The sequence below is a fragment of the Chelonia mydas genome, chromosome 1 (assembly GCF_015237465.2).
Source record: "Chelonia mydas isolate rCheMyd1 chromosome 1, rCheMyd1.pri.v2, whole genome shotgun sequence".
NCBI lineage: Eukaryota > Metazoa > Chordata > Testudines > Cheloniidae > Chelonia > Chelonia mydas.
The window spans coordinates 331,796,751-331,940,929 of NC_057849.1; the positions used below are offsets into that span (position 1 = coordinate 331,796,751).

Consider the following 144,179-nt stretch of genomic DNA (forward strand, 5'->3'; position numbering starts at 1 on the left):
TGGTTATGTGATATGTATGTACCTTGTGAACCTTGTAACTGATACGTGCAATCCCCCATAACCCAAGACAAACCCCAGATGTACAGTACCTTCCCTCTTAACTTGTGTAAATTTGATTTTAAACATTAACTTTAATAAAAATTTTAAATCTGCCCCTCTTAGGGTGGGAGGTAGGTCGGTGGAAGAATTCTTCCACCAGGCTAGCTAGCTGCGTCTGCAGGGGGGATAGGTAGGTCGACCTAACCATGTTGCACAAGGGTGTGACATTTTTCTAGGCCGATCTAATGTTGAGGCGTAGCCCAGGCCTAAGTGATTTCCCCAAGGTCACCAGAGGGTCTGTGGCAGAGCCATGCCATGATCCCATATCGCCTGAGTCCCAGTCCAAAACTTTAACCATGCACAACAAGCCCTCTCCTGGCCTATCACCAACACAACACCTCTCCTCCTCTCTGAGCCAGAGGGGCACTGTGGTGTGGGACAGAGGGGCACATAGGGTTTTTCTCTCTTAGGGGGCGTTGTGTGTGGGGCTCGGGCTCCTAGTCACAACTCCCTCTCATTCGCCCTTCCTCCCAGACACAACCCTCTCTCACTAGCCCCCTTCTTTGGAAACTCACAGCAGCGAGTGAGCCGCCCCCCAACCCACCCCTCTCTGCAGACCCCTTCCCCCCTCCTCCCGGGGACCGCGACAACAAAGGAGGCGCTGGCTGGCTAGGTGCGGAGCCACGGCACAGCCAGCGGGGCGGGGAGCCGAGGAGGAGGAGGAGGAGGAGCTGTGACTCAGCAGCCAGCCCCGTGCAGCTCCCTCCGCCCCCGTGCAGGCAGCAGCCAGGGCTTGCCTGTGTGTGCGGGCAGCGCAGCAGCGGCGGCGGCGCGAGCCGGAGGGGCTGCGCGAGCGCGTGGGGCAGGAGCCGCGGCCGGCGCCGCGCGTGGAAGCCCCTCTCCCCGGAGCGGCAGGGCGCAGCGCGGCAGCGGCGCGGGAGGAAGGTGCCTTTTGTGGCAGCTCAGGGGCAGAGCCGCCCAGAGGGGCGAGGTGGGTGTCTGGGTCTGGGGCTCGCGCTCTCCTTTGCATTGCACACAAAGACGCGCTGCTGGGGGCTGGTTGGGGGTGTGTGTGTGTGTGCATTGGCTGGGGGGGATTGGGGGGAAATAAAACCCAGGGTTTTTGTTTTCTAAAGGGAGGCTCAGGGCCGAGGGGGAGGGAAGCACCCTCCCTTCTCCCAAATTGTTCTAACTTAATGAATAGCAAAGACAGATATTTAAACCGCCCACCCCCCACCGCCGCCTTGTGCTGGAAATCTGCTCGCGTGAGTCAGGGAAGCGGCAGCTCCAGGGCTTTCATTGAGGAAAAGTTCCCTCTGGCAGCCCCATGTGGGGTGCAAATGCCGTAGGGTGCGATCAAGGGAGCTGAGCTGGGGGTTGGGGGGGCAGAGAGAGTGCCCCTTCTCTGCTCCCATAGAGAAAACGAAGGGGGTCTCTGTGCCTCGGTTGTAGGGTTTTTTCTTAAGGGCGATAAAAAGGGAATTAAAAAACAAAAACCTCACGGAGAGTTAATTGTTCCTTTAAAAGGAAGGATGCATCGTGCTCAGTGAATCATGTGGTTGCCTGGACAGATACTGAGCTAAGTCTGGGTCTGAAATCAGGGTTCTTGGCCATGAGGCATTTTTAATCTGGAGCAGAACAGTTATGTGTGTTTCCAGATAATGGTAGGTTTCCCCTGCATTTGGCTACCACGCTTTTTTTGAGCTTGTGGGGTATCTTTGTTCGCCAGCATGTGTCTCCGAAGTAACTTCTTCTCGTGACTATTTCCTGAGTCTCTTTCCAGCGTTTCTTTTCTCTGTTAACAGTTCATTGCTGTGCCATGCAGCTTCTGCCTGCTAAAGGAAGGTGTGTGCTGCTTGCATCCTCTTTCCATTATTCACAGACGTCTAACATGTCTAGGAATGTATGTATGTGTCCTTGGATAGACAATCGGAGATACTGTAGGGTGGCAAGACCTATTAGATCATCCAAGCATTGCAGAATTATTCCCTATATTGTCTACCTTTTAAAATGTGAAAATAGTGTTCAGGCTTGAAATTCTGATGGGTAGGAGGATGGGCTGCAAATGTCCTGGGCCAGTCATACCAAACCTATGGTAAAAAAATGTGTAGAACAAATCTCTGTGGTTTGCTTTCTTTTTCTCTCTCCTTGGTTCCAACTCTTACAGTTTATGATTTTGTCAAAATTTCCCCTAGTTGCCTTGAGGCTGTAATTTACTAGATTTTCATAGTGCTTTGGGTTAAAACCCTGTACAAAAAGTTAACAGCCCAGATATATTTTTGCTAATAAAATCTGTGTGTTCATTTGATTGAGATGGTAGGGGGAAGGATATATATATATATATATATATATAACTTTACATATAAAGTTTTTACTTCTGTTACATCATTTGATATTGGGTCATCAGATATATGTAGTCTGACTAGTATACAGTACGTGTGAGCTTGACTGGATTGTTAGGGTTTGTGGGACAAGGCACAGGATCTCAGTTCTGTGTAATGAATCTCATGCCTGAAGTTTAGTATACGTGCATGTATGTTTGTAGCAAACTCTCAGGAATGGGACAGGAACACATGAACATTTGGTTTCACTGAGACTTTGTATAGTAAAATTAAAACACAGTAAAGAGAGAGGTATTTCTGAATGACATAGCTAGGGCCCTACCAAATTTGTGGCCATGAAAAACACGTCACGGACCATGAAACCTAGTCTTTTGTGTGCTTTTACCCTATACTATACAGATTTCACGGGGGAGACCAGCGTTTCTCAAATTGGGAGTCCTGACCAAAAGGGAGTTGCAGGAGGGTTGCAAGGTTATTTTGGGGAAGGGGGGGGATGGGTGTTTCATGGTATTGCCACCCTTACTTCTGCACTGCCTTCAGAGCTGAGCGGTCGGAGAGTGGCAGATACTGGGTGGGCACCCAGCTCTGAAGGCAGTGTCCTGCCAGCAGCAGTGCAGAAGTAAGGGTGGCAATACCATACCATGCCACCCTTACTGCTGCCTTCAGAACTGGGCGGCCGGAGAGTGGCGGCTGCTGACTGAAGGCCCAGCTCTGCAGGCAGCAGTGCAGAAGTAAGGATGAGAATACCATATTATCCTTACTTCTGTGCTGCTGCTGGCAGTGGCTCTGCCTTCAGATCTGGGCTCCTGGCCAGCAGCCGCCGCTCTCCAGCTGCCCGGCTCTAAAGGCAGCACTGCCGCCATCAGCAGTGCAGGAGTAAGGGTACCAGTACCGCAACCCCCCCACAATAACCTTGTGTTCTGCCCCCCCCCACCTCAGGTCATTTGGGGGGGGGGGTCATTTTTGGGTCATGACTCCTACAATTACAACACCATGAAATTTCAGATTTAAATAGCTGAAATCACAAAATTTGCTATTTTAAAAACCCTGTGACTGTGAAATTGAACAAAATGGACTGTGATTTTGGTAGGGCACTAGATATAGCTGCTGTATATAGTCAAGGATTGTTCTTTGAGTCACTTTTGGCAGTAGTGCTATTATACTTTTGGGGGGGCGGGTATTTTTACAAGCTGATACGTGTGATAGCAAAGTCTGTGTACATTTGCTAAGGTGGCAGATTTTTAAAATAAAATTGCCTAATGTAACAGCCAGGCTTAGAACAGTTTGGGTGAGTAAGTCAAAGGTGCAATTCAATGTATTTTTGTATAGCATGATGCTATAAGGTATCGATGCTTCTCAGCGAGGTCAAGGAGCAGTATTGGTTTACAGAGTTGGGTACAGTGTTCTTCAGAAGAACAGAGGCAGAAAAGCGATATACAAAGATGGAGCAGAGGAAGAAACAGTCAACAGATATTTTTGTATGTAGCTACAAGAAGGGGAAGATGGAAGGATGTAACAGTGTGGCTGAGAATCAGTCCTAAGCTAAATGAAAAAGGGCGGTTTAAAACTGAGTTCAAGCAAGCGTCTCTTCTTTAAGGAAGGCCATTCTAGATAGATGGGACGATTTAAGGGAAAGGGGGACTCTATCTTAGGTACTTTTTTGGCCTCCCCTTAGTGAAGTATGTGAGCAGCTCACAATCTTTTAATTTATTGATCCTCACAACATCCCTGTGGAATAGGAAAGTGCTATTTTTTCCCATGGGGAACTGAAAGGCAAAGAAACTAAATGACTTACCCAATGTCACAGAGGAAATTGGTGGCGGAGCATGTCTCCCAATTCTTAGGCTGATGTCCTAACCACTGGGCCATCCTTTTCTCTCTCTGCAAACCATGAGGAGTGAAGCAAAGAGACATGGACAAGACTGACTGAGCAGAGGGGCATGAAAACCACTTTTTCATTGGGATTTGGTGCCAGTTAATTGTGGTGTATGTAGTTGTTATCTAAGGTACAAATTTATGTGGGCCTTTGGTAGAGAGGCCATAAAACCAGGAGAGACCTGTAGAGTATGAAATGGGTGTATAGATGGGACTCTTACCCTAATCTCAACACAGAAACCCAATTCTGTTCAAAATCTTAGGAAAAGAGCCGCTCCACTGTCTGGCACTGTGTGTAGTCACTACATGGGTATAAAACATGACCATTCTCATTGGGTTTTGCACCTGCTTTGCGTCAGTGTTAACGAGCACGCATAGTGCGTGGTAGTGGAGAACTGAGTCAGTGACTTCCTACATGAGGGAAATACCATGAAGATTAACTCAGCTTGACAGCAGAAAGTCCTGACATCTGTGAGAGGGGAAGGACGTGGGTTAACCAAACCAAAACTTCCTCTCTAACTGTAATCTTAAAACCCCTCAGAATCTCCCATGTGGGCTCTTTGCTTGCTTAATGACTAGAAATTTTATTAAAACTAATGTTAAAAAATTATATAATACACAGGTTAAGAAAAGAGTATCTGTACATCTGGGTATAGTGCTTAGATTATCCACAAATCACTAACGTCCAAAACAACATTTTCTTACGACATCGAGATTGGTAGTTGGCAGTTCTGTGGGCAAAATTCATGTAATCCTGGATGTATTGTTTTGCACAACCCTACAATAACAAATCTGTGTAAATGCAACGCAGAAAAGACTTTTTGATGAGGGAACAGATTTTTAGTTTCAGGCTTCCAGCTGGTGATTATAAATGAATAATCCAAAAGGGTGTGGGCTGCTGTGTGTGTAGAACCCCCATTGAGCCATATATATATATATGAACATCTCAAATAGGCTATCAAAAATCCAGAGTAGGGTAAAGAAAGTAGTAAGCATGCCAGTGTTTCTAATGGCCTAGTGGAGTTTACATTCTAATACAGAGCCGAATCTGGCTTGCTTTACATTCAGAATGAGGCCTGTAGTCCATCATAAGCCTAGGCAGATGTGTCCAGAATTGTAGTTTCACGACCAGAGCAAGGACTATAAACAGTTTCCTGTATGTCTCGTTTCTTGGTTTTTCATATATTATTTTCTAACATTTCTGGTTTCATGTTGCTAGAGAATGCATAGGTGTATGCTCTCAATGAAAGGGAGAAACAAGGCAGTCAGTAATTGAGGGTGAAATTCATTTTACCCACATAGTCCAAGAAACCAGGATTCGTGCCGTCGAGGAAGAGAAATCCCCCCTCCCCCCCCCAATGTCTTTATTCCAACCTATAGGAAGCACCTTTGCTTCCATGATGTATTGCAGATTCTGTATTTCCCTTCGCTGGGATATCCTAGCTAGCTACCATTGTTGGCCTTTGGTACAATCCACGTGGGAAACCTCTCTGTGGCATGAAAGGGTGTGGAAGAGGTGCTAACTGTTGGGAGGGTTCAATGGTTTCACCAGTGACTTCTCCCCTATTCCACACTCAGCCTCAAAGTGGGGAGATGGGAATTGTTTTTGTCCTCTGTGCCTGAGTGAATTTCACCTGCAGACAATACAACAAGTTAAGAATCTGAAATCTACAGGACAACTCTGCGGGAGTATCCTCAATGGGTGAGTGTGAAGTGATTGGTCCCTCAGCTTCACTGTCAAAGTATATTTGTTTCAGTGATATATATTTGATCCTTGAAACAGCTTAATATAATCGTGGGTTTCCCTTTGTGCCCATAACTTTGTTTGTTTGAATATTAAGGGGTTTCGCCCTCTGGTGAAGGACACTGACTTCACCACCCCTGTGCCAGCTGGGGCTAGCTAATACATGGAGTCCAGTTTCATCTGCTCCAGAAGGAGGCTGTGCCAGTCAGAGGTAGCTTATAGTGATAACATCCACCAAATTCTTTTTTGATCAGAGGGAGGGTTCTGGGGAGAGTGTGCTTCTGAGGGGGAGATAATGGAATGATTCTTTCAGTGCCTTGTGTGTACAGTGAATAGGCATTCATGTGACCTCATGTTTATACACTATCCTTTGTTCTACTGAAAATAATAAAATAGAATTAACATCCCTGGGTATTTAAGAGGACGTGAAAAGAAGTGGGTCAAGAATGTTCTGCTGTACATAAATACAACCTAGATCTAGGCTGGCATGAATGTATGATATTTCTATACAAACTTAAATGATTTCTAAGGCATTAATTTACACTTTTTGATGTGCTGTTGGACCCCTGCTGAGCAAAGCACTTACGTATGGGGATCAAAATTGTTTAGTTACCTTTTGAATTCAGATTCAAATTAAAGTGGAAATCTTATTGTCAGGTAGCTCAGGAAGGCAAGGAACCTGTTTTGGACCAAGTGAAATTTTATTACTTACTGGCAGGTCAAGGGGCATGGATCAGCGTTCATGTCGCTCTCCCCATCAGTACCCGGCCCGGGTTGGGAAAGTTAATGATCCAACCAGCAGACCAAATTCGGTGATGAATCCTGGTCACGTGCCACCTTAGGCACGTTGCGCATATGCTAAGAAGATGACTGGTAGGTTAGGTTATGAGCAGCACTTAAAAATAAATCCTGTATATGTTGACTTGCTATTTAATTTGAAAATGGGCGACAGGGGATGGATGACTTGATGATGATCTGTTCTGTTCATTCCCTCTGGGGCACCTGGCATTGGCCACTGTCGGAAGACAGGATACTGGGCTACATGGACCTGTGGTCTGACCCAGTATGGCCGTTCTTATATAAAAATGTCTTTGCTATCTCAGTTTCCTTGTTAGTGTAAGCGCCAGGGAAATGGACGGTTTACTGAACAGTCCTGTTAACTTGCTAAAGTCCTCTTCTAGGTTTTCTCCCTTAGTTGTGCCCCATAAGGTACTTCAAGAAAGAGTGTATGTGGTTAATCATGTCTGTGCTTTTCCTGAGATGCAGGATGGGATACAGTTGTCTCTTGGAGGTCAGTTCATGAGGTAACTGAGGCAGGAGGCCAATGTTCACTTGCAGCCAATCTTCACTTGCAGCATCAGGATTTTTTTATTTTGGGTCAGTTTGGATTATGATAATTTTGCATTATATTTTGCAATATAAATTTTGCAATATGTTGCCTTTCATTCAGAAGGTTTCCAAGGCAACTTGTCCTTGAAGGAGAGCTGTACTGAATAAAGTACTGAAAACAACTTATATTTTAAAAAAACCCTGCTTGCTACCCTCCCACCCCAACACACACAATTGCCCAGAAAGAACGGCTAGAAATTTGGAATTCAGGTTTTCTTCTGACAGTTCCAAATACAGGAATACAGAAGATGGAGAAAATTGGTTTTGTTTGCACCTTTTGATTTGCTTCTTTATAATGTATAACAGGGATTGGCAACCATTGGCACACAGCCCGCCAGGGTAACTTGTTTACCTGCCGCGTCCGCAGGTTCAGCCAATCGCGGCTCCCACTGGCCACGGTTTGCCGCTCCAGGCCAATGGGGGCTGTGGGAAGCTGGGGCCAGCACATCCCTTGGCTCGCGCCACTTCCCGCAGCCCCCATTGGCCTGGGACAGCGAACCGTGGCCAGTGGGAGCCTCGATCAGCCGAACCGGTGGACGCGGCAGGTAAACAAACCGGCCCGGCCTGCCAGGGGGCTTAACTGGCGGGCTGTGTGCCAAAGCTTGCTGATCCCTGATATATAAGAAGGCCTGAAAGGTATTTTCAAGGGTGTTTTAAAAATGTTCACTTTTAGAAATATCAGTAACATCAAATCTGGTCATCTCCCATCATGCTGGAAGTGTCTGGAGAATCCAGAGATACCCCTTGCAAGCAATTCTTAGGGTCCGATCCTGCATGGTCGTGCATGAGGATCTTTACTAAGATGAGTACTAAATCCAGTGGGACTACATGCATATGAAAAGTTACTTGTTTTTGTGTTTACAAGATTGGGCCCTATGGCCTTAAGTGAAGAGGTGAGAGTGACTGTCCTTTAACAAAAGTGCTTTTCTTCTAACGGTTTCTCGGGCTGTTGAGTCAAATGGACGTTAACAGGAATGCAAAATCACAATAAAAATTACTTCCCTTCGCAGTTAACCAGGTTTCAGCTTCCTTTGGTGCCTGTGATGTCATAGCCTTACTAGTTCTCCAGTTGTCCCTATATTCTTTCAAGAAAAACAGAAATCTAGCTCTTGTCTAGCCTAGTGTAAAAGATGACCAATTCTCTCCCCTTGCCCCCCACCCAACCCCCAAAATTTCAGGCTGCCTTAATAGCAGCAAAAAAACTACAAATCCATTGTTCCCATTTGTATGTCACTTTTGTAAAGGTTGATTGTTTTAAAAAAAAACAAAAAACAAACCAATAGCTTACCTAAAATTGTAAAGTGGTAGTAGTCACTTCACAGATAAAGCTGCAAGTGAAGTTGTCCAGCTGAACACACATACTTCTTTAAGACCGTTCAGAGAATACTACTCTGTTGCAACTGAGTTGGGGTTGTGGTTTACTTGGGTGTGACTGGCTTTTTGTGGAAGTGCAAGCTTAACTCTGAATTTCCTAGGATTCTGTTTTTCTGAAACTAATATCCTTTAAAAAGTAACATACACCCCAAAAAGGGAGGTGCCTGGAGCTGTAGCACCAGGTTTTGTGCAGTAAATTATAGTCATTTAATCATTTCTCTGTTGCATGTTACTTATTATTCACTTATTTATGGCTGTAAACGTATATGGTGCTTTACAAACACAAAGCAAGACATCGTGCCTGATCTACCAAGGAGCCTGCAATCTACTGTTAGAGAAGACTAGTAATAATAAGATGATTGTGGCCCTACAAAAGCACTTATTTTCTTACAGTTTAGTTGTGTGTTATTCATGTATAATTTGCCTTTGTTTTCTTCAGTTGAAAATACAGTTAACTCATCTCTAGTAGCTTTGAATTCCTTGATATATGTAGAGCTCAGGGGTCAGATAATCTCAGATTGATATTTGCTCATTTGTAGCTCTGAATGAATGGTGTCCAAGGATAACAAGAATAGGAACATACGAACTACCATAACAGATCCGACTATGTAGTTCAGTATCCTGTATAATGTTGGTGCAGTACAGTGTCATAAAATGTGTGCTGGCTGCATAGAATTCCCTAATTCCTATTTAACTGACAGAATAATTTTAATTCTCAGTATTTTTTTCCAGTCTGTTCTTGAGCAATTATACAAGTTGAAACTATACGGTGGGACATACAGTTAGCTTCCCACTATTGTTATAGAGATGAAAATGAAGAAGCCTAGCATACATTTATTTTGGTTCACCCATTCCATACATGCTTTCCTCTCATTTCCTTGTGGGGATCATTGCCGGTGCACCCTTTCTTTCATTGTAATTATATTTTTCAGCAAATACCTTTTTTTAAAATAAGTGATTGCTGGAACTAAAGAATCCCCACTCTCTGAAAAACAGCAACTTGGTGCCCTATAGATAGGGGAATGTTTCCTTACGCATAGTTGAATTGGAAGGATGTGCAAAGATACTTCTGTAAATTCCCAGCAACTAAAAGCAACACTGTCATTGCTTGTAAAATGAAAGAACTAGCTAGATACCACTAAGCTTAGATTCTGGAGGGAATGTCACTTAAGATTTCATACCAACTTTGTGTGTGTGAGGTTTTTTGAAAAACAGCATAGTTTCCTATCATTCATAATACTCCTGCAGATCTTCATAACAAGGTTTTAGGGATGCCACTAGCTGCATTGTGTCATGAGGAACATCCAGCTGAGAAGTGTTCTGGTAAGGTGTGTGTTTCCTCTCTCTGCAATGCACTTGGTGTGTGTGATCAGTCCCTCCTTGTGAGTGGTTGAATGAATGAATGAATGAATGCATGTACAGAATGCCAGTAATCCCCCAATTAAATGGGGGGATTGGTGAGCTGCTGGAACCCTGTAATGATTCTGAAAATGTAATGTTGTAGCTTAGTAACATGCCAAGTATGGAGTACACTTGTATTACACATAATACTTTGGTAAGCTATTCTAATATATTGTCTCGTCTATCTTAAATCTTGAAGTCTATTTTGAAAAACTTTGGTAAATGTCCATGTAAATCATTTTGTGTGGAAGGTTTTGTGAAAGGGCTATTATGCAACAAATCACACATTTGAGATGAGCCTGATCCAAACCCCCCTTCAATTTTGGGAAAGTTAGACCCAAGTCTGCACTCTTCAGCTTGAGTGCATTTCTACTATCTTACTACATGTGTGGAATTGTGGTTTATCAACAAAAGAGACTTTTGCTGAAAGAAAAGGCAGCCTGTAAGTTCAGGGTGGATGTGTTTTATACTTTCTGTGATACCTTTTTCACTGTGGCTGCATAATCCAAAGATTCATACCTCCATAAATCCAGGAATTTACTGAGCATTCACTAGACTGTGCTTACATACTAGAATTGTCAGTATGTCAGAATACGTAATAAAACAGATCTCTCTTGCTTTGAGGAAGGTAAAATCAACCAATGCCTTTGACTAAAAAATTTACACGCTAACTGTTAATAATTATTTGCCTTACAGTAGCGCCTAGGGACTTTACCAGCCATCAGGGCCCCATTGTGTTAGACGCTGTTCAAACACAGATAAGAGACAGTCCCTGTCCCAAAGACTTTACAGTGTAACTACACAGAGGGACAACGTGTGGAGGGGAATCAGAGGCCCTGAGAGGTGAAGTGACATGCCCATGGTAAAAAAGCAGATAAGTGGCAGAGTCAGACATTGAACCCATGTCTCTTGTATCCTAGGCCAGGTCTATACAGTCTTTGTACTGATTTAACTGTTTTGGCAAGGGTTGTGATCTCCCCCCTCCCTCCCCCCCCCACCAAAATAGTTAAAGTAGTGCAGCCTCTAGTGGGGATGTAGTTACATTGGAATAAAGGTGCCTGGTATCGGTTTAGCTCATTCACTATTCCTGTAAGGAATAAGCTATACTTATAGTAAAGCACCTTTATACCAGTGTTACTATGTTCACGCTAGGGAGTTGCATTGCTTGAACTATGCTGGTACCATTTTTTGTGTGCAGACAAGCCCATATTCTAGCACCCGCTCCTCTGAACCATGCTTATCACCTCCTCCCCCTCACATGCAACAGTCTCGTTATCAACTTTGAAAATCTGGTAAGAGATTTTTAATAGAGCTCAGCACCCAGCAACTGCTGTTCCTTTCTTTGGGCACTTCTGGGAGCTGAACTTCTTTGAAAATCTAGCCCCTGTTGTGGATTCTATCCACTTGTGCCAAAGCTTAATGAGTAACGCTGTACAGTCCTCATCAGAACTTTGAGAGTAGTTCAGAGATGCTGGGTCTTCTAGATGAAGTATAATGAAGGTGCCATTCACTGGTTGCCTTTAAAGAGACAATTGCACTGTATGCAATACTACAGGTATTGGAATCCATATCCTGTGATAGAAGAAGGGTTATGTTCAGTGGTTAGGGCATTGTCCTGGGACTCAGGAGACCTGGGTTCAATTTTACTGCTTCACCACAGACTCCTTGCATGACCTGGGACATGGCACTTAATCTCTCGGTGTCACAGTTCTTCATCTGTGAAATGGAAATAGCAATATTTCCCTACCTCCCAAGGGAAGTTGTGAGGATAACATAGGCCTGGTCTACACTGGGGGGAGGGGGCGGATTGATCTAAGGTACGCAACTTCAGCTACGAGAATAGCGTAGCTGAAGTCGACGTATCTTAGATCGACTTAGAATCACTTACTGCACGTCCTCGCGGTGCGGGATCGACAGCGGCCCCTCCCCCGTCGACTCCGCTTCCGCCTCTCGCCATGGTGGAGTTCTGGAGTCGACAGCAGAGTGATTGGGGATCGATTTATCGCGTCTACACTAGACGTGATAAATCGATCCCCGATAGATAGATCACTACCCACCGATCTGGCGGGTAGTGTAGACGTTGGCCATACATTAAAGGATGGTGAGACACCCAGATACTATGGTGAGGGGCCATATAAGTATGTCACAGAGAGAGACAGAGGGATCCTGGCCAAATTGTAACTCAGGTATTTACATTGTGCCTCTCCAAAATCTGCTGCTTATGGTTTCCTATTGCTAAGTTGTTATTCCCTTCCTGAAAGCTGTCCTGGGTGTTGCTGGCATGGAATTGCTTCTGCATTCTACTGCAGAGGTCTTTCATTTTCTGTGGTGTACACATAAAGACCACTTCAGACATTATGCTTCTGGATGGAAAGTGCTAAATAAGTAAGAAAATGCCAAGCTAATGAAGTGCTTCATGTCAGCAATCTGAGAATCCCAATCAGATACGTATTTTACTATTCAGTTGTGGTGGGTGAGGTTTTCTAAGCCGTTTCTCTTATTGTGCGGAAAACTCTACAATTAAAACTCTTTTGCTGCTGAAGAACAGTTTAACTTATCATGTGTGAATGTCATTTTTCAGTTCATCCTCCAGTAATGGAAAGCTTTGTTATGACTTTCCAACAAATTAAGTGTCAAAACTGAATAACACCCACTTGAATGAAGTAGATGCAGATTTAAAGTACTATTCTGTGCATTGAAACAGATTATTGTTAAATCCTTTAAAGAAATATATACTTAAAAATAAGTTTATTTTTCCAAATACTTAGAGAAATTGAACTGATAAAAGAGCGCTATCAAACAGAACACGTGATCTGTGTAACAAACCATGTTTTATGAAATGATAGTTTTTAAAGGGATGATCCAACTCTCACTGAAATGTAAGTACAGGTCCATCTGTATGCTGGTGCCCCTTTAGATGTACTATTCATATTTGAAAACACTATAGATTTCAGAGTTCTTCTTGTTTTATTTACAGAATCAGTCATTGATATAGGATTTTTTCTTTTTTAAAGAAAACTGGCTAGCTTTCTGTCAAAATGACAACAAATATGCAACATTTACTTTCTAAACCCAGACACCGAAAAACAATGTTGTTATATCAGGCAAAGATTGCACTTGGGAAGTACCACACTACCAATACTCGTCAAATTCTGTCATGTATGGATAATTAGGCATCACTATAAGAGGAATGAAATAAAGAATTCCCATTCCTATTGCCACAAAAGGGGGACAAAAGTTACATGCTGTCAGGTACAGTGGTTCAGAATATTTTTAAGATTAAACTTCTCTGTAATCAATGCACAGATTTTCTAATGCACCCTCTTTAAGATGTGCAAACCCAATTTAGAACAACATGGTTAGTTCAAATGAGAGACTGAGAAATGTAGTGTTGGAAACCACATATACAGAAAGAAAACAAAAAGATATTCAAGGTTTACAAACACCAAATAAATTAATTAACAGAAAAGAATGTAGACCAGAGTATTCATTACTTCGTACTTACATAGAGCTTTCCATATGTTGAAAGCTGCACAAATACAAATTAATCCTCTCAACATCCCTCTGAAGTAGAGAAGTATTTGTTTTTATTTTGCAGATGGGGAAAAGAAGGCAGAGAGCTTGTCCAAGGCCATATATAATTGGAGGCAGAGCTAGCTAGAATTTGAACCCTGGACTTCGTGAATTCAGTAGGATTTTTAAAAGGATTAGACATTTATATGGGAACAGAATGAGATAATATACAAGTAAGATACAGTCTTATGTTTCAGGGCATAAACTAACTGCTAACTGGCAAAAGTGAGGTAGAAACTTACCTAATGGGTAGTTTAGGCAGTTATGTGTTTAGAGATCTATCAGTTAGTGAGTTTTTATTGCATTTAATGTATGCTATTTTGATTTTATGTAGTACTAATTTTTAAAATCAGAATGTCAGGTTAGTAGAACATAACCGTACTGGGTCAGACCAGTGATCTATCTTGCACCTTATTTTGAAACATCTGATACCGACCACAGGGTGCTGGACTAGATGGATAACTGGTCTGACACAATTTTGTGATTTCTCTGTCAACTCTCTGCATGTTACTCTAGATCATGTCACCTCTACACTGCTTATTGCTGAGTTGAGTGCCCAGAAGGGGAAGTTAGTTTGTGCCGTTCCTAAATTGCCTCATTTGCTCCAATCTCAAGATTATGCAGACACAGAAAAGCAACCTGCGGGTAATTCCACTTTGTCTCGAAAAGTTGTAACAATTGCCTGGTGGCAGCAGCATAAATAAAGTAAAGGAAACCATCCCGAGTTTCTCCTAGACAGATCCAGTATTTGCGAAAGTTGTCCACGGTGGCTTTACTGAACACTGAAATGCAGCCAACTCAGGGGTGTGATGTGGCATTTTTTCATTAGATGTCACACAAGAGTTTTAGGACAGAAAGTGAAGTGAATTCATTAAATTAAAATTTTCCCTGTTCATTCAAGTACACAGAATGTAACTACCTATATTAGAATTTGGACTGGGTGTAGAGGATAAACATGCCTTACTCTTGTGAAAAGTGCCTTGGGGTCAGTAAAGAACACAAGTACTCAGGATGTTGGTTTGTATGACTCATCCCCATAAGTAACACACTTAACACATAAGTAACACATAATGTTCCTCCACTATGCTGGGGGCTCAGAGAAAATTCTAATTGGAGTCTGCCACCTGCAGAATTATCAACACCACTTTTTATTTGACCTTGTTTAAGCTTGAGAGATCAGATGTGATCACAGCACCAGAGGCCAGTCCTGAGATGTTACTAAGATTGAGGATTGGTGGTTTTAATCACAGAATGTTTTAGTTACATTTTTAACTCTTCTTTGTTCTTGAGCTCCAAAACCTTTTGTACGAGCAGTTCTCAAACTTCAGCAACCCTGAGGACCCACATTTTGATTTAAAAATTTTCATGGACCTCCAAACCCCCTGCTCAGCCCCAGGACCCACCCCTGTCCCTCCTCTTCCAGCGCCTGCTCCACCCTGCCCCTCCTCTTCCCCACCTCTTTCTGCCCCCTCCCTCCAGCACGCCCCGTCCCTGCTTCGCCTCCTGATTGCCAGGGAACAGCTGTTCACCGGTGTGCAGGAGGCGCGAGGGAGGGGGAGGAGTTGATCAGTGGGGCCCACGGACCCCCTGGAGGAGGTCCATGGACTCCAGTTTGAGAAATACTGCCTTATACAAACGAAGGGTACTTTCTCTTGCTCTAAATCTGAGTGCAAGTTGAGATCTGGCTCTTAGAAATATACAAACTTCAGAGTGTAACTTACTTGTTACATGTCAAATAATATAAATAGGAGGGTGAAATCCCAGCCCCTTTGAAGTCAATGGGAACTGCTTGCATTGATTTAAATAGGGTCTGGATTTCACAGTAAGTCACCAGTGCAACTATTCCATTCAAATAATTTGGAGTTCCAAAGTGGTGTGATTGTAACAATCCATTCTGTATTAATTTTGATTAAATCATGAGTCTTGTGGCTTTTGGTACTTAAGAATTTAGCTATAATGTTGTAGTCTTATAATAGGGTTTAGGTTTTTTTCTTTTTTTGAAGAAGTTGAAAGGCTTATTCCAGTGGTCTTTTCAGACAGCTTGCTTGAGTAAGATACTAAAATGAATGGAAAGGGAGTTCCATTTCAACATAATTTTTAGAAATTTCAGCACTGCATAATAAAAGCTACAGATAACGGTAGGGTTCATTGATACTTTTGCATGAATGGTATGGGAGAGTGTTGGGTGACCCTTGAAAGAAAATGACTGTTGGTGCTTATACCTAGATTTATTGATCTGGTGGAAATTCCTCCTCTTATTTTTCTCAATTAATATATTTCTTTTACACTATACACTGCTTAAATAATATTCATAACTAAATAATTTAGATTCCTTTGGCCTGACTCTGCTGGACTCTCTCTGTTGCTTGGGCTTCAGCTTAGTAGATGCTAGTCAACGCTTCACTAATGGAAAATCTAAGGTAAAAAGTGGATATATCTTGCATCATGAACTGTAGAGCAGTGGTTTTCAAACCGGCACCGCTGACCAGGCCATTAAAAATCCTGTTGGTGGTGCTGCAGAGCCAAGGTAGGCTGGTCCCTACCTGTTCCGACCGCGCTGCACCCCGGAAGTGGCCAACAGGTCTGGCTCCTAAATGGGGCGGGGGGGGGGGCAGCATGTGCTGCCCCCGCCCTGAGCACTGGCTCCGAACTCCCATTGGCCAGTTTGTGGCCAATGGGAGCTGTGGGGGGCGGCGCCTGAGGGTGAGAGCTGCGCAGAGCTGCTTGCATGTCTCCGCCTAGGAGCCAGACCTGCTGCTGGTCGCTTCCGGGGCGCAGCGCAGTCCATGGTACCAGGACAGGCGGGAAGCCTGCCTCTGCACCCCGGCTGTGCCACTGGCTGGGAGCCGCTGGAGATAACCCCACGTCACCATCCCCTGCCCCAGCCATGAGCCCATTCCTGCACCCCAAACCCCTCATCCCTGGCCCCAGCCCAGAGCCCTGAACCCCTCCTGCACCCCTGCCCCAGCCCTGAGCCTCTCCACATCCCCTGAACCGCTCATTCCTGGCCACACCCCTCACCCTAACCCTCTGCCCCAGCCTTGAGCCCCTGCCACACTCCAGACCCCTCATCCGCAGCTCTGTTGGTTTGAGAGCATCAATAATTTTCTTCAACTGGGTTGCCAGAAAAAAAGTTTGAAAATCACTGCTGTAGAGGACTAAAAGATCCTTCAGTGAAAGTGCGAGACTTTTAAAACATTGCATTAAATGCTTTGAAGAAATTGTTTTTGTTAGTAGAAAATTGGATAATTGGAATTTCTTGGCAATAGCACCCAAAAGTTGGAATCATTAAAACTTTGGACATTTATAACTCAACTAGTTTTGCATGTAAGGACTTTGAAGCTTATAATGGAGGGGGCAGAGAGTGGAAGGAAAGTATTTTTGTAAAGTGTATTATTGATCTCAATTTAGTTTTTTATGATGGATTAGTCGATCATGCTTATGAAGGGTTAGAGGATGATCTTGGCATCTAGAGCATTAATACATAGGCCAAGTGTAGTGCAGACAGCTTAACTGATAGGATTTTTGTGCTGTCTACCTTTTGTGCTGGGGTTCGGGGTTTTTTTGTGTGTGTGTGTGTGTGAGACACCCATGTGTTTTCAAGTTCTGCTGTATGGAGGTTTTCGCTTAACTGGGTACTGCCCCCCAGCCCCTCTGGAGTAATTTTTTGAAAGCATATCTTTCTTTTTATACTGGGGCAACACTTTTGAAGCTTAAACACAAGTTTAGAAAGTTAAAGGCTCAGGGCCAAAATCTTGGTAGACGTATATATGTTGACACCCACCATAAAAACAAACAAAAATTTGTCTTGCAGCTGTTGCCCCACCCCATTCTGGACTCCATATGTTGACTTTGATAGGCAAAGCATAAAGCAAAGTAGCCAAGGGCTGCATGTTATGATGCAAACATGTATGCATATTCCAGGACCAAGCAATAGTTCATACAAACAGACTCTTCTGCATTCTGATCCTGCTGTCGGCATCAATAGACTAAACAAGGGGGCTAGGAGTAGTGGAAATTGTAAGGTCTTTTGCAATATAGATATGCAGGCTTTTGGGGATTGGGCTTGATTTAAATAGTTCTCTTTTCAGCAATCAGAATTTGATCTCGTACGGTCCAGTGGAAAGTGATTTTTTTAGATTTATTCACGCACAAATAAAATGTAGAATATATTTCACATTAATGGTATTGTGTAGCTATGGGTCAAGGTTCAGAAATGTAGAATGATCAAAACCATTCTGGCAAAATCTGAATTAAGTTAATTGATGTAGCATTTAATCAAGGCAGGTAAATATTAACAGATTTTAAACCAAAGTCTTCATAATGGCAATATCTCTCTTCTTGTAAACCGGACTTGTAAACCGGACTTTTATATTTGAAGCTGGGACACTGAAAATGCTCCAAGAAGCCATAAAATCACATATAGGAAAAATGTTTTAGGTAGATACAGGAAAGGATATATTACTACTACTTAGTAAAGAAATGTCAGTTGCTTAAGACTCCCTCTTGTGAGTTCGGAAGGAGAGGGGCATGGTTATAACAGTATGGCTGAAATGTGCAAACTTAAAAAAAAAAAAAGCTATCTTTGTGGTGTGTCTGTATATAGTGCATTTCCTTTTCCAGCTGATACTTGTACAGGCACAATCTGATAGCCCTGTGAGATGGGTGTGCATGCACACCCTTCCCACATCAGTTTAATCCCTTTTAAAAGTACACAACTAAAAACATAGATCCTGTTTACACACTCGCCCATGTGCCACTGGGTGAAGTGATTCTCCAGTCCTGCTCCCCCAAAATAGCAATGAGCTCCTAGGAGTTTTGGCTAACATTTAGCCTCCAAATTGACCATAGCGCAGGGGATGATTTACCTACTTCTGAAGAATCTTGCCCCTGCTTTTTTGTTACACTAGATCATTCCCTGTCAGAGATCGTTTATTGCTGGGTGAAGCTCATAAAAATCTCTAGATAGAGCAAACCTTTTGCATTTGGAATGCACCAAATCACCAAGTGTCAAATTTCTCAGGCGAGTTTATATTTGGAATCCCCTATGAAGTCTGCACAGGCCCTCCAGCCCATACTCAACCCTAGCCACTCAAGCTGAATATGGAGCTATCCTATTAATGTGGTCAGTATATTTCACCAGAAGGAAGTAAAAACAGTTCCAAGGAAGCACACTTAATATATGGTAAATTTGTCTGCCAAGTGGTGTTGCCTTCTCCCATTGGTGCCTACTCCTGCAAGGTGATGAATGCCCTCAGCTCCCATTGGTGTCAGGAGGGCTTCAGAATGCTCAGCACCTTGTAGAGCGGGCAGAATAGGAGAATGTGTCTTGTTTAACTAGAAAAATGAATTCATACATTCTCAGTACCTCATCTTTCTCTTCTGCAAGCAAATACACTCCCCATATGTGGGGTTTATCCCAGACTAAGGGGAGCAATGTAGGAATCCTTGATTAAAATATTAGCAGCCCATTGTTTAGAAAATGTCCCTTTGTTTGAATGCATGATTATATCAAACCTTGCTTCTTGGTTATGAAATCCTTCTTGTTTGCTCCTTCTCAGTGTTTGCATGATGCTATATGTTTTATATAGCCTATATTCAGCCACCCAAAGGACTGTCTAATGTGGTTCCACAATGAACCCTTTAAAGCCCAGTCTGTACTACAACTAGGCAGGTTTAACTAAAATGTGTGCAACTGAACAGTACTCCAGATTCCTTCTCCTCAGTCCCTAAACGCTTTTCAACATGGTTGCTAACTTTAAAAAAAAAAAACAAAAAAAACTGATTGTGAAAGAAAACCACAATAATTTCCTTAACACAGTTTAACTGCCACATAGTGGGTATCTGATATGGGGAAATAACAGCTACACTTTCATTTTAGTTAAACTTTCTAACCTGTAAACCACACATAGAGTTCATGAGGCTCAGAGGAAAAAAATGTGTGTGTACCTCCACTCCCCTCTCACTCATTACTTACCAAGGTACATTGCTCGTTTATCATTGTCCTTTATAAACTTTGTGTTTATCTGCATGTCTTATTCCTGTACTTCATTGACCTCATATCAAAGTCCTGAAACTTAGATGTTAAAAAACTTAGTAGGAAATGCACATTGTTACACTCTCACACACAGCAGTTTGAAAGTGCACCTCATTTTGGTTCTTTGGCTTTTAAAAACTAACTACTAAACTAACTAGATAGCCAGATGTTAGCATGATGAAAGTACAGCAGTTTTAGCATAGGGTCTGTCATGGTGTGTGGAATTGGAGTCCTTTTTTAAACTGGAGATATTGATTAAAGAAAACTGCTGCAACTACAGACACAAACAAAACGGTTTTCCCCATAGCTTGAGTTCCAGCTTGGGCATCTCTGCTTACCAGGAACAATACCAGAAAGATACCTGGTAGCTGAATAATATATTGCAAGTAAAGATATCATCACAGGATCTGGGTACACTTGGCCGAGATGGAGACAATTGGCATATTCCTATAAAATAGAGGAATCTAACTTTCCCACCCTCCTCATCCCTTTGAGTCTTATATTTTAAGTTGACCCATTTCTTCCCCGCCCCACCCCCCAGTCACCAACTTTAGTCTTTCAGTGACCAGCTCTGAGGTTCTAAGCACCCTCGACTTGTGTCGGTTTCAGTATAAGCATAAGATGCTTCCCAATTTTCAGGCATAGTCTACACAGGTTTTCTCCTGGTATAACTGTCGGTTAGCTGTATGACATTTTTATCAGTACAGTACAACTCCTAGTGTGGATGAGGTTATACTTGTAAAAAGATGCGTTATACTGGCATAAGGGAATAAGCTGTAAAAATATTACCACAGTTATACCAGTGTAACGGTGCCCACACTAGGGGTTGTATTGCTTTAACTCTATCAGTCTAGTTAAAATGGCATAATTCTTGTGGGTAGATGAGCTCTCAGAAGGTCCTCATATGCCTGGGCCTTAATCTGACTGATGCTCATGTGTATCTTGCAGGGGTGAAAGTTACATGGGTTTGTTTGTTTGTTTATTTATTTATTTATTTATTAATAGTACATCTATAGAGGTCTTAGGGCAATGTTCTCCCAGGAAGAATGGAGCAGTCACGCCACTTAAGACTGTTTCTGATATTGCTTTCAATAAAACTTGATTTAACTAAATGCACTGTCTGGCTCCCTGCCCATGTGGTAAATAAAAATAGATGTATTTTATTAAGCTGTTATGGCCCATTTTTTTTAAAATAGTGGAATGATAGCTGCTTTCTGAGAGTTAAACACTGGGGTGGGGGACATTATACAACAAGGCAAAGATCGTTAGCGAATATTCTCCATTCAGACAAATCGTGGCAATTCATGTCACATTGGTCCTTATTTTGTTGCTTTTTAAAAAGGGTTCCTCTCTTTCCAAACCCGATGAACATTAAACTTCCCTGTGCCTACAAATGAGAAAACATGCTAGGGTACTTGCATGGAATTCGTTTCAGAGAACTTCGGCACTGTGTATTGTATGTGATGCCATCGTCAGAGCCTGAAAGTAACTTTTTTCTCTCCTGGTTTTGGCCTTTTTTACATTTGGCAAACCTTCCTCCTCCTAGTCCTGTGCAATTAACGTGGCTATTGTTGATGCGAAGTCCTCCTCAACGTTACTGGGGCCCTACTGGATTTAAAATATCTGAGCTGGTATTGGACAGCTGGAATCCCTCTAGCCAGAACAGGCAGACCTCTGTTTACTCCAGGAAGAAACATCTCCTTATTCAACGTTTCCTGAAGCTCTTCTGTGGGTGTGAGCCGCCTGTTATACACTGAAGTGGTCCGAGGAAACTGCTTCCGCAGGGCAGGCTCAGCCTTCTGTTGCTTGGAGAATCAACCCTAATGCCGTCTGTCAGGTTATTTTTTCTAGAGCACAAAGTGAAGATGATGAATTAACGAAAGGGGAAAGTAATAACTCTCACTTCCTTCCCTGATCCCCTTCCACTGCATCTTGGTTCTATCTTATCTTCAGGATAATGGTGTAGCCACAGATCCAAATACTGAACATCTTCCTCGTGGCTGTTGCAGAGAGCTTGGAGAGATGAAATGGACAGAAGTCCTCAAAGGAAGCGGGTGAGGCTTGTGCCTGGTCTCCGCTTGAAATGGAGCGGCATTTGTTTCGCCCCTGAGTGGTTTCTTTTTTTAGGGAGATTTAAAAATTTTATTAAGATGATAAAATAAAAAGAAAATGGTACAGAATTTAAGCATAGAAGTTTCTGGTTATCAGGGAATAATGTACAGATTATCAAGGGGTGCAAAGTTTGGTTTAGGATTGGATGGCGTAAGGAGTACCTAATCTGCAATATCCCCAATTGGGGGTAAAAGATTAACGGGTCAAAGTATAGATATTGAGATATGAGGGTTTGTTGTTCATATAATGGCTATGTTCAGGTGTGGAATATAATGAGTGGATACGATGATGAGGATGGATTTACCTCACTTGGTGAGATTTAATGTTCAGTGAGTTTATTTAATACACTACAATGATGTTGCTGCCTCAGGCCTGCCGACAGCAATTATGGGCCCCAGGGCCATGGCCATCCCTGGGGGGGTGGGGCTCAGATCAGAAGTGATGAATCCATCGCTTCTGGGACCAATTGCAACGCCCCGCGGGGACCCCCAAAGCGCGGGGCCCAGAGCGGTCACATGTGCCTAGGAGCCCTGTGGCTCGCCTGTGCGATTTAAAAGGGCCTGGGGCTGCCGCTGCCATGCCCTTTTAAATCGTCTGGGCCCTAGGGCAATTGCCCTCTTTGCCCCCCCCCCCCCCCCCCAATCAGTGGGCCTGTGCTGCCTTGATTCAGAATGAACGGTACCAAACCACTCCAGGAGATACTTCAGAATGGCAAAGATGAAGAAAAGATGGCCAAGAATTAGAAGCATGTGAGGTATTTCCCATGTATGTATAAGGGGCCCCATTGCCACACAGGTGCACAAGGCTATGGCACAGTTTCCCCCTCTTTTGCCCTAATCTAGATTCTCCCACACAACTCCCTCCATCGCCCCACCCCATCCTTCTGATATTGGATTGGGGCAGGCAGAGCTCCACTCCTGGCTGGGTGCCTGCAGTCACCTATGCATGGGAACCCGGGTTGTATTCTTTTCCTACCATCTTTCCCACCTGTAATCCACGAAGGATGGCAGAGTGAACCTGAATGGCTATGGGAGTGCAGGTTGAAGGCGCCCCTCAGCTCACCCAGTGTTACCATCGCCTGGACTCTGCAGAAGTGGGTGCTAGTGCACACAGAGTGTCTGTCTTGCAACTCCATCCCCATCCCTGGAACACACCTGCAGCAGCCGCTGATGATTGCTGGCTTGAAATTGGAGCCACAGGTTCCTGCTGTGCAAAGTCCAGAGTTCTAGGAACTGCTCAGATAGTACATGAAGAATGCTACGCTCCCACTAGCATCTAGCTCCCTTCTCTCTATAGTAACTCACTCCCATCAGTGTGCAGTCATCCTCAACCTTCGAAGATGAGCATAATACGATACAGAATCCCTGCTGGCTTGTCTTTAAAGGAAAAGTCGTGCCTCTAATTCACTAGAATTCTTTGAGCATGTCAGCAAAGCCATGCATAAAAGAGAACTAGATTATAATTTAATTGGACTTTCAGAGAACCTTTGTCAGAGACCACGTGGCATTTGTGACCTGCAAAATGGCTGTTGTACAGTGAAATCTATGATGGTTAGACTTAAGAGGCAGGGACAGAAGAAAGGAAACATCACACGGAAGTCCCACTGTACAGTATAGCAATCCTCCACCCAGACCCTGGCAACTGAAATTTAATTGGGACTCTACTTTTAACTTTATCACACTATAGAAAGTGGGAACTTCAGCTGAGCGGTCAGCCCAGGGACAGAGGAAATATCCCTTTTTTTGCTCAAGCTCACTTTTTAATTTCCTGGCTTGCCTCTGAGTTAATTTTTATTTAAATATTGTTCTCATTTGTAGCCTTTAAAATGAGGAAATGTTTCTTTCAAGAGAGGCTGTTTTGAAAAAACAAAAGTCTGAGATTATTTAAGGAGTGGCCACTATGTCTCCTTTTGTTTTCTCATCCCCTTGACCCACCCTGGTGTGAGTAAATTATTGTCTAGTTGCAAATTTCCATTCCTTTGCTGCAGTCATTTGCTAATTGTGGCATGGCGAGCAGTGAGCTCATACAGAGTTACTGTGCTCAAATTACTGTTGAACCAGTTTAGACCTCTTTAATGAAAACCTTCCTCCTTCAGTCCCTTTTGCAGTTGTCCTACGCAAGCAATAAAACTTCTTGCATTTGAGACTTTTCAAAATAAAATCTTCAATGTTAATTTCATTGCAAAATGCTTTTGATCCCTTACCTATTTTATTTAATATTGTTACCTTAGTTCCGGAGGGATAGTTTCTGAGGAGGAAAAAACTTCTACTTTATGAAAAATTAAAATGGTTTAGCTAAGGGAGACTTTATTTATAACTTAACTCATTTTACAATGAGTTAAATGTCCATTTCAGCTCAAGATTTAATGTGGAAGCGTGGATCATTCCAAAAGCCAGCAAAGTTTTCTGGACGTAATAGCATATGGATGGGATAATATTTTATAGTGGCTGTGCAATAAAGGGACACATCAGACTGGTTATGGCAAAACTTGCATAATTTATCTAGGGGTGCATAGGCCTGATCTCATGACACAGAGCAAACTCCCACAACCACATATAGCAATGAGTGGTGTGTGAGAACTTTGAGATAAAATGTCAACCAGTTCTCACAAAATCACATGATCAGTGTCACTTCACCACCATCTTTTCAAATGTGACTTTTCTCCTGAGATTGAGATGTCAGAATCTACTGTAGACTTTGCTAAAATAAATTGAATCTTTGTTTGGCTTTGCACGATATTGAAAGGTCTATAAACTGTATTTTATTTAGGGAGTGCCTTTATTGCGTAAGTACTCATATGGACATTTTTCTGTGCCTCTGTTCATATTGGTTGCCCATTTCTTGGTGACCTTACATTTCTGCTATCTTTTGAGTTGGGGTGATGTCATTCTAGGGCATTGCTGTCAAAAAGAGAGATTTCCCCCCTCCTCCCCCCCACCTTAGGATGACAATACCCAAAACAGTACATTTTGGTGTCATCTGATGTCTCTTCTCTTCAGAACTTCAGTGCAAATCCCAGTGTCATGATACTGTAATTTGAGAAGTAAACATTCTTTCTGGCCGTTTTGTTTGACTTTTCTCATAAGCAACCTTACTGCCTTTATAATAATTTCAGTTCTAAAAAAATCCATTACTCTCTGCACTGCTTAGTAAATTACACTTTAAAAAAAAAAAATCAAATACCTGCTTGTTGTCTTGTTGCTTTTTCCACTCTCCCTTTTCAGGTGACTTTATATTCTTGCATTTCCTTGCATTCCTTAGGACAGGTCTGGGAGATGTAGCTATTTAATAAGGGACAGGGCCCAAAGAAACCAGTTTAAGTTTCTCTTAATGTAATAAAGCTGGCAGACTTGTTTAGGCTTTTGTTTGTTGTGCTTATGTAAACTGCTCACTTATGAATTTGTACCTCAAGACGCAGCCAGTCTCCTGTACCTGGCTTTTTTGTTTGTTTGTTATATAAGTGCTCTCTTTGATTAGCTCTACCTTTAATTTATTCTAATACACACACATCATCTGTGTATGTGGAGACTCTTTATAGAGAGCCTAGGAAATTGGAATCTTTGAAAAATCCATCCCATAGTTTTGACGACATTGCCGTAGTGACAATTTTGGGGTGAATCTTCCCTGGGAGGCAGCCACAAGAGGGTGTACTTCATATCCCTGTGTCTGTGACAACTTTGATTTTGTCCTTCTAGGTGTGAAATACCCATCCTTAGGCTGGATTGCTCACTAAGTCAGTCAGTCTCTTCACACTGCCCTACCTACCTCCTGCTTCTAAAGCCCTTCGTAAGGCATTTTATTGAATGTACTCAATGGGTTCGTCTCTAGAATGTAAATTTAATGCCAGCTACAACTCCTGCGGTGTATCAACTTGCTTCCTTTTTAATTGAGATTGACTAATGAGGGTGGGAGGGAATTAAATACTGCCAAATCATTTGCTTGTGATGTAAAACATTGAAACTCACAGAGCTTGGGGAACCTCGATTTACAGAAGTTCCTTCTAGGTCTGTATCTGGATATATGTACACCCAAACGCTAAACTGCTTCTCCCTTCTCCCAAGGAAGAATCACTCAGCCTAAAGTGCAATATGAAAGCTCATTGTGACTCCTTCAGAGGAGCTGAGTGCTTTTGGTCTAATAGATGCTTAGATAAAGGACATCAATTAAGGTTTAAGGTTTAAAACTGTGCTCTGGGTCAAATTTCAGAGGTGACTAAAGAATATTTTAATGCTTTAAAACCTTAGCTCTACTGATGGAGACAAATCCAGCAAGTTATACTGTAATTTATGATTCTGATAGATTTCCTTTCGTTCATGACTTGATTTACAAGTTACAGCGTCTGTATTGTTGAAGTGTATTAGGTGCATATGTGGAAGCTTTTTAATAGGTGTACCAATGGCAGGTGAAGGAATAACAGAAGTCAGAGATAGAAATGACCTGTCAGGTCATTTCTATCTAGTCTGTCCCTAGTACCAATGCAGGATTGTTTTTGTACCACGCTATATCCTTCAGTTCATTTCTAAGTGACTGTCCAAGATCTATATATGCAATGGTTCTAATGCCTCCTGATCTTGGCCTGTTAGCCTTCTTTCTCCAGTCCCTCTGCGACACAGCTTGGTTACTGTCAGATTGCCATTAACTGAACTCCAGGCCCTCTCGCCTATATCTTTAGTTTGAAAGAGTCCCTCTGAGCTCTCCTACCACTTTATAAGTCTGTCAGCCATGGATCCCCTGGCTGCTTCTGGGCATTGCAGACCTTTAATCCTCTTTGTCATTTGTTAGCTCAAGACAGCAGTGCAAAAATTATCATAAACTATGGCTGCCCTGAGAGGAGAGCATGCGGTGTAGAACAGCTGTTTCCTTGACTCCACTGTAGTCCTTGCCACTGCAGCCATGGATGGACGAGAGGTGGATAAACAGGGGAGGAAGCTCTTCCGCTCACATTAGTACAGTGGAGATGAATTTACGCCCTTTGGTGTTTGTTTATTCTCCGGTATAGAACTGTTGGAAATATGTTTCTAGTAGATTTTCCCCCCCCCTTTGAAATAGTTGAAGGATTTCTCTCCCGCCCCCCCTCCCCCTTTATATCTATCTAAATATCAGTTTTGAAGTAAAAGTGCGGGGGTTGGGGAGGGGTTGACAGTGGTTGTATTTAGTGCATTGTACTATTCTTCGTAAATTTGTTCTCTAGTCACTGCTGGGCAGGATTCTGAATCCGAGGTGCTTCTACTTCAATAGAAAATCTAACCAGTGAGAGAGAGTGAATGTTGATTAGATAATGGAAAATATTAACAAATGGAAAGTCTGGCATTGAACGGGGAGGAAGAGGCAGATACGCAAAAACAACAAAAGTAAGGCCTTAGTTTGCATGTTAATTATGGATTAAAAATTTACAATTTAAATTATGAGATTTAATCTGGTAGCTAAATAAGTTTTATAACCAAAGTGTAGGAAATAGACTTTGGGTGATAATCTATTAAAAACGGAGCCAAGATGATGCAAGAGGGCCTGATTCTAAAAAGCCTCAAGCCTCCAACTCCCATTGCAGAATCAGGCCCATGTTGTTGGATTTCTAGGATAATTCTCCCCCCCGCCCCCCCCCCCCAAAAAGTATGTAGTCAGAAAGATGATCTGAGAAGGCTGTAATGCAGGTATTGAAAAGTGCTTGATTCAAAAATTGAGGCCTAGATTCCACTGAAATGCCAGTGGAGTGTAAAAATCAGAGGAGGTTTAGGAGAAATGTCCTGTTTGTCCATAAGACCTGTTGAATCTGTGTACAGGTAATGAATATGGATTATTGCTTAAAGTTATTAGTAAGAATGTACATTTACTGTCCATTCAAAAAAAAAAAATGCACAGCACCAGAAAGAAATAGAGGGACAGAACCTCAGCTGTTTAGAATTGACATAAACCTATGGAAATTAATGGGAATTAAACATGTACTTAAAGAAAAGTGATATCTTTTGATTATCTTCCTGTTTTTCATGCCTTCTTTATACTGAAAAGCTAAGGGAAATATGAATTAAAACAAGAGGGGGAGTTATGACACAAAGTACTATATATATTGAATTAATTGTCCAGGACAAACCAAGAGGAAAACTGTAAATACTGTATTATGAATCTGCATTTACACTTCAGAAGCACTCGGCTTGTGATAAATGCAGTGAAGGCCTGTGGTCTTGTCTACATGTTATCTGATGAAACTAAGGTGTATGTACTATATTAAATCTACAAGCCAAAATAAATATTGCTATTAGGAAGTCTAAAAGTAATGTACATGGAAATGTACTTTCTTTATTATTCAAATAATAATAAATACATATATTTTTGGATACAGAAATAAAAAATGAATATACAAAAGATAAACCTCACATTTTCAGATGCATGTTCTAGAGATAGCAAGTCTCTGGAAATACGTGAGCAGATCAAATATGCTGGTGGCTCTTTTGTAACAAGAGTGGTAAAGTCAGAATGAGAACCTTGGGTTCATATGGACATCTAAAACAAAAACAAGCTTGGACCAAAGGTGGTAGTGGGGAATGTATCAGCCATAGACCTACATTTAATGGAGCCCACTCAGGCCACGGCACTGAGCATGCTCTCTGGAAACATCGCTTGCGTGATTTGAGAGTCGGCTAATCTAAACTAGTGGTTTTTCAACCTGAGGTCCGCAGACTATGTCTAAGGGTCTGCAAAAGGCAGCTATTAAAATAAAGTTTCAGATCCCAGCAAAGGCATTACGTTTTTCTGATCAATCATAAGTATGTGAATACCCCCACTTCCATGTCAAAGCCTGAAAGTGTAGTCATTACTATAAGAGCCCAGTTTAGCGCTCTTTCTCATGATACGTCAGATGTCGTGCTGAACATGTGCAACGTTAATAGTGGAATTCTGTTCAGTCGGTTTGCAGTCTGACTTATATGGTAGGGGTCGACGGACCACAGGTTGAATTTTCAAAGGGGTCCGCAGATGAAAAACCATTGGCCTAAACTAAGCCACATATAATGCACTCTAATTGAATAGTGATGTGCTCTATATGGACACAATATAATAAACAAACAAACCTTGACAACAGCAGACATAACTCATAAGGGAACGGTGCAAACTTGTTACTACTAGTTTTTATTAGATAGACCACCTAATGTAGTTCCTAAGCACCAGAAGTGTGAGGAGGGGATCTGCCAATGTTGAATGTGAAATGGCTTAACCAGTAAGTCTTCTAGATGGGTATTGAATCAACAGACATGCAAGATGCATGGCTTTCTAATCTCCATAGTCTAGAACCTCCATCAATATCTAGATTTGCACTAGCTTTTCTGCACCTAGTATCCAGAGACCTTCCCTTTAGACTGGCTGTCTCCCCAAGGATCTGTATGACAGCCAGGAGGGTCATTAGAGCAGCCCTACAGAACAAGTGTTCATGGTTATGCTGGATGTTGGAGTTTCTGTTAGTTTCTTCAGTCAGTATAAAGGATTAAATTTGGTTGCCAAGTCTGATTTTTAGACCTGGAATCTTGCAAAAATACATGATCTTTTTAACTTTGAAATATGAATTTATTTCTAGCATGGGATTGCTTCAATACAGCCAGCATTTGGTGCTTGTCTTTACAGTGAGTTAATACAGAAGATAAAGGGTCTGATCCAAAGCCCAAAGAAGTCGGTGGAAAGATGCCTGTTGATTTCAGTGGACTGTAGTTTGGGCCCATAGGTACACTTGTATGTTTGCATAATGTAGCCCTGACTTGTTGAAGCCTTCTGCTACTACAGTATAAACATTAAATATCTATGTAATAGATTAAGCTTTACATGCAGTCTTTAAAGTACAGTTTTAATAATAAATTCCATCTTGCATGAACGAAGTAATTTGGAACCTGGAGACGTATCTCTGTAATAGCATACCTGGTAACAGGACAAATCTTGCTCGTGCAAGTAGCCTCATTAACTGTAAGCCTATGTCTACACTACAGACCTTACAGCGGCACAGCTGTACCGATGCAGCTGTGCTGCTCTAAGGTCTCCTGTGTAGCGCTCTGTGCCAATGGGAGAGAGCTCTCCCGTCGGCATAACTAAACTACCCCCAACGAGCAGCAGTAGCTATGTCCGCGGGAGAGCAACTCTGTTCCAGCGGTTCTGTCGGTGAAACTTATGTTAGTCAGGGGGGTGTTTTTTTCACACCCCTGACTGACAAAAGTTTTACCGACCAAAGTACTAGTGCAGACATAGCCTAAGGTTTACTAAGGTGAACAAGATTTCGTTTGTCTACAATAATTCCTTGATTTTTGCATGGAATATATAAATGATATTTTTACACTGCTTTTAAACCTGTTCTGTGTGTACAGATATGGTTGTAGTTGGATTTTTTAAGCTGAAAAGCAACTCTTGCAAACTTACTGTACTCTATGTTCATTCAAAAACAACTACATCGTTTGCAAAAAGCTGCTGCTGGTGTTCATTAAATGCTGTGGGGCCTGCTTCGGAGCCCACTGAAGTCAAGGCAAAGCCTTTCATTGACTGCAATCTCTAAATCTAGAACAGGATCCATACATTGTCTGTAAAATGTTTACTATGGCCCAGTCCAAACCAACAGAAACCTACGGTGCTCAGCAGCTTGCATGCTGAACCGTTAGTTACTACAATATGATGGAGTACTTGTGGCACCTTAGAGACTAACCAATTTATTTGAGCATAAGCTTTTGTGAGCTACAGCCGATGAAGTGAGCTGTAGCTCACAAAAGCTTATGCTCAAATAAATTGGTTAGTCTCTAAGGTGCCACAAGTACTCCTTTTCTTTTTGCAAATACAGACTAACACAGCTGTTACTCTGAAACCTACAATATGACGGTCTTTCCACAACATGTGTGGCTAGAATTTTCAGGAAATGGCCATGAAGAAAGAATCACTGATAGCATGACAAAGACAAAAGGGGGTGGGGGATGAGAAAGCGCTGGTTGTCAGAGGAAGGGTAGGTTGCAAAAGTAAGCAATGGGTAACTGTGTGTGAAATAGACGGAGGCAGGAAACACTCAACTCCGTCTGAACTGGTAGCACAAGTAACATTAAAGAATGTTTCTATTGCTATGGATTCTGCTGTCCTAATATGTTCAATGGGAAAAATCAAGGCTAATTTAGAGCAGATTCTTTTATTTTCCCACCATGCCAGCTCACATCTCACTTTGTTATTATCTTGGTGACGGACACAGCTGCGGATGATAATGGGACCACATACTGTACTGGTGTCTTTTGAGACTGTAGTTCACTGACACCATAAAAAGTCACACTTAAGGAAGATCTTCCTAAGAGTACATACGTGGTGCATGTTTTTATTATTATTATTTTGTAAAGACTAATCAGTCTGAAACCCATTTCTCTTCCATTAGAATGACAGCAAAGTGTTTTCACGAAGCTGTATGCTGTAGTTAAGGTTACATCAACATTTCCATTATAAACCCCTCATTTCCTATAACTCTGCTATATAATACTGATACATTACAAAGTTCTTAGTGTAAAATGGTTTTATCGAGACTAAAGATGTCTGCTTTTTTTTTTTCTTTTTTCCAAACCACCCCCTGTCCCTCTGCATCTGATTAACATGGGGCTTAAATGTAGCTTAAGGCCCCTTTATGCTGCCAGAGCAGTGTAAAGGGGACATGATGTAAATGAGAAGCAGGTGCCTTGTGTTACAGTTGGAATGTAGGGATGGCTGAATGTAAACAGAACAATGTTTTCCAGTAATTGGGAGCTGTTGAAGGTTAAGAGTATTAACCTACAGTAGTAGATATTAACATTCACAAGGTTTGCACACTGAGGAGGGAAGCTTCTGGGAGTGACTGCAGAAGAAACACAGGGCTGTTTTCTTGGCGGGTGTAAATTGGCACAGTGCCATGTCTTCGCTGGCACTGCGCCAGTTTATACTAGTGGAGAATTCTGACCCACATCATGGAAGAATCAACGGATAGGATTTGCATGATGAAAATAATAGAACCCAAGTGATATATGACTTGAAATAGACTAGCTGTTCTGCTTTCCAAACCCACAGTGGTAGGTATTGTACGTTTAGGGGAGCTGGGAGGATGGATGGAAAACCATTTACTTCCTTTAGGGCAGAGAAGCAAATAGCTGCTGTTTATTATCCTTAAGTTTGATGGTTTGGAATGTAGACCGTGAGGAAATGTGCAAGCTGCCATTTTTAAAACTGGTGCTGACACAGATGCATGTTGTTCTGGGTTTTGTTTTATTAACTGCTCCATGGGTCAGTCATCTCTAGCATCCTCTTGTTCGGCAGTTGAACTCTGAGTTTGTACCACCTGTACGTGATCTGTGATAGATTTTCTGTGACCTTGGACCACCTAATTCAGACAGCATCAGAGGAAATTAACAGAATCGATGAACTTGTTCTTTAAAGGTCAAACTTGTATTTTTAAACATAAAGTTTTCAGGACCTCCGAGTATTAATCCCAGTGGCCGTGGCTCTTCGATGAAAGTGAAATGTTAACTTTCTTTTTCCAATTTTAAAATATTTGCTTTCCCTGACACACATGTAATTCGTTGATGCTGTGGAGTACAGTCTTTGGTTTCTCATTTATTCAGATTTGCATTTATAAAAGTTGTGAACAGCTTTCTATGTGGAGTTTATTGGTTGAGGAAGCCTCTAGGAATCGGGTATGTTATCTTTACTAAACAGAAACTTAACAGTGTTACATAAAATCTTCTAGGGCTGGGCATATGGACTATGTCATTGAGAACTGCTGAACCACTAAAAGACCACGCATAGCTGAAAGTGTAGTTAAAAGTTAATTGCTGTCTTCGCGTAAGTTCAGTTCTATGTGTTTTATTACTTTCCAGCTTCATACTTTTTTAACACGAGTGAAATGAATAATTGGGTGAGGACTTATACAAAAATGGAATATTAGACTTCACAGCACATGAGGGAGGAAAAGGTGATCTCATGATGTAAATGTTGAGTTAAGAGTCTCATGGTATTGTAGCAGGTCAACTAATTTTATTCTTAAGTTCTGATCTGAAAAGAATAAATTCACATCTGATATTATTAGGAGGGGTATAATTTTTTTTACAGTAGAGTACTGAAAATCCTAATGGAAGGCAATCATTGCAAACTGAAGAGAAATGAACTCTTTCAGTTAATAGTCTTAAAAAGTAGTCTTCTGTTCTTCAGGATTTAAGTAGATGCACAATTTACTCACACTGGTTGTCCCAATGACTAGTTGTCATGAGTACAACTGTACTGAATGTGGAAGGAGAGGAAAAATATAGTGATCTAAAATAGTTTTATTGCACATGAAACTGAAAGAACATAATTAGGGCCTACCAAATTCACGGCCATGAAAAACGTGTCATGGACCGTGAAATCTGATGTCCCCCCTGAAATCTGGCCTCACCCGTGAAATCTGGCTAGTGTAGGGGAGGGACAGGGCTGGGGCCTCTTACTGCGCGTCAGTCTCCAGATGCTAGTCCCGGCTGGACTAGGGAGGGACGGGATTTCCTCTTCCCCTACAGGGGCTGCTCCCAGGGCCAAGTCAGACCCATCTCTGGGAACCTCCCCCAGCTGCAGGTAGCTCCATGGCTGCTGGCTCAGAGCCCAGCTCTGAAGGCAGCACCGCCGCCAGCAGTGGCACAGAAATAAGGGGGACAATACTGCAATCCCCCTACAATAGCCTTGTGATCCCCCTACTGCTCCCTTTTGGGTCAGGATCCCCATGGTTACAACACTGTGAAATTTCAGATTTAAATATCTGAAATCGTGAAATCTATGATTTAAAAAATCCTATGACTGTGAAATTGACCAAAATGGACCGTGAATTTGGTAGGACCCTAAACATAGTTGTCCAAAATATCTAGGTGCTTCAGGACTACAAGCAAATATTGTACATACCAATTCAAAGCTAGTAATTTTCCTTTTTTCCCCAATAGCCTAAAATACTTGAGAAAAAATGCAAGATATTGGACTTTAAACCTGTGACAGGTCCAGGATTGGATATTGCCCACCCTGGGCCTTAGGCCAGTATAAATTCCACGTTTGGTGGAAAAGAAGGAAATATTTCCCTGGCAGGTTGATTAAAAATTTAACCAAAAGATGGCATGTGTAGCTTTCTCTGAGGCTTGGAATGTTATAAGTCAACTCTGTGGAGATGTGTTGGTGGTCAGAGTGTAGGTGATGTGGTTAAATGCAAGAAGGACGACATTATGATAGTGGACTCGGGCTTGGGAGATCTGGCTGCAGTTCCTGGCTATGCCACAAATTCTTATGTATCTTTGGGCAAGTAGCTTAATTTCTCTGGCTCTCTCAGTTCCCAGTCTGTGAAATGGGGATCATACGTCTCAACTTCACAGGAGTGCTATCAAGATAAACTGAGTGTTAATTAAGCACTCAGATACTATGGCAATGGTAGTCACACAAGTAACTAGACAGGCGCTGCATTTTTCCTGTGTGATGGTAATATCTATGTCATCTGTCTAATGCAGAATATTTCTACTAAAGTTTTCTGTATTGATAGCAGGTATCATACACATTTTTATTTGAGGAATTTTCCTTTCTAATGTCTTGGCATTTAGATACTCTACTTTAACATTTAAAATTAAATTTGTCATTGTTTCAGTCTTTTGGAAGTGACACATGTCTAAGTCTAGGCAGAACCTTCTAAAGAAGTAAGGGCAATCAAGTTTTATCTGTACTGCAACCTACATATCCTGTAATATGCGGAAGAATGTTGAGCAGCAACTTGGTACTACCAGGAACAGGTCAAATGCTGACCAGTTGGACAGGTTTTTTTCCTCTCTTTATGGCTACGTGATGGAGTGTGTGTACCATACGCAGGCCGTGAATCGATTAATGTGGGCCTGAGAGTCCAGGTATGTTATCTGGCTGCACCTGGAGGGAGTGCAAAGCTTAACTGATCTTGTAGGCCAGCGGGGCAGGAGCAGGCTCAGCTATTTCAGTTGAAATGGGGCATTGTATTGGGACTTTTTCTTTTACATTTCATGGACCAAATGAAATGGTTTAACATAATGTTGAAATATGAGGGGAAATGTCACTATTTGGGGATTAGAGATCTGCTGTTCAATAGTATCCAGCAAGACAACTGGCAGATGTGTGTGCAGCAAACCTGGTATCAGTATAATGCAGGTCATTTGAATTATTAGATATTGTAGTCTGACAGCATGGGCAAGCTTTGCAGAGCGTATCTCCACTATAACATTAACTTGCTGCTATTCTGAAGGCACAGCCTTCTTCATTTGATTGACAGCTCTATTTTGTGCTTCTTTCTAACAAAAATGAAACGTTAGTGGTTAGTCATAAAACATCCTTAAAGTAATATTGCTTTGCTAAATGTAACCTTCATTAAGTCTTGTGCCATTTTGTGCACTCATTTTATATTCCTACAAACGATAGTTTAAAAATGCGCCTCCACTGAAAATTAGAACAGTAGCTCTTCCTAGTTAAACTACCGACACTGTGGTGCTAGTAATAATACCAAGCAATTACTTTAGAGCCAGCTTTCCTGCTAATTCCCAGTACATTGTGTATGGCAGCTGTTATTGCATTAGAATTTCCTCCTACCTTGCTTTGGATAGCATAATTGTTTTAAATAGTGTCCGGTCACTAGTAGACTCTGATGCCTTACTGCTCTATTTTTAAGCCAATGGCACACTATGACCATGTGTTTTTAAGTGTATTCTGTCATTTTTCATTATGCACCTTAGCCTCATTTCTGGAGAAGAACTTAATTATCAAACAGATATTTCATAAACATATGCTGACTTTTTCCTGATGATTTTCATCAGCTATTTGGCGACATAAATGCATAGCACCAGTGAAAGCAGCTACGCTGGCTTATGCCAGCTGAAGATCTGGCCCACAATTTTCATCTCTCTCTGGATTTTGATTTACTCACAACGTGGACAATAAGTGTCTAAACCAATATGGACTATTATTTTCACCATGTTAAAAATTTGTATTCACTTCCCTTCATTTTTAACCTTAAGGGGTATATCTAGTAAAATTATTTTTTAACTTTTTCTTTGCAGGGAGGCAATCTGTGCATGATCATGCATTTATTGGGTGGAGGAATTAGAGAAGTGTGGAAAAATAATCACAGCCAAGGTGAAACTGGGGGAATTTAAGTAACTTTTGTGGTTGAATACTTTGCTTTCTGGCCTGGAATACCTTGAGGGCCTCAGTCCTGAAGCAAATAACCCAAAGAAAGGCAAGCCCTTTCTTGTTATTTTGCTCACTAGGAAATCTAGGAACTAATAAGATGTCCACAGGCACTTTTTTCAGCCTGTGGTTCCAACACCAATAGCTGACGAGACTTGGATTTTACAACTCTGTCGGTAAAAGCTTCTGGCTGGAAGGACATGATGTCCGGGTCTGTGATGCTGAGCAATGTGAATAAAGGATGCGTACAATAATTGTACCTGGGTGTACACAGTACAATGTCCCAAATCCCTAGTTTTTCCCCCCAATTACCGTTAGATGTTTTTGTAAATAACTGGCAAAGAAATATAGTTAAAACTAGAAAAGTTGTATACGTGGAACATATCTCAGTCTCTGTTCAGTGATGTACATCCATGGCTGTCCAGGCTACTCCCACTTGAAGAACTTGGCCATATCCATCAGGAATGTGTGTCTGTGGAAATCCATTCTGAAATAAATACTAACATATGATCTGCTGGCTGAGAGGTGAACTCCAGCAACTGAATTTTCTTACGACTCTGGCCCTATTAGGTTGAATTTATGCTGCCCGTCTTCTCTTGTGATTATAACGCTGAAGCTCTGGGTGGGCTGTTGGCACCAGGGATTGAATCTGGGATCTCCTATCTCTAAAAGTGTGGCCTTCTGCCTACGTTAAAGGGCCCACCCCGCTGAGCTAGGGCTGTGGCAGGCTTATCCTCTGCCCAGCCACCACTTGAGGGGGACGTGTATCACACTGCGTGAGTGTGGGTTACATGCAAGGGTGCCACAACGGGTGGGGTGGAGAGGGTCGAAGCCCCCTACCCCCACCCCCAATTTATTTGGTAAAATTTTGTCCCCTGGCTGGTAGTTCTGCTGCTGTGGCCTCAGAAGCAACGCGATCCTGAGCTGGCGGATCTCCTTCCCCTGCCCATGGGGACCGGCCGTGAGGGAGGAACTCGGGCTGCTGCTGGCTGGCAGGGTCGGCACTGCCTATGGGAAGGGAGGATGCCGAGGAGCTGGAGGTGCTGATTCTGGGGAGGGGGCTCTGGTTGCCTGGTGAATGGTGGTGCTGCTGTGAGGTCTCTTTTATTGTGCAGCCTGTTGCGGCTCCACCCAGCAGCTTGAATTTCCCTGCTGTCTCCTAGTAATGCCTGAGTCAGGGCTGGACTGGCTCAGTCCCAGGAATCGGCCAGAGTGAAGGGCCCAGCCCAACTTCTGGGGGGGACACTAGCACAGAAAAGCACCGACCCCACTCAGCAATTCAGCTCCATGGTGAAGGATCACATCTGCTAAGGTCCATCCTCCCTCACCCACCCAATTCTACCCCAATATCCTCCCTCTGCCGCTGTTACTATGGGGTAAATTTTTGTGAAATGTTCAGTAAATTGGTTTTTTTTAGGTTTCACCCTCCTCCTGCTTGAGACCTCAGCAAACTAGTAGTTACTCCAGCTCGAAGCCTCAGCTTTCCCATCAGGTCTTACAAAGACAGAGGAACGTGGCGGACACACCTACCTCGCTAACCAGTCACGCATGCAAGAGCTCACCAGTGAAATAACAGCCATGACCCCTTTTTAAGACTTCTCTGACTAACATAAGGACATGCCACCATCACACTCTTTCATCAGTTGGGGAAGAACTGGTTGTCATAGCAGCACTCTTGGGCGCTCTCATTCTGAAAGTGGAAAACTCCCAATTCACCTCGATTTCATGATCTCAGCTGCCCTGTTAGGCTGGTTGGAGTCAGTGATTCCTTTCTAAAGAGGGGAGGTGATGGCCCAGAATGCTCAGCATGCTGCACTAAGGTCAGTGATAAGTGGCAGTGCGACTCTATCTTGCACAGAATGCCAATGGAGACCAAAAAGCTCATTGACTCATGGGCTAGCAGATGTGGGAACAAATTCTCAGTGAACTTTAACCCTTAACTATCAAGCTGGAAAACTGCTAGTCTATAAACTCTCTCATCGTAATCATTTCTGCATCTCTAATATGGTTCACAGAAAGGAACCCCCGTTTATCATGGGAAATATTTTACATGTCCGTGGTTCATAAAGGAATAGAGTAATTAGGCTACACCACACTTTAAGGAGTATTTTTCTCTTACTGAGGGACATGGTTACTGAGGATTTTTAATACAGAGAACGAAGAGGTTCCCAGAAAACTTGACTTTTTTTTTTTTTTTTTTTTTTTCAAAACAAATATTTTGCATCTCAGAGGTAAACTATTTTAACTTCCTTAATTAAAAGTAATGATCAGCGCATGCAGACTAATAATAGAATTTAATTCTATTACACTTAATGTGAGAGTTACAATAATGGATTTATATCTTATTAAAATGGTTATTTCTTAGTGTGGTCATTTGCTGTAGCTCTAAATTTTCTTAACAAATGAAATTAATTTTCATACAATGTTTGGAAAAAGGGAGAGAAACCAGATATGTATTTATAATTGCTACCAGTCAGGAATAAGGCATCTCTGTAATCCAGGATAGATTTATTATGAGATGAAATGGAAATGTCAAAGCACAAAAATAAGCATAAAATTGTTGGGGGGAAGAAGAAGTTTTTCCATAACTTGAAAAAGGGAAAATCCCCCAAAATAACTTTGCCTCAAAAACAGTAAAATCCGATGAAAGGTTCAGTTATCAGAATAAACTGGGACCCATACATGTTGAGTTGTATGATTTGTTTGCATAATTGCATGCAAAGACATATATGGAAAAGTACAAGAAATATGTTATATACCATTTAGAATCTAGAGGATAAGTGTGAGTATGTGTTTCACATACTTAATGTGGCCCAGATTGTCCATTCCACTTATGCAGAGGTGACGAAAACCTATAGGACTGTGAGCTGGTTGATCCACTGGCCTGGGGCTGTGGGAGAATGCTGCCTTTGCAGCATCATGCCGTGCATCACTCGATCCCATGAGTGCTCCCCCCTCTGGATCTGTGCTTCCTGGAATTTTGGAGGTAGAGCTGGAGGCAGGAAATGATGGAGCAGGGGAACTAGCCACTGTCTATGGTGTCTTCGTCTTCCGTACCCATGGATTTCTGGTGTGAAATCTGAGTGGGAGTTACTGCGTCTTGAAGTCACATTAATTCCTGCCTGTCTCATCAGTGACTGTGGCCGTGCAGTTGCAAGAGGACTCTGGTAAGATCATTTAAAGGCCAGGAAAGAGCCCTACTCTCTGCTTGGGAGTCGATTTGACTGGAGCAACAGTGTGGAGGGAATGACCCTGCATGGGAACTGGGTGTCCCCCATCTCTGCATTCGGGGATGTGGTGGATTTGGAAGAATGCAAATCCTGCTTCCTCTATCAGCTCCCCAACACCTTCCCATAAAGAGGACGATTTGAGAGGAACTCTGTGAAGAGAAACTTGTAAAGTTTCCTGTGGCCTCTGTATTCTCATCTGGGTATACCATAAAAATTTTAAACTTTAAACAGTGTCCACTGAGCGTATATATATCAGGGTTTTTTTGTATCCAGTTTAATTCTAGTTCTCTAAAGAAGAAAGTCCCTTCCCCTCGTCTCCTGTAAATTTAGCAATGGCACATTTCTGGGTTAAGCACTGTTCATGTGCAAGTGTAACGCACACACACTTCTTGGGTGTGGTGCTCTGTCTCATCTAGTGGCACTGAGACCACTCAGAGATTAATGAGTCTGCTCTTTAGCTCATGCAGTAGAGGCTCATGCACTAAGCTCCAGGGGTCTTAGGTTCGATCCTGCCCACTGATGACCATGGTCTGTTGGTGTTACACAAGGATTCAACATTCAGCAGCCTTTAGTTGTCGTCATTAAAAGCACAATACCTGGCAGTTAGGACAAGGTGGGGTTTTCCCACACAGTCTCCTAACCCTGAAAAGGCTGAATAACAATTTTGGGGTGTTCATGTTCATTTTTTTTTTCCTTTTGGATTGAGACCAAGCATAAAACATTTCTACCCAAAACCTTCTGGGGATTGCAGTAGACATTAGTGGTGCATATTTATCTGTAGCAGTCACCATAGGCAATTGCTACGACAAATGTTTTTATGACTTTTAAAAAATTCAGTAGATGGGTTCATACGGGCAAAGGGGTGGGGGGCTGTGGGTGCATTTTTTTTTTTTTAAATAAAGATACACCTGTGCGACATTGTGCTACTCCAGCACATGCTAACTAGAGTCCCCAGTCCTCCAAGCACTTATGGATGTGCTTATCTTTACATATGTGAGTCCATGGGGAATTACAGTATTAAAAAGTAGAGATCAGATCTTCAGCTGGTGTAAATTGAGGAAGAGCCATTAATTTTAATGGTCCTGTGCCAATTTACACTAGCTGAGGATCCCATCCTGTAGTATTTTAAAGTGTGTGCCAGAAATCTTGATCATGTAATCAGTCTGAATTTCACGCTTCTTGAACTTAAGAATATATGTCCAAAAGACCAATGCAACTAGAGATTTTTTATTTTTGAGTGCCTTGCCCAATTGAGCCACATTAAAGGGGCCTGTTTTTAAGAAGGCAGTTGCTTGGCACATTCTAAAAGTCAGACTTTTAAAGGGTTTCAAGCTAGGCAACCAGAAATTGAGGTGTCCAAAATCATTAGTTTCTCTTGAAAATCTTTACTATAATGTGATTAAGTGGAATGTTCAAATTTCGTGTCAACAGCTACAATTGGACCTCTGGAAGTATCAGTGAAGACACTGCTATCATTTTTCAGACAGCCACATCTGTGTCAAATTTAGCGTGGTAGAAACTAAACATATAGAGAACATTTTTGAGCCAGATTTATCCCTAATGTAACTCCACTGAAGTCAATGGAATTACATCAGTGATGAATTTGGCTCATTGTATTTTATTTATTATCCAGGATGTGTATGTAGCTACAGCACATCCTCGCCCCGGGTCTGGTACACGAGAGGAAAACATGCATGATTCCGTCAGTACTTTGTTAATTTAATTATAAAACAGATGCAGCATTTAATCTATTTGACTTCTGTTATTGGGTTACTAAATCTTGCTCCGAGAACACTTTCATTTAATTATCCCCATCTATCGCACTGAGTAATAATAAGCCTTACAGCTTTTCAAAATGTTAAGCAGCTTTGTATCTTCCTCTATACTCTACTACATCAATAAGCTAATATTTTTGCTGATAGTACTTTGTTTTGAAATAGGAGATGTAAATCTTTCTTCCGCTTAGCAATACCTATTTCCTGCTACAGTGGTTTAAAAAATAGATGTATTTTTCTCTGTGCCATTTTTCCCCCCAGGGCCAATGAGCTCGAAGTTTTTAATGAAAAAGTAAGCCCCCTTCAGGACAGCACTTAAGCACTTGCTTAAAGTTAATGTGCTATTTGACGCAGTGGCCTGAAAATAACAGCAGGGTTTCCACTTGTATTTCCAGTGGTGCAATTTTTATAGCCTTTTTTAAAAGAAATGTGTGCATTCCACTGATCATGATGTGATTACGTGGGAGGTTTCCTACTGAATGGTTAAGCCCAACTGTTAATGGGGACAGTAATTCCACTCTAGGAATGTCTGCAGTTGATTTAGCGGTTCTTAGGTCTCTGTGTGTCTCAGTTCCATGTGGGTTTTGTCTCCTTTTGCTTCTTAGAGCTGTGATATGTGCAATGAGCGTCTTGCCTTCTTGTGATTGCTGACTTGCTCTTTCCATTCCAATGATACACTTTTGGCCACTGTGCCAGATACCTCACAGCTGCACTGGTTACTGGTGCCTCCTAAGTCCGTGGACCTGACTGGTAACTGTGTGGGCAGTCAGCTGCAAAGCAGTGTTACTACAGAAAGAGGAATTCTGCATTATTGGAATGAAAAGCACCCCAATTAAGTGGATTTCACTGTATAACATTTACAGCGTACTAATTTAACATAAATAATGCTTTGTCTCTTCATTTGGTTTCAGGTGAACAGTCTTTGCTTTTAAACTTCATGTCCTTTTGCTCTGTTCCTGTTAATTTTGAATACTTCTTCCCTCCAAATATGTAGGCATATTTCTCCCTTCTCCCCGTTCTACACATTGGAACTTCTTCTAATTGTATGAGTGCTTATTTCACCTATTTACATAATGTTTCTGCAATATGTTTCTGCAATATCAGGAAAGGGGCTTTGCAACATATGCCATATTTGGTAGGAAATTCTGATGCAAGAAAATTGAACTGAGGCAGAACCCCATCTATTTTGACAGTGTTCATAACAGATAACAGGAACATGTAGCTTCTGATTCTTTAGCTGATTACTACAGACCGATGATAATAATGCTACTTACATTCATTTTATTATCATGTGATTAGTGTAAAACAGGAGCTCTCAATCTTTTCAGACTGCTGTACCCCTTTCGGGAGTCTAATATGTCTTGCGTAGTCCCAAGTTTCATCTCACTTAAAAACTACTTGCTTACAAAATCAGACCTAAAAATACAAAAGTGTCACAGTACACAGTTATTGAACAATTTCTGACTCTAATTATATGCTAAAAATGATAAAATAAATCAATTGGAATATAAATGTTGTACTTACATTTCAGTGTATCGTTTATAAAGCAGGATAAACAAGTCATTGTCTGTATGAAATTTTAGTTCGTACTGACTTCGCTAGTGCTTTTTATGTAACCTGTTGTAAAACTAGGCAATATCTAGATGAGTTGATGTACTCCCTGGAAGACCTCTGCATACCCCCAGAGGTATGTGTACCTTTGATTAAGCGTCACTGGTGTAAAAAGTATGGTAGACAATGTGACGAGTAATACAGGAAATCATTCAAAGGATACTTTCCATGATTTCCTGTTCCCTGGTATATGACGCTGGAAGCAACTGGCACACTGGAAATATTGTTGAAAACATGGGCAGGTTAGACTTATCAGGTGCAAGTAATTTAAGAAACTTGGGGTGAAATCCTGACACTACTGAAGTGTAGACCCTATTGAAATCCCACAAGGTGCCTATTTCCATCTTTAGGCACCTAAATACCTTTAAATATTTGGCCCCTTAAGTGCCTCCCTGACTTTTGAACTGTCAAATGGCAGGTAAATGTATCAAAAAATATACACCCTTATCTAAATTCTGATGATTCTTGAAGGTTTTAACAAGATAATGTAAAGTTATGTGGTGCCTGATACGATTCTTAGCCCTACCTTCTGTAAGTTCATTTTACCTTTTCTCTGCCATCGTGAGAACATGTTCCACATTAAAAGGGCACCCACTGTGTTGCTACAGATGCTCGCAGTCACGTAGAGTTCTGAATGGCTGTCCGACAGTGGCTGATTGGCTACAGCACCGGTCTCCATTGAGCCAGTGACCTAGCAGTGCAAAGCTCGTATCCCAGGAGTTCTTTTTTTCTTTTTTTTTTAAGCAATAATTTAATGTTTAAGACCTAATAATCAAGAGATGGGATATATCATGAAGAATAACTAAGTGTTCGGAGGAGCTGATTGTCATTAGCTTGGCTTCAGGCTGTAGGTCCCAGCTGCTCTTCGGTGCCCAAAGAATCCCTGCCATGCTGTCGTCATTGCTAATATCATGGAAACTTTTTTTTAAAGGTTCTGTGAGAGCTGTTGCATTGTGCACAGTCTAGGATATTACTATTCAGCCCCCCAACCAGTCAGGTCTTTGGGATAATTTTCAATCTTTCAGTGGAAATTATACTGACTAGATAGTGGATTTTTTTTTTTTTTTTTTTATCAATCAAGAAATCTGGCAAGTGGGGGGAAGATATTGAGCATTTCTATTATCTCAACAATTCTCTTTGGCAGAGAGGAGACGGTGGTCAGGAATCTTTCTCTCACACACACATACGCACATGTATGGGTGTTATACATTTGTATTTTTCAGTATCCTCAGAAAAATGCTAGTTTTAGTAGTAGAAGTTGTTTCTCCATTAAAACTAATAGGCATGATCCCTCTATTTTCCTATATGCAAAACACTTGTTGGAGTCGCTGGAAATACTGTGTCCACCTTTACTTCCTTATATAGCACCCAAAATGCACTAAGCAGGATTGCACAAATAGTAGGTTGTGGTGGTCTACAGCAATAACTTAGTTCCTTGAAAGGAAACTTCAGATTCAGCAAGTCCAGGTTCACTTCCTAGCTTTGCTACAGACTTGTGTAATGTAGGGCATCACTTAATCTCTGTGTGTTTTGTGTATTTAGATTTAGTTTTTGGGGCAGGGACACTATGCTGACTGTGTGTGTATGCATAGCACCTAACACAATAGAATCACTATCTCAGCTGGGACACTAGGGACTTTTGTAATACAAAATAATATATCTTACATGGCTTTCATTTGAATTTTTTGTCTTGTGTATTTCAATCAGCCTGCAATAATTCTTTACTCGCAAGTTGTGATAAAAGACAAGCAAAGCAGCAGTTTCCTTCCTAAAGTTTCTTTAGAAGAAATCTTTTCGATTTTTCCTTCTAGCACACTCCAATTTTATCCTGAAGTGTTGCCATACATAATTTACTTCAATCTTGTCTGCACTAAAAAGTTGTACCACCTTACACCAGTATGGTTAAAGCGGTACGATCCACACAGTGTGGACACAGTTATACTGGTATAAAGGTACTCTATGCTAGTAAAGCTATTCCCATACAGGAAGGGGAATAAGCTATAATAGTATATGGCACCTTTATACTGGCATAACAATGTCCACATGAGGATTTTTACTGGTCTATCTGTAAAAAATCACAACTCTAACTGACATAGTTTTACTGGTACAAGTTTCAAGTGTAGAACAGGACTTAGTCCGATACCACTAATGCCACCAATGGCACTACCATTGGTGGGGCTGTAATCCTGTAGGTGAAGAGAAGACACAAGGAGTAATAAACACTGAAGGGCTGTCAATGCTGGGAAAATTTTCTGTGTTGCTTCTGGTGGCCTGATCCCTTTTTACTGAATGGTTTTCAAAACCTCAGGTCAGGCTGCCTTAAACCACGTAACACCACATCTTTGCTGTGGTTATATCCAGTTTTTAAATTGCTTTAGCTGGACTAGTTTTTAAGAGGGTTAGTAAATGTCCCTTGTGTAGATAGGGTCTTAGATGTAAGAATGGTGCCTGGTGGAATGGCAGGGAGGGCTTAGTCAAGTTGGTATTTGAAATGGTCTCCAGAAAATATACAGTACAAAAAAAACCACAAAGGAGAAACTTGTTAATATTTCATATCAAAATTATAGGATTACTGCACATTTTCTTGATGGAATGGTGAATTAGCTGTTCCTAGTAATGGATGCAGTCTGAAAAATCTAACGTGTAAAAAGTCACACTGAAACACTGTCTGAAACTGGCGTATTTTCTCCCTTTTGTGCTTAGAGACATTTGAAGAGCCCATGCTGTTTTAGGGGAGGACCGTTTTTGATAAAGGATTGTTATTGCTAAGACACTCTTGAGGACAGTGCTATATGCACTAGGAAGGGCTTAAACCCTCAGGCTTTTGGCCTTTTATTGATGGTTTTTTCAATGTGGACCTTAAGCTCTAAGAAGCTGAGTTTTCTTTAAATTTATATATTTATTAGTGCAGCTCGATGGATATCTTTTTTTTTGTTATGTGTTTCTGCATGAAAAATTGTGGACAAAAAATAAAAATCAGAAAAGAATAAGAGTGCTATAATGACTGAAATAAAGAAAATGCATAAAAGTACATGAAAAGCAAAATATCGACATCCCCAGGCTTTCAAGCCGTAAAACTAAGGTATTTTATTCCTCCAACACTGAAAAGAGGTTTCACAGCCATTATGATGATTCCAATCCATTTTCTTAAATTTCCACTGTTATTTTATTAACCCCTATTTTTTAGCTTGCTTTTCAGTACTACCAATACGATTTCTCTCCAACGTAATATACAAGTGAAAATTATTTACTGGTTTAGTAGAATTTGGGTTTTGCCTTTTGAACAGAACATTTGTTTTTAGAAGCAATAATATTCCTTGTTTAAAAAAACAGATATTCATAATGAAATTGTTCCGTATCTCTTCCAGAAGTTTAGTCAAGGTGCTGCTTATCCTAAAATAAAGTGTAAGATCGTTCTAATGAATTCGTATGCCTTCTGTAGAGGCTTTCATCCTAAGATCTCAAAGCACTTTAATAAAGTAGGCTTCACTGCTCCTATAAGGAAGGGAGTGGTGTTCCCATTTTATAAATAGGGCAATTGAGCTCAAAGAGTTTGAGGCCTGTATTTTCAAAAGTGACCACTATTTTTTGCTATCTCAATTTTAAGGTGCCCAACTTAGTGTCTCATGTTGGGCACCCAAAAATTGAAGCACGCAAAATTAATGGACGCTTTTTGAAAACACAGAGCTCAGTGACTTGCCCAGAGTCACAAAGCAAGTCTGTGGTATCGTAGAGTAGAATCTCTCTCTCTCGACTCTTGGCCCTACACTCTAATTACTAGGCCACACGCTAGCCACATGATAGAATTTGTGTGGTTGTAGCTACTAGAATGTACAGATCGAATTTTATAAAAGTTACTTAATTCATGGAAAGTGTGCCCTTTCCTCGGCGCTGCAGGCCGTTTACTCTGCAAGTAAATTTTAAAACCTGGTCAAATGAAGTGTCTGAGTCTGACCTAAAAGGGAAGTGTTAAGTTTCTGTTTGGCAATTCATTGTTGCTTGGTGCTGTTACAATACCTTTAAGCAAATGGGTTGGGAAACTGTTGATGCTGCAAGTAGAAAGATGATTGGAACTTGAGCAATTTTAGTGGAAATGTTTGCAGGGGCTGGGGAGAACTAGTTCCTCTTATTTGGATTAATGGGATTGGTACTAGGCCAGGAATTTGACAAAGAGTAAAGAACTACCCCCGCATCCACTCTTTAAAATTACTCTGCTTGCATTTCAGGATCATGGAGCAACTTCAATAGCTGAAGAATGTTTTAGGCCAGGGATTTCACAGAGTGAGCTACATCTGCAGAGAGAAAGGTGTGACTCAGTACCCTCTTCCATTCACAATTTCATAGACCACATCCACTCTTTCTTGATTGCAAGGACCAGTTCCCTCTCTTTCAAAATTGTGCAATATCCGTGTGGCATCTACAGCAATTGCTTATGTGAAAAATTAGTAGCCAGGAAGTATTTAGAGTGGGATTTCTAAATCTCTGAGCAATGGCCAATCTCTGATCCCAGTGAAGTCAATGAAAGTTTTACCACTGATTTCAAGGGAAGCAGAGTTGGGCCATCTCTGAAAATCCCTGCCTTAATGTATATGGTTAGTTCTTTTAATGCAGTTTAGCATCTGGAAGGGAGGGGCCAGTATCATGTGACCATCCACCTAAACAGGGGCTGTCAGCTTAGGCTCCGCAGACCACCAGTGGTCCATGAACAATAGTATGAATACAGTTGTTTTAGGCCCTGAGAGGAAGTCCATAGTGCCTCTGTTTAGTAAAGAAAGAGAGGACTCCATAGGAAGAGCTTCAGAGGATGAGGAATTTAGATGAGGATTCATTTCAGATGAGATTCATTTCAGGGGGTGAAATGAATTTGTTACAGGATCTTAATTAAATGCGTCAACCCATTCTTTCTGCATTATCATCCCCTTGCTTTTTTAAAAAACAAATGGGCTGTTTTTACCATTAAAAGAGTGCAGGCATCAGGTCACAGGCTCTTCCTCTCCCTTTCTTCCTACCTCCTACAAGTAACTGGAAGGTAACACTGCGGTCTCATTCCAGGTGGCCTTAATATGGTGACTCTCCCCATACCTCCTTAGCAGCTGCTTGCTGCCAGGCTGGGGAGCAGCGATATCTGTTGGCTTGCAGGTTTCTCCTTGAGGGTATCAGAAGCCTAACAGACAGCCCACTGAGTTGCCTATTCATCTGGTGAATAAAGATCAGAGATGACTTCAGAAATGAAGTGGTACAGCTGGCAACTGGCCAGTACTGTTACAAATGAATAGCTATTTATCCTATTAGTTAGGCAGCTATTGTCAAAATCTGAGACATCAGCCTGTCTGCCTTAAAGATAATCTGGGGCACAGAGACAGTGTTTGCAAGGGGACTCTAATGTAAGGCGAATGGAAGTGGAGAAGGGTTTCTTCAGATTCCCCTTCTCTTTTCCTCTGTCCTGAGTGTAGGCTGTAGAAGAGCTGGCTGTAACCTGTTTCAGAGCCACTTGTTGTGTTGGCTGGCCATATTTGAGTGCTTTAAGGCAGTGGTTCTCAACCAGGAGTACACAGAAGTTTTCCAGGGGGTACATCAACTCATCTAGATATTTGCCTAGTTTTACAACAGGTTACATAAAAAAATCACTAGTGAAGTCAGTCCAAACTGAAATTTCCTCCAGACAATGACTTGTTTATACTGCTTTATCTATGGTACACTGAAATGTAAGTACAATATTTATATTCCGATTGATTTATTTTATAGTGTTCAGTAATAGTGGGCTGTGACCCTTTTTTTGTGTTATTTTTATGTCTGATTTTGTAAGCAAGTAGTTTTTAAGTGAGGTGAAACTTGCGGTACGCAAGACAAATCAGACTCCTGAAAGGGGTATGGTAGTCTGGAAAGGTTGAGAACCACTGCTTTAGGGTACCTCTGCACAGCAGCTGGGAGGTGTCATTCCCAGTTTGAGTAGACGTACACACGCTAGCTGCGTTCGAGCTAGCTCCTAAAACAGCAAAGTGTGGCTAGCCACCCCTGTATGTGCCCAGGGGGTCAGGCAGAATGCTCTTGGGCAGCTAGCCTGAGCTGCTGCCTGTGCCCCTGCGGTCACACTGCTATTTTTAGGTGCTAGCTCAAGCAGAGCTAGCAGGTGTATGTCTACCCCCACTGGGAATTACACCTCCCAGCTGCTGTGTGACAAATGGCACACCCTTCTTTGGTAGCTGCGTGTGCTGCTTCCTCCCAGTCTGACGAGCAAAGAACCAGACGCTGACCTGGGCGCTGATTTCCTTGCTGCTGCTGCAGTCTGGCTAGTCAGCAGGAGGCTAGGAGCCCAAGACCTCCCACATCCCATTCCTGTCTTTTTGCCCAGGGCTCGGTGTGTGGCCTTGAAGTCACCTAACCTCTCCGTGCCTCAGTATCTTTTTCTATAAGATTGAGAGGACTGTGATGCTTTTTTCCTTGGAGGAAGAGCGTGAAGATTGATTAGGTCATGTGTGTAATGTGCTGAAAGCCCCCCAAGTGCACTGGGGGGGAACTTAAAATCCCAGAATTGGCTGGCCCAGTTGGAGCAGAGGTAGACAGAGTAGCTTTTAAGTTCACCTCTTCAGAGCAGAGCGCAAGTGAGCCATCGCTTGAAGGCTCCAGGAAAGGAGGATGGGGGGGGGGGGGGGGTTCCCTACCACTTCCAAGGGAGCTGCTGGACACCCCCTGAATGTATGAGGGTGGACAGTCTCTGGATTACTGCCCTGATCCCTTGGTCTCCAAGGGCTTGACAGCAGATAAACTGTGTAGGGGAATGATAACTCTAATATTCCCTTACATGCCTTCTCACCCCCAAGCTATCTCAGCCGTCCTCTGGTACACAGATTGTAACTAGTCTATAACAGTGGCCCCTTCATTTTCCCTCCAACTATCTCTAATGAAAAGCAGCTTCCAGTTTTGCACACTACATCCTGAAAGGAGACCAACATTCATGTAGCTTCTGATCTGTGCTCCTGGAGGATACATTTTATCTGCGTGTGTGCAAAGCTTTCTGCATATGTTTGGTTTTTATTTTAAAATCATGCCATTCTGACTCCTCTGTGAAAGGGAGATGAAAGGTCCAAAGGATGCTCAACTTTGTGAGGAAAAGATCTACAGGTGTTTGGTCAGAGATGCATTTCTTTAGAAAACGATGCCCCTCCGTCTGGGGGGAGGTGCAGGCTCCGTTGCCTGTATCTCCTGTAGGCTGGCTGCTGCTTAGTCCTGCTCTGGTGTCTTTGCTTCCTGATTTGTGAGGCTGTGGTGGGATCTGCTCATTGTAACTATCCGTAGAGCAGAAAAAGGGCCATATCTGTCAAGGCTGGTAGCTTGGAAACTGATCTATCTTCAGGATACTGTTCTCTGTTAATTTCTGGTTTTGGAGCTATTCCTGCTGCTAGACAAAGTTTTAAAAATGCATCTTTTGACGCTCAGGGCTGGTCTACACTACGGGGGGGATCAATCTAAGTTACGCAACTTCAGCTACATGAATAACGTAGCTGAAGTCGATGTACTTAAATCTACTTACCATGGTGTCTTCACTGCAGTGTGTCGACGGGACATGCTCTCCTCTTCTCGTTGAGGTGGAGAACCAGAGTCTACGCTAGAGTGATGGGCAGTTGATTTATCGTGTATATACTAGACATGTTAAATCGACCCCCGCTGGATTGATCGCTGCCCGTCGATCTGGCCGGTAGTGTAGACAAGCCCTCAGTAAATGCACTAGTGCACGTAGGCATCTCTACTGTATCTTGCCACCTCATATAACTACTGTTTACAAGCTTTGCAGACTTATTCATCTTGACTGTCCTTATTCCCCTAATGGCATAGGCCCTAGCTTTATTAAGATATTTCCCTGAGCCTTGCTGTGACTAGTATCTGTGCTCACCCCACCTGTCAGGGATCCCACTGTTGCAGTTTAAAGCTACAGGGCACTGTGCCTTTGCTGTGGTGAGCCCTAGGATCTGCTTGACCCCCTTCTTTCTGTCTCTCGCTCCACTTATAAGACCATGCTGTCACATGATGTCTTATTAGTATAACTATTATTGGTCCCTTATATACTGCCATCTCCCGCATTGCCGCCGCCTCCTCTTTGTATTCGATCCTCTTTTGCTTTATGTACTTAATTTTTTAAAAAGAAAAGGAGTATTTGTGGCACCTTAGAGACTAACCAATTTATTTGAGCATAAGCTTTCGTGAGCTACAGCTCACTTCATCGGATGCATTGAATTCCACTGAATGCATCCGATGAAGTGAGCTGTAGCTCACGAAAGCTTATGCTCAAATAAATTGGTTAGTCTCTAAGGTGCCACAAGTACTCCTGTTCTTTTTGCGAATACAGACTAACACGGCTGCTACTCTGAAACCTTAATTTTTCAAGAGTGCCACGCCTAACAATATCTCAGAAAACAAAGACTTAATAAAACAGGTTGGGGCAGGCGAGCGAGTCTCTCTGTCTTTGAACACAGCATGGGGATGGATCTTTGATAATGAGGCCAGAACCAAGACTTGCAGTTTGGGAATGTAAAATTTTAGTTTCTTTTCTGTCTCTAAGGACGAGTGTGTGTCTGGCTGATGGCAGGACTAAACCTTGGTATGTTAAGCCACCATTTCTTTTATTCCATCCCCCCCCCCCCCCCTCCAGTTTTGAATAAATCTAGTTTTATGGAATTCTTCTAGTGCAGTGGTGGACAAACTTTTTGGCCCGAGAGCTACATCTGGGTATGGAAATTGTATGATGGGCCATGAATGCTCACAAAATTGGGGTTGGGGTGCGTGAGGGGGTGAGGGCTCCAGCTGGAGGTGTGGGCTCTGGGGTGGGGTCATGGATGAGGGGTTTGGGGTGCAGGAGGGTGCTCTGGGCTGGGACTGAGGGGTTCGGAAGGCAGGAGGGGGATCAGGGCTGGGGCAGGGGGTTGGGGCGCCGGAGGGGAGGACTCTGGGGTGGTGCTGAGGATGAGGGGTTTGGGGTGCAGGAGGAGGATCAGGGCTGGGGTCGAGGGGTTTGGAAGGTGGGAGCGGGATCAGGGCAGGGGCAGGGGGTCAGGGCCCGGGAGGGGGTCAGGGGTGCAGGCTCCAGGCGGTGCTTACCTCAAGCAGCTCCTGGAAGCAGCGGCATGTCCCCGCTCCGGCTCCTATGCGGAGGTGCAGCCAGGCAGCTCTGCGTGCTCCCCTGTCCGCAGGTGCTGCTGCTGCAGCTCCCATTACCTGCAGTTCCCGGCCAATGGGAGCTGCAGAAGCGGTGCTTATGGTGGGGCAGCGTGCAGAGCTCCCTGGCTGCCCCTACGCCTAGGAGCTGGAGAGGGGACATGCCGCTGCTTCCAGGAGCCGGGCGGAGCCACAGCACACGCGGAGCAGGGCAAGCCCCCAACCCCGCTTCTGATTAGGCACCTAAATGAAGTGGTCACGTTTTTAAAAGCTCTCAGTACTTCCCAACTCCATTTGTTCTTAATAAGAACTGCCGAGCGCTAAGCACTCTTACAAAATCTGGTCCTAGTTGTGCATGCTTTTAGCAATGTTGAAAATCTTGCCCTGTATTAAAAAATAAAATAAAATAATGTGGGCCCTATGTAAATAAAGTAGACATTATGAAGTATGTTAAACTGAAGAACCGCTGGGGCATGGGGTTTTTTTAGTAAAAAAAAAAAAAACAACAAACCAAACCCCAAACAAACCGGATTTGGGATCATGAGTAAGATTTCCAATGCCATAATTTTTTTAATTGTAACCATTTTGCATAAAATCCTCTTTGTCAAGGTTTTTTTTCTTCTGCTCCTTTCCATGGTAATTTCTGCTACTGTCTGTAGGAAGTCCTTTACCACTGGGTGACACTGTTTGACAGTATTCTTGATGTTCACTACAGTAAAGCCTGAAGAAGCTGTCCTTGAACTTCTGATTTTCATACTGATACGCATAGAATTTATATTAGGTATGCTGTCTTCATATGTAGTCCCAAAATGTGATTTATCCGGCTCTGCCATAATCTGTCCAGTGTTCAAATTCATTCCTGGTGAAACACCGTTGATGTCAATGGAGTTACATGAGGGACAAATCAGGTCTGATTCTGACCTTTCTTCCCCCCCTGGCCTGCCCCGTAATCATATTTTAAAGTAATCTAAGGATTGAAGAAAATTTACAGTTGCTCTGGGTTGTGTATGGATTAATGATGAACTGCATATTAATGAATTGCTAATTCCTTTTTGGGGGAACAATATTAATGCAAATTATGCTGTCACGTTTATTTCCCAGGAGGCAATAATTTGAATGATCTGATTCTACTAAAAGTCAAATTTGATGCAGTAGGCACAGATTAACATTATAACTCTTCAGTGAGAACTAGATTTCATATACTTGGTTACATATTTTTAGTAAATCTTGCTTAATCCCTGTAAAATGAATTGTGTGTGTATACCCCTACACAATATTTCTTTTATTACTGCAGAAGCAAATGTGGTTCATCCGTATGCATGCGTTCTTTGGAACAAGCCCAGGGTAGGATCAGATTGTTCCCTTGTCCCCAGCATGTTCTCTCTCCCTCCCCCCCCACAAGGCTGTCCCATATATAGGTTTGAACACCGACAAGACCATGGTGTTACCCTTAATAGAAAGGACATAGAGAAATTGATAAACGTATTTCTAAAGAGGCAGAAAATCGAAGCTAAAAGGCGTACCTGAGCCTTTATAGCCTGACTTGATTCTCGTCAGTCTCTATTGAGGGTCAGCATTGGTTAGTGGATTGGGCACTGGACTGGGAATTAGGAGAGCTGGGTTCTGTTCCCAGCTGTGCCATTGTTGTATGCAGGGAGACCTTGGGTAAGTCACATACCTTCCCTGTGCCTTAGTTTCCCCATATGTAAAATGGAGCTAATGATACTTATCTTTTCTCAAGTGTTTTGAGGGCTACTGATGAAAAGCTGTATATAATAGCTAGGTGGTATTATCATTGACCGGCTGGGAGGTCGTGGGCAAGTCTCTTCACCTTTCTGTGCCTTCCTGCCATGGCCCCCCACCCCCACCCCCACCCCCACACCTTTTTATCTATTTTGTCAATTTGGACTATTTGCTCTGTGGAGCAGGGCCTGTCTCTTACTATGTGTATGTACCGTGCCTGGCATGCACAATATGACCCCCAGGAGTCTCCAAGTGCTGCTGTAATATGTATTAATTAATGGTGCAAGTGTCTCTTCTGCACCTTTGATTCCACCTCAGTCTACCCTACAGTTTGAACAACTCCTCTAGTATGGAAATCTGGCTCATTACATCCTGGAAGGGATATTCTTCCTTCTTCCCTTCCCTGCCCCCAATTCAACAATGGTATTTGTGACTGCAGCTTTTCACCATTTTAATCTAGCAGCTTCCTTTAACTATAATTCTAAGCAGGAATGTAACTATGTATATCTTATAATTCACCTCTTCACCCTCTGAAGCAGCAATTCTGAGTTTTCCATAGGATCTTGCAGCCACAGTGTGAAACCTTTAGGAGAACTAAATACAGTGTCTGTCCACCAACCCTTCCCAGTGTCTTTGGAAAGTGTAAAAATTCTCAGAGCCATGTGTCTGTTGCTGCCCATTGTTATTCCATGCAGATTACAGAACTGTGGTTCACTCCTCAGTGTAATTGCTCTGTTGGGAATTGTTCAGACCCAAGGAGGTTCATTTATCCAGCATATCCCCCAATATATGTGATTGTTTTTCTCTTGGAAGCACTGGGATGTAGAATGAGTCTGGTGGTGTCTGAAAAAGAGATGCTAGCTTATAAATATGAAGCGAGAAGCACTAATGTGGTGGCAATTGAAGAAGCGAACACTGCCACGTTTAGTCTGTTCTTCTTCCTTTGGGTGTCCGTAAACCTTCTGATGCAAACATCTTTAAGCAGATATTGCCTATTTTGGCTGCTCCATCTGTGTTCGGTTGATGTTACAGTCACTGTAGTATTTTGAGCGGGTTGGGGAAACAAACTTTAAATATTTAATTGGATTTCCTGGAGGTTTTGAGTGGTTTAACTAGTTTAATACCCACTCAAGTCACAACAGAAGTAGTTGTAGCTAGCAATGCCTGCTGCTTTCTGGATTCCAAATCCCCAACATTATTGCAGTATCTTAGGCTATGTCTACACTACAGCAGGGATTGACACTCTGAGATCGATCCACCGGTGGTCAATTTAGTGGGTCTAGTGAATCTAGTAGATCTAGCAGATTGCTCTCTAGTTAACCCCTGTACTCTACCCCCAACGAGAAGAGTAAGGTAAGTCGATGGGACCCCCCGTGGTGTAGACCCCGCAGTAACTTGACCTAAGGTACATCCACTCCAGCTACGTTATTCACATAGCTGGAGTTGCGTAGTGTAGCTCGACTTACCGCGGTAGTGTAGACATAGCCTTAGGACTGGATCCTGCACCACTTAAATCACTGGTAGCCTTGCTGTTGTCACCAATGGGAATAGGATCAGGTTTGTAGTCTCTTGGCAGATAGGTGATAAATGAATCCATTAAATGCTGGTAGTAGTACCTTATTTCTTAGGTTTAACACTGGTCTCCAGCTAACCCCATTCAATACCATTCTAATCAACAAAACATTCCAAGATAATGTTACGGAGTTTGTCTCAGGCGTGGCTGGCCTAATTTCACATCACTTACCAGGCTCATAACTTTCAAGTTCATACTTCCTATCTCCCATTATCACATAGCTTGCAATTCCAGGGGGAAAGACTGCAGCTGTCTTAGAGACGAGATTAACAATAATTAACCATAACTATTTGCATTTAAACACAATGTTAAAACAATGGGCTCTTTATTACTGCCTTCTCTCAACACAGTAACCAGGGCTTTCAAATCTGTATGCCATGGACGAGGAGTTAGGTGGTTACAAATGTAAGCCTCCTTGTCTAAGGGAAGTTTTATGTCGGGCTGTTCTGGGTATGGTAGAGATCCAGATATTCCAGATTTGCTACCTTTGCTGTCCCCTGGCATTGAAAACCACTTACTTTCTGATACTAAATAGTCTTTGGTCTTAATATAGGGGAATCTGGGTGAAAATTAATGGCTTGGGATATACAGGAAGTCAGACTAGATGATGTAACGGTCTCCTCCTGGCTTTAAACTCTATATGCCACCCTGCTGGGCTCACCTTGTACCAGTTCCCTCCTTTCCCTGATGTTAGATTCACCATAAACTATCTCTTATTCTAGATCAGAGATTCTCAAACTGTGGCCCGTGAGCTCCATTCAGGTGCTTCACACATAGTTCCCTCTAAGGTGCGTGCCTGGGTGGCCACACACGAGAGAATGAAGGACCACCCACCTAATTAGTGAAGCCGTGCACTAATTAGGTGCCTGGACCCTGGAGAAGACGTTCATGTAAGGTGAGGTGGTGACCTTGGGGAAATAAGGGGTACGTGGGAGGGGGCAGTGGGGGGATTTTGGGATGTGCAGGGCTGCGGCGGCCAGAGAAAGAGGCAACTTGCGCCAGCTCCAGGGCTGCGGCTGCCAGGGGGAGACTCCCCTTCCCCCCCAGCCCCAGCTCGGGGGCTGCTGTGGCGGGAGAGACCCCCCCTTCCCCCCCAAGCCCCAGCTCGGGGGCTGCCATGGAGGGGGAGAGAGGGCACATCCATTGCATTAGAAAGGAAAGACTATTGATATTAAAATATGAGTTGTGTGCTTTTATTTGTAGAACAAAAAAAGTTTTTTATTATGTTTTTCTTTATATAGTGCTTTTATCCAAAGCGCTTTACAATAGTTAGCTAATGGTGCAAACAACATTTGGAAAGGTCATTAAGTGGTCTGCCGAGACCCTCAGCAATTTTCAAGTGGTCTGTGGAAAAAAAAGTTTGAGAACCACTGCCCTAGATTATAAACTGGCCACAGATAGAATCATGAATACGCTGAAAGCTGATTATCTTGCCAACTTACGCTTGGTGTGTAAACGCAAATCTTGGGTGGAATGACTGGGAAGGTAGAACTCCTCCTATCAAGGGCTGTCCACTGCTTGCCAGCTGTTAAATAACCTATGAAGGAGGAGTGTCTAAGTCCAACCAAGACTGGGTAAAAAGTTTTCCACAAATTGCTCTGGAGTACAAGCATATAGGGTGATATTGCATTCTGGAAGGAGGACGTTAACAGTCTTAATGACTTAGTGGACTATATAGGTACTGCTTATTCTTTCCCACTCGCTACAAGCAGATTTAGCTTTCCAGAAAAAAAATATCCATCCATATGAAAACTGTTTTTCATTCCTGTGTTATATAATCTTTGACCAGTCTAGTGCTTTACACTGAAACACTCACACACAACCTTGTATAATACATTATACTTGGATTGCTCCTTCCATCAGAGGGTTTTGAAATGCTTTGCAAACAATAATGAAGTTAGCTAAATTATCCCCATTTTGCAGATGGAAAAATGGAGACACGCAGAGGTTCTGTGATTTGCTCAAGGTCACCTAGGAAGTCTGTGCTGGAGCCAGGAACAGAAGCCAGGTCTCCAGATTCCTAGACCTGTGCCAAAAGTGTGCCCTTCACCTCGTGTAAATAGCATATGTGGTAGTGTATTACTATGAGAATGTTAAAACAATCACTACAATATGTTTATCATTTATGTACTGCCATAGGTGTATCCCTATGTATGCCTTATGTATCTCTTGTGTATGCCATAGGGACAGGTAATGGCCACAAGGTCCCTGACCCTTGCCTTTTATAATCTAGAGCCAAAATTCTTGCCATCTTTAAATGGCACCTGCCTAGAACAAGAGCACGATCGGGCAATGACACATCATTTACCTCTTTCTACCACAGCTCCCAGCCAGCAGCACCAGAACCCACCTCTTGCCAGCACCACCCACCCTCCCCCAAAACAAATGTCTGACTCTTGCCTTGACCTAAATCCCATAATCCCATGGGACCCCCAAGGATTCTTGGATTAAGAGTCAGGCTAATAAATCACGGCTGGTTTTGGGATCCCAGGTGGGTAAAGTATGAGAACTCTTCCCCTAGATTAGAAAGAGAACGAACAGTAACTGGAGAGTTAGTTCTTAAAGGGGAGTTAATATGAACGTTCCTTATCTGGGATCTCTTGCATTCCTCATGAACAGATATTTTAAAAAAAAATTATAGTGGTGCTTAGTTGATACACGCAAACAATGTGCACAGTTTGGAAGGGAAGTGGGAAAACTTGTGCAGCATGGATTTAAGCGGCCTTTTCCACCCAAGCACGGCTGTGCAAGGCTGCGCTAGTTATGTAACTTCTGATCAGAGGCATGCTGAAGTATTTTCATTCTAATGCCCTTGGAAAGCAGAAAGTGAGAGTGGAATCATATTGCTCCTAAAAGACTGCTTTAGGGTTACTTGTTACAAACCACAAGTCTATGCAATAGTTTTAAAGATCTAAAAATGTAAGCCTTTCAAAAATAGTGTTTGATGGGTTATAGTATGCTCAGAACAGATGTTCAAGCTCTTTAAAGAATAAAATTTCACGTCTGGAGACATTAAGCGATTGAGTGAACGCTTCTGGGCAAGATGAATTTCAAAGTTTGTCTAGGCAAAAACTAAAAATTAAGTGAATAGTCCTAGTTGCTTGCTTCAGTGTAACCCTCTGAGGCCTGGATAAGTTTATTATTTATTGATATATATGTATAGGCCTTGATTTTTTTATATTTTTTTTTTAAAGGGGCCTCAACTCTGCCTCTGCTTTCACAGCTGGAGATAATTGTGTGCACGACTTGAAATGTGTAAATGCTCCATATGCATACATTTATGGTGTTTTTGTTCTCTCAAGAAAATTTTGAAATTCAAATTCTATATTAGTTCTGTTGGGAAAACACCACATTTAAGGTGTTTTCCACTGTAAAGCAATTAAAGCAAAATATTGAGACTTCCCAAGGGGCTTGTGACCACTAGGGTGTTTTGGCATACATTTCCCATTGTTGCAAGAACCAGTAGGAACGCTAGTATAGTGAAGACTCCTGCAGCTGCCATGTTATAAAGACCTGCCTTGGAGAAGGGTCAGATAACGCTGTTAAAAATGCTAGTGGCGACCTGTAGCCCTTTTTATGCTAATGCTCGCACTGTTGCTAACACCGGTAGACCTAGCCAAAAAAATCCTAGTGTAAACACAATAAACTGTGTAATATGAAGAACATTTAAAACCAGAAATGTACACTGGAGTATATTTATGGATAGACTCTCCACAATTCAATTTGTAAGTTCTCAGACCATAGTGTTCTATCTGCATGTATAAAATAATAAAGATTAATGGATCGCTTCTGATTCTGCTGAATTTATTGGCAAAACTCCCATTGAGTTCAATGGAAACAGGCAGGATCTGGTCCTGACTTCTGATTTACTGAAATGCTGATAGGATAGCTTTGAATGACTCTGAAAATAGCTTTCATACCTCTGAAAATATAAAATTTGTAGCTGATTGGATCATTTTAACATATGGCTTTAGTATGAAGTAGACATTTTCCTTGGCTATTTGGATACCCAAATATCCACGCTGCTATGTTTGAAAAGTCAAAACTTTTTTGTTTCTGTTTAGTATGGCATATTAAATTTATCTAGAGTACACCCCTGGTAAATAAGGGGTGCATACAAAATTCATGTGAATCTACTTGTATACATAGACTTGGAAGAATTAGATTTTTATCAGTAAATATCAATAAACATCCATTTCACACACACACCAATGAAAAAATATTTCCATTGAAGATGATAGAAATTTAGAGATAGGAAAAGTAAGAAAAATGCTGTTTGAGAATTTATTAGAGTTTGATTTAAGGATATTTGTCAATGACATGTCAAAATATACAAAATAATTTGTGCTTTAATGGTTATAAAAGTTCAACTTTTTGAATCTCAACATCTGCTGTTATTAAATAACCATTGTCTAATTCCACCATTGTCTGATGCCCCCATAATTTCCCACTATTGTGAAAACATCAATAAACATCTAAAAAAAACCTTAAAAATAAACATTGATATATTATCTGTCGGAATTATAGAAAAAAATAAAATTGAAATCTGCCAAACCCCCGTCTACAGTACTAGACGCAGCAAATAAGTGCTTTTATGTTGCTGCTGGGGCAACTTGTTACAAAATACACTGAGAAAACTAATATGCTACTGCTTTGGCCCAGAGTTTCAAACTCAGCCAAACATATCCAACATCTGTATAACAGGTTTCTTAGCCTTGAATTAAGGTACCAATAGTATAGTGAAGTGAACTATGCACCATCAGTAGATTTAAATACTGCTAATAGAAATTTAGTGGAGCCTCTCAAATGCTTGCAAAACAAAATATTTGTGTTTAATTCTTTGTACCAAAACCACACAGTATTGCTACAGAACTGAAGCCATGACACCTATCTGGGATATCCAAATACTAGCTTTGTACAAGGACTCTCTTTGCTTCAGAGACTTTTGTATAAAAGACAAAAGGTCTTTAGGACCTAAGCTGCTTTTCTATATCCCTCAAGAACAGGGCTTGGGAAATTTTTAATGTTAGGCCCTAGCTTCTCTATATCCAAACCATCCCTCAAGAAAATACCAACCTAAAATGTTTAACATGATTCTTCGTAAGTTTCACTGCTGCCCATTAGGGTTCTGAATAGCAGCAGTGAAAACTGACAGGACGCTGTTCGGTTTTCATTTTGCTGCAGCTTGACAAAGCTATTTGCAGCAGCAGAGGCACCTGTGTGTAGACTCAGGAAGATAATGCTGCATCCTTTTACATTCACTTCACTTATGGAAGGTTTTTTCGCAATCCTGAGGACTAGAAACTGCAATTTATTTTCTTCTTAAATAGGGAATTTTATATATTTTAAAGAAACTGTTGGCACTCACCTGGGAAATAATTGCAACAATATGAAAACCGATCGGTGTCTTGGCAGTTTTCATTGCTGCTGTTCAGAATTCCATGGACAGCTGGGAAACTAACAAGAACAGAGCACTTTCCTCCCTTCACCACATACTGGTGGTAGGCTATGCTTTGTTACCAGGGTATTAATTTTTGGCTAATAAGTTTAGACCTCTGGCTGTTGTCTGGTAAAATACTCAAGCCCTCTATGTGTCTAGGAATTTGCCTTTAGTAATCTGCATATTAGCAAGATTCCGTATTCAGTTCTGCTTTTCCACTACTGGTAAATGGCATGTGCAGTCAGTGAGAATTGTATGGCCCCAGACAATGGCTCAGTCTTTTACAAGCTAATGCAGACAAAGACAGTTATGTGTACTTAAACTTTTTAAGGACAAAATGGGGAAGAAACCTAGTGAGAGGAAAAAAATGAAACAAAAAAACCCCTTTCGTTGCTTCCAGTGAGATCTAAAGTGTTATATATCGGTGTCATCAAGAAGACCCGCCTGCCCTACAACTAAGAATATTCACGTAAAACGAACAATATGGGAAAAGTAATTGAAATCTGTTTTTGCTACTTGTTCAGGGGAGAGAGAGTGTATTAGGTTGAAAAGCAGTAGGAAAAGGAAATGATTACTGTATGTAGTACTGGTACGTTTCTAAACTGAGAAAGTGTATTTACTGACTAGTTTACATGCTGTAGATAAGCGTTTGGTGAACATTTAATCTAATGTTGTGCAATGGAGGCATTTTTGTTGGGACATTAATTGTTTGCATGTTGTGACTTGAGAAAGGATTTTATCAATGTGGGAGTAGTCTGAATTCATCTGAGCCAGAGTTTGGTTCTACTCCCAGTTCTGCCACTGTGTCGCTGTGTGACATTGGGCAAATTGCTTCTGTGCCTCAGTTTTTCCATCTGTGAAATGGGGATAATACATTGTGAATGTATGAATGGAAATCATGTTAGTTCTGCTCAATATTGTCACTGATTATTTATTTACTTAGATTGTAACCTCTTTGGCGTAGGGACTGACTTTTTGTTCCATGTTCATACAGCACCTCGCACAACGGGTTCCTAGTCCATGGCTGTGGCTCCTAGGCGCTATGATAGTACAAATAATTAATAATAATAATCATTGTGTAGGGAAATGCAGGATTGGGCCCACAGTTTGTGATTAAGGCTGGGATTTTGCAAAGGCACCAAAGGGAATGACTTGAATGGGAGTTGGGTGTCTCGCTTCCTTATGTCCAGTTGGAAATCCCAGCTGGAGTAATTGACAGCTAAGGTCCTTTGTTTTTGGTATTTACTAGTTCTTCTCCAAAAAATATGTGTATTTTAAAAAAGTCAGTATTTGGGCTTTACTAGTGTCAGGGTTCCTTCCCCACTCTGAACTCTAGGGTACAGATGTGGGGACGAGGCTTTCTTCCGGCAACTAACGGAAGTTACTAGATCGCAGGCCCTGGTTCTCATGGGAGACTTCAATCACCCTGATATCTGCTGGGAGAGTAATACAGCGGTGCACAGACAATCCAGGAAGTCTTTGGAAAGGGTAGGGGACAATTTCCTGGTGCAAGTGCTGGAGGAACCAACTAGGGGCAGAGTTCTTCTTGATCTGCTGCTCACAAACCGGGAAGAATTAGTAGGGGAAGCTAAAGTGGATGGGAACCTGGGAGGCAGTGACCATGAGATGGTCGAGTTCAGGATCCTGACACAGGGAAGAAAGGAGAGCAGCAGAATACGGACCCTGGACTTCAGAAAAGCAGACTTTGACTCCCTCTGGGAACTGATGGGCAGGATCCCCTGGGAGAATAACATGAGGGGGAAAGGAGTCCAGGAGAGCTGGCTGTATTTTAAAGAATCCTCATTGAGGTTACAGGGACAAACCATCCCGATGTGTAGAAAGAACAGTAAATATGGCAGGCGACTAGCTTGGCTTAAGAGTGAAATCCTTGCTGATCTTGAACACAAAAAAGCTTACAAGAAGTGGAAGATTGGACAAATGACCAGGGAAGAGTACAAAAATATTGCTCGGGCATGCAGGAGTGAAATCAGGAAGGCCAAATCACACCTGGAGTTGCAGCTAGCAAGAGATGTTAAGAGTAACAAGAAAGGTTTCTTCAGGTATGTTAGCAACAAGAAGAAAGTCAAGGAAAGTGTGGGCCCCTTACTGAATGTGGGAGGCAACCTAGTGACAGAGGATGTGGAAAAAGCTAATGTACTCAATGCTTTTTTTTGCCTCTGTCTTCACGAACAAGGTCAGCTCCCAGACTACTGCACTGGGCAGCACAGCATGGGGAGGAGGTGACCAGCCCTCTGTGGAGAAAGAAGTGGTTCGGGACTATTTAGAAAAGCTGGACAAGCACAAGTCCATGGGGCTGGATGCGCTGCATCCGAGAGTGCTAAAGGAGTTGGTGGATGTGATTGCAGAGCCATTGGCCATTATCTTTGAAAACTCATGGCGATCGGGGGAGGTCCCGGATGACTGGAAAAAGGCTAATGTAGTGCCCATCTTTAAAAAAGGGAAGAAGGAGGATCCTGAGAACTACCTTCCAGTCAGCCTCACCTCAGTCCCTGGAAAAATCATGGAGCAGGTCCTCAAGGAATCAATTCTGAAGCACTTAGAGGAGAGGAAAGTGATCAGGAACAGTCAGCATGCATTCACCAAGGGCAAGTCATGCCTGACTAATCTAATTGCCTTCTTTGACGAGATAACTGGCTCTGTGGATGAGGGGAAAGCGGTGGACGTGTTGTTCCATGACTTTAGCAAAGCTTTTGACACGGTCTCCCACAGTATTCTTGCCAGCAAGTTAAAGAAGTATGGGCTGGATGAATGGACTATAAGGTGGATAGAAAGCTGGCTAGCTTGTCGGGCTCAACGGGTAGTGATCAATGGCTCCATGTCTAGTTGGCAGCTGGTATCAAGTGGAGTGCCCCAAGGGTCGGTCCTGGGGCCGGTTTTGTTCAATATCTTCATAAATGATCCGGAGGATGGTGTGGATTGCACCCTCAGCAAGTTTGCAGGTGACACTAAACTGGGAAGAGAGGTAGATACGCTGGAGGGTAGGGATAGGATATAGAGGGACCTAGACAAATTGGAGGATTGGGCCAAAAGAAATCTGATGAGGTTCAACAAGGACAAGTGCAGAGTCCTGCACTTAGGAAGGAAGAACCCAATGCACAGCTACAGACTAGGGACCGAATGGCTCGGCAGCAGTTCTGCAGAAAAGGACCTAGGGGTTACAGTGGACGAGAAGCTGGATATGGGTCAACAGTGTGCCCTTGTTGCCAAGAAGGCCAATGGCATTTTGGGATGTATAAGTAGGGGCATTGCCAGCAGATCGAGGGACGTGATTGTTCCCGTCTATTCGACACTGGTGAGGCCTCATCTGGAGTACTGTGTCCAGTTTTGGGCCCCACACTACAAGAAGGATGTGGAAAAATTGGAAAGAGTCCAGCGGAGGGCAACAAAAATGATTAGGGGACTGGAACACATGACTTACGAGGAGAGGCTGAAGGAACTGGGATTGTTTAGTCTGCGGAAGAGAAGAATGAGGGGGGATTTGATAGCTGCTTTCAACTACCTGAAAGGGGGTTCCAAAGAGGATGGCTCTAGACTGTTCTCAGTGGTAGCAGATGACAGAACAAGGAATAATGGTCTCAAGTTGCAGTGGGGGAGGTTTAGGTTGGATATTAGGAAAAACTTTTTCACTAGGAGGGTGGTGAAACAGTGGAATGTGTTACCTAGGGAGGTGGTGGAATCTCCTTCCTTAGATATTTTTAAGGTCAGGCTTGACAAAGCCCTGGCTGGGATAATTTAGTTGGGGATTGATCCTGCTTTGAGCAGGGGGTTGGACTAGATGACCTCCTGAGGTCCCTTCCAGCCCTGATATTCTATGATTCTATGAAAGATCCCCCTAAGCTTATTTTTATTAGCTTAAGTTAAAAACTTTCCCAAGGCACAAACTTCGCCTTGTCTTTGAACAGTATGCTGCCACCACCTAGTGATTTAGACAAAGAACAGGGAAAGGACCACTTGGAGTTCCAGTTTCCCCAAAATATCCCCCCAAGCCCTTACACCCCCTTTCCTGGGGAGGCTTGAGAATAAACAAGATGAGCACAGACCAGCCTTGGATTTTTAACACTCAAAACCCCCAATCAGATTCTTAAAAAACAGAACTTTATTAGAAGAACAAGAAAAGATAAGAGAACAACTCTGTAAGATCAGAATGGAAGATAATCTTACAGGCGGTCAGATTCAAAACATAGAGAATCCCTCTAGGCAAAACCTTAAGTTACAAAAAGACACAAAAACAGGAATACACATTTCCTCCAGCACAGCAAATTTCACAAGCCAAAACAAAGAAAACCTAACGCATTTTCTAGCTAGATTACTTACTAACTTTACAGGAGTTGGAGGCCTTGCATCCTTGATCTGTTCCCGGCAAAGGTATCACACAGACAGACAAAAGCCTCCCCCCCCCGCCCCCACTCCAGATTTGAAAGTATCTTGTCCCCTCACTGGTCATTTTGGGTCAGGTGCCAGCCAGGTTATCTGAGGTTCTTCACCCTCTACAGGTGAAAGGACTTTGCCTCTGGCCAGGAGGGATTTTATAGCACTGTATACAGAAAAGTGGTTACCCTTCCCTTTATATTTATGACAACTGGTTTTGTTATTTTTCTTCTACCTGAATATTGGTGAGCTAGGACCTCTATTCCTTCCCCACCCGCAACAGCAGGGAGCGAAACAGGCAGGGAGCCAGGTCTGGCAGCTGAGACCACCCGACCACCGACAGGGAGCAGGTGGTTTCCTAAGGGCTATGTTGTGTGTACTGGGCACCTTCCCCCCTCCTGCTGCCCTTTGTTTGTGATTTTTGTTACGTTTTCACTCTTTTTACAAATTTTGGAATAAACACTGGTAAGTTCCTGGCAAATTTTAGACAAAACTAAAAACCAAAAGGGCCTTGTGGCCAGATTTTCAGCTCCTGAGCAAGCTGTTATCAACTCAAGTCTGTCACCAGTCGTTCTTTTTACAAAGGGAGACCTCAATTCCTGACACAAACGATCAAGATTACAGTGGTGGATAAATCTTTTTTATATGTTTTTAAAAAAGAAATGGAGAACAGTATTCGAGCAATATTTAAAATAAACCCTATGAAATTTCAGACGGATCCTTTCTGATGCCTTCCAAAGTAGACTTACGTTCTGCAAAATGCTTTATCGAACATTCCCAGACAAAGAGACTGATTCATATTCTATTTCCAGGGGCTCTTGTGTTAGAAAAATGATCCCACAGTTGTGGTGTACCTGCTGTAGGTAATTCTGCATTGGCTATCTCTGTGTGAAAGCGGCAATAGGTGTGTTGCTGGTTTATTTTTGTGATCATAAATGCTTTTAAAAATACAATATGTTTACCATCCACCTATAATAAGCCTGCATTGTACATATTTGATTCTGTTTGAGTTGACAGACCTTGTGTTAACGCTGAGAGAATCTGAATTGTCCTGTCCCTTAAAAACAAACAGGTATAAAGCTGTGTAGCAGAGCCTCTTCAAAGGCTGCAATAAAGAGAATGGACTCTGGCATAAACCAATGGTGGGGTGCACAGTATGGTCCTTCCAGTCAGAAATGTACCTTTTTATTTTGTATGTGGCAACTTGATAATATACTGAGAGACATGCGATAAATTGTTAGTCGCAGCATATGAGAAAATGTTGATAACCCTGTGATGATAAAGATGCATTAAAAAATGGGGAGAAGTGGTGGGTTTTGTTTTGTTTTTTTTAAACATCTCTGTATTTTTGATGTCGATAAAGGATTTTCATGACATGTCTTGAACCCTGTAATAGCCAAGTCTTGAGTTACTGCAATCACTGTTGTTACCTGATATTTACATTAGCACCCAAAGGTCCTAACCAGGATTGGGGGGCTATTGAGTTTGTCACAGGGCACGTGCCTACAAAAACAAAGTCCCTGCCTTGAAGGGTTAACAGGCTAAGGCCTAGAGTGAACCTCTTACTCACTGTGGAGAACAGGTACTCCCAGGAGTAGTTCCAGTGAAGTCCACAGCTGATGTGTGATGGGTAAGGGAAGAAATTGTATGATTCAGATAAATTATTAAAATGGAGAAGCCAAAGGGCCTGATTTATTTCAGAGGTAGAAATGCAGAGTAATTCCATTGACTCCATTGAAAAAAATATGGCAATACTCTGGATCTGTGGTCTCCCTCTATACCACACTCACCTCTATGCTTTGGGAATGTTACTGGCATAACAAAAAGACCTGACCTAAAGCTCATTAAAGCCAATGGATTTGGGATTCTTTCCATTGACTCCAGAGGGCTTTGGATTGGGCCCATAGAACAGATGTGGGACCCAAGCTCTGAGCTCTTTTATATGGGAGTAAGTAAACAGTCCCTGTCTAATGATTAACTGAAGTGAAACTACTGGTTTTGTACTCCACTGAGTAACAAAGTAAGGGATATCACAGTTCAGATTTGGTTAAAGCGTGGATTCAGTTTTCGCTCTGGAAAAAAATGAAGAGGTCTTTGAGTTTCTCTCAGTAGCTCTATATTAAAAGGTCTGCAATGTTCAGCTGTTCCATCAACCATGAGGATCGAGGTCTGTATTTTTTTTATGCAACGTCAAATCAGTTTATCGCTGAAACACTGCATGCTGTGAGGCATTTTTTGTCTTTGAAAGGAGTTGTTGGTTGTCTCCTGTGAGTGTTTAGTTGCAGTGTGCCACCTTCTACTGGTGGGACTCCGTGATAGTAAATGAAGGCAGAATTTGGCTCAGAATGTTTAATTTCAGGTGCAGGAGTTCTGTGTGCTGTGACTGATGCTGTTAAATGTAACTAGGTATTAAATGCTGCAAACAGATAATTTCAAAACTTATTTGTGGATTAGCTGCTAATAGAAATCTTTTATTGTGATTTATGTATGATAAGAATACGCTTTTTACAGCTTGACGTAAATGTGAATCCAGTGTAGTTTCATTGACTTCAAATCACTGGAGCTGTGCCGATTTACACAAGCTAAAAATGTGGCCCTTAATTGTTGAAGTTCCCAGGTCAAAGTTTGGATGTTTTATTCAAAATCTAACTGTAATCAAGATGTGAATTCTCATTGTGCATTTTGGGAAATATTTTCCAATTAAATTATTCTTTTTTCTAAGGAACAACAAACAAAAAAAGAGGGTAAAACGATTTGTTAAAACACATGATTCCGTTGCTTAGTAGTGCTGTATTACAATACTGGATGTACTTAAGAGAGATCATATTTTCCACTGTAGTTATCAAATGGGGTTACTGGTAGTGGGAAATGAAATCCTAATGGACTCAATGTATTAATTTTCTTTTTTTTCAGACCTCAGTATCTTGTAGTTTATGCTCTTAGGTCCCAATGAAGCAAAACAGACTTAAGCATATGAGAAGTCTCGTTAAAGTCAATGGGACAATTCACATGCTTGAGTTTAGGCATGTGCTTAGTTATTTTGCTGAACTTAGTTCTCAGTGTTAAGATTTGATAACTAAGAAGGTCTAGTTTATTGAAGTCCATAGCCTGAAGAATTTTGAGGAGGAAATTGTTCCTAAGTCTCCCATCCACCCAAGAATACTGTGATTTTAGTAAAATTTAAGAAGCTAAAGTAAACTGCTCTAGAGCCTTATCTCTACTTACTGTCAAATGTATCTATATCTATCTATACATAAAAAGGTAAATGTTACCAACATAACATATTTTAGCTCTGTGGACGCAGCCACCAATTCTGTATTCCTTTTTGAAAAAAGGTCTTTAAATGTTGTTTTAACGGGATTGTTCCTTGTGTTTTACAGAGAACTTGAGTGAGGACACTGAACTCAAAGATCCATATCTTATTCCAAGAAATATCATGGCTGAACCAGACTACATAGATGAAGAGAACCCTGAACTAATTAGACCCCAGAAACTAATCAATCCTGTGAAATCATCCCGGAATCATCAGGACCTTCACAGAGAGCTCCTTATGAACCAGAAAAGGTGAATTCGACTGAACTTTTACTCCGTAATCAAAGGGCTCGTCTTCATGTATAGCGATTCAGCAGCACGGCTGCACCGATGTCACTGTGCTGCTGTCCTGCTTTGGAGAAGACGCTATTACGCAGATGGGAGAGCTTACCGAGAGGTGGTAGCTTCTCCCATCAACAGCGCTGTCTACAGCAGGGGTGAGCTTGGTATAACTACGTCGTTTGGGGGGGTGGATTTTTCACACCCTATACCAATGTAGTTGTACAGATTTCGGTCTGTAGTGTAGACCTGGCCAAAGTGTCACGCTACCCAAAACCTGACTAATATTTTATGTAGGTTTAAAGATTCAGTGTTGGGAAGACTTAGGGCTTGTCTTCACAAACATTAAATTTGCAGAAAGCCGGGGTGTGAATCGACTCCACACTCGCTTGCTTCCTTGTGTGGACCCTGCTGCTGCACGTTAACAGGTCGTTAGTTCAGTTTGATGTAGTCACCTTTGAAATGAGACTAGATCAAAGTGAACTAATGACCTGTTAATGCACAGCAGCAGGGTCCACAGGGAACAATGAGTCTGCAGCAGGCTAGTGCAGGGTTGATTCACACCCCAGTTTGCTTCAAACTAAAAGTTTGTGTGGACAAACCCTAAATTACAATTGCTATCCATAGCATTTAATTCTGTTTCAGGAGTGTGCTGGATTGAGTTGACTAGTCCTTTTTCCTTGGTAGCTGTATCTTGTGTTCCAGAACCTAATCTTGTGTTTCTTTTTTAAAATATTTATTATTATTATTTATTTAATTAATAAATAAATATTTATATTGCAGTAGCACCTAAAAACCTCAACCAGGTTGCGTCTTGTTGTGCTAGGTTGTGTGCAAATGTGTAGGACAGACTCTGTCCAAAAATATTTCTTAGTGTATGTCTATGCTAGGTACCTTTTTAGTTTGTGCTTACTGCGTTCACACTGGGGAGTTACAATGCAGCACACTGGTGTGCGTTGCAGTTCACACCCCTGTAGTCTGAACTGTGGGGCCATGTATACAAGCCCTTAGATAATCTTCAGAATCTGAACCGTATATACATAGGGCGGGTCTAGTATAGACCCGCCAAATCGACTGCAGATCGCTCTCCAGTTGACCCCTTTGCTCTACCCCCAACAGGAAGAGAAAGGTAAGTTGACAGGAGATTTTCTCCCATTGACCCCCTGCAGTAACTCGAACTAAGGTACCTCGACTCCAGCTACATTATTCACGTAGCTGGAGTTGCGTAGCGTAGGTCGACTTACCACGGTAGACATAGCCATAAACTGATTCAGTCTACAAACAGCCTAGAACAATATATTTCTGAGAAAAGTGCAAGCTTGCCCCATTTATCTCAATGGGATGATGACTTGGAACCTAGTGATGGTAATTCATTAGCTGTCTCACGGCTGATCAGAGATCACAGTAAAGAAGAAGCTTGATCATATCATGTAGTGCTGCAAAATCTGCTGTAAATGGCATTTCATTTGGCCTCACAAGTAGGCAGAGTTTGAGTTGTGGGCACGGTTGGGAAAACGCTACTGCTGGTTTTTGCCACTTCCAGCCTGACTCTTTATTTATAAAGACACCTTTAGGTCACATTTATTATTGAAAATAAAATTTCTCATCAGTTCTATAGTCTTCTTTACAACTAAGTTAGGTGTATATTTGGCATCTGCTTTCCTGATACATAGGTATTACTATACATTATGCAAGTGCTACTTCCTTCATGCTGGTAGATGATACAAAGCGTGCTGCTTTATGTACTGCTTAAGAGCTAAGGGCTCAGATCCTGATTCTATTGACATCTGTAGGCCCAGGACTCAGCTCAAAGTTAGCTGGGATTCTCTTTTAAATTAGTCAGCAATGGAGAGGAATAATTTTGAAAAATTTAAAAATAATGCACACAACCAGACTGTAAAATGAGCCAGATTACTTGAAAGAATTGTCAGTTTAAATGGTATTAAAGATTTGGCCGATTGGAGATGATATCCCTTTGCCAATACTTTGCTGAGAATCTTGATATCCTCTTGTGCTGTTCAGTCCATGCTGTGTCAGATTAACTAATGTTTCCAACTTGACTCCCTTCTTTTTCATTAATGTATTAGTAAAATCCCTGGTCTGAGCTTTAACACAGAGACCTGGCAACTGGTATGTTCTTAACGAGGACACTTATTAGCTCTGCAGCCTTGGGCAAACCATTTAACCTCAGTTTTCACATCTGTTAATTGGAAATTATACGTACCGACCTTGCAGGAGTGTTTGTGAAAGTTTCAGTATATTACTCCTGGGGAATTCTTCACCAAAAAATTAAAAATTCTGTGCACAATATTTAAAATTCTACATATTTTATTTGTCAATAAATAAATGTGGAGGTTCCAGCATGGCAGTGGGGAGCACAGGCCACTGGCTGCACGGAGGTGGGAGATCACCCTGCAATCTTGCCCCCTTTCCCCCAACCTCCTCCACCCCGCAACATGGACTTGGCAGTGAGGCTGCATCCGACCCTGATTCAGGGCAAGGGCTGGGCCTGCCCCAGAAATACTCTGGGGCCCTGTCCCTCCATGCCAGACACACTAAAATAGCAAGCAAGAGGGACAGAGTCTTGGACGTATACCCGGCCCTGGCCCCTGATCCAGGTGTGGGGCAGTCAGGCTCAGCCCAGCAGGATCCAAGTGTCGGGTGAGAGGGTTCTGTGTGAGGCAATCTGGGTGCGGGCAGCTCAGTGAGGGATCTGGGTATGGAGAGGATCTGTATGCACAGGGGCTCATTGGGGAGTTCCCGGTGCAGGGGGAATGGGACTTTGCAGGGGGGTTCAGTTGAAGGTGTTTGGGGCTTGAGAGGGGGTTTGGCGGAGAGGCCTGGGTGTGGGAGGCTCATCAGGGGGGTCCAGTTGCTGGGGAAGTGGGGCTTGGTGGGGTCGGGGTCTGAGTGCAGCTGGTTGGGGCTCAGTAGTGTGGGGATCTGGGTGTGGGCGGCTTGTTGGAGTGGTCCAGGTGCAGCGGGGATGGGGGTAGCGAGCTCAACAGGGATGGGTGTCTGGGTGTAGGGGTGTGGGCCCAGATGCAAGGGAGGGGTTCAGGTGCGGGGAGGATGTGGCTCGGCGGGAGTGTCTGGGTGCAGGGGGGCTTTGGTGTGGGGGTTCTCAGTGCAGGGTGAATGAGGCTTGGTTGGGAAGATCTGGGTATGGTGGGATCCGGATGCACAGGAGTTGGACAGACTGGGACGCAGCTCCCCGTACAGTGACCCCTCTCCCCTGCAGCTGAGGAGCAACGGGGGCAGAAAGCGGTGGAGGGGGTGCGGAGCTTCCTGCAGCCAGAGGAAGTTTCTGGGGATAGGTCTGACCCACCACCAGACCCCACCCCAGTCCCAACCACTCCTTGCAGAGAAAAGAAAGTTCTGTCACCCCCTGCTCCCAGTCCAGGCAGGGTATCCCCTGCTCTGCTCTCCCCCCCCCCCCCCCCCCCCCCCCCCCCCCCCCGCGCCCCAGTGGTGAATTACCTCTCCGGCAACTTCTCCAGGTACCTGAAATGACGTGCCTGCATTGCTGGGGAGAAGTGCATGACCGCTTTTGCGGCTTCCCTATGCTTCCACGTCAGAAGTCATTTTTCTGTGGGGAAGCAAAGAAATCTGCAGGGGCCATGAATTCTGTGCATGCGCAGTTGTGTAGAATTCCCCCAGGAGTAAGTATGTACAAGCAGGTGAAAGATCATTGCTACTTGGGTCAATAAGAACTACTCGCATGAGTAAAGGTTTGTAGACTTGGACCCCAACTCCCTGAGAGATGAAAAAAGGATTGTTTTTAGTTGTTGTCAGAATATACCCCTGCTGTTTCCACAAGCTGTTGTAATAATCTTTGTACATGGTATGCCTTGTGTGGTATCATTTATCATAATTTGCTGATCAATAATGTCATGGCAAAATGCAGGTAGCAGCGTTAGATGTGAAGTTATAAATGTAAGCTGAAATCGTGACTAAAAGAATGTTTTCCAGATCAGTCTGGGGAGTGGCCAAACCAGTTCCTTAGAGACCAAGGGTGAGCTGATGCCTCAGCCAGGTGTCAGCAAGGCTGGTGCATCATTACCTGCTAAGTGGCAGTTCACTGGCAGGAAAGGGGACTGGCAAAAAAAAAAAAAAAATCTACATCTTAGCAAGAAACAGCATGGAGTTTTTTCTCCACATCTTGCTCCCAGCTGGAAATGTTTTTTCAAGAGGGGAACTGAAACTATAAAAACAGGGGCAAATGCACCAAGACACACACCCCCCGCGGCTCATTCTCTGCACCTGAAAAGACACAGGAAGCAGCTGTTGGATTCTAGGGGGAGAGGTCCTGAATGCTGAAAGCATGTGGTGAGAAAACTTTGCTTTGAACCTAATATAGTTTGTTAAATTAGGCATCAGTAAGCATTTTATCTTTATTTTTCTTGCAACCATTTTTTACTTTGATGCCTCATTACTTGTACTCACTCAAAAGCTATCTCTTTGTAGTTAATAAACTTGGTTTACTGTTTTATATAATCCAGTGTGTTTAAATTGGAGTGTCTGGGTACTCTATTTAAAATAATAAACAGGTACATTCTTCCCTTTTGGAATAACAGACTTACTATATTTGTACTGTCCAGGAAAGGGCTGGGAGTACAGGATCTAAATTACGGGGAGAAGATCTGGGATGGGGATGGGGTTGGGGTGCGGGGAATCACCCTGCAGCATAACCAAGGCTGGTAAGAGCCACTATGTGGCTGGTTGGGTGCAGTACACATAGACACAGCTGCGAGTGACTTGCATGCAGGAGGCTTTTTGTGAGCAGTCCAGGTTGGAGGCTCCAGGAAACCCCGGTTACAGGGCAGGGCTGACACAGCTACTCATTAGTCAGGATTGTGCCCCAGTATGTCACAGTTATAGATAATCCATGGTCAGGTAAATTGATATGGTTACAGACAGCTAGGATTTTTGTCTGATAATTTGTTCTTCATTCTTGTCTTTGTCAATGACGTTCATGGATATGTCCACTCCAGAGGATCTGGAATGGGTTCAGGTAGATTGTTTTAGATTATAGGACTGCTGCGGGTACCGTTCCTTGGGGTCTTTGGCCAGTGTTGGTGTGATTCTCTGATTATAAAGCTCTTCTACGTTAGAGTATTGTCCAAGTCCCAGCCAAGTTTTGGATTCCAATCCTTAGTTTGAGAGTTTTTGAATTCTTTTCTGGGACTGGGAGGAAAGGGGGTAAGCACCAAAATCCTTTGGCAGGTTTTAAGCATTCCAATCCCTATATATTTTCCTTTTTGTTTGTAATAAGTAAATATCTCAGTTGGCTTTGCCTGGGAGCATGGATTTTTCTAAAATCAGAAATGTATTCTCACAATTGCAGAAGACTACATGCTTTAGAGTATGGTTTTAAAGTGTGTGTGTGTAATATGTATATATACACACACATATGCGTGTGTGTGTGTATATGAACACATATACACACACACTTTAAATAATTTTAATGTTAATTACAAAATGTTACATATATACCCACTATATCAATATAAAATTAGTATGATGAAATGACAGTTTTTTTTTAATGATCGGTTTTTAGAAGTAGTGGGAAAAACCTGAACATGAATGGGTATCCTCAGTCATTTTAGAACACACAGTATATAAGTGTTTTTCAGTGGATCGTCCCTATTCATTTAAATATTATCTTAATATTTTGCATTTGTCCAGTACATTCCATTTGATCAGCATCCTGAGGTTTAATGAGTGTGATATTTGGAATCCTGCTCCTTCCACAGCAAGATCACATTGATAGAGGGGAGGCCCTTCGCTCCGCATCCATTGCTCAGGAACATTTAACTTTGTCCATTGCTTTAAGGGGGCAGCATGACAAAGTTTCAGAGCCCACTCTCTTTTATTGCCCTTGCTCCTTTCTGTCTATATCTGTTTATCAAACTTTCTATGTACAATGTTTATGGCACCCATGTCATATTGACTGAGCACATAATAGTATCTCCCTCACCCTGCAGTGTGTCCGCAAATACAAGGCACAGCTGTTGGATGAATGTCTCAGATGTGGCTATTCCTGAGGTAAGAGATGGGCGGGTGACACAGGAAAGTGAAGGGGAACAGGGTAGCTCAGAATTAACTTGTGGTTTCAAATACCATGAACAGCCAATCAGTCTTTATTAGACTGACTGAGACATTTCCCCATGTAGGAGAGACAGGAGTGTCATCGCTTTATGACATCCAAACTGCCTAGATTTCCACGTATTAATCTTCCTGCCTAGTTCTGAATGTTCCTCCTTTTGTATTTAGTGTGATAGGATATTGAGGGGGGACATGAAGAGGGAAGGGTCCTTTTGCATATCTAATGCTGAAATTCTCCCAAATGTCAGGGGTCAGCTATCTAAAGCTAAATGAATCCTGTACACAGTATAATAGCTCTCCAATGAAATGGATACATTACACAGAGGCCAAGCGGATTAGAGAAAGTTGGCAGTTTGGTGTGTGTGCGTCCTATTTTGTGTTAATGGGATTAAACATCAAAGACTAACTTCTAGCACCAAAACATTTAAAGGCATTGAGAGACACTTGGAGTTTCCTTTCTTACGCTTTTAATCTAAAGCATGTTTAGGCTGCCCTGAAGTAAATCTGCTTTTTCCCTTTAAGGTTTATAAAAGCATAAAGCACCTTAATGTAGTCTGGAATTTTTCTTTTCTTGTGTAGAGGAATATCCTGTTACACGAAGAGCTGTGTTGCCCGCAGTATCCACACTGCTATGATTGTCATTTTGATTAGCAGCAGTATTTAATTTTAGAACCTCATTTGTTTCTAGTGAAGTGAAGTATTCCTGTGGTGCAGAGTTTTACTAAGAGAGAGAGATAGGGGCTGCTACATTTTTAATTCTTTTCTGGGATTGGGAGGAAGGGAGTAAACACCAAAATCCTTTGGCAGGTTTTAAGCAGTCAAATCCCTATATCTTTTCCAGGAAGTACTGAAGCTTCTTGTTGGGAATTGGCTACTCTGGTCTCTGGCGTGATCGCAATGTTGTTGCGGAGGTCTGCTCTCTTTTAGCTTCCCATGGAGCTCTGGGTTTCACGTGGGAGCTCTCAATGTTTTCAGTGAAAATGGTTCAACTGTTGACCATCACAGCCACCCACATGTAAAACTCCCAAATGTTGAGAAAATGGCAGAAACCGCAATTCCCAAGAGTAATGTGACAAAAAGTCCAGATGGGAAAAAAAGTTCAGCTCCACTGTCACAGATGCCTCTGGACAGACCGTTCTATGCAGAGCTGACTGAATAAAATCTGTGTGGTCTGTTGGTTAAAACAGGGAGGCAGGAGTCCCAAGTTCCGTTCCTAGCTCTGCCCCTGACTTGACGTGTGACCATTGTTACATGATTTCCTCTGGAATGGAGAGAGCTCCGTGAAGATTACCGCTGAGAGTGTGAATTAGTCAAGAGGAAAACTGATATGTATATTAAAAGGAGATGTTTTTGGTGGTAATGCGGCGCTCCTCTCTAACTTTTGTTCATTTGTTAGGTTAATACTATTGCATATTAATACAGAGATATTTATCTTAACCTGAGGGAGACGTGCATACGTTTCTGTGCGAATATACAATTTATTAAAAGCTCTATCTGTATTTTTTTTCCCCAAAGGGGTCTTGCACCTCAGAATAAACCAGAGTTGCAAAAGGTGATGGAGAAAAGGAAACGAGATCAAGTTATTAAACAACAAAAGGAAGAGGAAGCGCAAAAGAAGAAATCAGACCTGGAAATAGAGTTAATGAAACGACAGCAGAAGCTGGAGCAGGTGAGAAAGGCAATGACGTTAAGAATAGGCGGAGATGATCACTGGGCTAGAGATTAGAATGGACTGGGATTGATGGGGGAATTACAGGAGCCTTCTGTCTATGTAAGTATTTGTGTGTTCTCTGTGTGCAACTAAACAATCCTTAATGGATTTTATCCTCGCAACATTCCTGTGAGGTAGGGAAGTATTATCCCCATTGTACAGATAGAGAACTGAGACTCAGGATAGGTTAAGGCCTGCCTACCGTAGGAGGATTCATAGCTGTAGTACAGTATATAGACGCAGAACAGAAGTGATTTTGCTGGTATAGTATATACCAGTAAAACAAGTAAAGTAGGCTATACCAGCATATACACTTTTATGCCAGTTTAATTTCATCTATGCTGGGGGTTTTGGTGGCATAGCTATGCTGCAAAAAAAAAAAAAAAAAATCCCATCCCTAGCCAATATAGCTATGCCAGCAAAATTTTTAAGTGTACACCAAGCCTAAGCAGCTTGCTTAGGGAAGTGCATGACTGAGCCTGGAACTGAACCCAGAGTCCTGATTCTCAGCCCAGTGCTCTATCCACTAGACCATCCTTCCTACCCCTCCCTTAACAAACGTTTGTTTTAAAGGCATGCAGTGTTATCGTGTATTCGCTTTTAACACAGCCAAATGCAAGGTCACACATCTAGGAACAAAGAATGTAGGTCACATTTATAAGATGGAGGAATGTCTCCTGGAAAGCCGTGACTCTGAAAAGGACTTAGGGGTCATGGTAGAAAACTAGTTGAACATGAGCTCCCAATGCAGTGATGTAACTAATGGGATTCTTGGATGTATAAACAAGAGTATCTCAAGTAGGAGTAGGAGAGTGGCATTGCTTGTATATACATTGTAATATGACCATTACTGGAATCCTGTGTCCAGTTCTCGTGCCCACACTTCAAAATGGAATGTTGAAAAATTGGAAAGGTTTAGAAAATAGCTACAAGCGTGATTTGATATCTGGAAAATACGCCTTAAAGTGAGCTGCTCTCATTCTATTTACAGGTTTCAGAGTAGCAGCCGTTTTAGTCTATATCCACAAAAAGAAAAGGAGGACTTGTGGCACTTTAGGGACTAACAAATTTATTTGAGCATAAGCTTTCGTGAGCTACAGCTCACTTCATCGGATGTAGCTCACGAAAGCTTATGCTCAAATAAATTTGTTAGTCTCTAAGGTGCCACAAGTCATTCTATTTAGTTGATCCAAGAAAAGGTTAAGAGGTGATTTAATCATGGTTTACAAGTACCTATATGAGGAAGAGATTTCCGATAGTAGACGGCTCTTTAACCCAGCAAAAAAAGTCATAATGGATGCCGAAGCTAGACAAATTCAGACTAGCAATAAGGTGCCAGTTTTTAACAATGAGTGTGATTAACCTTTGGAACAACATATCTAGGGATGTAGTGGATTCATCATCCATTGCAGTTTTTAAATGAGGTTTGACTCTCTTTTGGGGTGAAATTTCACTCTGATGCAAAGGGCCAGCCAAAGGTCTGTGTGTTCCTTAACGAGGTTTGTTGTTTGCATTAAGACAATCCAACACACACCAACGTGCCTTCAAACAACGAAATAACTTATTCAAAAGCATTATTTTTTTAATTTAAAAAATCCATTTAAATAAAAAAATCAGTTAAAAATTATCATAATTAAAATACAATTAATCCTGCTAGTTGTCTAGCTAAATATTAATTACATTCCAAGCCCCACACAAAAAATTTAGAAATTAGAAATTTTGAGGGGTGAGAGATTCTGTTTTTTAAAATCCTTGCCCCCATGAAGAGCCCAGTCTCAAAACAGTCACCACTTGGAAGCTCCCTAAAATGTCCTTGATTGGCTCAAGTTCAAATCTGGAAAAATAAATCCTGTTGCAACAGGGAAAACACCCATAGCAAATAGTGTTGCGACTCTGCATGTGTGGCAGGAGTGAAGTGACATCAACTGACAAAATAGTTCATTGTGGAATGGAGCCATTCTTTATTATAATCAGATGAGTCCCTTGTCACAGAACCAGAAAAAGGAGAGCTTGTTTGAGTGGTATGTGGTCCCCGTTAATCATCAGGAAGACCCTAATATATTCAAATGAACAGTTCCTCTCAGGACTATATTTACTGTTCGCTTTCCAGAGAGTTGCTTCTTCCTGCCTACTGGCTCATAGGTTTGCACTCAGGACGTCCGGAGTAATTGTTGTTCAAAGGAATTCATAAAACAGAGTTTCTTTACTAGCACTATATGACCACACCTCATGGTGCACAGTAAGCAACTACATGCCCTAATGTTTTTGACGGCTGCCATATATGGGCAGGAACGCCACGTGCTTTAAAAATGTTCCTGATTGGACACTCAAAATGTCTGCAACAGATGGGGTTGGGGGAACTGTTGTTTTACTCTTCTTCCGCTCAAGATAAGCAAAGCAATTGGAGATGTCTCCATTAGATACATAAATCCATATTGAGATCCTACAACCATGCATGTTAATAATTCTGATTTCCTGTATTCTTTCTTTGGGCATGATTGTTCTCCTCCTGCACTGAAAGCCAGAGGAGAGGACTTTATTTATTTTTAAATTGCAAGGAAATTCTCATGGATATCTCCAAAGACTTAATCCCATTGTCCCATCATGTGAGTATGATTTGCCCCACGTGGCAAGCTATTTCCAAGCTGGGTGGATCTTCCAGGAGAGACTGATTAGAGGAGATTGTGTCTCGTCTAAATGCCACTTCACCTCTTTCTGTTAAAGTACGTTCTGATACTTCTAAGTCTTTGAGGCTAAATTTCCTTTTGTATGAAATCATAGCTTTAATTTTGGCCTGTGACTTTTCAATCGCTAATGCAGGTATTTTATCTTTTTATAAACGTGACTCTCATTTCAGTTGGAACTTGAGAAACAGAAGGTCCAGGAGGAGCAGGAAAATGCACCTGAATTTGTTAAAGTCAAAGGCAACTTGAGGAGGACAGCCCAAGAATCGGCAGAAGCTCCAGACTCATAGAGGAAATACCTTCTAAGACTTTCAACATTCCAGCAGTGGCTGCAGAGAAAGGCTTCTGCAAGTTGTCTGACCCCTTTGCCCTGGAGAGGGAAGATATACGGCATCCAAGTGGTGTTTACCGAAGATGGGTTTTGAATTCCTGGAACCTGTGTGGATTAAAACTCTGCAACATAAACAGATCAAAATCGCCAAACACAGTACTGAGACCTGTTTTCAGGTCAGGATTATTGACATGTCTGAAGGGCTTAATGAGAGACTTAAATCAGGGACACTAGAGAAACCCTTTGAGTGTTGCACTGCTTGGTTTCTTCTGATCCCAGTTTAGTGGAGACATCAAGCTTATATTCTGCTTTTAAAAAAAAAAAAAAATCTGTGGTCATATTTTATGGAACTTTGCTGTGTAGGGAAGTTCTCACTTTCTGTCCCTTCAGTCTGTGTAAACTCCATTTTGAAAATGTGGATTCCTGCATTTAATTTTCCTGGGGGTTAAATGAGTGGTGTGTCCTGGTCATTGCTGGGCATCTGCACTGGCTGTTACCACTGGGCAAATTGGTGCACAGATATAGGAATGTTTAAAATTCCAGGACACTGAAAAAGCTAAAAAAGTTTTTAGGACCAAATTCTGTCTTTGGCAGTGCATGTAGAATTTGGCTCTTGAGAGCGCAAAAATTGGAATATTTCCTCCGCTGAGCAAAAATCAAAGGCTGGTTTCCCCTCTCTCCTCAAACGTTTCCCTTGCTCCTGCCCCGCCCCCCCCAATAGAGCAATTACACCGTACAGGCCCACGTAGCTCCACTGATGTACCTTTGTCCTGTCAACTGTTAGTGGGAAATGATGCATCCTCTAGTTTTTATGTTCTGCTTGGTTTGCTGGCGCGGTCTTTCTCCTCTGAGACCTACAGATCTAAACTCGGTGTTAACAGATCAGTAGCATTAAACTCACAGGACTGACTGTGAGCATTTGAACTAGGGGCCCTGCTCAGAGCACCGTGAAGACAATGGGACTGCTGTGCATGGATCAGCTACAGAATCAGGTTTGAATGAGACCAGACTAGCCCTCCAAGGCTACTGAAATGAGAAACTTTCCCTAATGTTAGGTAAGCTCTGACTTCTCCCATCTTTTCTCGTCTCATAAGTTGATTCCCTTATTTCATCACTGAGTCTTAGGGCGATATTCTGTCCCCTACACGTAGCCCTGTTGACTTGTCACCGAGTAAGATGGAACTTGGTCTGAGTAAGGGTGACAGAATCTGACCCTTAGTGCTTGTGACTACTACTTTCCCCCTGTCAGGAAAGCCTGGAGTTGGGGAGGAGACTGCTCATGAAGGGTGAGAGCCCCACTCGGTTAGGTGTGCACACTACCAATGCCTTCATGGGAGGGATGTTTATCCACACCCGCTCATCGTTTTTCCCCTAGAGCGCTAAACAGAAATAAATGCTCCTTTGTAATTACATCTGAGCTAACTGCTTGAGAATATTTTCTCTTAACATCAGGGGTGGGTGGGGGTGTGTGTGTAAGATGCTGTTTTTCTCTCTTGCTTTTCCCAGGGTACTAGAAGTTTCAATACAATTTCAGTATTGGACTTGGGACATAGCGTTCACAATTAACAGGGTTTCTTAGGCATATCCTTCAAGTTGTCAAGATCAAGCTTTTTTTTTTTTTTTTTTTTTTTAAGTGAGGACACAATTAGATTAGAAGTAAATTAAATTTTGGGAAACTTATTACCATTAACTTAGATTGACAGTGCAGTTCACATTTAGAAGATTAAATGTTACGAGTGGTTTACAGAGCCGTTCAGTCTGTGGTCATACAAAACGCAAAGGCAAAATGTAAGACACCACATTTTGTAAACTCTACCATGTTGTATTTTTGGGAAACAGGACCGTAACTGCTGCAGTTTTTTTCCCCTGTGCCTTTCTTGCTTTGGAAGAAGGTCTTCCTTTCTAGCAGCCAGTCATTCAAACACACACTCTGACTGGATTTGCCTCCTGTCTTCTGTTCAGACAGCCCTATGCTCCAATTTTCTGTGCTGCATCCCCCAGAACAAGGGCAGTTGAAAATACTCCTTTAGAAATCGTACCTTGATGCTTAGCCACTGCTGTTTATCTTTCTCACCCACTCCCTGCCTTGTGAACTCCTTCAGGTCTGCTGGATTCCACTTCCACAGGCAGCCTGAAGTCTTCAGAAATTGAAGAGACAGCCTCATTTTGCTTGACCAGTACATTGCTTCAGACGAAGCTCAGCCTCTGCCATTTCACCTCAACGTATGTGGCAACCCTACTACTCAAACTCAAATATAAAAGAAATAGGGCCTAATCCAAAGCGTGCTGAAGTCAGTGGAGAAGGCTTCCCATTGATTTCAGTGGACTTTGGCTCAGGCCTGACTGGGAATACAGGATGGACATTTTCCACTTCCCATTCGTGTTGGTGTAACCAGTTGACTTGTGGTTAAAGGTAGAGTTTCTCTTTCTAAAAGACGGAAGGCCTGAATACTTCTTGCATGTACAGTGTGAAGTAGTTTAAAAAAAAAATCCAATTCTGCATTACTAGACTAAATATCAGTAGAATGACGATGTTTTTTGTTTTTTTTTAAATATCTTAGAATTCTGCTGTACTTTGTCTAGGAACCCAAAAGTCAATTTCATGTGGATTTGGCAGGCAAAACTCTGTTTTTTTAAATCAGGTCCAACATTGATTTAGATGATGCAGCCCTTAGGTGACCAGTTCGTCACACCAGAAATCCCATTAAGTCCAGAGGCTACTTGTGTGAATATCTGCTCATCAATGTGAGGAAAGGGATTTATGATCTGGCCCTTAGTTATGTGAAATTTTAAGCAATCCTCTGTGTTTTCATTGAGCTATCTTCTTGAATTAAAAGTGGCTTGCTTTTACCACTTTCTGTCTGTAATAGGGCAAGACTGTTTGTTTGTTTGTTTGTTTGTTTTAAAAAAAAAAAACTTGCTTTTTGTTAGTAAATTTAGGATTTCTTTCTAGCTCTGAAAGCTGACCTTAACCTTCTGTTAATATCTGTACTTGTTTGAGTGTACATATATAAATATATATAAATATAAAATGGGAGCCTTAATAGGTGTGTTTTCATAATTTAATATTTTTTGTATTTGCTCTTGTATAATTGTTTTTAACTAAAGGTATTACAAAAATGATGGTGGAATACTTAGAACCAAAGTTATGCTTAATAAAATCTACTACATGCTTGGAATATGCAACTGTCTCTGTCCTGACCTACTGAAAACGGAGCTTTGGAGCTCTGCTGAAAGTTATCCAGGTCATTTTAAAATTATATTCTGTCTTTCTTTTTGCAAGCAACAATTTCAAGGCCACACTGACTTGATTCCTGTAACTTGCCTCCATATTTATATGCATGTAACATAATGGGCTAATTAGTTTGGCAGAGGCAGCTAAATCTTGCTGTTTTTTGCATCTTATTTTCACTGAGAATTTTTTAAAGACACTTAAAATCCAGGCAGCATGGAGAAGTGATTTAAGAAAGGAAAGGACTGCTGAGCTATTCAGCTAGTACAAGTGAACAAGGGGGTGGAAAGTATTAGGAAAGTTTTTGATGGGATTAAATAATTCCTGGAAGCTATTGTGTATATAATTTTGCTGACCTTATTAAAGCACATGGGACAAAATTCATTGCAGAAATCAACTGATTAACAACCAGGCTACATTTGGCCCATTTAAAAAAAAGTATCGAGGAAAAAGCACTGAGCCTGGCCCTGGGCTCAGTCCTGCAATGTGCTCCCGGTCCAGCAAAGCATTTAAGCATATTGATTCCCATGGGGACTACTTGGGTTTACAGTAAAGCACATGCTTAAATAATCTGCTGGGTTGGGGGTCAGTGTGCTCAGCACCTTCAAGGATTGAGGCCTTTAAGAGCAAGATAACGAACTGTAAAGGCAGACTGGAAAAATACAGAGGGAAGAAGATAGGCCAGGGGAAAATGTGGGTGTACAATTCACTCCTCCCCGCCTAAGTCCTTAAAGAGAATGAAAATGTCAACCTGGGTGCTAATGGCAGCATAGTACAGATGGTGATAGGAGATTCAAAGGCCAATAATGGGTGGAGGTAGGGGAGGAGAAGAGCCGTGAATTCAGACCAGATGTCAGGAAATGCTTTTTTCCTTCAGAAAATACTCAGCATGTGGAATGGATCCTGGCAATGCTGCTGAAGCAGAAACTGGAGCCGCTCCAGGAGCCGTCAGATGTGGGGGAGGTAGGAGGGAATGGAGTTCTTTAAAAAGGGCTAAGTTTCTATGGCCCGTTGGAAGCATTGCCGCTTCCCATCCCCCCAACCCCAAACATATAGAAATGTGTTTCAAATTATCCTCTAGATATTTCTTTCCATTTTCAGAAAGAAATAAAACAAAGAGCGTGGGATGTTTGATCTGCTTTTGTAGCAAGTCCAGCAAAAACAAAAACAAAATTGTCCTCCTTTGTATGTATGTAGATTGCACTGTGTTAAATGTCTTTACACTTACATATCTGTTGTAAGCTCACTACAGGGTGAAAGCCTCTTCAGCTTTGCTCCTGCTGTCGTGTGCAAACTGGTGATGGCATGACATACTGTGTGGGGAGACAGCATGGTCACTGCAAAGGTTGAGCAAACCATAGATTTTCATCCCTGATTAAAAATTACTTCATTAGACTTGATGCCATAAATCCAATTGATGTAATGATTGCTGACCTGGAGTGGGGAGGAAGCAGACTAGGCAGTGCAACTGTTGATGGGTCAAAACCAGTATAATCAAGGTTGGTAATGGGAGGGCGTCAGATTAGGTGCGATTCCCAAGCAGTCTTACTACTGAGGATCCCCAAAGGCAAGGTATGTCCTATTAGTAGCAAGTCAATATGCCCAGATAATGGACAAGATCTGGAAACCTGAAGATTGTTTGCTTTAAGTTCTTTTCACTTTAACAGCCTTTCATCTGAGGAGATCAAGACTTGCCACCCCCCCGTGATGCAGGTAGGGGGAATGTGGGGGAACCGTGGCACAGGGAAGGGGAGAGAATTGTCCGAGGTCACGCAAAAGTATGTAGGAGCGATGCTAACAAAACAGGGAACTCATGATCTCCATTACCATGGTCCAGCCACTGGACCATGCTCCCTTCCCCAAATTTTTGCCATTGCTTTAGGCCAAGTTAAAAGCCAGGGGTGTCTTACAGGGATGGGAATGCAAAGAGTAGACAATAAACCACTGGTGGGGTTTGTGATGGGTTCCCCCAGGGGTGCCACTGAGCCCTCTGACCCATTAGCCTGAGCTAACACGGTGCTGCTGTGACAAGCTGCAAAGCCCTCCAGCGTGCACTTTCACCAGCGTTAACACAGGGACACACCCAGCTAAAGTTACACACAGGCTCTTTAACTAGCAGCTTCCCAGCCTAGGACCCCAGAGCAGTACCGTCCTGCCCTGGTCAAATCTGGCCAGTATATGGGTTTAATACCCAGTCTGCCTTTCCTTCAAAGTGAAGAGAACAATGCACACTTGTAACCAAGCAGAGATTTTCCCCAAGCACTCCAGTCAAAGCTCACTGGTTTAGATTAAAACAAAACAAGTTTATTAACCACAAAAAATAGATTAAGTGATAGCAAACAGATCAAAGCAGATTACCTAGCAAATAAACAACAAATGCAAACTAAGCTTAATAAACTAAATAGATTAGATCTGAATAGGCAGATTCTCACCCTGAGAAATGATACAAGCAGATTCTTAAGGGGAAAGCTACACTTGCCTTACAGCTTGGAATCTCCAGGTCTTCCATACACAGGCTAGAAATCCCTTTAGCCTGGGCCCAGCACTTCCCCCCATTCAGTCTTTGTTCCTCAGGTGTTTCCAGGAGTCTCCTTGTGTGGGGAGTGAAGAATCCCGTATGATGGCACTCTGTGCCCTATAGAGCTTTAGCATATGGTGGGAACCCTTTGTTTCAAAGCTTGGTTCCCAGACCAGTGTGTGGAGAAATACTGGCATCTCAAGATGGAGTCCAGCGTCATGTGGCCTGGTCACATGTCCTTGTAGTGTCATAGCAGCCATTATTTACAGGCTGTCTGTAGCATTCTCAGGAAGGCTCACTTCTCCTATGGCCTACTATTTTTCCTAATGGCCCATTACCCTGAATAGGCCCTTCCACACCCACTATCTAGACGGAAAGCATCTTGTCTAGTGATTTAAAGTACAGATACAAAGTCAGTATTTATAACTTTAGATACAAAAATAATACACACATACCAATAGGATAATCCTATTCAGCAAATCATAACCTTTCCAATGACCCCTTACACAACCCATCTTGCATAAAATGCAACATAATTATTCCATAATCATATCATCATCATATCACTGCGAAGAATATGGTGTGCAGTGTCACAGGGCTGGCCAAGCTTTAGAAACCGTCAGGGATTGAACTCGCATACATTAGCGATAGGTCATTCTAAGAACCTGGACGTAGGTAGATAGGAAACTACGCTGCCTGTGACAGCTGTATGTGAGTGACAGGGAGGAGGACTCCCCAAGCCTATAGATGGGCTTCATCTGCTCCATTAAAATCAATAGCAGCAAGATCAAGCCCTTAAAAGCCTTTCAGTATGACATTGCCTCACAGACTGCCTAGTTTACAAGCAGCTTTTGGAGCCAGCCTGAGAGGCAGACTATATAGGCCATCTTGGGAGCTGATGTGCTAGGAGAAGCTCCAGCCAGACTAACCCACCGCCAGGTGGGACAGCATTAGAGTGGGGAGCCTCTCCACTGCACCTCCTGGTAGCAGCAGCCTGGCACCTCAAACTGTCCAGCACCAGCCTTGCTTTGGCCTTATTAGAGTTGGTTCTGGGAGCGCCAGTCGGGAGCAATTCTAACCAGAAGCCATGTCAAGTAGATGTGTCACCTTGACATGTGAGTTCAGGGACAGTGGCTTTGTCATAGGGCAGGCATGCCTGGAGCACCCTTCTGTGGCTGGTAGGGGCACAGCAAGTGGGCCTATCTCTGGTTCCCTCCTTCAGAGTCCTCAGGAATAGTCCGAACAGTCTGAGTACAAATATAGCCCTTGTGGGGTTCATTATAAACATCCCCTGCACATAAACCATAAGAAAACAAGTCCCAGTACCAAGCCCCACAGCCATAACCTATACAGTACAACAAATAAAGCCCTTACAGGCCTGCCCTGTCTCTCCCAGCTCCCAAGAACCAGCAGGCAGCTCCCCCTGCTCCTCTCTCAGCCTTCAGCCCCCTCTAGCCTTCTCTGGCCATGGCTTTCTGTCTTAGGAAGGATAGCTAGCTGTCTCCTCCTTCCTAGCCGTAAGCCCTTCTTAGCCTCCTGGTGTTGGCTTTGGCTCTTTCCTAGATTCCTAGGCCAGAAGGGACCATTGTGATCAGCTGGTCTGACCTCCTGTATAGCACGGGCCATAGGACTGCCACAGAATAACTCCTAGGGCAGATCTTTCAGAAAAACATCCGCTTTTGATTTAAAAATCGTCAGTGATAAAGAACCCACCATGACCCCTTGGTAAATTATTCCAATGGTTAACTGCTCTCACTGTTAAAAATGTACACCCTCTGGAAGCTCAGCAGGCTAGCACCTCTGCTGGCTTCCTGCAAAGTCCCCCTCTTTCCGGGAAGGACCTGCAGATTGTTTTCTGCAGCTTGTCCAAGAGACCTCCCTGTGACTGTCAGCCCTAACTCACTGGGCCTCTCTTCCTCTCAAATTCTCCCTGGACTTTTATAACCCTCCACACCAGGCTGCCCCATCCCCTTAATTAACCAAACTGGGACCTCCTGTTCTGGCACCAGGGGCTGAACCTGCTTCATTGACAGAGGCCAACCACCCAGTGAGAAGCTTCCTTTCAGCCATGAGTCTGCACTGGAGAGAGGTGCTCTGACTACAACCGTAGGAAAAGCGGGGACCCGAACAGAGGTGGCTTAGGATGCAGAAGCTTTGAGCAGGAGTACGTATAGTCCTTTGTCGACATGTTCATTAGTGCTGCTGTTTGAGGGCTGGTTCCTTAGTGTAGGTGAGTGATTGTGAATGTGTTGCCCAGTGTCTCCATGTCGCCTCACAGTTTGTTTGGTCAGAGGGGGTAACTATCTAGGGAGGTTGTGGAATCCCTGTCATTGAAGGTTTTTAAAAACAGGTTGGACAAACACCTGTCAGGGATGGTCTAGGTTTATTTTCTGTGACTCTAATAAAGTAAGTATTGGCAGAACTGGTAGGATTTTTAAATCCCCACTTTATCTTTCATTTAATACAGTGTTCTGAGTGATCAACTTCTTTATTAATATTAATTTCCTTGCCTTTGAATGGTAAGCTCAAGCACTTTGATAAATACACACAGACACACACAATAATATTAAGCCTTTATCTAGTGCCGTACATCAATGCACATCAAAGCATGAATATTAATGATCACAGAACTGCTCTCAGACACTGTACCATGTATATATTATGCACATTTCACAGATGGGAGTAGCTAGGCAGAGCAGCTTGCCCCAGGCCACAGAATGGTTTGGTGTCAGAGCCAGGATTAGACTTGCCGTCCTGGCCCCCAGTCCTATGCTTGGATCATTAGGTGTCTAGGTACCTATACAGTGATTGGCACTGTAATCTTTAGAGGAGCCTAAGGGAGTCAGGTGCCTAACTGACTGAAATTCAACTCCTTTGAAAATCCCAGCCTAAATACCTAAGGCAGAAAAGCCTTCATCTGCCTTCCAACCACCATGACTTGGAGTGCAGCGGAGAAGGCCTAGGAAGTGTGTAAACTTTGCTGCTGCAGGCTTCTCTGGTACCATTCCCTTTCAAGAATTCCCTAGAACACTCTGCTGTCTTTGGTGTCTCAGCTGGTACTGCTCGCTCTATCAACAAGGAGGCAGCATGCATGCAAGATTAATTAAAGATGCACCTGACTGGAGAACAAAGGCATGACCGCTACAAGATTCAGGTGTATAGGAAATCTGCAGTTTCCTACTTGCTTACAGGACAAGAGTGTCTACTTGTTGTTGTACCAATAAAATAAAAACCAGCAGGATCTTATTAAAGGGAAAAAGGCAAAATACCACATTTATTGTGAATACAGAAAGTATCATAGTAAGCAGTTAGTTACAGCTGTAACATTCCATTCAATCTCATCTTTATTCACACATTCATTCATACACACACACACACACAGGTTCTGCAAGGTTGTTATCATAGTAAGCAGTTAGTTATAGCTATAACATTCCATTCAATCTCATATTTATTCACACATTCACTCATACACACACACACACACACAGGTTCTGCAAAGTTGTTATCATAGTTACCAGCCTTAGAGTTGCTCATGCCAAGCCACTGGCCAGGTGGCCTGGACATGAGGAGGGAGCAGGGCCTTGTCAGATGCTCATCTGATGCTCCTGGAAGTTGGTTTGCAGAATCAGACCCCAAAGTTCTCACTTTTTAGAGTCTATTTTTATAGGAATTGCTTCCTATGCCAGTCTATGGGAATTGCTGCATCATGCTGTTGCTGAATCAATCAGCAGATGGCACATTCCTGATGGCTCCAAGATGTTATCTTGTTCTTTGGTTCTCCCATTCTTGAGGCTGTTGGGTGGATTCCAGTCTGCCCTCCGGGGGTCCTCTGGTTATTTCCACTTGACGCCTTCTTCAGCCGATGGACACTGGATTCTTAGGCTGGCACCTCCCTGATCATTCAGTTATTATCCACACCAAGCATCCATCCACATACATCCTCTATCTCTATTTTAATCACAATTGTTAATACAACAAAAGGGCGGGGAGTCTCTGGGTGCTGTTTCTGTTGTTAGAGTATTGCTTTGAGTCTCTGTGAATTGCTTTGAGAACAGACTCTGTCTTAGAATGTACTAACACAATTAGCAGCTTGCAAGTTTCACACACAGAGGGAGAGAAACAGTACCAAAAACCCAGAGACCTCTTAATTAGTAATACCCTGGAATTTAAACTATGGGGAATCAAACTCATTTGTGATTTTAATACAGAACTTCTTTAATATGATCCAACATAATCTACTTGTCATTGAAAAGTCACTCTAGCAGAGCTGTGTTCAGAGCATAGCAGAATATCTCCGCGCTCAGTGTCTGCACATTCACCACTTGAAGGCTTACACGCTTTGACAACAAACAGAACATCTGGGTTTTATTTCCCGGCTCTGCTGCTTACTATATGTAATCTTGGGCAAGTCACGTAGGCCTAGATCTGCAAAGATATTTAGGCTCCTAATATCCATTGATTTAAGTAAATTAGGAGCCTAAAAGCCTTTGACAATCTAGGCCTTAATCTCTCTCTGTGCTTCAGTTAAACAGGGTTAATAATGCTTCCTGTGTCCCACCTTTGTCTGTCTTGGTCAGGGACTGTCTTGTAATGAGTGCAGTACTTACTGCAGTGGTGCCCTCATCTAAGCTGAGGTCTCTGGATGCTACAATAATACAAATAGTAATAACTTTTCCTTCTGGGTGCTATTTACTATGTAAGCAGAGTGTAATCTCCCCAGCTGATGGTCCAAGAACCATAGCTCAAAGATTGAGTGTGGTGTGGAGGAACCCCCAGCGTCTGACTCTACAACAAGAAGAAATGTATCTCCTGCCAGTTTTCTCTTCTTCACATGTAGAGAGGTGAACGCTTCCTACAGCAACTGGAGTTCTGAGCCCTTTTCATGGTGCTGGAATATCAAGGAGCGTCCAACAAACCCATGCCCCTTATGTGGTACAACTGTGACAGCTTAGATCACCTTGTGTAAAGATAAAGATGTTCCAGGTGAATCACAAACCGTAAGTGGGAGTATGTTAGCACATCAGCCTGCCTGCTCTTGCCCATTTGGAAAAAGGAGGAAGGGCCGGGCAGGGGTGGGTTTGGTACGGTGTGTAACGGTGGCGTCTGTCACAGGGGCCTTGTGTTGAACGGGGCAGCCCCCTTGCCTCAGTGCAGGGTTGGTACACCCAGTCACACAGCTGCTGGGACTCCCGGCTGGATCAGGCAATTTCAATTAGGAGGACTCAGGGCTCCTGATGGGGCCCAGTAAACACTCCATCCATGCCTCCCAGCTGGGGCAAACAATCATAGCTGGGCTTTGACCCTCTGGGCAGGGTAAAACCGATAGTCTTCAGAGCCTGGGCAGGGCAAAGCAAATACCCAGTCTCTAGTCTCCTGAGCCTCCTGGCTGGGACACACAATAGCAGTTGGGGGACTCTGGCCCTCTGGGCAGGGCAGAGCAAACAGTCTGTAGCTGGAGTCCTCAGTAGCCACCCCTAGTGGCAAGTGTGGGGGGGGGAGGGGGGAGGGGAACCTGGGCCCAACCCTACTCCACCAAGTTCCTACCCAGGGCCCTCTGAAGCCAGGAAATTCCCCTTTAAGGGTTCAAGAATTGGCTTCTAATACATTCCCTTGGTCACTTCCTACTGCAAAGCTCATCTCGAGTATCTCCTTGGCTGGCAGCGGCTCGGCATCCCGGTCAGTCTCCACAGCCAGCTGGTCATCTGCAGCATAGTCCGGGTCCACGGTTCGCATCACTTGGAGAGTTGCAGGCAGCTCTCTGCAGAAGCCTGCAACATACGTCCTTCCGCCTCCTCAGCCAGCCCAGACTGAGCTGATCTGCCTCCTTTTATCTCTCCCTTCCACCTGGAGCATGCACAGCAGGGACAAGGTAGCGTGGTCTCCTGGGCTCACAGTGTTTGGTCCCATGCAGAATTGGTATACTGTGTCACAGAGTCCACAGAGAGACGTCCTTTGCAAATGGTGTCAGGACAAAAAGATCATTTACTGATGGAAAGTTGAACAGGAATTAGCTTTCTCATTAGTAACAGAGGAGGCAAGAGACTTTCTTTAAACTGCCAGACCCTGAAGTCCTTATTCAGGCTTTCACTGGGGAAAATTTTAATTAAAGTCCATCTCTGTTTTTCCTGATCAGTTACTTCAGGATTTGGTCTGTGATCAACAGGATTTCATTGTTTAAAATCTGTTTATAGATCAGTTTCCCTACATCTGCAGCAGTGGGATTTAGGGTCAAATTTTCAGGACCACCTCAGGCCTGGTCTACATTAAAAAAATATAGGTCAACCCAGCGACGTCATTCAGTGACATGAAAAATCCACATCCCTGAGTGGCTTAGCTAAGTGGACCTAATTCCCAGTGTGGATAGTGCTAGGTCAACAGGAGAATTCTTCCTTTACATTGCTGATTTCTCAGGACCAGTTTGTAATGAAGGACACTTACTAGACATGAGCCCTATGGCTCGATTGTAAAATGAGTATTTTGGACTGCAAACTGCATTGCTATTCATCCTAAAAAGAAACCCCATCTCACTACTTGTAGGGAGAGAGGAAAAAGAAAGAAAGAGACTTATACACAGGGAAAAATGTCAATTATAACTGCAAAGAGCCCTACTAGGGACAGAATGGATAGGCAAAGCACCGCTCTCAGGAATTCGGAATTCTTTTCCATGCTCTGCTGCAGATATTCTGTGTGATCATGCACAAGTCACTCAATCTCTAAGAGCTAGACGAGTTCAGACTGGAAATAAGGTGTACATTTTTGACATGGAGGGTAATTAACCATTGGAACAAATTACCAAGGTCATGGTGAATTCTTCATCACTGGCAATTGTTAAAGCAAAATTGGATGTTTTTCTAAAAGATCTGCCCTAGGAATTATTTTGGGGAAGTTCTATGGCCTGTGTTATATACAGGAGATCAGACTAGATGATCCCTTTGAGCAGGGGGTTGGACTAGATGACCTCCTGAGGTCCCTTCCAACCCTGATATTCTATGATCCCAATTTCTGGCCTTAGACTGTACAAATCTATGTGCAAGTCACTCCGTCTCTCTGTGCTGCTGATCCCAAGCTGTACAATGGGAGCAATAATACTTCCTGGCCTGACGGGTGGCATGAGAGTCAATGCATTAAAGACTGTGAGGTGGCCAGAGACTATGGGCATTAAAATTGATCATATGACAAATTTACGCCTTGCTATTGTGTTTCCCTATTTAAGCTATAAAAGGTGTATTTTCTCCTTTTTATTATCGACAAAATACACTTGTAATAGAATCCAGAATAAATGTTTTTGATTAGCAGTATTTGAAATTTAAAAAAAAAATAACACTAATACCTTCCACTGAGGCTTTGAGTGTCTATGGAGGCTTCCAGCTGGCCTACCCTCCGCTAAGCTTGTGGCTGGGTTTTCATCTTTAAAAATGATAATTTATTTCAACTTGTACATAATGCTGCCATCTAGTGGTTGAAAGCGATACCAAAACAGGCATTTTCGAGCGCGGGTACTTATTTTATTAATACAAGGCCAGGAGCAGAATTTTGGAACAAGGATTTTCATGGGCAGTATGTTTTTCCTTAGTATAGAATTTAGGGGCCGATCCTGCCAAGAGCTGGATGCTCAGCTCCTATTAAATTTAATGGGAATTGAAGGTACTCAGCACCTGTTTGGAAGTGCAGGATTGGGTCCTGGGTACAGTTCTTGTTTATTTAATGTTTACACCTAAAGACCACCACAAGGGTGGGCCCCATTGTGCAAGGCACTGGGCAAACCTATGGAGGCAAGACTAGGATTCAGGAGTTCTTGGCTCTGAGACTCTTGCTCAGTCTACTAGACAAAGCTGCTCCTCTCACAATTTCACGTAGCAGTAAATAAAGTGGGGGAGAAAATGTTGAAAAATGAGACTTTTGGAGATTTGTTGCTGCTGTGTAATGTAATGTGACTTTTCAGTGCTTGGGGATGTTTCAGTGATGGGCATTATAGCAAAACCTGTGATAGGGTCCCCTGCATCCACTGCTATTCTAACCCAGAGCTTTCCAGGACCAGAAGGTCAATCTCTTCCCTCCCAGCTCAACTGACCAGGGAAACTACCACTTCTGCTATAGATCCGTATCCATTTGTCAACAATTCAGCCTTGATGAATGTTAGGAAAATCATACCTAAGCATCAGAGATCAGCCACTTCCTTATAGGCTGTGGATGTGCTTTCCTCTTTGACCCTTTGCAATACAAGATTGTGTTTTCCCTTTACACCCCCTTGCGCCTAGGCTGTCTTTGTCTTCCTCTGCTAGAGTTAAAATAGTCAAATTGAGCCTGTCAAGTAGTTTAAACCACAAAATGTAGGGGACATTGTTTTTTATTAATTACAAAAAATCTAATAATAGAATCATAGAATATCAGGGTTGGAAGAGCCCTCAGGAGGTCATCTAGTCCAATCCCCTGCTCAAAGCAGGACCAACCCCAACTAAATCATCCCAGCCAGGGCTTTGTCAAGCCTGACCGTAAAAACCTCTAAGGAAGGAACTTCCACCGCTTCCCTAGGTAACCCATTCCAGTGAACAGGAATATTTTCATGTAATAAAAATGAGGGAAAATCTACGTAGAAAACATTTTCTACCTGCAGCATTGGGAACCCAAACTCAACAGCATGGTGCTAAGGCACTGACTGGTCTAGTTTTAGTGTCCAAGCTAACTGAAATTCAGGGAATTAAACAGCATAAAGAGTGGAAAAAGAGATTTAAACCTTGCACTGCAAGTATGGGTTGAGATTTTTAAAAGCCAAATGGGAGATTTAACCATTCAGCTCTGTATTAACATTGTTCAGTGTGCACTACCACCATGGATATTCCTGTGTTTATACAGCGTGTTATACAATGGACCCCCCAATACTGATTGGGGCATGTAGCCACTACTTTAAACAAATAATAAGGGATAATAAGAATTGCACTGTCATTACTCAGGATTCTTGCTTCCCAAGTTATGAAGATGCAAGCTGCCCCGAATCCTGTCAGATGGGGAGGGAAGGCTTGGAATTGCTGCTTTAGGACTGGCTGCGTGGAGGTAATCCTATTTCACCTCTTTAAAAAAAACAAAAAAAACCCCTCCCTCTGGACTTTCAACTGAATACAGTAGTCCACACTTCCTGTCCTAAGCTGCCGTGTGCTGCTGCTGTCCCAAAACAAGTGCTCCCTGAATTGTCTGTTTTTAGGTGGGGGAAGAAGTGATGACTGCAGACACTATTGTAGTTGGTTTGTGGAGCATTCTGAGATGACGGACACTGGGCCAGATTTTCAAATTTCACTGCCCTCCGTGCTGAGTTCTTTCAAAAGTCTGTCCCTATTTAGAGTGTATTTTTGGTACACACACACACACACAGTCTGACTGATTGTGGTTTGTGTAACGTTCGTCACTGCCGTATCAGTGCTGATTTTCAGCCAGTCATAGGTGGATATTTTTATAAGTAATTAGAAACAAGATCTTTGTCATTCCAATGAAAGCTAATTTATTGGACTGACTAAAATTTCCTATTTTTGACCAGCTTACTGACATTGTTTATTTAAATTAAGACAATATTTCATTAGTGACGAAAGACTGTAAATTTAAAGCTAGGGTAGGTATTCCACTACTGAGTCTGAATATTCTTGGGGGATTTTGTTGGTGTATGTCAGATGTATTTTATTTAAGTTTCATGTTTTGATGTTGTGATAGCCTGCCCCTTTAAATGGTTGGGCGTTCTGTACGCAGTGCAGAGCCTCACTTCCATTGGTTCCAGTTTGTTGCTGGAACAATAAAGTCACCACAGCAGACAGACGCACAGGGGGCTGATTTAAACACAGCTGTGTCCAAATATAACCGCTATGCTCTAAGTTAGGCACATTGCTTCAGTGTATTTCAGTTCCATTGTTTAAAACAAAGCCCTGCACCGTCAGTACTAGAATCTATCTAACCTAGCTATCTGATCGATCTGGTGTATTGCAGTATCACTGAGAGGCCCCAGTTGGGGATTAGAGCCACCCCAAAGAGCTTGCAATCTACGTATAAGGCAAAATACAGCAGGTGTGGGGGTTTGGGCTGGGGAAAAGGTGCACAAAGGAATAGTGAGACAATTATGATAAGTTTTATGTGCTGTGACCACTGCTAACAAACTGTCTAACTATTGTTTTGTAGGCATTTGGACAAATCTTTAAATACAGGCCACCAAACAGCCATCAGGCTGTAAAAGCTTTCATAACCTGAAGGAGAACATTTCAATAATGCTGAGGTGGGAATAATGAAGCCCCTACAGGCAATTTGTTCACCCCAGCAGTCCTGCTGCAGAAAAAATCCTGTTCAGTCAGGATTCTATGTGGACTACAGAAGATTGAATGTGATCACAGAAGACGATTCTTAGATGATGTATCAGACTTTCCGGTACAGACAAAATGAATTAGGACCTTAATCTTGCAGCAACAGCTATCGTTTTTCAATTAACAAATAGTCTAAACCCACAGGTTTAAAACAAACAAAAAAACCCTCCTAAGATTGTTTTAGCAACCGCAGCCTCTGGGCTTTTTGTTCTCATACCAGGAACCTTCCAAAAGTTGCTAAACTCTTTGCCGACAAGCCACAACTTCAAATACTGGTTGTTTCATGGACCATGTGCAGGGTGGGAACATGGAGGCCGCTTGTGTTATTAAAACTAAACTGGCTTTTTAGTAAAGGAGGTGCTGCAACAACAGCTAACAGTCTAGACATGTGCACACAGACTGACTTCCTAGTGCTACCTCCAAACTCTTCCTACCTGCAACCTATGCTCCTCCCTCCAAGTTCCATGCAGTTTGCTGCACTGGTGATATTTGGTGGTAGTTAAAATATTCCACTTTGAGCTCTATCTTGCTGACCATAAAGAGATTGTGCTGTTATATTTAGGGTGGAGTGGTCGTATTCTCATGCAACACTAGTATTAAAGACCCAACAGAATGGAGATAGTCAGATTTTTTTCAGCAGATCGAGTGAAATAAACCATAAAGCCAGATCCTCCACTGGTGTAAATGAATCAGTGTAGTACCATCTAAGTCAGTGGAGCAAGGCTTCTTTGCACCAGCAGAGAATCTGGCCCACAATGTCTTCCCTTAACTCAGCTTGGCTACTGACCACCATGCATTAAGTTTATTCTTCCTACAACTGTGGCACCTAGAACCCAGCTCTCACAAGCAAAGCTGGGTAAAACAGGGTTAGCCCTAGAATGGGAGCCCTCCATAGAACATCTGCTTAAGGCTAATGAGGCAAATTCAAACAGGGTGGCTGTGGCCCATTCCCAACAGTTGACAAGAAGGTGGGAGTATCGACAGAGGGAAAATTACTTTTTGTAGTGAGCCATCCACTCCCAGTCTTTATTCAGGCCTAATTTGATGGTGTCCAGTTTGCAAATTAATTCCAGTTCTGCAGTTTCTCATTGAAGTCTGTTCTGAAGTTTTTTTGTTGAAGAATTGCCACGTTTAAGTCTGTTATTGAGTTGTCCAGGGAGATTGAAGTGTTCTCCTTCTGATTTTTGAATGTTACAATTCTTGATGTCAGATTTGTGTCCATTTATTCTTTTGCGTAGAGACTGTCCGGTTTGGCCAAAGTAATTTTCCCTCTGTTGATATTCACCCCTTCTTGTCAACTGTTAAGAATAGGCCACTTCCACCTTAATTGAATTGGCCTTGTTAGCACTGACCACCCACTTGGTAAGGCAACTCCCATCTTTTCATGTGCTGTAATATATATACACTACTTACTGTATTTTTCACTCCATGCATCTGATGAAGTGGGTTTTAGCCCATGAAAGCTTATGCCCAAATAAATGTGTTAGTCTGTAAGGTGCCACAAGGACTCCTCGTTGTTTTTGCTGATACAGACTAACATGGCTACCACTCTGAAGCTTGGATATTTCTGTTATTTGTTATAGAGGTGCCTCATCCACTTTCTCTTCCTGATTTAGTGATCTAAAGTAGACCCTGCCATGATGTTACCTCTATTTTTTACCCATCTTATCTTTGTCCACAGACTCTCAACTGGTCTGCTTCCCACCTTGTTCTGGACCTCAGAACAAAAATACATATTATGGATGTAAAATTCAACCCCTCCTCCCAAGCTATCCCACCTGTATTGATATTCCAGTCATGCAACTTAACTCACCAAGTCTCTGTGATTCCAATTAATGGCATGCTGCCCCCCTCACCCTTCCAAACTGTATTGCAATTATATGTTTTGCAATTTTTAGAGCTTAATTTTCAATCTGGGCTTCTGTTCATAAAGCACAAATTTTTGTTTGGAATGAATTTCATTCACAGTTTAGTGCCCAAGAGAAATATTTGCATGTACAGCTTGTAGGAGACAAAATTTATTGTGAGTGCAAAAATGTGCCTACAAAAATGGTAGCCTAGCTGAACCCCCACCCCATATTTCCCCCTAGTTTTATTTACTGCTCTTATGTGCAATCATGGGGTGGAGGGAGAGAGAGACAGCCTGGCCTTGTGGACTGAATGAGTTTCTAGGAACCTAAAACTCCTGCGTTTTAATTGTGGCTCTAATTCTAACATATTGGCCGAGGCATTTAAGTTTAGTACTATACTCAATATTGGCTTAAAGTCAGATCTGCCTGCAATGAAAAGCCTGAGATTTTCCTGTTCTTCTTCACCTTTTGCAACAGAAAATTGGTTCAAAGGGATTAATGCAGCTAAATCCAGTAAATATAATAACCCCCCACTGCAAAAGAACTTGAACAATGTTGAGGTCAAGAATGATCATCTTTGTTGTCTGCAGAAACCGAGCCCATCACTCTATTTCTCCTCCTATTGTCAATGTCCCCCCAAAAGAATAAGTGTCACTGGGTGATTATTGCCCTTTAAGAGGGAACAGGGACAGCACCTGTGCCTTATCAGTTCAGTCCAATTTGAGATTAAAAGGGGGCACCTGAGTCCTGGAGAGGGCAGAGATGCAGTGAGCGAGGGTTGCTTTAGAGCAGTGGTTCCTGGGAGAAGGCTGAAGAGGAAGTTGCCTGCTGTCTGTAAGCCAGAGAGCTGGAGCCAAGGGTTAGAGAGGGCTGAAGGCAGGGAAGTAGAGGAGGGGCTTACCTGCTGACATCTCCACGCTGGAGGGCTGGGCCCAGGGGAACAGTGAGGAGCCAGGGGGAGTGGAGGATACAGCCATGGTAACGATGATCTCCCAGCAGAGAGGGAAGAGTGAGGTTGAACTCTAGATGTGCTGGCAGAGAGACGGAAGAGGACCGACAAAAAGCCCATGTGTGGTCTGGAAGGGAGTATGGTATGGAAGGGCCCCTAGCAGAGAGGCTAGTAGGGATGCCTGTTGGGAAGAGCGGGGTTTTAAGGACTATGCACACTGGGTGTGGGAAATGGGCAATGTTTGGGACTTTTGTAGGGGATTCAATGAACTGTGATTTGGGAATAAACCAGTCCCAAGGAGGGGAATTGTTTAACCAAGAGAGCCTGATGTGGAGTTTCTGGGGACTCTGAAAGGGGAAACTGAGGCAGTGGGGCCTTTTATGTCATGGCCTGCTGCAGGAGGGCACTCCAGGGGTGGTCGCCTTCTTACAGTAAGTGACAGGGCAAAAGCCTGAGGTGAAGCATCACGCATCTCCCTAATGGGACATAGAATTTCCCGCTCTTTAGAATGGGTTTAAGAATTTACCTACCTTTCATGAGTGCTGTGGGGCTTATTTCATTATTTTTCACAGTGCTTTGAAAAGGTTGGATTCAATTCAGCCCTGTGCAGAGGCTCAGGACAAGGCCTGGGCACGAGTTAAGCTGCCATCTTGTTTTGAAAACTTAGATGGTGCATAGTTTCAGAGTAGCAGCCGTGTTAGTCTGTATCCGCAAAAAGAACAGGAGAACTTGTGGCACCTTAGAGACTAACAAATTTATTAGAGCATGAGCTTTCGTGGGCTACAGCTCACTTCAGCGGATGCATATAGTAAGAAGATATATATACACGTACAGATAAATTGGAAGTTGCCATACAAACTGTGAAAGGCTAATTAATTAAATGAGCTATTATCAGCAGGAGAAAAACACTTTTGTAGTGATAATCAAGATGGTCCATTTAGACAGTTGACAAGAAGGTGTGAGGATACTTAACTTAGGGAAATAGATTCAATGTGGTGCCTGTGACTCATGGGGACCTGCAGAGTTAAAAGCAGGAGCTGCTACAGCTTGAGTTAAAGACCGTGTAGCTGCGAGCTGTAACAACTCATGCTCTTTGGATTGGCACAGTGGGGAAACTTGTAACACATACTCACTGGTGGGTTACACACAGGCCTTGTGCTGGCCCTGTGGGCACAGGTGAACATCCTCCATGAAGCACTGAGCATGACAGAGGAGACTGTGTGACCTCATGGACAGTGCACCAGATTAAGACCTGGAGATCTGGCTTCTATTCCTAGCTCCACCATCGGCCTGCTGGGTGGCCTTGCGCAAGTCACCACATGTCTCTGTGCCTTAGTTTCCCCATCTGTATAATAGGGATAACAATACTGACCTTCTTTTGTAAAGTGCTTTGAGATCTACTGATGAAAAGTGCTAATTAAGAACATTAGAACATAAAAATGGCCCTACTGGGTCAGACCAAAGGTCCATCTAGTCCAGTATCCTGTCTTCTGACAGTGGCCAGTGCCAGGTGCCCCAGAGGGAATGAACAGAACAGGTAATCATCAAGTGATCCATCCCCTGTTGTTCATTCCCAGCTTCTGGCTAGGATAGGTATTATTATTAAGTCCTCTTATATCTTCAAAAGTCTACGATATTTCCTAAACACATGCAAAGAAAGTTGGTTCCCTAAGTAGAAAACTGCAGACTAGCTCCTTCTCTCATGGACCTACTCTCTCAGGGTTGTACCTTGCTTAGTATCTTGGATTTAGGCCTAGGCAGAAAACTGGGGCCTCTCAAGGCAACAGTTCAAAGTTGTGCATAGGGATTTAGAGACAGAAATCCTATTAAAATTCAACAGGATTTGTGTGCCTCTAAACTCTGAGTGCTACTTTGAAAATGTACCTCCTCATGATTACAATTGACTAGATAAGCTGGTATAAAGCAAATGGTGCTCAATGTTTCTGAGCTCTGATATTTGGGAGGTTGCCTTGATATATTTCCAAGTTTCAGAGAATGCTTTCAGAGAAATATAATTCACACTTTAAAAGGAAGACGACTGTATAGGTGATGTGGATTATTTATATGCCCTAACCAAGGAAAATCCAATAAATATTCATGTTCTTAATTTTCAGAGTGTAACTGCATTTTATCTATAAAAATGGCACTATAGGGTTCCATGTTCCACATTCAGTTTGCTTGGTTGATGGATCATTTTTCTAACTTCAAGCCCAGCCAATTTACCCTGGAATCTGAAAGTTGAGCTCAGGTTTTTTTGGCTTATGCATTACTCCGAATATTACAATCCAGATTCTGCCATTGGAACTCAGTTAATAATTCTGGCCAAGGTTTTCAAAAGTGACTAGCAACTTTGGGTACCTCAGTGTTTGAGTGCCCACCCTGAAATATCATAAAAGGGTCTAATTTTCAGAGTGGGTCTACACTCAGAAAAAGACGCTGTTGAAAGGTGTCCTGGTTCGAGCACCTAAAATCACTAGTCACTTTTTGATACTTTATTATAGAACTGGCTGGGAGAAAAAATTCCCATGGAAAATGTAGATGAAACAATTTAGTTTTGTAGAAATTGAGTGGAAAATTTCAACTTTTCATTAAAAAAACTAAAAGCCTAAAGTGGAAATGTTTATGGCTGAAAACAGAAAAGTTTGGGTTTTCTTAGTTTTTTCTATGAAAAATTTAAATTTTTGAGGACAGCAGTCACTTTCCGTGGAAATTTTCATTCAGCTGAAAACCCAATTTACTGTTTTAAAAAAAAGGTGGTGGAACATTTTTGACCAGCCCTAGTTTATTACATGTGAGACTGAAGAGAGAGTAACTCTCACTTCCATGCTCTTTACTGTGCCTGCTGATGAGCACACAGCTTAGTGCCCTCAGTAGTTTAGAAGAGGATGTGCCAAAGACTCTGCCCAGTCCTCAAGCGGCATAAATTGGCATGGCTCCATTAATGGAGCTATGCCGATTGTTACCGGTGCAAGGTCTGGCCCACTGTATGGAACTGAAATTGTGAGGCATTTAACTAGACAGAATGTAATTTGACCAGGTCAGGAATAACTAACTTACTCTTACAAACAGTGCTAGGAATTTTATATGCCCACTATTTTCTACGACAGGGTATTGGATTTACAGATCATCTGAAAGGTGGCATCTCCAGCCACACCCCGTGGATGATGAAGGCGGTGATCTGTTTCCTATGTGCTTTAAATGAAGAAAGGATTTTGATAATACTAAAGATTCAGCTCCATAGAGACACCAACATATTAGTGCAATAGCGAGTTGACAGAACTGAGGATTCAGCAGGCTCAAACATTTTTATGCTTCTTAAGGCAGCAGCTGGATAGGGAATCTTTCACCCTGTAGTGTGCAAATGAAAAGGTGTAACAGACACACTGATTGAATGGGTTGTATCAATAATCAAAGACACCATGCTGCACCTGGGTCTTCAAAGGGGCTCTAGTATATTGAAGATTTTCTAAATATGCTCATTAGAGTTTTCATTTTTAAGCTTCCAAAGTTCTGAAGCCCCAGAGGCACTAAAGAAAAGAAACATACAAACAGAATTTTAAATATAGTTCTCTCCAGAAAGAAAAGACTGAAAAATAATGACTTCATTCCAATATGAGAGCAAACTAGCTGAACACAAGAAGTCCTTTGTTCCATTAGAGTCGCTCTCCATATCTACAAGGTCCTACCATTTGCAGTGTCTTTGGCCTTATAACAAAGATATTCGACAACAAAACATCACAAAAAGCAACATGCATCTCTATTAGTCAACTTTATTTCTTGGCTGCATTTACACAATTGGGCTGTATAGATAAGCAGCAATAAGTTTTTCAGGCAATAAAAAGTCCAACAAGTTATTTAAATATTTCTTTTTATGTTTTCCTTAAGAAACATTGTAACTAGAGTTGCATGAAAAATCCATAACCAATAATTAATTGAATGGAATCACTTATGTACTTCTCAGTTTGTAAAGAGTCTACAAACACATCCTGGTTTTCTTGAACTATGTGAAATTATTTGCTAAGGAGCTTTTGGAAACAATTCTTTGCCAGCAGCCTGATTGCAAGCAGTTCCTACGCAAAATTTGAGCTGTTTTGCTTGATCATATGGAAAGTCGATTCTTGATCGGATGCCTACAATTCTTAGCTTCCAGGCGCAAATACTAATACTTGTCATTACAAACCTGAAATTCACTGTTGGTGAATAGTCTGCAATATTTGCTCAATTTTTTTTTTTTTTTACTTCAGTGAACATTCTGGTCCGTAGACTCATTTGCTACAAAAGCTATAGAAAGCAAGACAAAAGAACTGTGAACCTAGGTGAAGTGAAAATTGTTTTAACTATTAAGATAGGGAGTCAACGTCTCTCAGTCTAGCTGGGCAGCACGTTTTTTTAAAAAGCTCTGATAACTTTTCCTCATTCCTCAGGTGCAATTTCTTGACCTGCAATGTGGTGTCTGTGGTGAAAACAGGGATACCTGTAACTAGTTTTTACTCTCCTTCTCTATGGCAGAGAGAACCAGCAGGAATCACTCCGAGTGGGATTTTTGTAAGTGCTCAGTATTGGTGTAACTCATGGTCCCACTGAAATCAAACTCCTGTTTGTACTCCTGACATGCTGAGTGGTTTCAAAAATCCCACCCTACATTTCTCTGTGGTAATGGAGGTAATGTGGTAATGTGCTAGTGACCACCAATGAGTCTCTGTGAGTAGTTGAATAGAGTGAGGTGATGGCTCTCCCACAAGCAACTGGTTGGCAGCCCTGTGCCAGATTAGTCAACTTTGACCTCTACTGTGGACAATACCAGACTTAACTGGATAGAATGGTACTTAGGACCTGTCTTTAGTATCCAAGTCTCCTGCCCACACTCTTTGGCTCATTGGCAACGTAAGATGGCAACGGCATTTTGTTTAGCTTGCTTCCTACAGACAGATCCTTGAAGGTCCAGTTTTAGGAGACCCAGTCAATGAAAGCTTCCTCCAAAAATATACAGTGCCTGATCAATGCTGCTGTGTGGACACAGAACTTTGAGAAATTTGGGGTTCAATCCTGCAAACCCCTATGCTCATGAGTAGTCTGCTCCGTTCATGTCAGTGGGATGGCTTACATAAGCAATTGCAGGATTGAGCTCCCAGTTGCTAGAGTGATTTGGGATCTTCAGTATAGGAGGATGCCGAATATACATGTACAAAAGGCTGATCTTTTCTAAAGTCACTTAAAACTTCTGACCTATTTTCTGGTTACTTCTGATGTAAATAAGAAGAGAAGGGAGGACAATACCAGATGAGCCAAGAAAGCCCAGAATGCTTAGCTCTGCTAAATTCTACAGCACCGTAAGCACTAAGACAGGATGTGTTTAGACTCAACATAAACTCCTTGTTGTCATCTTATTACATTTGAAAGAGCTATAGGAAGGCACATGCCCTTGACGGTTAGTGAGCTCCATGGAAAGATGTGTAGCAGATGTAGGTTGTGACCAGCTGTGATGTGTTCGCAGCTCAAGGATTCTAACTGAAGCCTGGTTTAAAACCAAACCAAAGCCCAGAGTCAAAATGGTGTCACAATAAATAAGGCAGGTTGCTGTAGAGTCCAATTTAAAAAGGACAAGATTCAAACTGCTGTCTGTGGATAATGTTCTGCATCATTGTATGTACATGCAGAAGAAATGCATAGATATGATGGTTACTCCTGGGGCAATTCTATGCCAAAAAATTAAAAGTTCTGTGCACCATATTTTAAAATTCTGCCAAATTTTGCACATTTTATTTGTCAAAATAACACAATATAATCACACCAGTTTCAATTATTTTGGTAATTTATTTCAAAATAGCGGTTAGCAAGTCTATCTGTAACAATACAGACCAAAAAAATCAGGATTTTTTTTTTAACAAATCGGTTCCTTATGTGACAGGATCCCCAGGGTGCAGTCTGGTTTGATGAACTTTTGCCAAATCATCGGCAAGATTCTGATGGAACCCTGTCTGCCAGGAAACCTGCCTGTCTTCCTGCTAGCTTGCCTGGGAGCCACTCTGGACCCTCAATTTCCATTGTCTGCAGCACCAGGGCAGCCTTGTAATGTGGACTTCCCCGGGAACCAGGGGCTGGTAGGGTCTGGGGCATTCAGTGTTTCCTGGATCCCTGCTAGGGAGCTGGGAGACTGGCAGCCCTGGTTCTAGTCAGGTCTTTCAGAGTCTAGGCTCCTGACTTGGTAGCATGGAACCTTGACATCCCAAGAATCCTGGCTTGGAGTCCGCACTGTTGTGTGAAATTGACAAGAATGTCAGTTTCAAATTAAAATTTCTGGTTCCTGAGAAATTTCAAAACATTTGGTTTTGGTCCAAACTGGAATGAACCCAAATTCTGAAACATCAAAACTTCTCATCAACTGGAAATCCTGAGTTTCAGTGAGCTCTACTCCAGTTATAATGGCTCCAGCTGCGGAGAGCAAGGAACGCATGGGCCTAAGAATATTCCCGTTGGAAAAGCCTCGTGCTATGATGATCAAGAGGTCATCTGCACCACGAAAGTGACCCATCATTGACATTGACCGTGGCTGTGGACTATCCCCGCTCAACAGTCTTCTCAGCTGACTGCTAGTGTAAATGGGATCAGATCACATTCAGCATAATCATTGAAGCTGTGTCTATGCTTAGAAATTGAATTGTGGCTGAAAATGGTTTCCTCCTGACCTGGTCTTGAATATGGCTTAATCCTTAGCCTAGACCAAATGGAAATGTCCTGCAAATTCGCTGCTGGTGATTCTCCTGGAATGGGAGGGAAGTCTCCCGTGGTGATAAAACAGGTTTTTATGCCTCCTTCCCTCATTCCCTGGCACAGGGACCAGGGAAGGGAAGTAGCTGGAGTGCAGTGCACTCCAGATATCCACAGCTGGTCTTTGGTGCCTAGAAAATACTGCTAGATACCGAAAGTTAGAGCAGGCCCAGGAGCCATCCTTTGCTAATTGCTCTCCCAGAAATAGTATAGTCAAGTGTCTACCCTTATCTCAGCACCACCAACTCCAAGTATTCAAAAATCATGATTCAGGCCCCTAGAATAATGAGATTTTTTTAAAATTACTATTGGACTTCTTTTCTTTTCTCTCTGGTGGTTGAGCCTTTAGGGCTCACATTTTTTAAGCTTTTCTTCACAGCCATCTGGGCTAGAAACTTTCTTTTTGCTTTAAAATGAAGGCTGATATTCCCACATAATCATTTGACTCCAGGAGTAGGGGCTTTAAACAAGTCTTACCAAATATTCCAAGATCCATGAGCTGGCAACATTGAACTCTCCCTGGGACTCCCCTAAGCTAGCAGGGGAGAAGGCAATGGGACAACTAATGTTATTCTCTTCTCTCCCCAGCAATTAATTGAGCAGCCAGCAGGGGAGCAGCTGATCAGGGAAAGGACAGCAATAGTTCAGAGCACTCCGTTGGCTTAAGGCTCATTTGTGCCAGATGCTGTACAGAGAGAGAGAGAGAGAGAGAGAGATCGTCCCAAAGAGCATACAGTATTCTATTCTATTCTATTCCGTTCCCCGCACTGCATCCACTCCAGGGGTATCTGAGCACCTTCCAAGGGGACCTTAAGCGACATGGCTAGCACCTGTCACATGTGGTTATTGCAATGTCACTTCCCTTTTACTGTATTTTGTCGATAGTTCCACTATGAACTTATCTTCAGAGCTTGCTGTGATTGAATAAAATGCTCTTGAAGACTATTTAAAAATCATTCTCCCCTTTAAATTCTGCTAGCTGCAGAAATAACACATTGCTTACAAGTAGAGCAGGCATCCCTTCTCTCTCAGCACTTGTGTTCCCTCTTCTTTTTGATGGCTCACAAGCTACTGCAGAGCATCAACCAGAGGGACACCGGATCTTGGGGGAGGATAAATTTGGTGCCTAATCCAAAACTCATTGAAGTCAACAGAAAGACTCCCATTAACTTCAGTGAGCTTTGGATCAGGCCCTGGAAGATCTAATTTACATCTCCAATAACTGTGATCCTTTTCTGTCTTTTTTTTTTTTTTAATTCCTCCTTGTGGCCTCCGATCTTCAGGAGAGTCCCAATCAGAAAAGATCTAAACGCCAAGCTAAACAACGAATAATGGATTGCTCAGCGCAGATACATGGCCCGAGCAGTAGATGTAACCGCTCAGACCCTTCTTTATTACAAATGATGGTTCATTGAGTGACTAACAGTGTAAGGCTCTCTGTGCGAATGTGAAATGTTGTTATGCACTGCCTCGTCTGCTGTGTCGCTTGCCGTACCAATCCAACAAGGCAAATCTTCCCATGTTGTGGTGAACCCTCTCCCAGCTCCTCCTCATTTATTTATGCAATCATTAAAAAAAAAAAAAAAAAAAGCAAAACTAGGAATAACAAGAACCAGAAGGAGAAATAGAAGGAAGAATCCAAGGTAGCTAAACTTCAAAACTATTTCTTCCTGGCTGGCTGCTATTAAAAGCATTTCATAATTATGAAATGCCAATGCTTTATTAACTTTATGCCCACTAGCGAAGCATGACCTTCAAGCAATTATTCTGGATGGTAAAAATGCACCTGTATCTCAAAGAAGGGATGATGGGAGATCAAGTCTTACACTGATATCACCACAGGGATCAAATACCAGAAGGGGGATTCTGAGTTAAATCTTGGATGTGTTTTGCATAGTGATTGTATTCTCTGTTTTCCCTGTTGTGCATCATGATACCTGTTAGCAGTGGTTTCATGACATAATCACTGTTTATATAACTGAGCAAGTCTGGTAAAATGCTCTCACTGTGTGCACACTGATGTGACTAATTTCATTACTTATTCTGAGCCCTCATCCAGTTCGCATGATGCTGAGATTACTCGGCTCCTGTCAGGATCAGGTCTGTGGCTTATGTATTTATGGCGGAAGTGACAAAGTAGACATTGCATTGGTTTGATAATGGTTTTTCTAAAGCCCATTGATCTTATTAAAATGGAAGTACTGAATTACTTCAATGAATATTGCGATCAGTAACTAAACCGTTTCTTATTGCAAGGTCATGATGGAACACTGATTCATGGAAGAGAATTCCTAAGAAAAACATAAGGCCAAATTCTCTCTATAGACTTCAAGAGAGGATCCAGTGATTAGGTAGTAGCCAGGGACTTGGGAGCCTGTTAGTTTGGTTTTCAACAGTGGTTTTCAAACTGTGGGTCGTGACCCAGTGTTGGGCCGCAGAATGTAAGACACTGGATTGCGGCGACTGCTCGTACCACTGACAGGCTGTTAAAAGTCCCATCGGCAATGCTGCCTGGCTAAGGCAGGCTTGTCCCTATCTATTCTGACACCGCACTGTGCTCTGGAAGTTGCCAGCAGCAGGTTTGGCTCCTACGCGGGGGGACCACAGGGCTCCATGTGCTGCCCCTGCCCTAAGCACTGGCTCTACACTCCCATTGGCCAGTTCCTGGACAATGGGAGCTGGGGGGGAGGTGCCTGTGGGCGAGAGCCACTGAGCTGTGGAGAGGACACACACTAGCCTTTATAAACTGAGCTGAGATTTCCTAAGCACTTCAACCAAAACTCTCTGTTTTAGGTAAAATATAAAATAGATTTATTCACTAAAGAAAGATAGATTTTAAGTGATTGTAAGTTGCAAGCATAGAAGTCAAAGTTGGTTACCTAAGAAATAAAAGTAAAGTCGCAGTCTGAGTTCTGCAAACTAAATCGGATTTGAATCAAGCAATCTCTCACCCTGACAGATGGTATAGTTCCTCAGTACACAGGCTGGGACTCTTTTCCAGCCTTGGACCACCCTTCTCAGTTAAAAGTCTTTGTCCTCCCAATGCGTTTGTAGGTGTTGAGTGGTGGGGGTGTAACCCGGGGTTCTTTCAACCCAAAGCTCTTGGTAACTTTTACTCTGTGCGAGGTGGTGTCAGGAAATAAATCAGGGAAGACACGGCCATCCGACCGATAGATGGCTGGCACAAACAGGACAACACAAGAGTGTTTTCACTTAAAGCTAAACTTTACTTAGTCTCAAGCACTAACACATGTCCGCAAAAGGTTAGTAAAACACCCCCAACCCTTGATAATTACCAAAGCTGAGTGTGGCTCTTGAGTGGCACAGCGGCAGGCTTCCGGTGGCCAAATCTTCCGTCTGCCGGTGGGGACTGCAAGAGGTATCCAGAGGGAGAGTCCAAAAAGAGTCCAACTACCTCAAACTTTTCTCCCTTATTTATACATGAGTAATAGAATGACATGTCCCTTAAAGAAAACTTAAGTAAGCAGTTTCAATAGTCAAGCAAGAGGTTCCTTCTGATTATCGATTAACCAGGTGTGGGTTTTTCCAGAGTTTGCAGCCTTGAAGCCCCAATAGACATTCCTGGGGCACATTCTGCTCTTCGAAAAGTATGTATCAGCCACTTCAACACAATTCTAATCAGGAAGGATGCGGGGTCAAGCTGCCCTTTCTGTGGCACCCAAAACTCCCCCCCCCCCACCTTGGTCAAACTGAGAGTGCTGACTTGGCTAATTTACAGCCTGCTGACTTGGCTGCTTTTAGCAATAAGCCATAGTGGTTTCAGACACTTGCTGGAAAGATCTTTTGATATGGGGATCAGGCAGTCCCCATTGGTCAAGCAATCTCCATTGTCCACGTGTTCTCTCTGAGAAGACTTCTGGGATGGCTGTTGGGAGCGGACTCCCTTTAATGGGCCATCAGTGCATCTGGCTGGTCCTTTAAAGACTTTTAAAATGATACCTCACAAGGCATACTTCATACAAAACATATAATAATTATATGACAATAGGGAATATAGGGGTTCCAGGGTGCTACTTTGAGGTACAGGTGTCACAGAGTTACACTGACAAAAAGTTTATTTTAGGTCGGTCCCTCTGGGTACAGAAGGCTCATGGGATCTGACTTCAGGGAGCTCCTGTTTACATTGTTTTGAAGTGAGATGTTTTCATAGGGGATGCAGGCATTAGGGTCAGTTCTGGATTGGAGTGACTACTGTTGTAGCTTGCTATGTGGGGGTCCTTATTTGCAGCTGCATCCCTTTAGCATGGCCACACATTCTCTGAGGTACTGGAGATGATGGAGGATCTTTGTAGTCTGGAGCCACATTCTTCCTGGCTAGTGAATTGTCATTGCCTCCCTGAAGGAAAAGACAAGTAACTAGCAAGTGACACTAACAAACTGGCCAACTATTATCCTGTGTCTGCTATCCCCGGTTTGTTGAGGAGAGACAACACTCACCATATTGAGATGTTTTGGAGTTCCTTGGTCTTTCTCAATCTGGATACCAATCTGTCTATGCGGGAGCTACTGCAGCAGTCATAGCAATTGATGATTTCTTAATAGTGGTGGAAGAAAACCAAGAGTGAAATTCTGGACTCACTGAAGTCAATGGCAAAACCCCCATTGACTTCAGTGGGGTCAGGATTTCACCTAAATATCTGTGCTGATAGGATTAAATCTGCTAGATGCCTTTTATGTTGGTGTGCATGAAGACAAAGTGGGGTTTGATGTGAATGGGGTGCTACTGAGCTTAGTTTTTATCCTGATCCCAGAGGATGGTGATCTCTATGCCAGGACACTTATGTGGAGTTCTACAGAATTCTGTCTAGTTCACCCCTTTGTTCAATCTGCATGTGAGACTGCTGGCTGGATTAGTATGGAAACCTGGATTATGTGTCTTCATTAGTAGAATGACCCCCAGAATTATGTCTTTTTCTCTCCTGATTCAGCTGGCAAAGGTGAGTGCCTTCCCCAGTGCTGGGTGGAGATTGGGGTATGGGTGAAAGCTGGTTGAATGAGCTGGCTGGTGGGCCTCAATTCAGGTGAGACAGATGTTAGTGACTAGGGACAGCAAGTGACTGAAAATTACAGCTGGGATTTTAGCACCCAACTCTCTCAGGCGGCTTTGAAAATCTCATCTGACATGTGCCTTTAAATGTTCCTAAAGCAAGTACCGCTGCCATTTCCCTACAGTCTATCTGCATGTGGGAGTGAGGCTACCCTTAATAAATGTGGCTGCCACCTCCCACTGTCTTCAGCTCACAGCAACATGGCTGCCACTCTATGGTTCAGGGGGCCGGTCAGGACACTCGGACTGTGAGGAGCAGCAGACACATTATGAAAAGTGGAGGGGAAGGGGGAGCAAGGCTCAGGTGGGAGCTGGAGGCTAGGGGGCAAAGGGGGACCTGAGGGCTGTAGGGGGATGTGGGGACAGGCGAGGTTGATGACGGGGCAGGAGATGGAAGGGATAAAATGGCAGCTCCTCAATCTTGAAGGTGGTGGTGGTGGGTTGGGGTGCCCCATTCTAGCAGCCAAGGGAAGGCAGTGTTGCAGTAATGTCAACTCTCTCAAATCATGGGATTTTGCACCTGCAGGAGGAGCTGTCATGATTATGCAAGAAGCTCCTCCGATCCCATGATTTTCAGGGCTGGGCACAGCTCTGTGTGAGAGCCTTGGGCCTGAGGACACAGACCAGGGCCCTGAGCCCAGAGAAACAATTCCCTCCTCTTGATGCCTTGGGATCTCTCCAGTTGGGATCTGGGCAAAGGAGAAGCCCCAGGAGGAGTCAGGGAGTTGGTGCTGAAAGGTCCAAAGAAAGGGGGAGAATTGCAGGGGGTAGTAAGGCAGTGCACGGGCAGGAATGGCAACCCTCTCCTCACCCCTAAAATAGGGGAAGTGGAATCTTCATCTGAGCAGCCAGGGAGAGGTATGCATTTTTGTGCATTGAAGGTTGATTTTTCAACCTGAAAGGATCACACTTACATAGCCAGAGGAATAGAGGGGAGTTAAAAAGTCAAAAGTCAGTCTAAAAAAACATCGATTTTAAAATCTCATGATTTGTGGGGACAATCTCATAACTTTGGGGGATCTGAACCTCTTGAGGTTGGCAATGCTGGATATAAGGCCAGATCTTTAGCTGGTCTGTGCTGACATAACTTCATTGATGTCAGTGGAACAACATTGATTTACACTAGCTGAGGATCTGACCCACCATATCAAAGTCTAATCTCATTTTGATGGGTGCAAGGGCCTGTTCCTGGGAAACAATGAGAGCCTCCTGGGAGCTGAGGATTCAGAACCTCACAAGCAGTGCTCAGCATGCTGAAGTACAGTATTGGGTTTCTGATCTGGAGTAACTCCACTGAAGTCAATGGAGTTATACGGGGTTACACTCAGAATATCTAAGAGAGGAATTGGGCAAATATTCTTTATCATACACAATCTGTGTGGATCTGTTATGCTATCTGCCATGACTAAATAAATACATATCAGAGCTTCTCCCGTACCAATCCCCAAATCCTCAGAGTTTATTCTTCAAAATCCTTGATTAGAACAGTGGGGGATTCCACAAAGCACCTTTTTCATCACCTACAAATTATACCTTCTATTCACAATTCCCATGAAAGCAAATGATTAAGTGAGAATTGGCTTCCGGAAAATGTTTAATGAACTCCTGAAAAAATCAGCAAGAAGAGTCCCACAGTTTTCAGAAAAGCGCGCTCAGTACCAAGATCCTTGGAATATAATTATGTTGCTCTGCTGACTTATAACCCCTGCTGCTTGTGAAAATTAGAAGCTTTTGGAAAAAGTCATTTATGTAGACAGGAGGTGAACCATGCAGGTTCAGATTTCTTGTTTTCCATGTTAAGTCCTTATGATAGTTGAAGATGAAACAAGAGTTTGCTTGGTGTCAAAGGTCTGTTAAATAATTTTTGGGTCCTGATCCCAGCTGAGTTTTACAGTTCAGTTGGTCTACAGCTATCTCTAGTGGGCTGTCAGATCTCTGGTATGCTGCTGGTTACATAGGAAACCTATTTTCTGGTACAAATATCAGCAATGTGTAAAAGACAATATTACTAGCTCCGTTATTTAAGTGTTTTGCCTCATTAAGAACTGATACAGTATAAGTCTATGTGCCTATCTACCTCTCCTCACTCACACTTGTAGCTCATATGTGTTTCATAAAGGCATAGATGGCAAACTTTGTTATATATTATGCAAAGCACATCTGGTTCCTGCTCCATTGTCAGTGGGAGCTTTTCCATTGACTTAGCAAGCAGGGCTGGGTTCAATATGTAGGGGTCCTTTTCAACAATACAACACAGAACTAGCTCAAGCCCCAACCCCGTAACCTAGGAAAATTACACACCAGTCCCTGGGTGCCTCTGAAGGGGAATACTTCCCCTCTAGCAAGCACAGAGTCTGAGTGTAGAAAAGAAACTTTTAATGAAAGTTAATCACCCAACATTAGGGAAAATGCCACAAGTAGGATTCATAATCATAAAACTGTGAGCAGGACACCCACCCCAGCATGCATGGGGCAGGGTCTTCTGCCTCATGTTCTTGAGTTCTACAACCAAAACTTCATTTTCTGTGTTCCTCTCTGCTCCCTCACCATACCCCACTCAGAGTGGTTGTCCTTGGTTAGTGAGGACCCAGGGTTCAGAGATGCAGCTATAGGCGTTCACCTCCCACCCGGCGAAGCAGGCACCTTGCTTGTGCCACCATCTGAGCACGTGTGCTGGCTGGCTGCCCCACCATAGAATCATAGAAGATTAGGGTTGAAAGAGACCTCAGGAGGTTATCTAGTCCAACCCCCTGCTCAAAGCAGGACCAATCCCCAACTAAATCATCCCAGCCACGGCTTTGTCAAGCCGGGCCTTAAAAACCTCAAAGAAAGGAGATTCCACCACCTCCCTGGGTAACACATTCCAGTGCTTCACCACCCTCCTAGTGAAAAAGTTTTTCCTAACATCCAACCTAAACCTCCCCCCGCTGCAACTTGAGACCATTACTCCTTGTTCTGTCATCTGCTACCACTGAGAACAGTCTAGAGCCATCCTCTTTGGAACCCCCTTTCAGGTAGTTGAAGGCTGCTATCAAATCCCCCCACACTCTTCTCTTCTGCAGACTAAACAAGCCCAGTTCCTTCAGCCTCTCCTCATAAGTCATGTGCCCCAGCCCCCTAATCATTTTTGTTGCCCTCTGCTGGACTCTCTCCAATTTGTCTATATCCTTTCTGTAGTGGGGGGCCCAAAACTGGATGCAGTACTCCAGATGTGGCCTCACCAGTGCCGAATAGAGGGGAATAATCACTTCCCTCGATCTGCTGGCAATGCTCCTACTAATGCAGCCCAATATGCCATTAGCCTTCTTGGCAACAAGGGCACACTGCTGACTCCTATCCAGCCTCTCATCCACTGTAATCCCCAGGTCCTTTTCTGCAGAACTGATGCTTAGCCAGTCAGTCCCCAGCCTGTAGCGGTGCATGGGATTCTTCCGTCCTAAGTGCAGGAATCTGCACGTGTCCTTGTTGAACCTCATCAGATTTCTTTTGGCCCAACCCTCCAATTTGTCTAGATCACTCTGGACCTTGTCCCTACCCTCCAGCATATCTATCTCTCCCCCCAGCTTAGTGTCATCTTCAAACTTGCTGAGGGTGCAATCCATCCCATCATCCTGATCATTAATAAAGATGTTGAATAAAACCAGCCCAGGACCGACCCCTGGGGCACTCCACTTGATACCTGCTGCCATCTAGACATGGAGCCATTGATCACTACCCTTTGAGCCCAACAATCTAACCAGCTTTCTATCCACCTTATAGTCCATTCATCCAATCCATATTTTTTTAACTTGCTGGCAAGAATACTGTGGGAGACCGGATCAAAAGCTTTGCTAAAGTCAAGATATATCACGTCCACTGCTTTCCCTATATCTACAGAGCCAGTTATTTCATCATAGTAGGCAATCAGGTTGGTCAGGTTGTGGGGGGAGGGATAGCTCACTGGTTTGAGCATTGGCCTGCTAAACTCAGGGTTGTGAGTTCAATCCTTGAGGGGGCCATTTAGGGATCTGAAGCAAAAATTGGGGATTGGTCCTGCTTTGAGCAAGGGGGTTGGACTAGATGACCTCCTGAGGTCCCTTCCAACCCTGATATTCTATGACTTGTCCTTGGTGAATCAATGTTGACTCTTCCTGATCACCTTGCTCTCCTACAAGTGTTTCAAAATGATTTCCTTCAGGAGCTGCTCCATGATTTTTCCAGGGACTGAGGTGAGGCTGACCAGTCTGTAGTTCCCCGGGTTCTCCTTCTTTCCTTTTTTAAAGATGGGAACTATATTTGCCTTTTTCCAGTCATCCAGGACCTCCCCCGAGCACCATGAGTTTTCAGAGATAATGGCCAATGGCTCTGTAATCACATCAGCCAATTCCCTCAGCACCCTCAGATGCATTAGATCTGGACCCATGGACTTGTGCATGTCCAGCTTTTCTAAATAGTCCTTAATCTGTTCTTTCACCACTGAGGGCTGCTCATCTCCTCCCCATACTGTGTTGCCCAGGACAGCAGTGTGGGAGCTGACCTTGTCTGTGAAGACTGAGGCAAAAAAAGCATTGAGTACTTCAGCTTTTTCCACATCATCTGTCACTAGGTTGCCTCCCACATTCATTAAGGGTCTCACACTTTCCCTGACATTTTTCTTGATGCTAACATACCTGTAGAAACCCTTCTTGTTATCCTTCACATCCCTTGCTAGCTGTAACTCCAGTTGTGTTTTGGCCTTCCTGATTACACCCCTCATGCTCAAACAATATTTTTATACTGCTCCCTAGTCATCTGTCCAAGTTTCCACTTCTTGTAAGCTTCCTTTTTGTGTTTAAATTCACCGAAGATTTCACTGTTAAGCCAAGCTGGTCGCCTGCCATATTTGCTATTCTTTCTGCACATCAGGATGGTTTGTTCCTGTGCCCACAATAAGGCTTCTTTAAAATACAGCCAGCTTTCCTGGACTCCTTTTCCCCCTCATATTCCCCATCAGTTCCCTAAGGGAGTCTAAGTCTGCTTCTCTGAAGTCCAGGGTCCGTATTTTGCTACTCTCCTTTCTTCCTTTTGTGAGGATCCTAAACTCAGCCATCTCGTGGTCACTGCTGCCCAGGCTGCCACCCACTTCTACTTCCCCTACCAATTCTTCCCTGTTTGTAAGCAGCAGACCAAGAGGAGAATGGCCCCGTTGTAACCCAACATCAGCCAAAGTTGATCACTTTGAGCAACACAGCTCCATCTGCTGGATATCTTGGCAGAGTAGGAGTGTTCATGTAAATACAGTTTGCTCCTGAAGTCTCTCCCCCTCCCAGCTAGCTGTCAGGGGAGAACTCATTGAGACCCTTCTTATATTTGTAACTTCCATCTATTACTGGACATTGATGGAGTCAGGATACAGGACTTGATAGACAAACTGGCAGCTCAGGTGTGACAAAATCTGTTCTCCTTTGAACATGAATGAGAGAGGCACGTGGGGCATAAATGCAGAATATGGAGACCTGCACTGCAGGCTCAAGAGGATAATTTTGCTTATAACATCTGCTCTCTGGAGGACCGGCATCCCTTATGTTATGTTGAGGGCGGGCTTGGAATTGTACAAATAGAAAAGACATGGTCTCAGCTCCAGCAAATTTACCATATAATTTAGACACCAACAGTTCAAATACAGAATGAAATAGGTGTATGCAAGGCATCCCTTATGCTACAGCTCAGTGAATAATAGAACTGATAAAGCAACACAGTTCTTTGTGCAAAAAGAAAGAGAGAGAGAGAGAGAGAGAGAGAGAGAGAAATTAGACCCCTCCAAGAACTGGTTGTCCATTGTTTGTTTGTTTTTTTAAAAAAAAATTGTTTTAGATTTTAAGTGAAAACAACAAAATTAGGTGAAGACAGGAATTTTCTTGTTTCTTCTCTTTTTTGACAAAAAATTTTGCAAGTAACGTTTTATAAATAATTTTAAAATTATGTACAGATTTTAATTTAAAATGAAATTAGTTAAACAATTTAATTGATTTGACTAACTTTGGTGCTTTTTCTGTTTGCTATTTCTGCATGTCATTGAAGGGTTTGTTTTCAATTATTCTACAGAGTTGTTTATGAATTTACTCTACATTCTCCAGTTTGAAATGGATTGCTTGTTTGCCACTGGCCACATAAGTTGCATGGTATTATTCCTCTTCACTGACTGGATGAGTTACTCTAGTCAGCTTTCTTAATTTAAAACAGCTCTTGTGGATATTTGATCTTTGAGAGTAAAGATGAAAACTTGGGAGCATTTGGGTTAGTAAAAACTCAGTTGTGTGAATGTTCATGAAAAGGGGATGCATGCAGGTACAGTTAATTTGTTTAAAAATTCTAGCATAGAGTAATATTCATAAAATGTGCCCAGATTATAGAGCAGCTATGAATACATTATGCTTCACTTTCATTAGCCTAGGAAGCAGAGACTAGAAGTAGTGCAGGGTACCCCAGCCACACCACCAACTGCCCCCAGCACCACAGGTTGGGAACAGAGCCAGGATAAAGGCCTAAGCCAAATTGACATGAATTGGGAAGGTCTCCTGCTCAGGACCATTCTCATAGATTCATTTCCGCTCACTTTAAGGCTTCTTTACACTGCTGGAATGGCATAAAGGGGCCTTAGTGTAACTAAAAGACTCCGGCCCATTCAGTATATTGCTAGGGCCAGCCTGTGAAACTGGAAGTGGAAATAGAGGAAGGCCTTGTACTATGTGCAGGGGTATTTTCAAAGCTACCTAACACTAAGAGGAATCTGATGAATTCCTAAGGCAAAAAATAAAAATACAAGCTCCTATTTTCATAAGCCCCAGGGAAAAGTCATCTCTGGTGGGAATGACCAAGCAGCATCTGGGAAAAGGGTGGACTCCTTTAGCATCTGGGACATCACCCCAATCCTCCTACCAAATTAACAGTGGAGTTTTAACAAAGGGCTCCTGTAATCCCCTACAACCCCTCATCTGTACATTGTTGCAGCCTAAGCTACCTGGCAGCACCCCTTAAGATCCAGCCAAATTTGTCCATGCTGCACTCTCTGATAATAGAAATACTGAAGAGTGGTGGGGGCAGAAAAAAAAGCCCCAATTGATGGGAGTGAAAAAAGTCAATTACAGAGATAAAAGAGGCGTATGTTTCTGAGCTTTAGATCATCAGACCTGCCAGTTCTCATTATTTTCTAGCAAGCCTCACTTTTCTCCTTTACAAGAGGCTCCAGCTGAATAAATCTCACGACTGCCTCGCTCACCTGAGCCAGTGTTAGCAAAAACAGGCTAGATGCCGTGTAGTGGGAGGTAGCAACATGCATGTGAAATGTTTAGAGGGAAGAAAGATAGCCAAAGAGTGAGAGGCGGGGGAAGGAAGCTTAAAAAAAGAGGCCTAGGTGAATCAGGTAATCGAAACCTCCGCGTTAAGTAAAAGGCCCCACTAATAACTGAGGAAGTGAGATAACACAGAATGCCATGGAGGGAGATCTCATTTGTCTGAGGAATGAAAGGGGCAAGGGTGAGTGAAGCGGGTACAAAGGTCGCAGTTTTCTTCATTCAACATCCACAAGCTTCTTACTCTCGAGAAGTGTTGTCAGATCTGTCTCAGTGTCTGACTGCACACCACTTCTCAGCTTTGCTAATTCCCCCATGATCCGTCGCTGGGCACTGAGTGGCAGATTTCCCCAAAGGGAGGAGGGTAGGACTCTGTGTGCTGCATCTTTTTAATCTATAACTGATTTATGTGCGTGGCTTGTGCAGAGAACACACACATACGTGATAGATGTATAGAGTATGTGTATGTTTTATACAGCCATACACACAATACATATGCATGCACCTAATATATCTTACATATAAAAAGCTACAGTAAAAGAACATTATTAAAGTTGCAAAGTCAAGTACTCAGCTGTTAGGAAATGCCAGAATTAAGGTTGCCTGTGAAACTTTAATCCATCCCCCTTGTGCATATACATTATGATACAGTCTTTAATTGCATGACCACATTCTTATTTTTTCCATATCTCATTCAGTGCACAGAAGAGACGTGCTCTGGAAATGAATCTGGGCTGTGTAGTGAAAGAGGCTGATGGCTCCAGGTCTCCTGCCTCAAGTGCTGCAGAAGTTGGAATGTGTGCAGTGAATGAGGGAGGCTGGTGGCTGGAAGAGACCAGGATGACCTCAGGATTAAGGCAGTTGAGTGCTGCCCTAGGGAACTGGCTTCGATCCCTGCCCCTGCCACAGAGTTCTTATGTGATGCTGGGCAAATCACTTACGCCAAACATGGTCCCCAATTATGGGTGCCTCATTTTCTGTGTGCCCAACCCGAAACCGTGGGGTCTGATTTGTGGAAGTGCTGAACACTCACAGCTGCAACTGAAGTCAACAGGAGCGGCACTTTGAACATACGAAGTGCTATATAATGTTAAGCACTCTGAAAAGTCAGACCAGAAGGGTTTCAAATTGGGCACCCAGAATTAGCAGACACTTCTGAGCCTAATCTCTCTGTGCTTCAGCTCCCCATCTGTAAAATGAGGATAATACCAGCCCCTTCCCTCATACATTTGTTGAGTATAAATTAAGGTTTGTAAAGCACTCAGGTAACTCTAATGATGAGCATCATAGAAAAGCCCAGGGGGGAATTAATAATTATGTCTTCATAGCAGGATTTGACTAGCATGCAGTCAATACAGTCTAGGGACACTTTAAACAGTGAGCATAAAACAAAATATTGAATAGCTGCTCAGTCACTGAACACCAGTCACCATGTACACTGAACGAGGCAGGGGTTCTGTGGAAAAAGTGGTCTGTAATCATATAATTAAAGACTATATCATAATTCATGCACACCAGAGAGCCAAATTAAGGTTACACAGGCGATCTAAATTCTGGCATTTCCTAAATTTTGAGTCCTTGACTTTGCAACCTTAGCAGTGTTCTTTTAACGTAGCTTTCTGCATGTAATACAAACACTGTCATAAGTATATTAGACCAGGGTGAACTCTGGAAAAGCTTTCTGTGACTATGCCCTCACCTTTTATGCCCAGGGATTGTCAGTGTCCATTTCACAATCGCTTTTTGTGAACAATCATTCAATTGCATGTAAGCTCAGTCCTTCCTGCCTCTGACTTGTGTTTCTTTAGCCAAATGAGCCAGGAAAGGTGAAGTGAAATGTAGGGATATCTGTCATCCTCACCTTCTAGTTCTGTTGTACTTGATTCGGCACATGTCCAAATAGTGGCACCAGCAAGAAACAAGAAAATCCAAAGAGACATGAGTGAAATCTCAGAATGAAGATTGGATTTAGTGTCTGCCTTCAAAAAGAATAAACGTACGCTCATGGACGAGCAGCTTAGACCTTTCTCCTGTGGCCATACTACTGCTGGGTGCGGGTAGGGTTGGCAGAGTAGTTCCCATTCCCAAGTCCTCGGTTACATGTGTCTAATTAAACCCCAATCCTTTTTGGTGTGGCAGGGGACTAACCCCTAGGCACAGACTGCACGCAATCATAGGAGCAATACCGTTCGGTAAGTAGGGGCAAGCCTTCAGTCAGTACCAGGGGTGATCCCCGGCGGAGACTCCAAAGGGAGTTACATATATACTTTCACCAGCAAGAGGGCAGCATGCCCAGTCCCCAGTGCCTAAATATACAGATTATTGCTCTCCGACCTGATCCAGTGTCCATACAGTCCAATAGCCAGCCTCTCAGTGCTGGAAAAAGGTATGGTTAGTTCCCTTTGTGGTGCTCTCTAGAGGGCACTGTGAGCTCAGAAGGATGAGACCTTGTTCTTGCGGCACAGGCTGACTCTGGCCTCCTTGCTGCTGGCTTGGTCTCTGCTTCTCAGCTGCAGCCTGCTGCTCCCAGCTGTGATGTTCTCTGCTCTCCTGGCTCAACACCTCCACCACTGTATAAGCGGGGAAATAGTCCCGCTATTGTGGGGAATTTTCCTGGCTTCTATACTACCCTGGTGGAATTGGCCAATTAAGGATTCGAGTCCCCGCCCCAATTCCTGTACCCGGATGCCTGCCTGACCTTGAGGGCTCCTATTCCACTTTCCTGTGCAGCAGAGTCCTCGTAACCCCAATCAGGCTGGGCCCAGGATCCCCCGGGAGGCTTAATCCCCAGGCTCATCATGGGTCACTCAGGACAGGGGCTAGGGTGTCTCCACTCCAGGTGCTCTGTCCTCACCCAGGGATTGCTACATTGAGTTTAAACCACATACAATTTATTAAACAGCCATTGTCAACAAATAAGGGAAAAATGGAAAAGATTAAAGGATCCGGAAACCCACATGATGGGCATGGGAACACTGTAACCAGTCGTCTCTGAGACTCAGGAAAATTCATAGTCTATTCCTCACACGTCCCAGGGCCTTGCTGCACTGCAGTGATATCCCAGGTGAGACACCTACTTTGGTGGCAGCAACACACCCGCAGGCTCTCGGTGGTGGGACCCTTCTTCCCAGTATCAGCCCTCCCGTCAGATTTGCATCCCAACCTCGCGCCCAGTCTGCAAGGCCATCGTCTGGCGATGCCTCCCAGCCCATCTCTGCCCAGGGCCCCACCTTGCTTTCCCCAGCCGCTTGCCACACTCAGCTCCAGTGTTATGTGTGGCATTGCCAGCATCCGCTACCCTGGCTCTGCGGCTCCCACTGCAGCTCGGCCCTGGCTTCCCGTTGGTGGGGCTCATTTCCACTATTCCCGCTCAGCTCTGCTGCTTGGCTGCTGCTCCGGCAGGTCTGGCTCTGGCTGCTGCTCTTTCCTTGGCTCTCCCTTACTCTGCCCAGGCAGCTCCAGCTCACATGGAGGATGGGCCCTGGGCTCTTGACTCCCTCATTGGCCTGCCTGCCCTATCTAGCCAGCTGACTTGGAGCTCTGGTCTCTCCCCATTCACCCTGGCGACTGTCAGTTTCAGGATCCTGATTCCTCTACTGCCCTCCCCCTTTCTCCTGCTATTGGGAGAGGGAAAACCAAAACCCCACTAAGTTTCAATATGGGATCAACAGCCCCATTGCAGCTGCACTTCTCTCTACTCTCCTTCTCTCTACTCTCCCAGCACAAAGTGAAAACGGAGGCAGCCACAGTAGCTTTTTTCCAGCCTCTGAGCCTTGGGCCAACTGAGTGGCCCAGCATCAAGGAGGTGACCTATAGCCAACCACTCTTTGTTTTGCAAGGACATCCCTTCCCACCAGTGCAAACAATCAATTGCCTGTTTTCGTTACGGAGGGAAACTCCTCCCTCAAATTAAAGTCAGGGGCCTCTTGGCTGATCTCTTGTCCCCAGGTCATCTCCTCCCAGGAGGCAAGAACTGAGAAGGGTGGTGCCCTCCCTGCCCCAGGTCAACAATGGCTTTTGGGGGAAGGGCTCTATACAGCTCCACATCTACAAAATATCATCACAGCTTGAAAGCCCCTTTTGGATGACAACTTATTGTAGCACCCACCACATCTCATAGGTTAGTGTGTCCTTTATCTGGCTAATTCTCCCTGCTTTCTCTGCATGCAGAATTAGAAAACCCAAAGCCTTGATCCTTCTTCATCTGTGCATCCATATTCCTCAAAAAATGCTTTGCTTCATCTGTAAATCCATTCTATCTGCCTATATTAACTGTATCTCTCTAGGTTTTGATGCTTCACTCATCGCTGAGTACCTAGCAAGCCATTTAAAACATTATATTAATATGATCTCTCTCTCTTTCCTCCACACCTAGGGGGATATTTTTTAATAAGTACTCCAGTGGGAAAGGTAAGTCAAAGAAATGGGATTTGCATTTTGCCCTGGAGGTAGCAAGATTCATGAAATGTCTAATCTTCCCTCGAAACAAGTTCCAGAGTCTTGGTGCAGTTGTTGGGAAAGCCTGGTCCCTAATGATGACATTTCTGTAGTTCCAGAGAAACATAGGGAGATCCTGAGAGATCATGTCCTGAGAGATCATGGTTATGGCAATCAAGGTGGTCTAGAAAGTAACAATGGCCAGTCCCATGAACGACATTTTAAAAAAAGATGATGTGTTTTTTAGGTCAGGTTCTTGACTTTTGAACTCCTCCTGCCCACCCCCAGAGCATGTGCATGGGACAATTGGTGTTGCCCACTCTCCTGCATGTACTGAATAAGGGGATTTTTTTGGCTCCTGCTGCATGACCTTTTACCCCCTCATTGGCCTATCTCCTGCCCAGCAATTAATCCTGTCCCCCAGTGCCCCATCAGTTCTCTCCCCACCCAACTCCCCTCAATTCAAGTGTGCAGGATCATTAATCGCACCCTGCTATGAAGGACCGTGACTCTTGGAAATGTGCATGAAATACTGGATGGCTTTGAGGCAATGGAATTCCCTAATTGCGGCGGGGTGATAGATGGCACACATATTGCAATTTTGGCCCCGGAACACCTTGCGACAGAGTACCTCAGTAGAAAGGGCTACTTCTCTATGGTATTGCAGGTGCTGGTGGATCACTGGGGTCATTTCACTGATATCAACATGGGGTAGTCAGGGAAAGTGCACTATGCATGCATCTTCAAGACCACTGGTGTGTACAGAAAGCTGAGAGCAGAGACTTTCTTTCCAGACCAAAAGATTCCAGTGGCGGATGTTAAAATGCCCACAATGAGCCAGCCTACCTCTTCCTCCTGTGGCTCATGAACCTGACACTGGAAACATGACAGCAGCCAGGAGCACTTCAACAACAGGCTCAGCAGGTGCAGAATGATTGTTGAATATGCATGTGTCAAAATAAAGGCTTGCTGGTGATGTCTTTTTGGCAGGTTAGACCTCAGTGAGGAAAATATTCCTATGGTCATAGCAGCCTGCTGTGCTCTGCATAACATTTGTGAAGCCAAGATGGAAAAGTTTCCCTGGGGGTGGAGGGTTGAAATAGATTGCCTAGTGGCTGATTTTGAGCAGCCAGATATCAGCGCTATTAAAAGGGCTCAGTGGAGGGCTATTCAAATCAGGGAGGTTTTGAAGCACAATGAGCTCCAGTAATGTGTGTTTCTGTAACGCATTCAGCCTGGCTTTGTTTACTTGCTGCCTGAAAGGACCTTTGTAATGATTGCTTCCTGAGCGTAACTTGTAGTCTGAAACTGTGCCAATTGCTACTGTGTATGAATTCCAGCAGCAACTACCATGTCTAGGAGAAAAATAAAGATTTATATTATTTCTATGACTACATTTTTATTAAACAGAAATAACCAATACACAGAATTTGATTTCTTGCAAGGGACATGACACTGAGGAGCACGTTCTTAATGGAGGCTCTCATAGCTCTGTGTAAGTCCAGCTGTCATTAGGGGACCTGTCCAAAGGGATGGAGTGAAAGGGGCACTGCGACGAGCCAGGAATATGCAAGGAATGTGTAGGGGGAGTTTGGGGAGGGCATGGCATGCAGTTCTATATGGGCTGCAAGGGGAGCCAAGCACCCATGTGTTCTGACTGCAGCGCAATCAGGGACTTCAGAATCTCTGTTTGGTCCTCCATCAGTTTTATCATCTACTCCTGGCCCTGATATTTTCAATTTTTCATTATTGTCTCTCCCCATGCCCTGTCATCATGATCTTTGGCATTAGACAATTGGAGCTCCTCCCTAAACATGTGCTCCTTACTCCTCCTGGTTTGCCTCCATATCTGATGGAGGCACTCCACTGGTGTGCAGGGGGTTCCCTTCAAGGGCACAGCTGCAGAAGCACAAAAAACAATAAACAGAGGGAGCATTGTGAGTGCACTCACAACATTGAATAATAGTTAAATACACCTCTTTCTCACTCTCCCTTGGCAAGCAGACAGCTTGGCGAGTTCCCTAAACATGGTGAGTTCAGCCTGGGGTGGGGTGGGGGGAAGACCAAGATAGCACAAAGGGTCTAGGTGTTTTTTTAAGGGGTTCACTGCAAGCACCTAGGTACACTATTGTAAATTCTGCCACCATTTTCCACCGGATGGGGTGATTGAAGCGGAAGGCAACCAAAGATTCAAGGGTGCATCTCCTGCATGCATGAGCCTTCAGAGTGGGTCCATATGCTGCTCATCTGTGTGCCGCTTTGGTCTCTACAGAAGTGATTGCCAATTAGCATGGCAAAGTTTCCTACAGTGGGGGAAGAAACAAAGCAGCTCTGCCAAGGAACTTTTGGCAGAGGATGCCGAGTACCTCCAGGAAAGTTTCCTAGAGATCTCTAGATCCTAGAGATCTCTGTGAAATCTCAGTGCGCATTAACAAACCTTTCCACAGAGCCCCCACTGCATAGCTGCACAGGGGAATGGGAAGCAGATGCAAACACTGCTAGTCTTGTATATTTCTATCCCTTAACCCACTTCTAACATATAATGAAACAAAGGACAACACTACCTTATGTCACTGAGCTGTAGCAAATCAAAATGAGAGCTCCCCTCTCCTGCGTCATGAGCGCCAGAGCTGGGCTGCTGGGACTGGCTTGAACCCTCCAGAGTTGAGAAGAGGTCCTGGCTTGCCACACTACCAGACCCTGTCGCCTGTCCCATCCCAACCTCCAACTCCACTTCATCATCTGTCACTTCATCCTCAGGGTTGAGTCCACTGGCCACTGTCTTCAGCGCCACCAAAGTATCCCCGAGGCTGTTGGTGGTGGAGATGGGGTCACTGCTGAGGATGGCATCCAGCTGCTTGTAGAAGTGCCAGGTCTTTGGTGCAGCACCAGAGAGATGGTTGGCCTTCAGCTCCTTGATCTTCGCATGGCACTGAAGCATGTCACGTTCATGGCCCTTCTCCAACATGCCAGGAGAAATCTGCCCATAGGTATTGAAGTTCCTACATCTGGCACAGAGCTGGGACTGCACAGCTTCCTCTCCCCAGAGACCTAGCAGATCCAATAACTCCAGTGTACTCCAAGCAATAGTGCGTTTGCTGCATGGAGCCGGCATGGTCAACTGGGAAGATGTGATGGAGCTCTCCATCTGAGCAAACAGGAAGTGGCATTTCAAAAATTCCTGGGCCTTTAAAGGGGGAATGAGTGGATGCCTGTACCTGGGTGCAGGGCAGAGGATTTTGAATTGCTGACCAGAGCGGTCAGAATAAGCATTGTGGGACACCTCCTGGAGGCCATTTACAGCGACATAAGCAAAAGCAGTGTCTACACTGACACTGCATCGATCTAACTTTGTCGCAAAAAGCACTACGCCTCTCGTCGAGGTGGTTTTATTCTGTCAGTGTAACAGGAGAGTTAGATCAGCAGGAGGAGCACGGTAGTATGTGCACCTTCACTGATTTGTCGATGAAAACCGACTTTTGTTGGCAAAAGTGTGTAGCGTAGACAAGGAGAAATTGCGTCACTTGCGACGAATTGACGAGAGTTGGCATGTGGAGCAGTTTCACCAGATCCAAGTCTGAAGAGGCAAGGCACAGTCTCTAAAACAGGTGTGGATGGAAGAGGAAGATTTTCTCTATTGTACACCCTTATCTGCCTAGTACCTTAGGTGGAATCTTAGTGGAGATTATTAGGCCACCGTGACAATTATATTTTAACTGAGCTGCACTGTATGTAAGGGATATTTACAGTAGGCCTGATCCAAAGCCCACTGAAATCAGTGGAAAGACTCCCATCAATTTCAGTAAGTAAGACTCTGCGTTTCAAGAACTATTCTTACATGGATGTAGCTCAGGAGGAACTCAACTGAAGTTAATGAACTTACACAGATTTAGAACAAATACAAGTGGGAGGGGAATCAGGCCCTTCTTCTAATCTACTGCTTTGCTTTATCTATTTCACTGTAATGCTCTGGAGGAATTTACCCCATTGTTTTTTATCATTTGTATTATGGTACCACCTAGAGGCGCCAAGCCAAGACTGGAGCTCCTCTGTGCCAAGCACTGGCTATAAACATCCATACCTGCCTGAAGAGCTTAACTTCTAAACAGTCAAAGGATGGGAGAAATGCAGTCACAGAGAGGTGAAACGACTTGCCCAAGGTTACCAAGTGGATCAACAGCTGTGCTGGGAAGAGAAGGGGTTCTCCTGATTCCTAGAGACAGGATTCTGCAAGAATTACCCTCTTTTTTTTCAATTTCTTTCTTTCAAAAATTATTTGATTAATGCAGCCATGATAGCAGTACACTTTAAACAGCACAACTATTGCATTCTTGCCTTTCCTCTGCAGCTGTCCTGCTCTCACTCCTTCTCGTACAGGGCAACAGAAGAAAGTCCCTTTGTGAATAAAGAGAAAAAACAAAATAAGAAGATCCAGATGTTTGCACTGGAGAATATTAACAACACCCGGCACAAATGATTTCATTCTTCTTTGATAACCATCTCCGGGACAGCTGGTAAAAACAGACACAATTTAGCTTGGTAAAAACATAATGCTTCAGCCTTAGTAACGGACCGTACCTAACCCTGCTGCTTAGGGATGTTATGTCAGAGATTCCTTCTCTTCTGCCCCACAGTCATGACCTTTAGAGCTGTTCCTTCTTGCAGTTTGCTTTTGGGGGAATTGTGAAAAAGTCTCATTCAGAGATTAATTATGTCTTCCCAAGCCATAAAAGCAGCAGCAAAATCAATACACAGAGCAGCACAATAAGCCCCCAATCCTGTACTGAGCTCCATACAGGCACAAGGTTGATGCTCACAAGAGCCCCATTGACCCAGAAAGCTCAGTGCAGGATTGAGGCTTAAGATTCCATTCCATTCATTTGTCAGATAGACTATTAAATACAAAAGCTAAAGTTCCCTGGAGAGCCAGGAACCCTTTCTCCAACACTTCCCCGTAGTACTATTATTACAGTAGTGCCTACAGATTGCAACATCAACACTCCACATTGTAAGAGACAGCCCTGTCTCATAAAACCTGCGATCTAAATAAACAAAGGGGAGGAGAAAGGCTCCTATGGCCCAGATCCTCAAAGATATTTAGGCACCTAACTCCCATAATGACAGGTTTCAGAGTAACAGCCGTGTTAGTCTGTATTCGCAAAAAGAAAAGGAGTACTTGTGGCACCTTAGAGACTAACCAATTTATTTGAGCATGAGCTTTCATGAGCTACAGCTCACTTCATCGGATGCATACTGTGGAAATCGCAGAAGACATTATATACACAGACACCATGAAACAATACCTCCTCCCACCCCACTCTCCTGCTGGTAATAGCTTATCTAAAGTGATCATCAAGTTGGGCCATTTCCAGCACAAATCCAGGTTTTCTCACCCTCCGCCCTCCCACTAACAAACTCACTCTCTTGCTGGTAATAGCCCATCCAAAGTGACCACTGTCTTCACAATGCGTATGATAATCAAGGTGGGCCATTTCCTGCAGAAATCCAGGTTCTCTCACCCCCTCACCCCCCTCCAAAAACCACACACACAAACTCACTCTCCTGCTGGTAATAGCCTATCCAAAGTGACCACTCTCCTTACAACCTGCATGAAAATCAAAGTGGGCCATTTCCAGCACAAATCCAGGTTTTCTCACTCCCCCACCCCCATACTCACACAAACTCACTCTCCTGCTGGTAATAGCTCATCCGAAGTGACTACTCCCCCTACAATGTGCATGACAATCAAGGTGGGCCACTTCCAGCATAAATCCAAGTTTAACCAGAACGTCTGGGGGGGGGAGGGAAGGAAAAAACAAGGGGAAATAGGCTACCTTGCATAATGACTTAGCCACTCCCAGTCTCTATTTAAGCCTAAATTAATAGTATCCAATTTGCAAATGAATTCCAATTCAGCAGTTTCTCACTGGAGTCTGGATTTGAAGTTTTTTTGTTGTAAGATAGAGACCTTCATGTCTCTGATTGCGTGACCAGAGAGATTGAAGTGTTCTCCGACTGGTTTATGAATGTTATAATTCTTGACATCTGATTTGTGTCCATTTATTCTTTTACGTAGAGACTGTCCAGTTTGACCAATGTACATGGCAGAGGGGCATTGCTGGCACATGCTGGCATATATCACATTGGTGGATGTGCAGGTGAACGAGCCTCTGATAGTGTGGCTGATGTTATTAGGCCCTGTGATGGTGTCCCCTGAATAGATATGTGGGCACAGTTGTCAAGAATTATAACATTCATAAACCAGTCGGAGAACACTTCAATCTCTCTGGTCACGCAATCAGAGACATGAAGGTCGCTATCTTACAACAAAAAAACTTCAAATCCAGAGTCCAGCGAGAAACTGCTGAATTGGAATTCATTTGCAAATTGGATACTATTAATTTAGGCTTAAATAGAGACTGGGAGTGGCTAAGTCATTATGCAAGGTAGCCTATTTCCCCTTGTTTTTTCCTTCCCCCCCCACCCCCCAGACGTTCTGGTTAAACTTGGATTTATGCTGGAAGTGGCCCACCTTGATTGTCATGCACATTGTAGGGGGAGTAGTCACTTCGGATGAGCTATTACCAGCAGGAGAGTGAGTTTGTGTGAGTATGGGGGTGGGGGAGTGAGAAAACCTGGATTTGTGCTGGAAATGGCCCACTTTGATTTTCATGCAGGTTGTAAGGAGAGTGGTCACTTTGGATAGGCTATTACCAGCAGGAGAGTGAGTTTGTGTGTGTGGTTTTTGGAGGGGGGTGAGGGGGTGAGAGAACCTGGATTTCTGCAGGAAATGGCCCACCTTGATTATCATACGCATTGTGAAGACGGTGGTCACTTTGGATGGGCTATTACCAGCAAGAGAGTGAGTTTGTTTGTGGGAGGGCGGAGGGTGAGAAAACCTGGATTTGTGCTGGAAATGGCCCAACTTGATGATCACTTTAGATAAGCTATTACCAGCCGGAAAGTGGGGTGGGAGGAGGTATTGTTTCATGGTGTCTGTGTATATAATGTCTTCTGCGATTTCCACAGTATGCATCCGATGAAGTGAGCTGTAGCTCACGAAAGCTCATGCTCAAATAAATTGGTTAGTCTCTAAGGTGCCATAACTCCCATAAGTGTCTAAGGCCATGGCTACACTTACGTGTTTACAGCATCACCAATACAGCTGTGCCACTGTAAGAGCGCTTGTGTAGCCACTGATGTCGCTCAGGGGCGTGTGTTTTTTTCACCGACATAAGTGCTAGTGGAGACATGGCTTAAATATCTTTGAGGAGCTGGACCATTTGGGCAGGTCGCCACTGCAAACTCACATAAGTATAACTGTGTCGCTCACTGGTGTGAAAAATCGACACCCCGCAAGCAGTGCCGTTATACTGACCTAATCCCCGGTGTAGACAGCGCTATGTTGATGGGAGGGCTTCTCCCACCGACACAGCGACCGCCTCCCGCAGAGGTGGATTAACTATGCTGACTGGAGAAGCTCTCCCATGGCATAGTAGCCTCTTCACTGAAGTGCTCCCGTGGTGCAGTTGCACCACTGCAGTGTTTTAAGCGTAGACCTGCCTCTAAGTGTAGAGCTGGCGTGGTCAGCTGGGAAGATGCTGTGTGAATTGTGCATGCCGAGCAAACAGGAAGAGGAATTTCAAAAATTCCCAGGCTTTTAAATGGAGGCGGGGAACATACCTGTGTACTTGGGTGCAGGGCAGCGGAGTTAGAATCATAGGGAATGAGGGAACTGGGGATGTTTAGTCTACGGAAGAGAAGAATGAGGGGGGATTTGATAGCTGCTTTCAACTACCTGAAAGGGGGTTCCAAAGAATATGGATCTAGACTGTTCTCAGTGGTAGCAGATGACAGAACGAGGAGTAATGGTCTCAAGTTGCAGCGGGGGGAGGTTTAGGTTGGATGTTAGGAAAAACTTTTTCACTAGGAGGGTGGTGAAGCACTGGAATGGGTTATCTAGGGAGGTGGTGGAATCTCCTTTCTTTGAGGTTTTTAAGATCAGGCTTGACAAAGCCCTGACTGGGATGATTTAGTTGGGGATTGGTCCTGCTTTGAGCAGGGGGTTGGACTAGATGACCTCCTCAGGTCCCTTCCAACCCTGATATTCTATGATTCTATGACTCTATGGACTTGTGCTCATCCAGCTTTTCTAAATAGTCCCAAACCACTTCTTTCTCCACAGAGGCCTGGTCACCTCCTCCCCATGCTGTGCTGCCCAGTGCAGTAGTCTGGGAGCTGACCTTGTTCGTGAAGACAGAGGCAAAAAAAAAGCATTGAGTACATTAGCTTTTTCCACATCTTCTGTCGCTAGGTTGCCTCCCACATTCAGTAAGGGGCCCATGCTTTCCTTGACATTTTTCTTGATGCTAACATACCTGAAGAAACCCTTCTTGTTACTCTTAACATCTCTTGCTAGCTGCAACTCCAAGTGTGATTTGGCCTTCCTGATTTCACTGCTGCATGCCTGAGCAATATTTTTATACTCCTCCCTGGTCATTTGTCCAATCTTCCACTTCTTGTAAGCTTCTTTTTTGTGTTTAAGATCAGCAAGGATTTCACTCTTAAGCCAAGCTGGTTGTCTGCCATATTTGCTATTCTTTCTACACATCAGGATGGTTTGTCCCTGTAACCTCAATAAGGATTCTTTAAAATTCAGCCAGCTCTCCTGGACTCCTTTCCCCCCCCATGTTATTCTCCCAGGAGATCCTGCCCATCAGTTCCCGGAGGGAGTCAAAGTCTGCTTTTCTGAAGTCCAGGGTCCGTATTCTGCTGTTCTCCTTTCTTCCTTGTGTCAGGATCCTGAACTCGACCATCTCATGGTCACTGCCTCCCAGGTTCCCATCCACTTTTGCTACTAGTAATTCTTCCCGGTTTGTGAACAGCAGGTCAAGAAGAGCTCTGCCCCTAGTTGGTTCCTCCAGCACTTTCTCCACGAAATTGTCCCCTACACTTTCCAAAATCTCCTGGATTGTCTGTGCACCGCTGTATTGCTCTCCCAGCAGATATCAGGGTGATTGAAGTCTCCCATGAGAACCAGGGCCTGCGATCTAGTAACTTCCATTAGTTGCCGGAAGAAAGCCTTGTCCACGTCATCCCCCTGGTCCAGTGGTCTATAGCAGACTCCCACCACGACATCACCCTTGTTGCTCACACTTCTAAACTTAATCCAGAGGCTCTCAGGTTTTTCTGCAGTTTCATACTTGAGCTCTGAGCAGTCATACTGCTCTCCTACATACAATGCAACTCCCCCACCTTTTCTGTCCTGTCTGTCCTTCCTGAACAGTTTATATCCATCCATGACAGTACTCCAGTCATGTGAGTTATCCCACCAAGTCTCTGTTATTCCAATCACATCATAATTCCTTGACTGTGCCAGGACTTCCAGTTCTCCTTGCTTGTTTCCCAGGCTTCTTGCATTTGTGTATTGGCACTTGAGATAACTCACTGATCGTCCCTCTTTCCCAGTATGAGGCAGGAGCCCTCGCCTCTCACGCTCTCCTGCTCGTGCTTCCTCCCGGTATCCCACTTCCCCACTTACCTCAGGGCTTTGGTCTCCTTCCTTCAGTGAACCTAGTTTAAAGCCCTCCTCATTAGGTTAGCCAGCCTGCTTGCGAAGATGCTTTTCCCTCTCTTCATTAGGTGGAGCCCGTCTCTGCCTAGCACTCCTCCTTCTTGGAACACCATCCCATTGTCAAAGAATCCAAAGCCTTCTCTCCGACACCACCTGTGTATCCGTTCGTTGACTTCCACAATTTGATGGTCTCTACCCAGGCCTTTTCCTTCCACGGGGAGGATGGACGAGAACACCACTTGCACCTCAAACTCCTTTATCCTTCCCAGAGCCACGTAGTCTGCAGTGATCCGCTCAAGGTCATTCTTGGCAGTATAATTGGTGCCCATGTGGAGAAGCAGGAAGGGGTAGCGATCCGAGGGCTTGATGAGTCTCGGCAGTCTCTCCGTCACATCGTGAATCCTAGCTCCTGGCAAGCAGCAGACTTCTCGGTTTTCCCGGTCAGGGAGGCAGATAGATGACTCAGTCCCCCTGAGGAGAGAGTCCCCGACCACCACCACCCGCCTCCTTCTCTTGGGAGCGGTGGTCGTGTAATCCAAATCCCTAGGACAGTGCATCTCATGCCTTCCAATCGGCTGAGTCTCCTTCTGCTCCCTTCCCTCAGATGTATCATCTAGTCCACTCTCTGCATTCATACCTGTGGGGAGAACATGAAAACGGTTGCTTACTTTTATCTGCATTGCTGGTACATGGATGCTCCCCTTTCTTCTTCTGGAGGTCACATGCTGCCAAATTTCTTCACCGTTTTTCTGTCCCCACTGCACAGCCTGCTCTGAATCTTCAGAATGTTGTGTCCGTAGAAGCATATCCTGAAATCTGTCCAGGAAATCTTCAGTTTCTCTTATGCAACGCAGGGTCGATACTTGTTTCTCCAGATCTTGAACCTTCTCTTCCAATATGGAGACCAGCTTGCACTTTGTACAAAGTCGTTTCTGTCCTGTGGAAGAAAGACAAACATGGCACATCCTGTGCAGGTCACAACAGCTGAACACTCACCATCTATATTTCCTTCCTTCTACTAGCTTCCTCAGGAGTTGTAGTAACTACTCAGAGAAGCCTGCAAGATGTAAGCCTCAGTGGGCTCTCCCTAGGCAAACTCCCAGGCAAATTCCCTCTGTTAGCCGCTCTGCTGTTCGCCGCTCAGCTGGTTCGCGGCTGACTGGCTTTTTATAACAATCAAGCCCACTCAAGGCTCACCTGGAACAAAGCACTCCCAATTCACACTTTTCAAACAAACAATCAAACACATGGTCAAACTGACAAACTGTCCCCACAACAGACACTCAGCAATTAATGTAATAACTTCTGTGCATGTTCCAGGAGAGGGCAGGACACTGCAGGGACACAGCTTTGGGGAAATTCAGGATGGGGGAGAGTGTTGAGGTCACTCTGCAAACATTCACTGGGCGGTGGAAGCCAGGGTTCAAACTGCTGATCAGAATGGTTAGGATGGGCATTATGGGACACCTCCTGGAGGCTAATTAGGGCACCATAAGCAATTGCAGTGATGCTGCATTGCTCTAACTATGTTGCAAAAAGCCCAATGCCGCTCGTTCAGGTGGTTTTATTATGTTGTCATAGCAGGGGAGTTTCATCGGCGGGAAGAGTATTGTAGTGTGTACACCTCCACTGTTTTGTCAACAAAACTATGTAGTGCAGTTAATTTAAAGTGCTGTGCCTTCTCTCCTGCCGACCTCCCTCTTGAGCACTTAGTAAACAGCACTTGGACTTGATGAGGACTAAAGTAAGGATGAGGCTGTACAAGATCTTTTTCCTGACCTGAGCTTAGGATACTGAGTACAGATATCCCCATAGGTAAATGCTGGGCAGTCTTGTAAGATGTCAAACTGAGGAGTTCTCTGTTAGAACAGTGTGTGATTGCCAGCTATATTCACAACAGCTCATGTTACAAAGAAAAAGTACTTTTAATGCAGTATGGGCATTATGAGAAAACCAAACATATTTTAGAGAGCTGGTCAGAAAATGGGAGGGGGGTCGGGGGGAGGTGTGGAGGAGAGAGAGAGTGAGGGTTCCAAGGAAAATTTAAAGTGTTTTCTGAAAAATCAAAAACCTGAAAACTTTCTGGTTTTCTGTTGAAAAGATTTTGGTTTGGGGCCAAAAAGTATTTGTTTTTCACTTTTTTGTCAAAATTCTCCACAAAAAGCAGACAATGTTTGTCTAGATGAAAACCCAATTTTCCACTGAAAAACAGTCTTGATGGAAAGTTTTTGAACAGGACATCAAAACATCTACAGGCCTGGTAAGAAGATTAAATATGTACTTTAGTTTAATAATAATAAAAAGGAAACAAAGGAAAATACTGGATTTTTTTTTACCATCATTTCTAAAAAAACCAAGGCTGGGATTCCTCTGAGGATAAGAAATAAAACCCTTCAGTCTAAATAGCTAGTGTCAGAAGCTTCTTAGCTCTGATGTGTTTTGATTCCACAGCCAAGTATTTCTAATATGTCAGGCATGCTAAAAAGTTGTTGAAATATGTGTTGACAGAGGGAACAGAAGTTGAATTCAGTTAGAACTCTTCCAAAGTGCCAGTGGATAGAGCTGATCCATCAAAAATGTCCAAAACAATTTGATGTATTAAAAGGAACAGTATGAAGTCTGTTGCTGCAAGTTGTGTTATTCACATGTCGGTCAGTTTCCTTGTCTTTAACACACACTCTCTCTCTTCAAAAACAATAATTTACAATTAGAGACATTCTCAGCTGTCCCCAGAAAAAGATAATCCAATAATATTATGCATTTCTAGCACCTTGCATCAGAAGCACTCAAGGTACTTTACAAATAATCTTCCCAGACCCTGGGTGAAACTGATAAAAATCATTCGTCCTTTATTACTGAAGAGGAAAGCGAGGCACAATTTAAGACCCAAAGACACCCAGGCTCAGATCCTCAAAGGGAGTTAGGTCCCTAACTGCCTTTGAGGATCTTGGCTCCAGTATGTCAGTGACAGAACCAAGAATAGAACCTAAACTGGGTGACTATTGGGCAGGTGTGGTGGGGCGGTGCCCCACCCCCAGGGCAGATTGGGCTACAGCAGGCCAGAGTGGCTGCGCGGACAGCCAGCCAATCAGAGAGGGCCTGCAGGGAGCCAATCAGGGCTGAGCAAGAGGCAGCAAATCAGGGCCAGGCTAGGCCCTATATAAAGGCTTCCCAGGCCTTCAGAGGGTGAAGGTCTGTCTCCTGTGTGAGGAGACTAGCACCAGGGACAGCGCAGTACTGGGCAGGTGGCAGGAGCAGAAGGGAACTCCAGCCCGGTATCTGCCAGGCTGCGGGCCCTGAGAAAAGGACCTAGCCCGTGCAAAGGAGCCAAAGGGGAAATGGCCCAGGGAGAGAGACGGACAAGGGGAGGGAAGGAGGGCAGGAAGACTGCCGCCAAAGTGTCCCTGGGTCGGGACCCAGAGTAGAGGGCAGGCCTGGGTCCCACCCCCCTTGCACTTACGCCCAGACATTAGAAGTGGCCATAGCGGACTGCACCTGACCCCTGACAGAAAGGTTAGACTCTGGGGGTGTGGTTGGCCATGGTGGCTGGGGCAAAGTGGAAGGACTGCTGTTAACCCCACTGCCCCGGAAGGTGGTGAGTATGGACTAGGGGGCACTGCCGGAGGGCACTGTCCTGAAGAGGATGCTGCGAGAGAAGGGAGCAATGCGGGTCCAGACGCCAACAGAGGGTGAAAGATGGACGGGACACCACCAACGGAAGGTGCGCCACATGGACTGAGCTAATTCCCATATGTGCCAGCAGGAGGCGCTGCGGTGGTGAGTCCCAACAGCAGGGTCGGCTCTAGGTATTTTATCGCCTCAAGTGGAGTGCTGCCGAAGTGCTGAAAAAAAAAAGGGGGGGGGTGCGGAATGCCGCCCCTTGAAAAGTGCTACCCCAAGCACATGCTTGGTTTTTCTTGTGCCTAGAGCTGGCCCTGCTATTGGATGTTAGGATATAGATATTCAGGCCTGTCTGTAAAGGCCTGTACTTTAAGAATTTAGGGGTATTCTTATCACTTGGCTAGTTCTAGAGGTATAAAAGAAAGAATCAAAATCACTGTCTGCTGGTGTAAGGGCCTTCTCTTACTGTGACAGTTTGAGGCCCTGTGCTTAGGCTAAGGCCTTTGGCTAAGCAGCAGAGGCAGCCATAAGCCAGGAAGCGAACAGTCACATCCTCACATTCCAAACTAGCCACATTGAAAGAAGGTGCTATTGGGCTGTTACGAATACAATCCTGTCCTGAATACAATCCTGTCCTGATAATTCCTATCACCTCCAAAGAAAGGGAAGTGCCTAGAAAATGTAAAAGGAAACTTAGTTTGATAGCATCCTGTCTGGCAAGAACTCACTTATCAATAGCTGGGATGTGAAATCCTCACTTCTGTATTGTTTTCCCACTTTGCTATTGTTTGTCTGTATAATCTCTGTCTGGTCCTGTGATTGTTTCTGTCTGCTGTATAATTAATTTTGCTGGGTGTAATCTAATTAAGGTGGTGGGATATAATTGGTTAGCTAATCATGTTACAATATGTTAGGATTGGTTAGTTAAATTTTAGTAGAATGATTGGTTAAGGTATAGCTAAGAATATTACTATATAAATTAGGGGCAAACAGGAAGTAAGTTGGGATTCGAAAATAAGGAAAAAGGAACTTGTATTTAAGCTTGCTGGAAGTTCACCCCAATAAACATCGAATTGTTTGCACCTTCGGACTTCGGGTATTGTTGCTCTCTGTTCATGCGAGAAGGACCAGGGAAGTGGGAGAGTGAAGGAATAAGCTCTCTAACATCTTGGTGCCGTGACTCGGATACATCGCATTGGATAGGTGAGTGGCAGCCTGTAAGTCCCCCTCCCCAACAGTCCGCGCAGCTGCTTGGAGGGGGTATGGCGAACTCTCGTGATGGTAGTTGCGGGTTCTGGCAAGCTGGGGTAACGGATTTTTTGAACAAATGGATAAGGAAGAATCAGGGCCCATACCAGGTGCAGGGGTTCACCTGGGATGAGATTGAGAAGGAGATGGGAGAGGTTTTGGGAGACCCCAAGGGAAAGGAGTGTAGGAAAAAGGGAGTGGTATTACAAGGTTTGTGTGCTGGGATGGCATACTGGGTAAAAAGGGAAGCTGATCTCCTCCAACACATTAAGGATTTGGAGGGGATTGTGGATCAGCAACGGATTTTAACAGAAAAATCTGTGTTAGCAGTAGAGGTAGCAGATTTGAAGGCACGGGATGCTGCACGGACAGAGGAGTCTTGTGAGGCAATCCGAAGAGAGAGGGACGAACTGCTGGGGAGAGTAGGAGACTTAGAGGAGGAATTGTATCATTGTAAACATGGGGGCAATGGACTTGGGGACCCCAAACCATCCGCCCCACTAATGGAACTGAAGGAGACACCTCCACCACCCTACCCTGAAAAAACACTGTACCCACCACTGCCAGTGGACGTTGTAAGCCGGCGATCCACAGTTACAGCCCCTGCGAGAGAGGCTACCCGGGAGGAACTGCAGGAGGCAGGAATAGTGGCCCCGGTTGCGGGGTGGGGGGACCAGGCCCCACAAGTAGTAGAACAGGCAGAAATCCGCCCCTTGTCCCTGAAGGACCGGGAGGCAGTACTGGGTCGTTTGGGAAAGGTACCCCGGAATGACTGGGATCAGTTTGTGCTGTGGCTAGTGGAGGTGGACAGGGAGATGGAGGGTCTAACTCGTGAGGACCAGGTGATCTTATGGCGTAGTCTTTTGGGACGAGGTACCTTGGGAATCGATGTGGCAGGAGTGGCACACCCATTTCTAATCCCCGGACAGGTGGCAAAACACTTGTTTGGGGTGTACTCTCGTACTGCGGGGATGAATAAGATGAAGCGAATCCCTGGGGAAACAGGGCGGGATACACTTAATCGCATACAGGCATGGGCACGGTGCTGGGTGAATCCCCTGGATGGTCCATGGGTGTTGCCACAGGCAGGGGCACCGGGACCTGGTGGGGGTGTGGAGCAGGGTAGGGGTGTGGAATTGCTGGAGAAATGGTTGGAGCTGAGCAATCCGCAGTTCGTGGGGCATTTAAGGTTGCAGCACCCTGAACTTGCTCCCAATCAGCTACCCCAGTTTCTGGAACAGGCAGATGTGTGGAGGCAGATGCATCAGGGGGAAGAGCCAGTCCATGCTATTACTGCGGGGGATCAATACAAGGTGGAAAGGAGTGGGTCAGCCTGGAGAGGAGGAGGTAGAGGGAGAGTTCGTGGCTTTGGGAGGGTAGTCAGGGACGAGCGGGCAGCTATAGAGCAACAGATCCAGAGACTGCAGGCTAAACTGACTACCCATGATTTTACCAGATCAGGGGGAAAGTGGTCCCGGAGACCAAGGGACTGGGACTGCCTGAAATGCCAGACACACAATTTTGCATGGAGACAGGAATGTGTTCGGTGCCAGGACCCCCGGTCCACCCATGAACCAGTGGGAGGGACAGAGGTGGGTGCTGCAACTTAGGGGTGCCCTGGGAGGCGTCCTGTCCATGTTCTCAGTTTAGGACGGGATGCATCTGGTCGCCCCACGCTCCAGGGGGCAATCGAAGGGAGTCCCATGAGGGATTTTTTGATAGACACTGGAGCAGCCATCAGTTTAACCACATGGGGGCAGGGGAGGCCCTCAGAAGGGACTGTGACAATTGTAGGGGCAACAGGAGGGGAGACACAGTTAACCCTGAGGCGGGGACAAATCAAAGGAATCTGGGGGGAAGGGGAGATTATGTGGGGTTGTAATGATATGCTTAATCTGTTGGGGGCAGGAGATTTACACAAACTGGGACTTGTACTGGATTTAGCCAATTGGGTGTGTTTACTGGGGCAAACGCAGGACGGTCAGGGCTATACCATTCCCATGGGGATAGCCACTATGACCATTAAAGCAGCACATGCCCTCCCACCACCCCCGGCTGGGTGGGAACACATCCCTGTGTGGGCGAAGGATAACCTGGATTGTGGTAGGGGCAGCATGGAGATACTGATGGAGGGAGGGGACCCTCCCCCACAGAAACAGTATCCTATTCCTCGGGAGGCATTGGCAGAGGTGGGGGCAACTATTGGGGAATTGGAACAGAGGGGACTGATTCGGGCAGTTGCATCCCCTTGTAATGCTGCTGTGTGGCCCGTGAGGAAGCCAAATGGTACCTGGCGCCTCACTGTGGATTACAGGGCACTAAATGCTCTGGCCAATTCGCCAGCCTCAGTGGTGGCAGCGTACCCTGAAATGTTGGCCCGTATTGGACCCCAATTCCGAATTTTCACTGTTTTGGACATAGCTAATGGGTTTTGGTCTCTGCCACTAGCTACCTCGTGTCAGTATAAAACTGCATTCACATGGGAGGGCAGACAATTCTGCTGGACAGTCCTACCCCAGGGATATAGGGACTCCCCTGCAATTTTTCACAGATACATGAGACAGGCTCTGGAGGGGGTGGATTCAGCAAGGTGCATACAATATGTAGACGACCTGTTGCTAATGTCAGGGACAGAGGAAGAAGACAGGGAACTAACTGAGCAGGTCCTGCAAGCTTTGGCAAGAGCAGGATTGAAGGTCAATGGGAAAAAGGCTCAGATGGGACAGACAAGAGTGACCTACCTAGGAGTGGAAGTGTCTCAGATGGGAAGGGAAATCGATAAGGGACGGGTGCAACTGATCCAGTCCCTGCCACTGCCTACGGATGTTAAAAGCTTGCAAAGTTTTCTGGGTCTAACTGGATTTTGCAGGGATTTTGTGGCCAATTATGCAGAAATAGCCCAGCCTCTATTTGACCTAACCCGAGCCTCAACTTGGGAATGGTCAGAAGAGTGTACTGAGGCAGTGAGAGTGCTAAAGGAAAACCTGGCCAGTGCTCCAGTGCTGGCCTCCCCGGATGGGGAGAAATTCTTTTATCTGTATCCTTTGGTATCGGACACTACCATTGGTTGTGCATTAACACAGGAATATGGAGCAAAGGACCGACCTGTGGCCTTTGCCTCTCGACTTTTGAGTGCTGTGGAATTGAAGTACGGATGGTGTGAAAAGGTGCTGTTGTGCACCTACTGGGGGGTAGGGAAATTTAAATACCTTACGGGAATGCAGAAAGTAATAGTCCGATCTCATCATGACCCCCTGCGGCTGTTAAACATGCACACTATCTTACAGGGACAAGTGAGTGGGCAGCGTATTGCTAAATGGTTGCTGGCTCTACAGGCAGAAAACATTACAGCAGAGGTGTTAAAGGAACCCACAGTCTGGGTAGCTGGATTACATCTGGCTGGCACCCCACACCAATGTGAAGCCAGCCCAGGTAAAACCCAACATCAGGTGTTTCGGGCGGCTAACCCCAATCAGGTAAAAGAGGGGACACTGGTATGGTTTTTGGATGGAAGTTGTAGGTATCAAGGGGGACGGAAAACTGCAGGCTTAGCTGTTGTGGGAATCAGAGGAAATGAGACAGTCAGCACGACTGGTTTCTCACTAGAAGCAAAGTCAGCTCAGGAGGCAGAACTGGCAGCCTTGCTAACAGCTTTAAATGAAGTGGATCCCAAATTGGAGCCAGAATGTTGGGTGGTGGTAGATTCAGATTATGTATTTCGTGGTGCCACATTAATGCTGAGATGGTGGGCAGATAATCATTTCAGGGCAACAGACGGCTCCACAATCAAGCATGCTACCTGGTGGAAGCGAGTGGAGGAGCTGAGTCACTGTTTTACACGGATCAATGTGGTAAAGGTAAAGGCACACAAGAAAACAGGACCCCTAAGCAAAGGAAATAATCTGGCTGACGTAGAGGCCAGGCGGGCTGCAACAGAGGCACCCCCATGGCCCTGGGAGCCAGAAGAGAGAATGCCTGTAGCAGTGATAACAAGAAGCGGGGTGGATACAGATCGGGGAGGGCGAATTCGAGAGTTGCAGGAATCCGACCCAGGACTGGAAGGCATCATGAAACTTGGGGACAGGCATGTGCCAAAGGTGGAACTAATGGAAGGGATTTGGTGTGTCTTAACAATTGAGGGACCGGTAATGTTGTGCCCTCAGGGAAGTCGGACGGCTTTCTTAAGCTGGGTGCATGGAAGCTTGGCAGGGGGACACCCTGGGTTTGAGGAGGCACTGGGAACTTTAAAAAGGTTGTGCTGGTGGCCAGGAATGGCAGCTGATTTAAAATCACATCTGGAACGTTGTTTGGACTGTGCCAGGCACAGCCCACCTCACAAGGTGCTAAGGGGAGAATTAATGAGACAAACCCCAAGGGGACCATGGGAAAGAATACAGATTGATTACACAGGACCCTTACCACCAGATCACAGGAAAAACCGATTCATGTTGGTGGTAGTGGATGCTTTCAGCCGGTGGGTGGAAGCTTTCCCCACAAAGTGTCAAACTGCCCGGGTAACTGCTGCAATGCTGGTAAATGAGGTATTCACTCGCTGGGGGGTCCCAAAGGTGATTGACTCAGACCAAGGAGCTGCTTTTCGGTCAGATCTGTTAGGGGAGCTATCAGCCCTCACTGGAATCACACAGTTGTTCCATATTGCTTATCACCCCCAGGCTGCGGGGCAGGTGGAACGCATGAACCGCACCATTAAAAGTGAGCTAAGAAAGGGAGTGGAAATCGGAGGAAAAAACTGGTCACAGTTACTGCCCTTTGTCTTAATGAGAATAAGGGCCCGAGAATCAAAGGGCACAGGATTTTCTCCATATGAAGCTCTCATGGGAAGGCCCATGGAACGGTGGGAAAATCTACTTACCCCAGTACCTGGGGAAGTCACTACACATGGCTTAACACAAGAATGGATTTTAACTTTAATCGAACATGTAAAACAAGTACAGCAGGCGGTGGCCTGGCGAGACGAGCAAGGAGCAGCAAGAGTCAAAGCATGGTATGACCTGCCTGGGGAGCGTAATCTACCCATGGTGGGAGATCTAGTGATGTACAAGATTCCAGGTCAACACCATCCATTCCCAGCTCCTAAATGGAAGGGCCCCTATCTTGTCCTTGACCAATTAGGGCCCAGTCTGCTATTACTGGGTACAGAGAATGGAGGACGGGAGTGGGTTCACTGCACGCAAATAAAAAGGTACAAACAGGGGATTGGGAAAGGGGACGTGTAAATTTTGTTATGTGTGTATTACAGGTTAATTCAAAAAGGAGAAAAGGATGAAAATTCCCTGGCCCTGGATGGAACAATTACTAGTGCTAATCACAATTGTCACATTTACAAATTCTATTCAGATCCCACGATGTGAAGTGTCAAAAGGAGGAAACACATGGACGGCCACACATGCAACCTGTGGTAATAAAGCTAATGAAGACTATGAGAATCTCCCCATAGAAAGATGTACCACTAATACTCCAACAGGAATTTGGCAGTGTCGGTATATGGTTTATGGATTAGATGGGGGAATCCCAACCAAGTGGAGAATATCAAATTTATCAGGAAATATCGCATGGTACTCCCTGGGTGCTGCCATGATTAACGATAGTGGAAAACACAGTTACCCAGCTATGTGGTTTGTTACAGAGGGTCCAAAGAATATAACCCTCTGGTCCCCTGGAGCAAATGAACCCTCTTGGGAAAATAGGGCCCCACATTTAGGGTGTGATGTTACCATATGTAACCACAATGGTACTTCCATGGAAGATAATCCCCGAGGGTGTGATTGTTATGTACATATTACATTAGGTGTAAAATCCCCTTTGGGACGCTGGGTGTACGATGAGTTAACCATTTTACAGAATGTAACCCTACAGGTGATATGGATGCCAAGTTGGAAGAATCCAAATTTAAAGTGGCCACAGCCTGGAGCCAAGAATATTCCCCGACGAGCAAATGTCTGGGAGCCATTGTGGGAGCAGGTGCAGCCAGCACTTTTTAACGTGTCCTTTCACTCTATTACATGGGTGGTACGCCCCAAGGAATGGTGGGTGGACCAAATCCATCCTAATTGTAGTATGTACATAAAAGGATTGAAACAACAATTCAGTGCATGGGTGAGGGGACACACCTGGAATCGTCGTCGGAAAAGGGGATTGTGGGCAGCTGGGAACACTATGCTGGGTACATGGAATCTGGGGGACGAGTGGGTAACCAAACAATTAGTAAGCCAAAATGTGAAATTTCAACAACAAATTAATGAATTAATGGCACAGCATCTATCAGCAGTTGCCACAGGGTGGAGGACAGCAGTAGAGGTAAACTTGCAGTTAACTCATTGGGCAGGGGACCTGGTGACATGGGTAGAGGATGGCTTCAGAAGACTAACATGGGGAGAAGTGTGCGTAGGTATTCAAAATGCTCAGTTAATAATGTTAATGGATATTATCAGAGATGCTTGGTCAGAACAATGGCCTTCAGTATTAAATCGGGAGGCTAGCCCATATCTATCCACAATTGCAAAAACATACCCATCTACCTGGAAAATAACATCCCCGACCTGTGGGGAGAGTTCTTGTGTAATTGTTACTATGATACCATGGGAAGGAAATGCAAATAAGGTGGTTCCCTTGACCCCTATGGGAGTAAGTAGGGAAGGGGGAGCACGTTGGGAGCCACTAGGGAATAGGTGGGGGGGATGGAATGGGGTAAACTGGACTGTCATCACATTAAGCAGTTGTATATCCAGAGGAGGAATATGGATGTGCCCCTCTCCTATGACTATGGAGGAGCAGGATCAATGGCCTATTGCAAAGGGGGGGCATTTAGGGGTAATGTATATGGGGTACGGTGTATTCTGTTGGGAATGTATCCAATCCTGCAATATAACACTAGGAGGCAAAATCCTTCCAGTGTATGACAAAATTATGAGCTTCTATACACTGCCACCTGGACTATGGTGCACCAATGGATCAGTGGACTTAATCGTTGTAAACAATCGAACCAGCACCTACTACCCCATACCGTACCAAGTAGTTGAATTGGTTTGGACAATACCAAATTTCACTGTGGATATTCAATGGACACACAATATGGACAAAAGTACACAAAGATTACAAGAGCAACTTGCTGCAAGCGCCAACAGTTGGACACACTTACAATCCACACTACAGGATGGCGCTGACAAAATTTTAACCTTATCAAAGGAGGAGAAGCAGTGTTTTTGGTGGTGGCCAGGATGTTGGACCATACTGCAGTGGTCAGGACTCTCGGTGTTGCTGTGGATTATCATAGCAGCTGGTGTATTGTTAATTATATGTGTGTTACATTGCATATGGAAACGATCAAGGGGGGCACAACCCCCTAGAGAATAGCCACTAATTATAACCTATAAGTAATGTAGTAAGCCCCCCCAAGTGTACTAGACAACCCGGACCCAACCTTCTCGGGCCCACTATACTGGGAAGTCTGGAACACTAATTGGAATAGGTGTAGTATGCCCGTACGAGAGAAGGTGCAGGGCATGGTACTACACAAGGGGCAGTGGGACAGATGGAGCGTCGACACCTTCCACCTTGATGCCTGGCCCTATCAGGAAATGTGTCGCCATATGTCCTATGCTTTTCCAGGGATACCTGGGCAGGAGGATCCCAAAAGAAAAAGAAAAAAAAAAGGGGTGGAGTGTTAGGATATAGATATTCAGGCCTGTCTGTAAAGGCCTGTACTTTAAGAATTTAGGGGTATTCTTATCACTTGGCTAGTTCTAGAGGTATAAAAGAAAGAATCAAAATCACTGTCTGCTGGTGTAAGGGCCTTCTCTTACTGTGACAGTTTGAGGCCCTGTGCTTAGGCTAAGGCCTTTGGCTAAGCAGC

General features: G+C 43.7%; 1 protein-coding gene across 3 annotated transcripts; it reads left to right on the top strand.

Moving 5' to 3' along the window:
• The first annotated feature begins 725 nt into the window (after positions 1 to 725).
• Positions 726 to 82,573, top strand: FAM107B (family with sequence similarity 107 member B). Of its 3 annotated transcripts, none has more exons than XM_037889287.2 (4): positions 726 to 1,030; positions 68,350 to 68,533; positions 76,184 to 76,337; positions 79,237 to 82,573. In XM_037889287.2, exons 2-4 carry the CDS (start codon positions 68,406 to 68,408, stop codon positions 79,351 to 79,353), a joined length of 399 nt encoding a protein of 132 aa, XP_037745215.1. In that variant the 5' UTR covers positions 726 to 1,030; positions 68,350 to 68,405; the 3' UTR covers positions 79,354 to 82,573. The 3 variants fall into 3 exon arrangements, with proteins under 3 accessions (XP_037745215.1, XP_037745213.1, XP_037745212.1); XM_037889285.2 differs by lacking the exon at positions 726 to 1,030 and adding an exon at positions 55,984 to 56,035; XM_037889284.2 differs by lacking the exon at positions 726 to 1,030 and adding an exon at positions 66,880 to 67,136.
• Positions 82,574 to 144,179: the final 61,606 nt, after the last annotated feature.

Coding starts and splice junctions, on each gene's coding strand:
- FAM107B (XM_037889284.2), top strand. CDS start 67,103: ATGTTCAGCTGTTCCATCAACCATGAGGATCGAG. Junction 67,137..68,349: donor CATCAACCATGAGGATCGAG/GTCTGTATTTTT, acceptor TGTGTTTTACAG/AGAACTTGAGTGAGGACACT. Junction 68,534..76,183: donor CTCCTTATGAACCAGAAAAG/GTGAATTCGACT, acceptor TTTTCCCCAAAG/GGGTCTTGCACCTCAGAATA.